Here is a 144179-nt window from a genome sequence, read left to right as displayed (position 1 = left end):
AATGTGCTGCCATGCTTTGCCTTGCCCTCTGTTGCTGTCATTTGCAGATTCTGCAGGAACACTCTGCCGACCGGCAGTGTAAGGTGCCGACCGGCAACAATTTCTCTGCCGACAGCTTCATTTTGTGCCGGTGGCCATACCACACTGCCGGTGGAAATTCTATCTAGCCGGTGGTGATCCCCTTTGTCCAAGGGAACAATCCTGAGGTTTTGACAACCTCCAGAGGAGTGAAGGAAGGAAAACAGAGGCAGCCCACGCATGGCGGCGCATTTCCCGAGGCGGTTTACCTGTTTTCCTAGATTAGTTAATTTGTTATTTAATTAATTAATTAATTTGTAATCTTAATTAGCTTGAGTAGTTAATTAATTTGTAATATTCATTCGGTCCCTCCGAGCGAGGGCAAATCTGTAATAAGTGTGTGTGGGTGGTGCGTATGTCTTCCAATCCCCACTTCTTTCTTCCCTTTTACTTACCCGCTTTAATGGTTAGTAATAGGACATGTTCAAATTAGCATACCTTATGCTATGCATGCGTGCATTCATGCATTTGTATTGCATGCATTAGGCTCGGTACATCACGCTAACTGCATCTGTATTTCGAATTCAAAAACTGAATATGTGATAGTTGTGAATTTTCACATGCCATGTTTAGGATAGACGAGCCTATTCTAGCGACATTTTGTATGCGATGCATTAGGCACTTAACATGGACTTGGATTATGCATGTTTGCTAACGAGTTCTTTGTTTTGGCATGGAGTACTATGTGAGTATTTTTATGCTTTAGCATCTCGCATGCGTGCGAATGTTGCCATGACAGTATGCTTGCCATGCGGTTAAATGCTTATGTGTTATTACTGTTTGAATGCCTGTGGGTGAAGGTTGGATTGTTTGAGTTGGAAAAACTCGTTGAAATCCGTATTTTAGCCTGCTTGCAAGTAGTAATTTCCAAAAGCGCTTTTCAAAACAAACGGATATGCAATGCCTTTTTCCAAAATTGGCAATCTAGTCTATACTTGTTTGCTGCGCGCATAACATAGTAATTTTAGACTAATAATTGGAATAAGAACACATAACGTTTTCAAAATCGGATATCATGGTTAGTAGAGGCCGGTCTTCGGACCGGGCGAAAGGGGGTGCTCATAGCTGACCTTCCCCGCTCGTACCCAAGCTCCTGAGCCGAGACAACTCCGGTGATGACGGACATGTGGCCTTTGGCACCGAGTCAGGGTTTCCTAAATTTCCCCATTTAAAAAATATTTAGGTGGCGACTCTGTATCTGGCAAAGCAGTCCATGTTTGGCACTACTTTTCAAAAATCTGTTTTCTCAAACGATTTGCCAGATTTGGACTCTTTGGTTCAGATTAAGAACCGTGACACAAATCGAGTCCGAACTGTAGCGGCATCCCTCGCGGACCTAGTTACAGTTGCCCCTAGTCTGAATAACACTGTACCGGAGATCATAACCGGACTCTTGAATGTTGAATAGACAAAGATGACCGAGATGATCAAATGGACAAAGCTGATCGGGGAAAAGTTTAGATGAAGCTGCCTACGTATCCCAAAGATGGGAATCAAGCCTTACGTAGTTCAGGCTTAGGTTCACTCGAGTATTTTCACTCTCCTTTTACGCTCTAATTTTTGCCAAGGCTGCCTTTTGCGGGTTTTCAACCTTGCGAGCTCAGTTCAGTTTTTTATATTTTCTAATTTTTCAATGCTCTAACTTTTGCCTAGGTCGCCCTTTCGGATTTTCGGCCTAGCGAGCCTCTCAGGGATAATATTTCTTCAACTTGTCCATGTTGATCGGTTGGGAGAACTCTAGGTCATCTAGATCCATCAGAACCACAGCTCCACCTGACCAGATAGCTTTGATGATGTAGGGACCAGTCCAATTGGGTCTGAACTTGCCCCTTGGGTCGTGGATGGGAGCTCGGTTGTCCTTGAGCACCAAATCTCCTTCCTTTAAATTCCTGGACTTGACTTTCTTGTTGAAAGCCCGGGCAATTCTGCGCTGATAACTTTGAACATGGTACAGTGCTTTCAGTCTTCTTTCATCAAAGAGCATGAGTTCCTCAAACCTGCTCTGCTGCCAATCTGCTTCGGCTATTTGACACTCAGCCAATACTCGCAATGACGGAACCTCAATTTCGATAGGTAGAACGGCCTCCATTCCATAAACCAATGAATACGGAGTCGCTCCGGTAGAAGTTCTAATTGAAGTCCTGTAGCCCCACAGAGCAAACGACAGCTTATCTGGCCAATCCCGGTAGGTCTCAACCATCTTCTGCAGTATGTGTTTGATATTCTTATTGGCGGCCTCGACCGCTCTGTTGGTTTGCAGCCGGTATATGGATGACTTATGAAAAGCCATGTTATATTTCTCCAACAAGTCAATCACTTCCTTCTTAAAATGGGAACCATTATCCGAAATGACCTCGTTTGGGACCCCATAGCGACAGATGATATTGTTTTTGATAAATTTTGCAACGTGCGACGCCTTCAATACCGCATATGATTGGGCCTCGACCCACTTTGTAAAGTAATCTATCACGACCAGGATGAACTTATGTCCATTCGATCCCTTCGGAGTGACAGCCCCGATCACATCAACCCCCCAAACTGAAAATGGCCATGTCGAAGTCATATTGTACAGCTTCGACGGCGGAATATTCATGCGATTTGCATGGATCTGGCATTTGTGGCATCGCCGAACAAAACCGATACAATCCTCCTCCATGGTGGACCAGTAGTAACCTTGTCTGAGGATCTTCCGTGCTAGCATCACTCTGTTCATATGCGTACCGCATTCTCCTCCATGGATGGCCTCAATCAGGCGCTTCGATTCCTCGGCTTCAACACACAGCTTATGCATTCCCAGATGACCTCTCTTGTACAATTTACCTCCGCAGATGATGAACTGAACGGCCATTCTTCTGATTGCCCTTTTATCCTTGGCATTTACCCCTGGCGGGTATGCTTCCTTCTCCAAGAAATTCCAAATGTCATAATACCAGGGGTTTTCGCCTTGAACCTCATCTATAGCAGCAATTGACTCATAGGCTGGCGCAAATTTCTGGTCAATGATGACTGGACGCATCCGGACTCCGAATGGGATGTCTATCATGGAAGATAGAGTTGCTAAAGAATCTGCGAACCTGTTGTTCTCTCTTAGTAAATGAGCAAAGTTTAGCTTCTCAAACCGAGGAATTAACAAGTCCAACGTCCGGTGATACATCATCATCTTTTCTTCTTTGACTTTCCAGTCTCCTTTTGCTTGAGACACAACAAGGTTCGAGTCCCCGATGATGTCCAACCGTCTTGCCCCTAGTTCTAGGGCTGCTTCTAGACCGGCAATGCATGCCTCATATTCTGCTTCGTTGTTTGAGACTTTGAACCGGAGCTTGAAGGCTAGAGGGATACGGGAATTGTCGGGTGCTATCAGCAACACTCCTATCCCATACCCGTACTGATTTGACGCTCCGTCAAAGTACATCGTCCAATACTCGTCGTCGACGTGCAAAATGGCTTCATCCGGGAATAAGTATTCAACTGCTTCACCTCCTTCCACTGGATGATCAGCTAAGAATTCTGCCACTGCCCTTCCCTTGACTGACTTGCGCGTCACATATTTTAGATCAAATTCTGAAAGCAACAGCAACCAACGAGCTAGCCTACCCGTAAGTGCCGGTTTCTCGAAAAGATATTTGATGGGATCGAGTCGTGAAACCAACATTACGGAGTGAGCTAACAGGTAGTGCCGCAGCTTCCTGGTAGCCCATACTAAAGCTTCTCCAATGGTGTGTAGCGAGTCTCATACTCTAGCGTCTTCTTGCTCAGATAGTAGATAGCCCTTTCCACCTTATCCTCTGATTCTTGCGCGAGCATGCAGCCCATTGTGGTCTCGGTTACCGAAAGATACAATATCAACGGTCTCCCCAGCTCTGGTGGTGACAACACAGGCGGGTTCTGTAAGTATTCCTTGATCTGTTCAAAAGCAGCTTGGCATCGGCCGTCCCATTGGAATTTCCTTTCTTTCTTCAGGAGACCAAAAAGTGGTTCACAAGTCAAGGTTAATTTTGAGATAAACCGTCTTATGAATTGCACTTTACCCAGAAAGCCTCGCACCTCATTTTTAGTCCTTGGTGGTGGCATTTCTAGGATGGCCTTGATTTTGGAAGGGTCGACTTCGATGCCCCTTTGTGTAATCAGAAACCCTAGCATTTTTCCTGCCGTAACACCGAACGTACACTTCTGAGGATTCAGCCGAAGCCGGAATTCTCTGATCCTTTGGAAGAACTTTTGCAAGGCGGTGTAGTGGCCTTTTCTTTCTTTGGACTTGACAATCATATCGTCCACGTACACCTCCACCTCTTTGTGGATCATGTCATGCAATATCGTGGTCGCGGCCCGTTGATATGTAGGTCTAGCATTCTTCAATCCAAACGGCATCGCTCTGTAACAGTATGTCCCCCACGGGGTGGTGAAAGCAGTCTTCTCCCGGTCTTCGGGTGCCATTACTATCTGATTGTAACCTGATAAGCCATCCATAAACGAAAGCAAAGCATGCCCCACTCTAAAATCTGCCAACTCATCAATATGTGGCAAGGGGAAGTCGTCCTTTGGACTAGCTCTGTTCAAATCCCTGAAATCCACACATACTCGGATCTTGCCATCCTTCTTCGGTACCGGAACAATGTTGGCCAACCAAGTCGGGTATTCGGATACTAGCAGGAAGCCTGCATCGATTTGCTTGGTGACCTCTTCCTTAATTTTGATGGCCCAGTCCGGACGAATCCTTTTGAGTTTCTGTTTGACAGGTCGGGCCTCGGGGTCAAGAGGGATCCGGTGCTGTACAATCTCAAGATCGATTCCAGGCATGTCTTCGTAGGACCATGTGAAAACATCTTTGAAATCTTTTAATAAAGCGACTAAGCACTTGCGTTCCTCCAAAGACAACATGGACCCGATCTGGACCAGCCGCGGGTCCTTCTCAATACCAATATTCACAGTAGTGATTTCATCAACTAAAGGTTTAACAAATCTTTCCTGCTCTTGATCAATTAATCGTTGCAAAACCGGAGGAATTTCTTCCTCGTCGTTTTCGTCAAAATTTTGAAAGTCCTGATTTAAGCAATATATCAAAGGCACAGAAAAGTACTCGGAAACCACATCCACATTATTCTCATTAAATACTTCCAAACCGTCCGATTCTTCTGTTACAACAGACTCAAAGGAGAAAGAAAAATACGACCTGGACAGGACTGTGGCATCCGGGTTATCACCCCCAGGAATACCGGACTCAGACTGAGTCGAGCTGGAACCTGATTCCGACTTACAACACTCGGTGGAATCAGATTTCGGCTCACTACCTGACCCGGTGCTGCTTGATAAAAGCCCTCTTCGCATTGCCAAACGAGAGAGGGTGCGATGGATGCATCCAAAATAGTTGATGGTAGGTCCGTAGCCGTTTCATTCCCGATCATGCATACCGAGAAGTTATCCCCCAAGAACTTTTGTTCGATCGGAGGATCTGAAAGTAGACATGCCAGCGCTACCCCCATTTCATTTTCAGCATCCTCAGACTACACTTCCTTACTCTACTCAGCCTCAGCTAATGGGTCCGTCTGCTCTTCGGCAATGTTATCCTCAGGTAACTGCAGGTCAAAGAAAATCTCAAACCTCGGTACGCGCTTCCTCTCTGCGTTCAGCCATGGCTCTTGGGAGCCACAGAATGGAAAGTCCTCCCCCTCCTAGACGGAGCGTCCGTTTAGGGTACCCTGAATGGGCCGGTGCATTAAGTCCAAAGGCTTCCCCATCTGTTTCGCTCTGGCTCTTCTGGCCATTTCCTTTCCTTTCCTCACCCAATCCTCTTTGGTGGGTGGATAACCCAAGCCAAAGGTATGTGGGTTATGTGGCACCTCGGCCAATACTGCGACGCCCTTCCGACCGCTCTTTCCCAATCCCATCCCGGGGATATGTTGAAGCTTGTTCATGAGGTATACCGCTTGAGCATTGACATATACCCCCTCGTTAGCGGCCATGATGTCCTGTACAACCCGAGCCTCAGCAAGGGTGAAACCTGACATTAACACGTCCTCCATGCTGTGCTCAATTTCCAAAACTAGCGTAGATACTTCCGGCGGTGGATGGATCGATGAATTCCGAAAAACAATGGCTACTCCCTTTCCATAGGGGTATTTCACCATTTGATATAAGGTAGAAGAGACTGCCTTGACTTGATGCAGCCACGGCCAGCCCAAGAGTAGATTGAAAGTGGCGGGAACCTCTAGGATGTGAAAGTTAATTTCATGCTGCCCTGGCCCAACCTTGGTCTGGATCTTCACTGTTCCCATGACTTCTCGGCTTGTATTGTCGTATGCCCGAATCACCTGGGCTATTGGTACGAAGTCCGCGGTCTTCAAGCCAATTGCATAGGCAGTCCTTGCTGGACATACATTGATGGCGAAGCCTGTGTCGACAAGTACCACGGGTATCCACTTGTTTCTACACTCCACGGAGATGTAGAGTGGCTTGTTGTGGTTCGCACCCTCAGGTGGCAGTTCTTTGTCAGAAAAGGTCAACATCGGGGTAGCTCCTCCCAGAAAAACTATGCCTACTAGCTGTTCTGGCGTAGTTTCTATCGAAAGCTTTGCCTTGTCCATGGCTGATAGGACAGCCTGTCTGTGCACTCGTGATGCCATAAGCAGTTCCCAGATAGAGATGTCTGCCTGTATCTTTTTTAACTGTTTTAGTACAGCCCCTTCTTCGACTTGCTTCTCTTTCTGTCTCTCAGCTTCCTTATCTTTCCCAGATGTCTCCGGTTGGTCTAGGTGCGGGGGCTTGAAATACCGTCCGCTTCTTGTCATGTGGTCGACTTCTCCAAGGTACCAGGTGTCATCGGGTTGGTTGTTCCCCCAATCTTCATCCGTATGGGTAAGACATAAATCCTCATCTTCCCACCACATTCCATCAGCAGCCGACAGACACCTGTCTGGTTCTGGCATGATTGTTCTTGCACTCGCGGTATCTTCCACCCCTATGCTCGCAGCATTCTCTGTTCCTGCGCACACAGCAACTTCAGTCCCTACATGGGCCTTTGCCTTTCTGATTCTCGTGGGATCTTCAAATCTTTCTTGTTCCGACTGTATCAACACAGCTGGCTGCTCAATAATTCCTGTATTCAGAATGCTCCAATCTCTAGCCGAATTCTTAACACTGGCACTCTCCGGCGATGTATCCTGTTCTCTGACGCTTTCGACTATCGCCGACATTCGTGCCCCTGTCGGACTCTGTCCTGGTTGGAACTCTTCCACTACATCTGGTTGATCATCTAACCACCCAATGGCCTCTGCAGATTCCTCATAGTCAAACCAGTTGACTGCTGCGCCCCCTGGATCTTGGTCACTGTAAAACTGGAGATTGGCAAGGTCTTCTTCTACAGCCTTTAAATCATCTGTTCCCTGTCCCAGACTATCCCCTTGGATCACACACAGTTCTTCTCCTGTTGGTAATTCCACATCTAGCCCATCCTGGTCTATTGATGAAATGTAGTCACCCGGACTATATGTCTTCTCAACACAACTCCCAGATTCTGCAGATTTTGACTCAACAACCTTCTTCTCCTTTGGGATCTCCTCTCCCTTGTTCTCGATAGTCACCACCATTGGCTTAGGTCGGGTCATGGAGGTGTCCATCATGCATAAGTTGGTGCAGTCGGGAAGGAGTACCTCTGGTTTAGGCAGGTGGGAAGGAGTGATATAGATGCTAGGATCGTAAGGCACAACCCCAATTTGGATGAAGTTGATCCTTTTAGGCGATGGAGCTTGGTTATGTGTGGGGAGAGGGTTTGTTGTAACATTGGGTTTCTCGGGAGGCAGAATCACCCCATTATCAATGAGATCTTGAATCTCATGACGTAATCGGAAGCACAGATCGGTGTCATGACCGTGCTATTGGTGAAATGCGCAATATTTGGCTGGGTTGTGGGTAAGGGGAAGCCTTTCTGGTAGGGGCCGCGGTTCTAAGGGCTTCAGATGCACTTTTCTGATTAAAACCCCCAGAGCTTTGGATAGGGGCATATATAGTGGAGCGAGGGTTCTCGTGTTTTTGGGTGGGTACTTGGCTGTTTGGGTATGGCTTCCGGACGCGCCGGAAAATGGCACAGCTGCCATGGTTCTTGGAGGGGGGTTGGTGGTGACCATGCTCACTTCGGAGGCTCTTGTAGTTGTAGTACCGCTCGGACCTGCATTAGTGTTGCGGTTGAAAGTTCTTCGGGGTTGCTCCCGGTCATTATCAATTAAGCCTTGCTTTAAGGCATCCTCAATCTGCACCCCCATTTCATGTAGATCAGAAAAGGTAGGGAAGGGGAGTACAATCATCTTTTGCATCAACTTCGGCTGAAGATTACACACAATCATCCGAATCTGGTCTTTGTCTGTAGGCCTTAGGGTCATCATCGAAGCCTTGGCCCTCCATTTAGTCACGAATTCTGAGAAGCTCTCTTTAGGCTCTCGCCTTGTTGTCACGAGATCATGGGTTGTAATCTCGATTTGTGTATTGTATGAGTATTGCGTAATGAAGGCCTCGGCCATCTCGTCCCAGTTTCTCTTGACATCATCTTCTAATTTGGCATACCAAATGGCCGCCACACCTGACAGGGTTCGGCCGAACAGAGACAGCTTCTGAAGTCTGCTGAGGACCATTGGCCTTAAGATGTCTGAAAACAATCTCAGGTGCACCATGGGGTCCCCGGACCCATCAAATAGATCAATGTGCGGCATTTTGAATCTGTCAGGCAGCGTCACAGCTGCGTCGGTATACCCATCTTCGATGTCAGGGATGGTCTTGACTCCCTGGGATCTTTTGAACAGCTTTTCAAGCTTACTTAACTTCAATGTTGTGGGATCTGTTTCGAACTCAAAGGGAGAGTCTGGTAGGTTGGTGGGTGTTTTGGATAACTGGGGTTGGATTTGGGGTAGGATCGGGGGTGGAGGTGGTCCCGTGGGAATGTCCGTGTCATTCTGAACATTAGCTGTCTCCCCGGGGGTGGGAATTCCTGGCGGGGGAGGAACTTGTTGCGAAGCAGATGCTCCGGTTTGCTGCTGTAACCTTACGATTAACTCTGCTTGTTCATTCATAACCCTGGCCTGCTGCTTGGCGAACTCTGCTGTCGGACAGCATCCTGTTGCATCATTTTCATACTCTCTTGGAGCTGGCACACCATCTCCTCTAAATTGGTCATACTGTTCTGATCTGACTGAATTATCGGTGTATGTTCCCTTTCTGTGGGAGAAACAGAACCCTGATCCCTACTGTACTCGGGTGGGGTAGACAAAGCCCTCTGTGCTGACTGCTGAACTGATATCCTCTGCCTAACTGCCATCCGTCTAGTAACCGGGGGTAGAGAGTGGTACACTGGTTGTCCGTCTACCAGATCCTCAGATCGATGGAGCCGACGACCTCTAATCCATAGTGCTTGGGGAACATCTATTGGGTCAGAAGCAATTATGCTCGACTACCTAGTAAAAAGATAAATAAAGCAAATAAATAAACGGGCAATTGGACAGCGTAACAACGTAAAATAAACACAGCACGCAGTTGGGTGTCACAACAAATTGCCCATAAGCTGAATGTACTGTTCCTTAATCACTGATCACCGTTTCCAAATTGCTGTCCCAAAGTCTAAATCTGATACCCATAGATGACTGATTCCCAAAAACACTGATGCTCGCAGGCCTGACACTCAAACTTGCGAACTGATATGTGTGTTCCCCTACATAGATACACTCTAAAACACATAGCAAGTAAAGAGAGCCAAAACACCCCTATAGAGGGGTAGGGTTTCTCTGTCCTATTTTGTCAGGAGATAGGGTTTCACTATGCACGCAGCAGTTTTCAAACAACCTAACATCGGGTAAGCAACCTGTCCTAATTTGGAATGGTCACTATGGATTTCGATATGCACTAGGCCGAATGGTCGAAAAGGGTGCCCCGGTAAAACCAGGATTTGTGTTCCCATACTGTCAGAGCCCACAACCGGTCAGCCTTATGGCATGCTTTGACAAAGTCAAGCCTCCGGCAAACCGTTCAGGAATGGAAGATGGCAAACACAGTGTCTTAGGCGCACCAATGCACATGCAATGCAAAGAGACACATAAATGAAATCAAATCAGGATATCACGAGTTCGAGTCAAGCTCTCTAAAATCCCCAGCAGAGTCGCCATAAACTATAGGCGCGCCCACGTGAGGCCTTCGTGCTACAGTTCGGACTCAATTTGTGGGTTCTTGATCTGAACCAAAGAGTCCAAATCCAACAAATCGTTTTGAGAAAACAGATTTTTAGAAAAAAAGTGCCAAACTTGGACTGCTTTGCCAGATACAGAGTTGCCACCTAAATATTTTTTAAGGGGGAATTTAGGAAACCCTGACTCGGTGCCAAAGGCCACGTGTCTGTCATCACCAAAGTTGCCTCGGCTCGGGAGCTAGGGTACGATTGGGGAAGGTCAGCTATGAGCACCCCCTCTCGCCCGATCCGAAGATCGGCCTCTACTAACCGTGATATCCGTTTTTGAAAACGTTATGTGTTCTTATTCCGATTATTAGCCTAGAATTACTATGTTATGCGCACAGCAAACAAGTATAGACCAAATTGCCGAAATTGGAACAAAACATTTCATGCTTGTTTTGAAAATGGTTTGCTACTCGCAAGTAGGCTGAAATGTAGGTTTTGCCACCCTCAAGTGGGCTTTAGAAAAGATGGTTTTGCCACTATCTAGTGGGCTTAAAACTCACAGTTTTAATGCATTATTCCAACTTAGGCAATTCAACCTCCATCCACAGTCATTCAAGCAGTTATATCACATAAGCAGCTAGCCTCATGGTAATCATGCTATTATGGCAACACTCACACGCATGCGGTATGCTAAAGCATGAATGCTTACCGAGTACTCCGAGCCAAAACAAAAACTAGTTAGTAATCATATGCATGATCCTAGTTCATGTTAAAATGGCTAATGCAACACATGCAAAATGCAACTAAGATAGGCTCAGCTAATCTACAATGACATGTGAAATGCTACAACTAACACGTATTCAATTTGGAATTGAAATACAAATGCGGTTAGAATGATGCGCCGAGCCCGGTGCATGCAAGACAAATGTATGAATGCACGTATGCATAGCATAAGGTATGCTAATTTAAATATGCCCTAGTCTACCATCATAAGCGGGTAAATAAAAGGGAAGAAAGACGTGGGGTTAGAAGACATATACACACTCACGCACACTTATTACACAATTGCCCTCGCTAGGAGGGTTCAAATAAATATTACAGTCCGAATAAATAATGCTAAATTAATTATTACAGAATTTCTAATTAATTAACAAATTAAACACAGGATTGAAGTGGCCACAGCCCTGCCTTGGGATGCGTGGATGATGCAAGTTTGACTCGCCTTGCTTGGAAGCCCGTGCCATGCCACTGTTGCCTCTGTTTACACGGCTCTGCCCCTCTGAAAATTGTGCAACTCCCAAGGTGCACTCTCGGGACACTGGGGAGCACCACCGACCAAGTAGGATCACCACCGGCCATGTCCGGATGGTTATCGACCATTTGTAAATCCATCGGCCAACAATGAATGGCCGGTCGGCAGTATAGGTGGCCGGCCGGCCAAAGCTTCCTGCAGAACCTGTTTTTGACAGCAGCAGAGGGCAGACAGTGCATGGCAAGGAAATTCAAAGCAATGTATGCATGGCCACTCTCCCTATCATGCAATGGACTCAATGGAGCATGGCCCTCGACCCTTGGGCCATCAATTGTGCACTTTTGATGCATGATGGCCTAAGAGGCCAAGTTAGCAACTTTGATGTAAATGCATGCAAACAAAAAAAAAAAAAAATGAATGCCAATACCCTATCATGTTGAGGTCAAGGGGATTGACGACCGAGGGTTGAGACGTGCTACATCACTTGGAGTATGAACACTCCTCAATCCTCATACTTGGCTTGACACCCCAAACCAAGCCAAATGTAATGCATGGATGCAATATACAATGCAAAGTGATGCAACTCATGCAAGATAACATGAACATGCTAAGCTAACGCAACATGACACTATCTAATCCTACATGCTAGACTAATGCAATATGGACATATCAAGCATACAACAAGACTATGTAATGCCATTAACTAAACAACATGCAAACATGCGAAAATGATACAATGTAAGCATGCAACCAATGCAATACAACATGCAAGCATGCAAAATATGCAAAGACGGACTTATACTGAAATGAGAGGACCTCAGCCCACCCCCAAAACAGTGGCCTAAGAGGAAACACAAGAGCACAAATGATACATGCAAGCATGCACACATCAAGGTCCATCACCTAAGCATAAAAGGGGACAACTCTAAGCATACTTAATGGCGATATATATGGGCATTAAACCAACATGCTAAGCTCTGAAAATGAATAGAGAATGATGCCAAATCAAACAAAACATGCAAGCGAGACATGCAACAATGACCAACACTTGAAGCCCATAAAGGGGGTCAAACCAAAGCTATGCCAACCAAACCTTAAAGGACCAAAATGACCTAAAACAATCCCAAGAGACCCCAAAACAAGACTAAAGCATACATAGATCATGGTCAAGACACGCCAAGGAATGAGTCCAAAACATGGGCATTCAAGGCAAAAAATGGGAGCATTGCTCAACACCTCCCCCATGCAAACACGACATGAATTTTTCAATACAAAACGGAGTTTTAGCATGCAAAAAGGGCCCTCAAAACCCACTGATATGGCAGCTTAATGTCTAAACAATAGGCATGCACAATGACCATTTTCCAAGGCACAAAAGAACAACCTTTCAAGGCATGAAAGTGATGATGAATGTGGGCATACAAGCATGGATTAGGGACTGAAATGGCATATAAAATGACTCCAAATCATTGAAACAACCCAACTAAAGCATGCTAGTGACTCACACACCCAAGACTCACAAGCCAAAATACAAAGGGGCTATACCAAACATGGCAAGTACAACCAAACCAGCACCCAATAGACCTCAATCATGATAAATCATGACCAAAAGCTTCACAAAGCTAGGCAAGAACATGCAAGCACGATGGTCTAATGGCTAGATGCATTTCTAGGCAAAATGGGGGAGTACAAAGCAAGTGTATTAAGCATGTAAGGGACCACAAATCTGACCAAAAACAGAGGTAAGATATGCCTAAATAACACCCAAAAACCTCTGAAATAGGGCCAAATACATCCAAGCTTACATGCTACCCTTATGAGCCAAAACATGAGCAAAATGAGAGACCAAGGGAGAGGGGTGTCCCTCCCCTTTACAAGACCTCAAAACCCCTTCTTCACCACTGAAAATCCACTGGATTTCAGTGGTGAGAAGGCCAAGACTCAAGAGTAACCAAAGTTTAAGAAAGAAAGCACCAAAACGGCCAAACAAGGCCTAAGAGGGGGAGGTTGACCCCGAACCACAAAAGAACCTTAATGAAAGATCTCAAGCATGCCAATACAAGACTTTTTTATGTTATACACAAAGCTTAAATCAGCATGCAAGGCAGGTCAAAAACTAATGCAAGATTGGGGAAAATAAAGCAAAAGTCTTACCCTTGAAGAACACTTCAAGAACAGCTGGTCCAGCCACTCTCTTCTGACCAAAATCAGTCCAAAACTTCAAAAACAAACCCTCAAAGCCCCTCAAGGTCGAAGCAAGGTGAAATGGTGTGTGGCTTAGTGCAAAACTAAGGTCAAAACACACTTTCTAGGCCTCCAGACACACACTAAGGATGAGAGAGAGGGAAATATATATAGAGAGAGTATATGACAGATGTATATATGCATAATCTCTGGTTTTTTGTTCAAAATCTCTAACCCTCTACAATGGAAGAAGAGAAGTGCTTATATAGGCAAAAGAAATGGTTCTAAGCTTCTCAAAGAAGCTAAGTAAAAGGGGGCAAAGGGGGCAAGGAGGTCAAGGCTTCTTGAGGAAGCTAAGACAGCTGGCCAAGCTTCTTGAGGAAGCTTTGACAAAGAGTCAAGCTTCCTCAAGAAGCTTTGACCAAAAGGGGGCAAAAGGGGCAAAACAGCCACATGTTAGCCCCGGGGTAGGTTGGTGTATTCCAGCTGGCACAGCTGGCATGCACCATGCCTAAAGAAGGAAAAAAGGGGGTACCGGCCAAAAAAGGAGGTCGCCGGCCAAACAGATAGCTGGCCGGCCATATGGAGTGCCGACCGGCCATTGGTATTAAGAAACCATGACCGATGTCAGCAATTAATGGCCGGTGATACAAAGGAAAGGATGATGGGGTGTGGGGATGGTCAACAAGCCATTCCCTACCCCTCAAAGCAAAAACACAAGTATTTGGTGCGAAACCAAACGCAAGACGAACAAGTTGAGAGATCCTGAGGCAAGGCACGCAATCAAGGCCTCCGGGAACTCAAAACGAACACGAACATGGATGATCACTGGGTGTTCAAGCGGTGACGTCCAAGTCTTGAGGACGGTCAAAAATGGGGTGTCTACACTATCATAAACAGATTCACAAAAAAAAAAAAAAAAAAAAAATCTAATTGAAAACTCTAGTTGAAAAATCAACTAATAGATTCAAAAAAATCTAATAGTACCATACAGATTCAATTTAGTACCATACAACTCTAGTTGAAAAATCGAATAAAAAAAAATCAACTCTATCATGAACAGATTCAAGAACTCTAGTTCAAATCACATAAACAGATTCAAAAACTCTAGATGAAATAAAAACTCTAGTTGAAATCAATTAACAAACTCAGATTCATAAACTCTATGCTGAAATCTGCTAACGAGTTCAAACATTAATATGCCTCTGTTTATTGCGCTTTATTGCCTACTTCAAACTCTACTTCAAACTAGAATGAATGAACAATATTTTCCCCTTATTGCCTCTGTTTTTCAAACTATATTCTGCCTTTAAATCTGCTAACTATGGTGCATTAATATACATGGTCAGATTCAGCCTCATCATTTCCTTACAGATATGACATTATAAGTAATATATTAAGCAATACAGCTTACCTCGTCATGGCCGCAATCTCGCATTGTCGTCGCGTCGTGTCCCTCCACCATCCTCCGTCCTTCGCCGTTGTCGTCTCCTCCCTCTGCCATCCTTCGTCCTTCGCCGTCGCCATCGCGTCCCTCCACCATCTCTCTCAGTTCGTTTCTTTATGCCTATCTCTCTCTCTCTCTTCGTCTACCGTCACTCTCTCTCGTCTCTGTTCTATTGATGTTCTTAGGGCTAAACAGATTGAGAACATGTCAGACCAGAGGAAGAAGAAAGTGGAAGAAGCGGGAAAATCAAATTTTGGGGAAGAAAAAAAAATTCACTAACCAAAACGACGTCGTTTTGGTGAGGGCGGCAGGAAGGGCCACAGGAAAGGGCGACCGACGATCTGCACTCCATCCAAGCCCCACAACTCCGGCACATTCAGCAATAGGCGGCGGCGGCCATAGTTCTCCTACACCGGTGACCAAACGACCGAAATCTGCCATTTGCAACACCATGTTGTACGAGACTTGCATCGGCCATGCTAATAATCGAGCACGTCCTTTTACTATTTATAGTCACTCATCACCGCCGTATTAATGTATAGGTAATTACAGTTTTTGTATTTTGTTTTTGTGTCATTTTAGTTTATAAAATTTTAATTAACTCAATTTTAATTTTTAATTTTAGATTTTGTATTAATTTAGTCCAATTGATAATATTTATTAAAAAATTATAAAGAAAAACAATCACACACATAGTTCATGTGTGCATTTTCTATCAAATAACACTAATAATTATAATCAATTGGAACAAATTGAGACAAAATCATAAATTTAGAGTTAAAATTAAGCTAATTAAAATTATAGAGATTAAAATGACACATGAATCAAAATACAAAGATTATTAGTGAGGTAATGTTATGGTACACACCCCTCAAAAACTGTCATATCGTATGCACATTTGTAACGTATTTTTGTGGTACATGTTACATATTTTGTGGTAAATATTATATTTTTCTTGGTAGAGTTGCAAAAATATATATATATATATATATTATATTCAATATAAATACATAACAGAGTGCATATGACACACTATTGAGGAGTGTGTACCATAAAAATTTCCATTATGTTAGTGTAAGTTGGCATTGAAGGTAAAACAAAATAAAGCCTCTCCGTCTGGATTACAAAATGACGAGAATAATTATAATTTTCTTTTTTTTAAGTGACATGTAAGGTTGTAAAAATATAATTAATTAACGTGATTAATTCGATTAGTTAAAATTATTGCATCTCATCAAGAGTCATTGGTTTGAATCTTTTAATTTACATGTAAGTTTTATTCTGTGTGTGTCTATTTGATAGAGCTTTTTCTCTCATTTAGAAGTTTCATTATAATATCTTATATAAATCAAATATATAAATTAAAAATTAAAAACCATTTCTTTCTCATCTAGTATATAAATTAAGGAAAATTTTACTATATACCCCTTGAAAGGGTTGTAGTACCATATATACTCTTAGTTATGTCATTTTCTTTTTTAGTTATGACAAATTTTGTTATTTAGTTATGACATTATTATAGTTTAACTCATGAGATCTTTGGTTATACCTCATGTGGTGTCGGGTTATGTCTTTCTTTTTTTAGTTATGCCGCAGAATGTATGAAATTATGTCATTTCTTCTTTTGTGGCAAGGTGCATATAGTACACACACAGAGTCTTTTCCATAAATTATACAAGTTCACTCTTGAGGGTCACATAAATAATATGTTTTAGGGAAAATTACACACATAGTCCATACATTTTGCAGCTTATGTCATTTTAGTCTTTACAGTTTCAATTGGCTCAATTTTTATTCTTAATTTTAGATTTTGCATCAATTTGGTTTAATTGATAACGTTGTTAAGATTTTTTACAGAAAATAATTATTGAATTGGTTGAAATTAAGTCACTAAATTGATCAAGTTTATAATATTGCTTCTACGAACATGAAACATCATATTTTGTTTTTTGATCTTTTTTTTTTTTGACACATTGCTCATGTGCGTATTTTTAATTAAAAAAAATGTAACTATTGTAATCAATTGGACCACTTTGAGATAAAGTAAAAAATTCAAGGTCAAAATAAGCCAATTTAGGAGAATTTAGTGCAATCAATCGGACCAATTTCAGTAGTTATTAATTTTTTATCTTAATTATTTTATTTTTGCCTCATACTTAGTAAGTCAAAGATTAATGCAACGCTCTAACACAATTTTTTAAAATTGAAAAAAGAATTATAAACAATTCATTAAGTTACACCAAATATCCCATCACTAATGATATCTTATATGAATTTGGACCATACATTGATTTTGTTAAGTAAAAATTTCAGGGTATGTAGAATTGCATATTTCATAACAAGAAAAATTAGAATTGTGGGTGCAAAATTGGTTATCTGAATTCTCTATCAATGACAAGCCATGAAATGGAAATTGTAACTTTCCCCAAACTTCCCAATCCTCACTGAAATTAAGTCCATACTAAAATTGCAAGTGAAAAGTCCACACTGATATACAAATTTATGGGAAACAACTCTTCAATAATTGGAGTAGAATCTTAAAAAAAAAAAATGAAGTATCCCAAAACATGGTAAATGGAATAGCAAATCACAGAAAGAACGTAACGATACCACAGTTTCAGGAATTGGTGCACAATACGAGGTTTATACTCATCAACTCCAATTGATTTTAATAGTGTTTTTACAATTCTTTGCATCCCTTGGCATGTTTGCATCACCATCTGCCATTTGTTTCGCTGCCCCTTTCACCAATATAAGGCAAGGTTCCACAATTTTCTAATCAACTACTTCAAGGAACAACAAAAACCTCACTACTTTCAATATATGTAAAGCATTTTTTTTTAAGCAAGTTCAACTCCAGGCATGTAATAGAGAGAGTTAACAAAATGATCAAAACAGAAGCAAATACCAAATACAAATCGTCATAAATTTGTCTTTCCTAACTTTATGATGTACATAATAAATTTACTATTCATAATTTCATCACAAAGCAGCATAACACATGATACAAATATTCATAATTTTACCAGAAAAAAATCATTACTAATGTTATTGTCTAAATAAACTAACTAATTAATCTATTGCACAATAAGTTCCACTATTTATTTTCCATTCGTTATTTCGATTTATTAGAACTCTTTCAACTCACTAAGAGGTCAGTGGTTTGAATCTTTCTATTTGAATGCGAGTTTTATTCCTTGTGTATTTTTTGGAGTTTTTCTCTACAATTTTGAAAGTTTCTTTATATTGATTATATGCTGTATTCAATTGTCATCATTATAATGGTAATTCATTGAGTTTCATTATAATAATATTTTATATAAATCAAATTAAAAATAATAATTCCCTCTCGTTATTCTGCGCTTAAGTAGTCATTCTTGTACTAAATTTTTAGGGTAAATTACAAACACACCCCTTGAGGTTTACTTAAATTACAAATTACCCCCTGTGGTTCTAGAAATTACATTATGCCCCCTAAGGTTTCTAATTTCATAACAAATAGGTCCTTTTGTTAATAAATCATCATGTTAATTAATAGTTTTTAATAATGTTATAATTTTATTTCAATTAATAATTTAGATAATTTTATTATTGTATAGGTGAACAGTTAGAAATTTTACTTTTTCAATTAATTTTCTTAAATAAAAAATTCTGATAGTGAGGTCTTTGTAATTTTTCAAACCATAGGGGGCAATTCGTATTTTAAATAAGCCTCAGGTGGTGTATTTGTAATTTACCCAATTTTTAAAAAAACACCTAATTAAATGATCAAATATTGTACATGATTCCTTTTGAAAGTAAATTTCAGCTTTCAAAGTTTTGTATTCACCATATGTTTTAAAAGTAAATTTTTTTATTTTTTTATTTTTTTTGGTGCGACAGAAAGAAAAACAAACAAAAGGGGCTACACCCTCTCCCTAGATAAACCTAACATATTAGCCACCAAGAGGCTGCGCACTTCGGCTAGGGGATCGTTCACCACCAAGAGCTCCACAGGTTGCTTCGCACCAAGCTTCGCCATAGCATCAGCACAGGAATTCCCCTCACACAGGACATGTTGGATTGTGCATTCACATCCTCTTAAGATGATCCTTGCGTCTTCTATCAAGCCTCGAGAAGGGCAATCTCCACTCGAGCCATCTTCTAACAGCTTAACAACTTGTGTAGCATCTGTTTCCATAATCACCTTAGTCATACCCCTCTGGAGAAGAATGATCGGCCCGTTGTACATCGTCCAAAGCTCTGCTTCCAAACTTGAGCAATTTTCTAATCTGCCATAATACCTTCTTATCCAGCTTCTTACTTCATCTCGGAACAGCCTACCAAACCCAGTATATCCTGACCTTCCTCTTGTGCATCCATCTGTATTTAACTTAATAGTACCTGCAAAAGGGGGAAATCGTCTAATTTGTGGTGGTGACAACTTGGGGTAAATACTAGAAATAATAAATGCCAAGTGAATATCTCTAGAAAAATCAAATATAAATTTCAAGCTCTCCTGGTTAGCGATATCTTTGTTTTCAAACCATTTGGTGTTGTGGTTTTTCCAAATCATCCAAAGAGAAACAACAAACAAGGTACTCCAGGAGATATGTTCATAAGCAGTGGCCCTTTTTTTAAAGTTAAATTTGATCCATTCCAACAGAGGTTTGTTCCAAGTATCTCTGTACCACTCCCTTTCAAAAAGAGAGGACCAAATAACAATAGCTTTTGGACAATACCTGAAATATGATTCATATCTTCCATTTCCAAACAACTAAAATAAGAGGAAATATTAGTTAAACCCCTTTTCAAACGCAAGCTATTAGTGGGGAGTTTCCCATAGAGCACAATCTATAAGAAAATTTTAAGAAATTTCCACATCCAATGTCAATCCACCTCATGATCAGGTTGATCATTGATAAGGTCATAAGCATCAACTGAAGAGAACTCTCCATCCAAGCTTCCTTTCCGGATAGGGACATCAGGAACAGGGTTTGCTCTTAGAGGGTAAATGGTCAAAATACCCGAAAGACTAGACAGAGGAAGATTATTCAACAAAGTCAAGTCCCGATCTCATTCATTCGTGAAAAGGGAGTTTACCTTGTCATTATTGGTAAGATGGTGGATGGGATTTTCTACCTGGAGTGGTTTATCCCCACACCACCAATGCAAATACATGAGAAGCTTTCCGCTTATTCTTCCAAGTATAGAACCTCTATTTCTTAAGATATTTGGCCCTCAAAACCTCAGTCTAGAGGCCATCATTCTCACACAGAATTTTCCAACCCAACTTAGTAAAAAGGGCTAGGTTTTGATCTTTTTCTTTTTTGATTCCTAACCCTCCAAACCTTTTCCTTCTACACACATCATCCCATTTAATAAGATGAACTTTTTTCTCCTCAGGGGTAGAACCCCAAAGGAAATTTTTGTTCATTCTATCAATCTCAGTGCACACTTTCTTAGGAAGAGCTAAAGTCTGCATAGAGTATGTCGGTATAGCTAAGGTGACCGACTGGATAAGTGTAGCCCTTCCAGCAAGAGAAAGTGTATTAACTTTCCAACTTGCAAGTCTATCACGCATTTTCTCAAGACTATTTCTAAAGTGACTTCTATTCACTTTATTGTGGAGGAGAGAAACCCCTAGATATTTACCCAAATCTTGAGTCAGTAGAATTCCACACATAGAGCTAATATCATTAGCCATGTCAGGGCTAATATTAGCAGAAACAAAGAGCAAGGATTTGAGGAGGTTGATTTTTAATCCAGAGATCTCATTTAATTCCCTCATGACATCATTGATAATGCCACAACTAGAATGATCAGTAACAGCGAACAACAATAAATCATCAACAAAAAATAAATGGGTGAGGCAAGGGCCACCCTTAGAAATTTTAATGTTTTTCCACTCCTTCCTATCAGCTTTAGAACTAATTATATTTGAAAGCCTTTATATTCATAGAACAAACATATAGGGGGATAAAAGATCCCCTTGTCTCAAATCCTTATGAGGCATAAAGTCATCCAATGTCTCCCCATTACAAAGAATGGTAGTTTGGACCGAAGTAACACAAGCCATAGTAAGATTAATCAAATTTTTATCAAATTTGAACTCTTGCTGAGTTTGTTTTAGAAAATCCCAAGAAATATTGTCATAGGCCTTTTCAAGATCAATCTTGAGAATTATACTCCCCTTTTTTCCTTTCATGTATCTAACAGAGTGAATAACTTCCTGAGTGATAATAATATTGTCACTAGTGGTTCTTCATGGCACGAAACTACTCTGATTTGGCCAAATGATATTACTCAAAAGAGGTCTGATTCTATTCACAAGGATTTTGGTAATGAGTTTATAGGAAACATTGCAAAGGCTAATAGGCTGAAATTGTTTGATGGTTTCTGAGTTAGCAACTTTGGGGATTAAGGCAATGAGTGTTTTATTAATCTCCTATGGAATAACACAATTGAGGAAGCAATCTCTCACAAAATTACAAATAGTATGACCAATAATGTCCTAATAGGTATGGTAGAAGATGACTTGAAACCCATCTATGCCAAGGGCTTTAAAAGCTTTGATGTTTTTCATAGCTTTCCACACTTCCTCCTTAGTGACATTCTGGAGGAGCTCACTGTTGTCCTCAGGGGAAATAGTACAATTAGCCAATCCCTTCCAGTGTCGAAGTTGGGTAGTGTTGGAAGGGCTAAAGAGGTTGACAAAATAATTGTGGATCAAGCATTTAAGCTCACGAGGTTGGTTAATCTAATTTCCCTGCTCATCTTTTAAGATCTCAATACGAATTCTTTTCCTTTTAATCAGAGTAGTGACATGGAAAAACTTAGTGTTTCTATCACCTTGGGAGATCCAGTCGTTTTAGATTTCTGGAACCAATGAATCTCCTTTTGGTGGAGAATACAATTGTACTGAGAGATGAGGTCTAACTCCAGCGTATGTAAATTATGAGAGTAATTAAGGGCCTGGGATTTCTGAATCCCTTCAATTCTACCCAAAAACCATCTTTTACATCTAAAAATATTTCCAAAAACAAGTTTATTCCAATCAATAGCTTTATCGGCCTTCGATTTAAGCCTATCAGAAAAGGATAAATGCGGAAAATTCCAATTATTTTCCACTACATAATGAAATCCCTCATGGGATATCTAAGCGGCCTCAAACTTAAAGATTTAAGGGATGGATTAGGAACATGCATACCTTGCATGAGAACCATAAGTGGAGAGTGGTCGGAGTAAGTACGAGGGAGATTACGTACAGGTCCATTCGAAAATAAAGTACGCCATTCCGTGTTGCAAAGAGCCTTGTCCAACCTTACCATTGTGTTGGACCATCCTTGTCGATTGTTCTTCTAGGTTAGCCTTGGTTCGACACACCCAATATCTATTAAGCTATAATTGTCGATTTGTTGTGAAAACTTCATATATCTCCTTTGGCTAAGATTCTGGTTTCTGGCCTGATTGATAGGGAAGTTTCTTTTCTCCTCTTGATTACTGAAATTATTAAAGTCACCCGCTACTAGCCAAGGGTCCCTAACTGTATGAGACATCTCTTCCAGATTTGTTCAGAGCTCATCCCTCTTACTAGCAATAGGACTCCGATAGACGGCTGATAAGATCCAATTTAAGCAACCTTGGTGGGAAATAGTTGTCGTAATCACTTATGAGTTAGCTTGTGAGACTCTAAAATTTATTTGGTTAGGATTCCAAAGCAACCAGATACCACCACTCTTGCCAATGAGATCAACCTGTGTAGATGAAGTAAGCCCTAGCCTATTGAAGAACAGACCCATCATACCCAGTTTGACTTTGGTTTCCATGAGAACTACAATATTAGGTTTCTGACTATTCATAAGGTCTTTAAAATTTCTCTTAAACACTCCATTACGGGCACCTCTACAGTTTCAGAACAACAAATCCATAGATGATACTTGGTTGGGATTAGGTAGGAGGGAGTGGCCTCCAATAATAGCTTTGATCCTATTATAGCATTCCTTCATAGATTTAAGTGGAGTTACCATTACGAAATGGCTCCCTTGGCTTGCTTTTGTCTTCCACCAAAGCTTGAGGACTAGCTCCGTCTCTTCTACCCACCATATTAAATCGACGTTGTGGCAGGCTTCTTTATCTGGTGCTAGTAGGATCATAGCTCTGTGGTGAGCCACTTGGTGGTGCTCTATCTCTACTAGATTGTTGGCCTCTATCTTCCCCATCCTTATCAGGTGGTTCACGAGTGATAGTCTTGTTTTGAGATACTGGGGTAGGAATAACTTTAGGGTTAGGGTTAATACTAGTGTGGGTGATGGAGAAGGAGTTGGGTGTAAATGTAGGAGTATGAATGGGGTTAATTAGGGTTGTAAGGAGATGGGATGTTTCTGGCTCTGGCATCTAGGAACTCACAACTTTTTTTTCAAACTTTCTGATGACATTCTCAGTCCTTGACAAACTTTCATTCACTGGTTTCTTTCCTCTCCAGATTTTCTCTTTGGTATTATCCTTTGATGAATTGTTACTTGCTCTATTTTGGAGCCTTCTTTCTTTTGGATCTTGGGCCCTTGCCTTATATCTAAAGTTATTTTCATTTCGACTTGGGCTTGGGCCTTGTATCACCTGCTTTAACTGAGCTTCTTGGCTTTCAGACTGACTTTGTTCTTCCTGAAGAACTTCAAATTTGTTGGATTGTTGGCCAATGATAGCCTTTTGGGCCTTACCATTATTAACTCTTTGCCTTCTACTGGGGGCTTTTGTCCATGGGCCGAATCCTAGGCCTTCTTCCTCTATTTTGTTAGTTTCCTTCTCTAGGCTTGTTATGTCTGATGGGCCTGGTCCTATCTGGTTTTCTTCTGTCTCAACGATCTCATTTAGTGTTGGCTTCTCCGGTGCCGATGCTGGTTTATCGACACAATTTTCCCTTGGATGACCAATCCTACCACACAAAAAATAGAATGAGTGAATATGTTCATATTCTATTCTAAATTTATACTTACCAATGGAGAAGTGGGAGATCAATGGTTTTCGTAGGTCCATTTCTACACAAACTCTTGCATGCCTTCCCCTCGTAGCCATTGATGTGTTGATATCTTTCTTCAGTGGAACACCAAGAACTTTTGCTATGTGGAACAGTACCCTCTCATTTTAATACTCTATAGGAAGATTAGGAAATCTCACCCAAATTGCAGTTGTATCTGCCTTAGCTTCATCTGGTTTAAAATCTGGCTACCATTTCCTTACTGTTACGTAGTGGTCCATAATAATCCAAGGTCCACCCGTAAAAACTTTAGTGTAGTCTTCCGTCACGTCAAATTTAAAAATAAAAAATCCACGGTCTATATCCAAGGCTTCAAAATCATCCTACAAACCCCACAATTTTTTCACTTTAAGAGTGAACAGTTTGTATCCTATATTTTTCCCCAGTAGCCTCACGATGAGGCATTTTCCCCATGGTTTCCTTACTTTTCGAAGTAACCCCAGGGTAACCTAACTCTTGGGACACCCTTGAACTCTTTATCAGAGTTCAATTCTTCCACTCCCAACTCATCCATTTCTTCCACCTCATCTTTAGATATAGTATCATCCATTCCGCATTCGAAGTTCTTTTCGTTCATATTTTCATTGAATCGAAAGTGAAGAAAAGCTTGTTCGAAGGATCTTGGGTTTACCTCTACCACTGTCGCAGATGAATTACTAGTAGTTTGTCCCTTCGCGATTCCCTCAGATGGCCCTAATTGCACATCTACAGAAGCTAGGGCTTCGAAAGATTCAGCCATCATCTGATCTGGTACTCGATCTTGGGGAGGAAGTTTCATTCCAGTCTCAAACATGGGGCTTTCTTCCATACTTTCATCTTCAACCCCTGTCATACCCTTAATTTTCTTGTTGCTATGAATAAAAAGATTAATCTCTTCAGTGGAGCTTCTATGGAAGCACTGGCTTTCTCTAATGGTCATATCACCCATCTAGAGAGAAAAGGTTTCATCTCTTTTCACTAATTGTTTTCAAATAAAATTTTAGTTTTCAAGAGTGTTCACTATATATATAATAGTCTAGGCTCTCTACTCTGCCTTGAGACACAACAAGGATCCGAGCTCTCTTGCTCCAGAAGCATGATTTATTTGTTGTCAAACTAACAATTACCAAATATATTTTAAAAAATAAAATGAGAGTTTATTTTAATTAAAAAATTAGATTTACTTTTTAAATTCAAATAATGTAACAATCATAATATCTAAGATAGTTGTATCTTTCATATTTTTCTCTAAATACCAGCCAATCATCTCTCTTACACATTGTTTGGTTTTTTTGTAATTGACAATCAATCTCGCTGGACAAAACTCTATTCAATTGTATTTTTATTCGCTCTATTGTATTTGTGAGTAATGAGAGTTTAGATATGAATCTAACTCGAATTATGCTTGTGTAGAAGAGTATATCATGACAATCCAATCTTGTCTTGAGCATTCTTTATTTGCCACTTTGCTGATTAAGTACGGCTGGCCTATATGTGAGCATCGCCTTTTAATCACATCGCTCGAGCGGTAAAGTGATCCTTATCCCAAAAAGCCAAACAAATATGGCCTATGATGCTTACATAAATTGATTTGGAGTGGAATAAACTTAGATATGTAAATGATTACCCTATACCTTTTTTAGCAGTGGTAGGTACCTTGTATGTCTTTTATACATAATCGAATCTTGCTGGATGGGGATAAGCTTCTCCATATTTGCATCTCTTCATATTCATTCATACTCTTCTTGTGGACCCAAATTCATAATGATCCGAACTGTCTACTTTGTAAGTTCCGTAATAAAGGTCATCCATGTAAAAAAATCAATTTTATCGAACATTTATAAACATAAGAACAAATCAAATTTTATTTTAGGAAAATTAGCCAATAAGTCCTATATTTTGGATTTGTAATCCATATAGTCCCATATTTTTTCTTGTGATCTATTTAGTCCTTTTTTTAATGTGTAATGACTTATTTACCCACCATATTGGAGTGTTCACATTTAAAAAAAAGTATACTAAGGAGCTTTTAGTGTCAAATCATACCCGCTACGTTGGACTGTCACATTTGAGAAAAGTATATTAAAGAGTTTTTAATTTTTTTTTAGTGTCATATCATACCTGCCACATTAGAGTGTCATATGTCACGTTTGAAAAACGTGCACTAATGAATTTTTAGTTTTTTTTAGTGTCACATCATACCTGTCACGTTGTTACATTTGGAAAAAATACACTAATGAGTTTTTAGTTTTTTTTGAAATGTCACATCATGCTTGTCACATTGTCACATTTGAAAAAAGTACACTAGTGAGTTTTTAGTTTTTTTGGAGTGTCACATCATACCCCTCACGTTGTCACATTTAGGCCACATTGTCACGTTTAGAAAAATACACTAATAAGTTTTTAGTTTTTTTGCAGTGTCACATCATACCCGCACGTTGTCACATTATATCCTCCACGTTGTCACATTTGGAAAACAAATACACAAAGGATTTTTTAGTTTTTTTTGAGTAAAAGATTTAAAGTGTCACATCATACCCACTGCGTTGAAGTGTCATAATAATACCTGCCACATTAATAAAAGGGTATAGTCGTCCACCAAAATACTACCAAAATCGAAAATATGACCACATGGAAAGAAAATCTCCACTAATAGGACTTAACAGATCAATAGAAAAAATGTAGGACTAATTGGACTACTTGTTTATGAGATGGGATTTATTGGTAAATATCCCTTTATTTTATATAGCAAATAAGATTCTAAACTTAAAACCATTCATTTTGTAAAACAAAATGTAATTTGTTTCTGTGTTTGTAGTTATTTGATAAATCTAATTTTTTGTATGGCTAACCTTTACTATGAAATTGAAGCAGACTGTTTGGATAATCAAAGTGAGTTCGAATTGAGATCCATAAAAGGAGTATGAGTAGTAGGGGTTGGCGCAGGTCGGTTGCGGCCACAAAACCTTCAATCTATCATCCATCTGTTAGATTAGCAGATTGGAGAAAAACAATCCGCATCCGTTTGCCAATCCGGAGGATGTGGATTGAGCAAATTGTCAGATGAATGCAAATTGGTTTGGCGGTTTAAAATTTTATAAATTTTCAACATAATTCAACTTGTACACTTCCTCAGAAAAAAAAAAAGTATTGAATTCATTGACTTAAAAAAGTATTACAATCACTGCATGCCTCATCCAAAGAAAAAAAAGTTTCAAATTTTAGAATATTACAATCATTGCATGTCCCATCCACATATTACAATCATAGCATGCCTCATCCACATAAAGTATTACAATTCGTGGTTCTAAAAATATAAAAATAATTCAAACTACCAAGACCATAAACAGAGCAGTAGTAGAGATTGTATGCCTCTGTATTGTTACATCTATATCTGTTTTTGAAAATAAAAACCAATCAACATATATCATATTTTTTACTTATTATTTTTAGAGTTAGATTTAAAAACCAAAAAATATAGATAAATAATAAGTTTATTTTTTTCTATTCAAAAAATATATTCAAGTTGAAAACTCTTTTTCAAGATAATATTTAAACTCTTTTTCAATTGAAAACACAAACAGGATATCTAAACAAATTGAAAACACAAAATCTTATAAATTACTGGGGATGCTCGCGGTTTGGCGGTTCGGTTGCGGCCAAAAGAACCTCAAATCCGCCACCCGTCCAAAACTAGGCAGATTGGAAAAAAATCCATCCACAACTGTCCGCTCGCCATCACACTTCCGTTCAAAATGCGGCAGATCAATTTAGTTCAGTCGATTTGATCGAACCAATATATCCGCCGCTCACTCCTAATGAATAAGTGTGGAGGATGGAGTAGACTGTTAGTTATCTTATAATCAATTCCATATAGAGGCACGACACCCCCTCCCCCCCTCAATTCTAACAATATTTATGAAGTGTGATAAGAAATTGAAAGAGTTTTAAAAATGCCTCCCTCCTCTCAGACAAAGTTATATTTTCGAGAAGAAAATTTTTATTGAAATTGCTATTATTCATAATTTTCCAAATAATACTCTATCCATCTCATATTAATATTCCCTTTTGAAAATTTCAAAATTACATTTTAAATTCAAAATTTTAATGGTTAATTCCAAGAATGCCCTTCTATTGTCATTTTAAAATATATTTATAATTACTTTCCAAGGGATAATTTTGGAAACTTTTAAATTTAAAACTTTGATTTTTCAAAGTGGACATTCATTTTGGGACAACAAAAAATGAAATAATAGACCAATAAAATGAAACGAAGGAAGTATGTAACTAAAATTTGAGCTACAATAGTTCATAAGTTTTACCAATTTGGGCCATGACAATCAATTTGATTTTTAACAAAAAGGCAACAAGAAATTCATAATCAAAACTATTTTGATTTATTACAGAACATCACAAAACAAAAATGAATTTGAGTCTAGTAATCAAGGCACTTCAATATATAATCATACACCATAGAGTCTGACAACTAAAATGGATTTGAGTCATGAAAAAAAATACCACCAAAATTTCACAATTAAAATTCACAATTTGACTACCACAAATTACACTTTTCTAGTAAATGATGTGGAAGTATTTTCCACGTTACAGAATTGGTCAAGGTCTTCAGACTTTTCCAAGTCTTCGTATTGTAATTCTTCTACTTCTTTAGTATGTAATATGTAAGCAGTAATTTAGTAAATGATTATATATATATAAGCTCACCGTACACACATAATCATTAGTTGCATCTTCTTCTTTTTCTTTTTTTCTCCAATTCCCTCCCTTTCTCTCTCTCTCTCTCTCTCTCTCTCTCTCTCTCTCTCTCTCTCTCTCTCTTAAAATGTTGAGCAAAGCATCTTCTTCTTTTGTTTCATAATGTTGATGCTCATTGTGGTCCAACCAGTTACATCTACAAGAAAACTAGCCACCAATCCTGGCAGTAAGTTCTCTCTCTGTTACATATTTATATCAGTGTTTTTTTAAAATATTTATTGCAATTCACTACAACATATAAAAGTTTTAGAAATTAAATTTTTTTATCTCTAAAAATATAAATTTTGTTGCAAAAAATATAAGGGACTACTTGCAGACACTAGCTTGTGGATTTGCTTGAGTTGAGTTAAGTTGTGATGGAATTGTTGTATTAAACAGGTTTCAAAATGAATAGGGTTATATTTGCTGAATTGAAATTTATATTTTGATAAAATAGCTATATAATGTGAAAATAAATAAATAAAAATTTGGAATTAGCAACAAATTTTTTCATCCCTAACGGTTTTTTTTTTTTTTTTGGCTCCTCATTTGGCTTAGTTGGATGACTAATTTTGTCATGCATTCTTTATTTCGTCGCTAAATGAATTTGCTATGACAAAAAATATTGTCACATTTTGTCACTATTACTCTCAATGTGTAATGATTTTTTTTTTTGTTGAGATTATTTCATATTTTTAATGATGAATTTGTTTTTGACTCTATTGGTAGCTTCTTCGACTAATTTTTTTCGTCTTCGTTTATATAAAACACTAGAAAATTATTTCGTCTCTATTTCTTATATTTATGAAAAAATCGTTTTGTCTCTAATTTCTTCCTTTAAAAACAAAATATTTCGTCACTAATTATGTTCCCAGCAATGTGTAAAAAAAAAAAAAAAAAACTCGTCACAAATTTATCATTTTCAATGACGAATTTGTTTCTTCGTCTCCAAAACCTTTGGTAACAACATTTTGCCGACAAAATGGGTAAGGAAAACTTTTCATTGTAATTAGTTTAGGTGACGAAATGTGTACATTTTGGGATAAATCTGTTTCGTCTTTAAATCCCAAATTTGTTGTAGTTGACTACTCTGTTTTATTATTGAATTTCATTGAGATAATGAACTTTCCGAAAAGAACTTTGCATGCGTTTTCAAAAGAATGGAAAGTTATGACATTGGATCCCGGCATGGCATTTGCATTCATGTATTTGATGCTACTTAAAAATATATATATATATATATATATACTTTGCTAAGATATCTCTATTGGGTTTTGTACTTATTCCTCATTGATTTTGTGCAGGATGAAAGGATGTGGTGATCCTGCCTAACTGAAGGCAAGGTAATATTTTTGAGAGCACAATGATCTATGTCTTTTGTGATTACTTTTGACAATCATTTTTCTGTAACCAGGTTTAAGTCTCGGAACTTGTAACCCTTGAGACTTTTCTTTTGTTGATTATTTTCTTGTTTAGACTTGTCGCACATACTATGGATTCAACTTAGAAAAGATTAAATATGTATTGCATGTGGACTCTTTTTGTAAATCTCTTTCATGAAAGAAATGCAACTATAGAGATTTGATTAATGGAAATCTAAATTTGTTGATTGACGAAATAATCGAGTTATTTATGTCTTTTGGGGCATTGCAGGGGACATCAGAACGATTGAGTAGTTATGAGTGACGCTGAGATTGACAACGGCGGCGATGATGGAGACAACGCGACGATGATGATGATGATGATGATGATGGAGACATCGAATCTGATAGATTTGCAATGGTGCGATGATTGAGGTTTACAGATCTACAGATCTGAGGTCGATCTACAGATCTCCAGTGACGGCTCGACGACAACATATCCAGGAGAGTGAGAGAGAGAGAGAGAGAGAAGGAACGATGGTGATGGTGATCAGTCGATGGCATGGCGACAACGGAGGTAAGGAGAAGAGAGAGAAAGAGAGAGAGGTGTTGGTTTGCTTAGGATTTGGTTTGGAAACAAAATATATATATATACATGACAAGTTTGGTCATTTTGCGATAGCTTGTCTTTATGGACATAATAGATTAGAGAGAGAAGGAACGACGATGATGGTGATTAGTCGATGGCACGACGGCAATGGAGGTAATGAGAAGAAATAGAATGAGAGAGAGATGTTGGTTTGTTTAGGATTTGATATGGAAACAAACCATATATATATATATACACATGACTAGTTTGGTCATTTTGCGATAGCTTGTCTTTATGGACATAATAGATTAGCGCTTGAACATTTGGGCAAGAAAAGTCCAAAATTGGACTTTTCAACCGAGCACCCTTTTTAAATTCATCTAATCTAGATATACTTAAAAAATAAAATATTTGTAATTTTTGTTTTTACAAAATTCATTAAATAAAAAAAATTAATTCAGTCATTCTTTTTTTTTTTTTTGTATTCATTTTTTTTTGTTAAAGATGTTCGTCATAGATATTTTATTTTTTAGATGGATCTAAGTTAGGTAAATCTAAAAAATAAGAAATTGACAAAAATATGAAGAGGAAAAAAAAAAACTCCTCAAAAAATGGAGCTATGTTTGGTTTGATTTTTCAAAATTTGTTTTTAAATAACTTTTTGTTAATCTTATAGAAAAGATTTAAAATACCATTTTCTATTAAATTCAATAATTAAAATATTATTTTTTTGTTAATTTTACTTAACAAAAATAAGTAGATGTTTTAAATTGAAAATAAATCAAAATATTAGTGTTTAACTCGATAAAGTTAAAAATTCAGAAATTATTTTGTTATAAAGATGATTTTTTTAGTGCGTATTTTTTTTGTGTGTCTTTCCCATTTTATTTTTTGGTACTTAAATATGTGTACATATAAATAATTGGATAAATTACTAGTAGATCCTAATAATTGGACTTAATTTTTATTAAATTGTATCAATTCGTCACTGAAAATTGGTCCTAGAAAATTGCCACTAAAAATGATTTTTTATGATGATTTTCAAAATACGTTGCTAAACACTGATAATTAGTGATATTTTTCTGTGACAGATTTTTTAAACTATTGCTAAAATTTACAATTAGTGACATTTTTTATAATAAAATTTTAAAAATATTAATGAAATTTGACAATAAGTGATACTTTTTTAACAATGTTTGATGAAAAACACTGCTAATTATCACGGTAACTGTTAGACAATAAGGCCAATTGAGAAAACTTCAAATTGCCTTTCTCACACGGCCTTACTCTTTCATTACGCCAATCATGTAGAGAGTTTGCATGGATAAGATCAAATTTCTTACTCTTTGGCCTCATTGGCTCAGGAAATTGATCTGCAAATTTATGACATGACACATCTATATCATCTGCAAGCTAATCTAACGAAGAATATAAGAAAATATCTACACACGTAAGTATTCCCTTTTCTTTTTTTTCTTTTTTCACCTTACAGAATTTGTCAAGTTGTTAGAGACCTATCCAAGTCTTCGTCTTGTAGTTCTCCTACTTGTGAAAACTTTTCATGTAGACAATAAATAAATAAAGGGTAAATTACATTGACACCCTCTAAGATTTATATTTATTATAGTTCCCCCCTTCACCTTCTGGAAATTACATGTCCCTTCCTGAGATTTAAAGTTTCATTACAAATTACTCCCTCGAGCAATTTAATTTTTTTTAAATACTAATTTTGCCGTCACTAGGTAAATTACATTGACACCTCTCACATTTTAGAAATTACAATCTCCTCCCCAAGGTTTAAAGTACCATTATCAATTGCCCCCTCGGTTAGTATTAGTTGAAAAAAAAAATTAATTGAAAAAAAAAAATTCATTGGAAAAAAATTATTTGATTTCAAATAAATTTTTTTTCAACTAATACCAACCGAGGGGGCAATTGGTAATGGTACTTTAAACCTTGAGGAGAAGATTTTAATTTCTAAAATGTGAGAGGTGTCAATGTAATTTACCTAGTGAGGGAAAAATTGGTATTTAAAAAAATTAAATTGCTGGAAGGAGCAATCTGTAATGAAATTTTAAACCTCAAGAAGGGAGATGTAATTTCCAGAAGGTGAAAGGGGAAACTATAATAAATATAAATCTCAGAGGGTGTCAATGTAATTTATCCTTTATTTATTTATCATCTACATGAAAAATTAGTTCTTTGAAACAATAAATCAAACAAGTAACATGCATACCTTTATTTATATAAAATGGTTCAGCTTTATTCCCCAAGTTAGTGGCACCAATTATCTAAATAGCAAAATATAAATGACACACTTAGACACATAACATCAACCATGGCACCATCATTGATGGCATACAATGACATTGTCACCTTCTTCCACCTGCGCAAAATCCCACACTCCCATACTCGGATCAAATGCCAAGACCCCCAACCTTTTCCTGTCATTCCTATTTTTCTCCCGTCATTTCCCTGCTTTACCTACCCACAGTCCACCTATGCCACCCAAACACCCTCTAAAATCGTATATATATATAGGGAGAGAGAGATGATTTTCAATCTCGTTTCATATAGCGATTCCGGTTTTCCCTTTTCTGTATCTGTTGTATTCCGGACTTGGGTTCCGTGGAGTCGGTGGTTGTATACCTTGTTGTCATCATTTAATTCCGTATGTTTGAGTTTTGGGATGTGTTGGTCGTGTTTCGAACAGGTAGGTTGAGTTTTGGTCTCAAATGTAGTTGCCCAGGTTTTTGGTGTTATGCTCGAGCGGGTCATTCTGCGCTTGAGTGGAGTTTTGGTTTTTGGTTGTCCGCTCGAGCGGGATTTACACACTCCCAGTATCTCGTGTCCCTGCAAAACTTCTGCAGGCGTGTTTTTCACGCTCGAGCGGGTTTTCTTACGCTCGAGCGGGTAGTGCTTTGTCTGTGAAAGTTCTGGGAGGGGGAAATCTACGCTCGAGCGGACTGGCTTTCACGTTTGTAACGCCCTAAAAAAAAAGCATTAAACCCATCAATAGAGACATACATTTATATACAACAGATCTACATTCTTCAATTCATCAGAGTACTTCATTACAAAAGTATTACATGTTAACAACAAAAGCAAATGCCCTACGGGCTTACAGCTTTCCAAGTTAACACTTGGTTACAAAAGAGAGTACTAACTCAATTACATATTAAGCCCTTGACTTGAATTTACATGTAATACATCAAAGAAATAAGACAACAAAAGTGTGTCCGCCTCTAGCCTCCCAAGCTATGTCCTTGGAGGTGACATGCTACCTGTACCTGAAAATGATGTTCCCATATAGGGTGAGCCACAGCCCAGCAGAGATATACTAAACCAACTATGAACAATGACTAAAAGATTAGCAATTGATAGATGGCCAACACTGATACATCCACATATATCACGTCACAATTTCATAACATACGAGTCTACGTCACTTTTCATTCTCCATCTTTATTTAATAGATAAGCATATTAGCTATATCAACACATCAACAGATAAACATATTACGCATCAACAGATAAGCATATTAGCTGTATCCACACTTCACTAGACAAGCATATGAGCTGTATCTACACTTCCCAAAGATAAGCCTATGAGCTGTATCTTCACTTCTCTAGACAAGCATATGAGCCGTATGTACGGAGTTCATCCCCCATCTCCTCCCAACACTATCCGGTTTAGAGGTACATCCCCCATCTTTCCCTAAACCGCGGAGTACATCCCCCATCTCCTCTTCTACACACAATGCATATAAACACAAGAGTTCTATACACAATCAATCAATACATAAAATTAATATATTCTAACCACCGTCATACTCTATGACACATTCAATCGATTAGTTTTAGTTTGCCTAATCATCATGCATTGTCTACAACAATCAAGACTATCCTCCACCGATAGCCCAAAGCAGTTATTTCTAAACAGAAAATAAATACACAAAAATGGATATTTAATCGACATTTCAATTAGGTGAGCGATAAATGATCCAACTACACCCTTTAACCCCTTCCCTTTCCAATTTCCACATTCTCAATTCAATCCCTCATTTCCAACAATTAATTATACAAATTAATCAATCAATGTAATTAGGGCATTTTTCATAATTAACATTTCAACCCTTCACGGTTTCATTTTCGTCAATGTCTCAACATTAATTTCATTCCTTCATGCCAAACATGCATTTAGGTTTTATATATTTAAAACCCCAACTTTTGTAAAATTACACAAAGGCCCGAACTCTCTAAAAATTACCCAACAACTCCCAGCATATCGAAATGCCAAAATTTAAAGACAAAACTCATAAAGAGGAGTAGGATATCCCTACCTCAAAAGATGACTCCCAACCAAGAAGGTGAAGAAGACGAAAATGCTCCAACCCACGAATTTCTCGGATCAAAATATAGCTCTCGACGATCAACAACTTTTTTGTAAAGGCCAAAGGTGAGGAAATCACTCCTACTAGATCAATACCTAGAGAGAAGTCAAGGTTTTAGAGAGAGCAGCTCTCAAAATGTGTTTTAGAAAAAGTAGGAGAGAGAAAGGAAAGTAAAAAGTGATTTAAAATCACCCAGCGGATAACTCATATACGCATGACCCGCTCGAGCGGAGAACACAACGCTCGAGCACCAAGAACAAAAATCTGGACATGCTCGAGCGCAATAAGGCCCGCTCGAGCGCCAAGACACAAGAATAAAGCACTTCCGCTTGAGCGTAGATTTCCCCCTCCCAGAACTTATACCCAGGAAGTACTACCCGCTCGAGCGCCAACAAACCTGCTCGAGCGTAAACAAACCCGCTCGAGCGTAAAAATCACATCTGCAGAAGTTTTGCAGGAACACGAAATACTGGAGGTGTGCAATCCCCGCTCGAGCGCAAGAAGACCCGCTCGAGCGGATCGCCTAAAAACTGAACAACAAGGAATTGAAACCAAGGCCTAACCAACCTGTAACAACCCTGCTCAAAACATCCTAAAACTCAATCAAGTGGAATTAAAGGACAACAACAAGATAGATACCACTACCAACTTCACGGAACCGAGTCCGAAATACAACAGAACAGTAAAGGGACAACCGGGATCGCTATAACCTCCCCCCCTTAAAGAATTTCGTCCCCGAAATTAAACACAAGTTTTTCAAAAACAGGTTTTCTCCATTCTCAACAATATTACGACATAATATTAAGCATTTCGACCCATTACCGGTCAATTCCATCTCTTTTCAAGAGGCATTTCACAACATATATTACAAGTGCATTATCAACAGGCAATTTTCTTCCATTTCCAACCATTTCCAACATACATGGTTCACAGTTCATATCATAATCAACATACATGATACAACTCCAATTCTACAATATAGCCAACATATGCAATATCATAATCAACTCCCATATCAAGGTAAGTTCTACAACATACTCCCATTAAACCAAAACATTACCAGTGTTTTACAACTCAAGACATATATAAAGCTCTTAAGACCAACAACATTACAAAATTTAAATACAAGATTACTCATCAATAAACAAGTCCGGATATTTCTCGCGGACCTCCAACTCACGTTCCCAAGTGGCTTCCTCCACTCCGTGATGTTTCCACAAAACCTTTACCAAAGGGATGGTCTTGCCACGCAGGGCTTGATCCCGCCTATCCAAGACCCGAACCGGTCTCTCCTCATACGAGGCATCCTCATCTACCTCTAAGTCGGTCCAATCTAACACATGCGATGGATCCGGCTCATACTTCCGAAGCATACTCACATGAAACACGTCATGAACTCCGGACAACTGTGGCGGCAACGCTAAACGATAAGCAACCTCGCCAATCCTCTCAAGGATCTCAAAAGGCCCAATAAATCGAGGGATAACTTCCCATTCTTCCCAAATCTCATCAACCCTCGCCTAGGTGATATCTTCAGAAAAACATGATCACCTATCTCAAACGCCAAAGGCCTCCTCCTACGGTCAGCATAAGATTTCTGACGACTCTGGGCTGTAACAAGCCTCCTACAGATAAGCTCAACTTTCTCCGTCGTCTCCCTAACCAACTCCGGACCCAACAAAGGTGCATCACCCACCTCAGCCCAACAAACTGGAGACCTACACGGTCGGCCATACAAGGCCTCAAACGGTGCCATACCGATGCTAGACTGAAAACTATTGTTGTAGGCAAACTCTACCAATGGCAAGTGCCTCTCCCACGTCCCACTAAAATCAAGGACACAACCTCGAAGCATATCCTCAAGGATCTGAATAGTACGCTCGGACTGCCCGTCAGTCTGAGGGTGATAAGCCGTACTAAAGGTCAACTTGGTGCCCAAGGCACTCTGCAAACTCTGCCACAACCTAGCAGTAAAACGAGGATCTCTATCTGAGACGATCGTCACTGGGACCCCGTGCAATCTCACTATGTCCCGAATATACAAGTCGGCGAGATGGTCTACCGAATCTCTCACGCGCATGGGAATGAAGTGCGCCGACTTAGTCAACTGGTCTACAACCACCCAAATAGCATCACTACCCCGCCGAGTCCTCGGAAGACCTACAACGAAGTCCATAGTGACATGCTCCCACTTCCACTCGGCAATAGGCAAGGGTTGCAACAAACCCGCTGGCCTCTGATGCTCGGCCTTCACTTGCTGGCAAGTAAGGCACTTAGACACGAAAACTGCCACATCTCTCTTCATACCCCGCCACCAAAACTGGCGACCCAAATCCCGATACATCTTAGTGCCTCCCAGATGCACCGCAAGGCGTGAATGATGGAACTCTCGGAGTACTTCCTCTCGGCAAGACTCCGGCACAAACAAACGGTCTCGGTATCTCACACTCTGGTCGGGATACACCGTCAAACCCTTCTCAACTTTCCCACTGGAGATCTTCTCTCGGAAGGACTCTACCTCAAGGTCACCTCTCTGTGCCTCTAGCACTCTAGTCACAAGTGTAGGCTACGCAACAACAGAAAACAAGGCCGCAGCCTCAACAGGTTCGCCTAGATGCAAATCAAACTCGTCAAGTGCACCCAACATCTCCCATTCCCGGATGGCAATACAGGCTATATCACTAATGGATTTCCTACTAAGGGCATCGGCCACAACATTGGCCTTTCCCGGATGATAGTGCAACTAAAAATCATAGTCCTCAATGAACTCCATCCATCTCCTCTGCCTCAAATTCAAATCTCTCTGTGTAAACAGATACTTCAAACTCTTGTGGTCCGAGAACACCTCGAACCTCTCACCATAAAGGTAGTGCCTCCAAATCTTCAAGGCAAAGATCACTGCTACTAACTCTAAGTCGTGTGGAGGGTAGTTCTTCTCGTGTATTTTTAACTGACATGAGCTATAGGCAACTACTTTCCCCTCTTGCATCAACACACAACCCAAACCCTCTCGTGAGGCATCACAATAGACTGCATAACCCAACCCTCTCTCCGGAATAATCAAGACCGGAGCAGTGGTCAATCTAACCTTCAACTTTTGGAACGACCTTTCGCAAGTCTCACTCCACACAAACTTGACCCCTTTCCGCGTCAATCTAGTCAACGGCGAAGCTAGCCTGGAGAAATCCTTCACAAACTGACAGTAATACCCAGCTAATCCCAGAAAATTGCGGATCTCAAACACACCTAGGGTGTGCCCAATCTTGCACTGCCTCAACCTTGGATGCATCAACGGACACCCCTTCCCCGGATACCACGTGGCGTAAGAATTTGACTTCCCTTAGCCAGAACTCACATTTCCCAAACTTGGCATACAGCCTATGGGCTCTAAGCAACTCAAGCACCACCCTCAAGTGTTCCTCGTGCTCCTCCTCTGAAGGTGAGTAAATCAGGATGTCATCCACGAAAACGACTACAAAACGGTCTAAGAATTCCCGGAAGATCCGGTTCATCAAGTCCATAAAGACTGCCGGTGCATTGGTGAGCCCAAACGGCATCACCAGAAACTCATAATGGCCATACCGCGTACGGAATGCCGTTTTCGAAATATCCTCCTCCCTGACCCTCAACTGGCGGTAACCCGATCTCAAGTCTATCTTAGAGAAACAGCGGGAACCCTTCAACTGGTCAAACAGATCATCTATACGGGGCATAGGGTACTTATTCTTGACCGTAGCCCGATTCAACTTCCGGTAGTCTATACACAATCTCAAGGCACTATCTTTCTTTTTAGCAAAGAGGGCCGGTGCTCCCCACGGTGAAACACTAGGGCGAACAAAACGCTTATCTAGCAATTCCTGGAGCTGAATCTTCAACTCACTCAACTCGGCTGGGGCGAAACGATAAGGTGCCATAGAAATTGGCGCTGTGCCGGGCACTAAATCAATAGAGAACTCTATCTCTCGGTGAGGTGGAAAACTAACAAGGTCTTCGGGAAAGACATCCGAATACTCACAAACCACCCTCGGCAACACAAGCTGGGTCTCACCACACTCACCACTCTCAAAGCTAGCAAGTAGACCACTAAGCTCGCTCCGCCCTCGCGAATCATACCCTGGTGGCAAAACACTACCAACCCGGTCTCCCAAGAAATGGAACCACTCCCCGCTTAAGGTACATAACGTGACCCTCTGGCGGTAACAATCGATAACAGCCCGGTATGACGATAGCCAGTCCATACCCAAAATAGCATCAAAACCCTTCATAGGCATGACAACGAAAGGAAAAGGAAGCCTATGGTCGGCGACCTCTATATCACAACCTCTAACACCTTGTTTCAAGATCAACTCACCACCAATAGCCGATACCACACAAATAGGAGATGTTAACTGTGCCAACTCCAATTCCAAAACAGATGCAAATGCAACAGATACAAAAGAATGGGATGCACCCGTGTCAATCAACACACTAGCAACCGAGTTACAAAACAGAAAAGTACCTCTCACTGCTGATGGAGCCGGTACTAGATCCTGCGCGGTAACAGCATACACGCGCCCTGTAGGCCCCTGATCCAGCTGCTCACCTCTAGGAGCAAAAGACTGCTGCACAGACTGGGATGACGAGGCTCCCGGGTTGGCCCTCGAGGCCTGTGCAAACTGAGCTGGCTGAAAACTCTGCGTCTGCCTAGAACCAGACGCTCCCGAAGTGGCACTCAACTGCGGGCAAAACCTCTTCAGGTGCCCGGGTTGACCACATTGATAGCAAGACAAGGACTAGCCCCTGCCCTGACTCTGGCTCTGTGGTCTAGCTGATGAAGAAGCAGCTCGCTGACCCCCTCCCTTCTGTGGGCAAACCGAAACTTTGTGACCCAACTGGACACACTTGTAACAGGTGAAATCCCCCTGACTACCTCTCCCGGAGCCTGGACTCGACACTGGAAAGGTCGACCTAGCCAAACCACCCTGAGACTGCTGAGGGTTAGGACCCCTCTGTCTTCTACCATCACCCTGACCATCTTGGCTCCTCTTGGAGCCTCTCTGCCCCTCATCCTCCTCGTGCATCATAAGCTCCATATGAGCTGCAGCATCCACCAAACGTTTATACTCTCGGATGAAGGATCCACCAACCCTCAACTTGAGGCCTCGCCTCAACTTCTGCTCGAACTCAAAGCAACGGCGTTCCTCGGACGCCACTAGTTCAGGTGCAAACCTGGACAGACTGGTAAAAGTAGCCTCAAACTCGGCCACTGACAAGCCCTGCTGTTTAAGCTGGCAAAACTATTCCCTCAGCTTCTCCCTTGCAGCTGAAGATAAAAACTTCTCTTGGAAAGCATTCACAAACGCCTCCCATGCACCACCAACACTGCCCTTCTCGTACTTCCACCATTGACCCGCATCTCCCTTCAGTTGGAAGGATGCCAAGGTCACTTTTAATGCTCCGTCCTCGACACCAAGCATCTCGAACGTCTTCTCCATCTGTTCCAACCACTCGTCAGCCTTAAGTGGCTCTGTCGGATCCCCAACAAACTCGTCCGGGTTAGACCGGAAGAACTCCCTCTTCAAGAAAGAAGGCCCTGCCTCAACTGACTGATTCCCTGCTCTGAGAATACCCAAAGCTCCTGCTATCTCTCGGCCCAAGGCACCCATAGCCTGCTGACCCGTTGGCTCGGCCACGTTGGCCTGACCAACTCCCTCCTGCACTGTCGGAACGTCATCCGGTAGAGGTACCTCCTGCCTACCACGCCTGCCACGTCTACCACGCCCTCGTCCTGACATCCTAATAAAGGTAACCAAGACTATTAGCACATAAACAACTGTGCCGAAGCTATAACACTCGCATCCTAATGCATGGACAACTGTAATTCACTCCACGTAAGCACATAAACATATAAGCACTTACGAATTTCATTTCCGGATAATGATAGTCCCGAGGCGTTACTAGAGTTCCAGTTAGAAACGGCATTGATCAAGTGCCTTTCCAACAAGACTCCCAGAAACCCAAGGATCCAGTCAACATCCTAGAAATTAGATCTCATACCCATATAAGCACATAAGCATGTTATCAATTAAGCACATAGCATATGACACTACATCTAAGTCTCTATCAAGCGAGACAAACCCATTGTGATCCTAATCACTTCCCACGTACCCAAAGTATTCAAACCCGGTAAGCTCTGATACCAAGTTGTAACACCCTCATAAAAAAAGCATTAAACCCATCAATAGAGACATACATTTATATACAAAAGATCTACATTCTTCAATTCATCAGAGTACTTCATTACAAAAGTATTACATGTTAACAACAAAAGCAAATGCCCTACGGGCTTACAGCTTTCCAAGTTAACACTTGGTTACAAAAGAGAGTACTAACTCAATTACATATTAAGCCCTTGGCTTGAATTTACATGTAATACATCAAAGAAATAAGACAACAAAAGTGTGTCCGTCTCTAGCCTCCCAAGCTATGTCCTTGGAGGTGGCATGCTACCTGTACCTGAAAATGATGTTCCCATATAGGGTGAGCCACAGCCCTGCAGAGATATACTAAACCAACTATGAACAATGACTAAAAGATTAGCAATTGATAGATGGCCAACACTGATACATCCACATATATCACGTCACAATTTCATAACATACGAGTCTATGTCACTTTTCATTCTCCATCTTTATTTAATAGATAAGCATATTAGCTATATCAACACATCAACAGATAAACATATTACGCATCAACAAATAAGCATATTAGTTGCATCCACACTTCACTAGACAAGCATATGAGCTGTATCTACACTTCTCAAAGATAAGCCTATGAGCTGTATCTTCACTTCTCTAGACAAGCATATGAGCTGTATCTACGGAGTTCATCCCCCATCTCCTCCCAACACTATCCGGTTTAGAGGTACATCCCCCATCTTCCCCTAAACCGCGGAGTACATCCCCCATCTCCTCTTCTACACACAATGCATATAAACACAAGGGTTCTATACACAATCAATCAATACATAAAATTAATGTATTCTAACCACCGTCATACTCTATGACACATTCAATCGATTAGTTTTAGTTTTCCTAATCATCATGCATTGTCTACAACAATCAAGACTATCCTCCACCGATAGCCCAAAGCAGTTATTTCTAAACAGAAAATAAATGCACAAAAATGGATATTTAATCGACATTTCAATTAGGTGAGCGATAAATGATCCAACTACACCCTTTAACCCCTTCCCTTTCCAATTTCCACATTCTCAATTCAATCCCTCATTTCCAACAATTAATTATACAAATTAATCAATCAATGTAATTAGGGCATTTTTCATAATTAACATTTCAACCCTTCACGGTTTCATTTTTGTCAATGTCTCAACATTAATTTCATTCCTTCATGCCAAACATGCATTTAGGTTTTATATATTTAAAACCCCAACTTTTTATGAAATTACACAAAGGCCCGAACTCTCTCAAAATTACCCAACAACTCCCAACATATCGAAATGCCAAAATTTAAAGACAAAACTCATAAAGAGGAGTAGGATATCCCTACCTCAAAAGATGACTCCCAACCAAGAAGGTGAAGAAGACGAAAATGCTCCAACCCACGAATTTTTCGTATCAAAAGATAGCCCTCGACGATCAACAACTTTTTTGTAAAGGCCAAAGGTGAGGAAATCACTCTTACTAGATCAATACCTAGAGAGAAGTCAAGGTTTTAGAGAGAGGAGCTCTCAAAATGGGTTTTAGAAAAAGTAGGAAAGAGAAAAGAAAGTAAAAAGTGATTTAAAATCACCCAGCGGATAACTCATATACGCATGACCCACTCGAGCGGAGAACACAACGCTCGAGCGCCAAGAACAAAAATCTGGACACGCTCGAGCGCAATAAGGCCCGCTCGAGCCCGAAGACACAAGAATAAAGCACTTCCGCTCGAGCGCGAAAACCAGTCTGCTCGAGCGTAGATTTCCCCCTCCCAGAACTTATACCCAGAAAGTACTACTCGCTCGAGCGCCAACAAACCCGCTCGAGCGCTACCGCTCAAGCGTAAACAAACCCACTCGAGCGTAAAAATCACATCTGCAGAAGTTTTGCAGGAACACGAAATACTGGAGGTGTGCAATCCCCGCTCGAGCGCAAGAAGACCCGCTCGAGCGGATCGCCTAAAAACTGAACAACAAGGAATTGAAACCAAGGCCTAACCAACCTGTAACAACCCTGCTCAAAACATCCTAAAACTCAATCAAGTGGAATTAAAGGACGACAACAAGATAGATACCACTACCAACTTCACAGAACCGAGTCTGGAATACAACAGAACAGTAAAGGGACAACCGGGATCGCTATAACGCTCGAGCTGATGTATTTTAGTCTTGTGTCTTGGAGCTCGAGCGGGCCTTCTTGCTCTCGAGTGTGTCCAGATTTTTGTTTTTGACGCTCGAGCGTTCTATTCTACGCTCGAGCGGGTCATATGTATATCAGAGGGCAGCTGGGCATTTTTGAATCACTTTTTACACTTCCTGTCTCTCTCTTACTTTTCCAAAATCGATTTGAGAGCTCCTCTCTCTAGAATCTCCCTTCTCTCTAGGGTTTGATCTAGTTAGAGTGTCCCCCTATCCTTCGGTCTTTGTAAAAAGTGTGTTGATCGTCGAGGGCTTCGTTTTGATCCAAAAAGTTTGGAGTTTGGAGCACTTTGGTTTTGGTCTTCTTCTCCATTTGAGTTCTAACTTCGAGGTAGGGATATCCTACTTTATCTTATGAGCTTTGCCTTTGAATTTTGGCATTTTGATATGTTGGGGGTCGTTGGGTAATTTTTTGAAAGTTTGGGTTCATTGTGTAATTTTTCAAAAGATGGGGTTTCAAACATATAAACCTTTATGTATGTAGTACATTGGAAAATGGACTCGGTGTTGGATTATTTATGAAAATGGAACCTTAGGGTTGGTGTTGTAATTATGGGAAAAAGCCCTAATTGTTGAATAAATTAATTTGTATAATTAATTTTGGGAAATGAGAAATTGAATAGGAAATATTCAAATTGGAAAGGTATGGGATTAAAGGGTGGAGTTGGATTAATTTATCGCTCACCTAGACAAGTGTTGATATGTTATCCATTTGATGCATTTATTTCCTGTTTAGAGATAACTGCTTTGGGCTATCGGTGAAGGATAGTCTTGATTGTTGTAGACAATGCATGATGGTTAGGCTAACTAAAACTAATCAATGGAATGTGTCATCAAATATGACGGTTGGAATAATACATTAACCTTATGTATTGATTGATTGTTTGTATGATAATTGTTTATATGCACTATGTTGTGTGGGAGGAGATAGGGGATGTACTCTGCGGTTTAGGGGAAGATAGGGGATGGACCTCTAAACCGGAAGTTGTTTTCCATTGATACAGCACTACAATGTGTATCATATGTGAAGTATGGAAGTGTTTTTGTTACATTGATACAGTACTAAAATGTGTATCATTTGTGAAGTATGGAAGTGATTTTATGTGTTATTGATACAGCACCAAAATGTGTATCCACCATGAATTGCGAAAGTATTTTAGTAATGAGATATAACCTCATTAAATTGCTTGGCCAGGTTCTGAGCCTTGTTTTCAAACTTAAAGTTGAGTAAGAAATGGAAAATGTAATATGGCATGAGTTGGAGTATAAGTGTGAACCATCTATCGAATGCTATCATTTTAGTCATTGTTTATAGTTGGTTTAGTATATTTCTACTGGGCTGTGGCTCACCCTATATGGGACATTATTTTCAGGTACAGGCAGCATGCCACCTCCAAGGACGTAGCTTGGAAGGCTTGAGGCTGTTGGATTCTTTTGTTGTTTTGTTGTACTACATGTATATCAAGCCAAGGGCTTTCTTTGTATAGAGTTAGCACTCTCTTTTTGTAACCAAGTGTTGACTTGGAAAGTTGTAAGCCCATAGGGCATTTACTTTTGATGTCAACATGTAATACATTTTGTAGGGACTACTCTGATGGAATATATTTATGCCTTATTCTCTTATGTTTAAGCATGCTATTGTTGGATGATTTCTGGGTTTATTTTGAGGGCATTATATTTCAGATCTGATAGTCCAAACAACAATCTCCATAGATCCATTGCCATAATCCGACCGCAATCGTCACCTCCCTTATCTGATGACATATTATGTTTAAGGTTTCGACGACATCGTCAATGGTGGCTATTGGAAGTGCCTTGCAATGTTCTTTGATGCTGCTGTCGTTGCTTCTAGTGGTGATTGTGGTCACGGCTGGGTGTGGTGGTAAGGGTTGATTGAAGACAAGCACCATAAATGGAGGAATGAGAGAGAGAACCGAATTTGTTTTTGGAATGAGAGGGCCAAAGGGAAGAGGTGAGAGCAATTAGGTAAATTCATGCTTTTAGGTGAGAGTAAAAATGTAATTTTATGTGTATTATTGTCTCCGACAATGGACAAACACTGACAGGGGAGGTCAGCGTAATTTTCAAAATGTGAAGGAAGAACTTGTTTGGAATCTAAACATGAGAGGGTGTTAATGTAATTCACCCTTCTCTCTTTTTGGTTAAAGTTTTGACCACAAAATGACAGAAAGCATTACTGAGAAACACTACCGAAGAGCTAGACTTTAGTGAAGTCGCCTCATCTTTCCAGCAAAGAGATGGTACGATCAAATGCAAAAATTGCCTGAGAACAATAATTCCACTCAAAAAAATATTTTAAGTAATTTTTTTTAACTTTTTAAATGTACTTAATCTAGATATACCTAAAAATAAAAATATTGAATTCAGAAACGATCAATAGATTTTTTCATCAATAGATTGCCAAACTTTTTCATCAATAGATTTTAAAAACGATCTCATCCTAGCTTTCCAAAAAGAATAATTGGATCAGTCAAGTAGGGGTGGTCGAACCATAGAATTTGCCTGACGAATTGTATCCATTATCACAAATCAAACAAGATCTCGCTCTAATAGAATTGTAAAATAAAAAAAATAGAGCGACCTGCTCTGATACCAATTGAAAAATCTAGAAATCCCCTAGATGTTGATTTGTGATTATGTATCAATTTTAAGTAGTATATAACATTCCCAATCAAACACTCAAGACAAATCGACACAACGATTTTACGTGGAAAAACCACAATTGGACACCTCCAATTGTGATAAAAAAACCACGGGCAACAGCCACAAAACAATCCACTAAGAAGATATAAAGGAATTACATGGGTATACTCTCAATTACCTAGCGAATCCATGCCCGAATTGAACCAACCTCTATGTGCCTCTTCCAACCCCGTCTTCACCTCAGAATTGTCTTGACGATGAGCCACTCCAGAATCCACCAAAGCTTCAGGCTTGAATTCTTCAGAATCCACCGAAGAACAACTCTCTCTTTTGTGTAAAACAAACAAATAATCCTTTGATGTATACTCTTTAAACCATGAGTTGAATACTCAATCAAAACATCAAAGAAAACTAGCAAACTATCCCCAGATATAAACCTTAGAACCCAAGAAGAAGATCTGGAGAACTAATCCTAGATTTGGACTGACTTGCGAATTTATAGAATCTGAAATCGCGGGGTCCGCTCGAGCGTGGGAATTGACGCTCGAGCGAGGACACTAGATGAAGTGTTCCAAACCAGGATGTACGCTCGAGCAGGGAAATGGACGCTCGAGCGTGAAAACATGGATCACAGTATTTTTACAGACTCACCAAACTTCTAGAACTTAGCATTCTTTGCTCGAGCGGGGAAATGAACGCTCGAGCGGACAGGCAACTTTGAATGCATTTTTGCATTTTGCTTCAACCGTGAGCTGACCGGGCAGCTCGACCCCCGTCATAATCAGCGAAGTGGCAATCTTGAAAGTATTAACATCAACAACTTCTCTGCAAGGCATAATTCGGGTTGGATTCGCATCTAAAACTCATATCCTCACTGAAATACAAGAACGAATAAAATTACAACTGAAAGAAGTTTTGTCAAATGGGATTGCCAAGAATAAAAACCTAACACAGTCGACTGGTGAACACAAATTCACGCCATTTGCGCCTAAAACTCTCGAGACCTGAAGCATTTTTGTTTGGAATATTGACTTGGTCATGCCACCTTGACTTACATCTTGTATGATTATAGCCTAGTAATTTTGGAATATTGACTTGGTCATGCCACCTTGACTTACATACATCTTGTATGAATTTGGCGCATACATTGATTTTTTTTTTAGTAAAAATTGCATGGTATGTAGAATTGCATATTTCAACGATAACAGGAAAAATTTGAATAGTGGGTACAAAATTGGTTATGTGAATTCTCTATCAATGACAAGCTATGAAGTATGGGTACTTTGAAAAATATATTATACCCGTACCAGATACTTAGTGGCATATAATACCTCGTATGATACTTCTACATACGTACCAGGTATCCAAAACACGTACCCAAAATTTTTCTTCGTAATTTTTGGCTTACCCAAATATAACTACTATATATCCAAGTCGTACCATACCTCAGTTAAAATAATATTTTCTTCTATTACAAAAATAAAACTTCTTTCAATAGATTTTTATTTTTTTATTTTTTGTTTTATGCTTAGCATGACTTCAAATTAAACTATGGTTTGTAAGTTATTTAATATATTGACATTTAATTTTGATTTATACTTTTACTTTTGACATTAAATATTAATTGTAGTTTGGACGTTAACAAATTAAACCATTTAATTAAATTTACCATTATTCTAAATTAAAAATAAATATTTTTTTACAAGTGTACCAAGGCGTACTAATACCCTATTTTTTCAAAATTTTACTGTATCAATGTACTAGTATCGTACCAATACCAGTACTTGTACCCGTATCTGTATTTCATAGATGACAAGTTATGAAATGGAAATTGGTAACTTTCCCCAAAAGTAAAAAAAGTCAAAAACAAAAATCAAACAATAATAAAGTCAAGCTAAAATAACCACAAAATCAGGCAATTTTAGCTCTTCCCAAACGAAGGCTAAGTCGATACTAAAATTTCAAGTGAAAAGTCTACAATGACATACAAATTTATGGGAAACAACTCTAGAATAATTCAAGTACAATCTTGAAACAAGTCTAGAAACAATATGAAGTATCGCAAAACAAAGTAAAAGGACTAGCACATCAGAGAAAGCCGATGCATGTAACGATACCACAGTTCCAAGAATAGGTGCACAACACGAGGTTTATACTCATCGACTCCCATTGATTTTAATAGTGTTTTTACAAATCTTTGCATCCCTTGGCATGTTTGCATCACCATTTGCCATTTGTTTTGTTGCCCCTTTCACCTATACAAGACAAGGTTCCACAATTTTTTAATTAACTACTTCAAGGAACAACAAAAACGTCATTGCTTTCAATATATAGCGATCCCGATTTTCCCTTTCTGTATCTATTGTATTCCGAACTTTGGTTCCGTGGAGTTGGTAGTTGTATCTACCTTGTTGTCGTCCTTTGATTCCATTTGTTTGAGTTATAGGTTGTGTTGGGCTTGGTTGTTACAGGTTGGTAGAGCTTTGGCTCCCATTGTTGTTGCCCAGGTTTTGTATGGTCCGCTCGAGTGGGTCATTCTGCACTCAAGCGTGGTTTACACCTTTCTAGTATTTCGTGTCCCTACAAAACTTCTGCAGGTGTGTTTTCTACGCTCGAGTGGGTTTACTGCGCTCGAGCGGATCGCGCTCGAGCGGGCTTGTTGGCACTCGAGCGGGTAGTTCTTTTTCTGAAAAGTTTTGGGAGATGAAAATCTACGCTCGAGCAGACTGGTTTTCGCGCTCGAGCGGATGTACTTTATTCTTGTGTCTTGGCACTCTAGCGGGCCTTCTTGCGCTCAAGCGTGTCTAGATTTTTGTGCGTGACGCTCGAGCGTCCTGTTTTCCGCTTAAGCGGGAATGTCGTATAACAAAGGGCAGCTGGGCATTTTTGAATCATTTTCTACACTTCCACTCTCTCTCTTACTTTTCCAAAACGCCATTTGAGAGCCTCTCTCTCTAGAACCTTGCCTTCTCTCTAGGTATTGATCTAGTAGGAGTTGTCTCCTCACCTTTGGCCTTTACAAAAAAGTTGTTGATCGTCGAGGGCTATCTTTTGATCCAAGAATCTCGGGATTTGGAGCATTTTCATTTTCTTCATTCTCTTCGTTAGGTGTCAACTTTTGAGGTAGGGATTCTTACTCACTACTATGGGTTTTATCCTAGATTTTTTTGGGCATTTTGTTAAATGGTTGATTTTGGAAAGTTAGGGTTTGAAAATATTGAAAGGGGGTTTTGCTATTTTGATTCTATAATGTGTATTTTGGGTTTCAAAATGATGAAATTGTCGTTGGTTGTCGATATACGGACCATTGGGTCAATATTGGGAAATGGGGTAGAAAACCCTAATTGGTTGTATAAATTAGTTGGTATATTTAATTTGGGAAAAATTGTGGCTATATGGAATTGAGCTGGAAATAATGAAATTGGCTCATTATATAATAAAATGGTGGAGTTGGATTTATTAATCGTTCACTTTTGAAAACATTGATATTTTGTCTGTTGGAGCTTTTATTATCCATTTAGAAATAATTGCTTAGGCTACCGGTGGAGGGTAGTTTTGATTGTTGTAGACAATGCATGATGATTAGGCAAACTAAAACTAATCAAGTGGATGTGTCATAGAGTATGGCAGTTGATAGAATACATTAACGTTATGTATTGATTGATTATGTGTATGACCTATGTGTATATACTTTGTTTGTGGGAGGAGATAGGGGATGTACTCCACGGTTTAGGGGAAGATAGGGGATGGACCTCTAAATCGGATGTTGTTTGGGAGGAGATAGGGGATGGACTCCACTGATACAGCTCATATGCTTGTCAGTTAATGTGTTGATATAGCTCATATGCTTATCTATGGAAGTGTTGATATAGCTTATATGCTTATCTGTTGAAATGTGGATACAGCTGGTATGCTTATCTATTGAGATGTTGATATAGCTGGTATGCCTATCTATTGTAAAATGAGAAACATTTAATATGAGTCACTGTCTCATGTAAGTTGTTGGCCAGGTTCTGAGCCGTTGTTGTGAATTGTGAACGAGATAAGGAATGAAAAATGAAATGAAACATAAACATAGTGGTCATGTAATGGTAATGGATTAAGAATTGATTTATGGGAATTAAACATGTATCGATTGCTAATGTCTTAGTTACTGCTCATACTGTGTTTAGCATATCTCTACTGGGCGTTGGCTCACCCTATATGGGACACTATTTTTCAGGTACAGGTAGCATGCCACCTCCAAGGACATAGCTTGGATGATGATGAGAGTTGAAGACTCTTTTTGTGTATTTTGTTTGTATTACATGTATATCAAGCCAAGGGCTTATTTTGTATAGAGTTAGTACTCTTCTTTTGTGTAACCAGGTGTTGACTTGGAAAGCTGTAAGTCCATAGGGCATTTGCTTTTGTTGTTAACATGTAATACTGTTGTAAGAACTACTCTATATAATAGAAAAGGTTGGTTTCTTTTATATCAGTGCATGTCTAAAGTGTTGGGTTTTATGTATCATTTTGAGGGCGTTACGCAATATGTATAGCATTTTTTTTAATCAAGTTCAACTCCCAATATGTAAAGCATTTTTTTTTAACAAAGTTCAACTCTAGGCATGTAACAGAGAGAGATGATAAAATTATCAAAACAGAAGCAAATACCAAATACAAATCGTCATAAATTTTTCATTTATAACTTTATGATGTACATAATAAATTCACTATTCATAAATTCATCACAAAGTAGCTTAACACACACTACTGGAAAAAGGAGATATGGTGGCGTTTTTTTAACGACATTTTTTTAAACGTCATTATCATTAATATTTAACAGCATTTTATAAACGCCGCATATTCTTTTATACAAAACAACACTGTTTTATACACACACATCTCTCTCTCGCTCTCTCTCTCTCTCTCAACCCTTTAAGCTCCATCGAAGTGATTTCGAAGCTCCATCGAAGATTCAGATCTAAGCTCCTTTGAAGATTCATATCAAAGCTCCATTGAAGCGATTTCGAAGCTCCATCGCCAGCACCATCTGCACCGGCGAGGTAGTGAGCTCCACCGTCTCTCTCTCTCTCTCTCTCTCTCTTTAGATCTATGAAATCAATGTTTTAAGACATTCATACTTGATCCTCATTTGCAGAGATTCAATGATTTCCAGAAGCTTAGATCTGAACTTCGATCGATCTGGTACGCCATTCGAAATTTTCTGGAGAAAATTGTTCTTGATTCTGTGTTGTGATGGATTTAATGTGGATTTATTAATTCACCATCTAATTTCACCTAATATAATCCGAGTTTTCTTGAGGATTTTTTAGTATTGTTGTTCCTTACTTTGGTTCTGATTGCTTTCTTTTCGGTATTCAGATGAATTTAACATGAATTGTGGATTCATGTCGATTAGGGTTTCTGGGTTTCAAATTGAATGTTTAGGATTTTATTTTACTCAAATTTGATTGATGAGAAATGATGAAACATATAAATACTACCAGGTTTATGTTTTGATAAATATGGAAAACTCATACTTTAATTAAAAAGCCTAATTAACTTAATTAACTTCAGACTTTAAGATCTTGTTATTTTGTTGATGTTTGTTCGTTCTGATGAATATACCAAGATGAGTCTGTTAGTAGAAAATCTTTGGTAGGCAATAATTAGCATAATTTTGGTTACTGAGGAAACGAAGAACCATAATTACAAGTGTTTATTTTTTATTTTTTCTTTCTTTCTTCTTCTATGTTTTAATGAGTTAGTTAGCCTTATATTTTTTGCTCATATTGATCTTTAGGAATGAAGAAAATGTTTAATAGGCTGAATTTTCCTATCCCGTATGTGAAAAATGGAAATGTCAAATAATCTTTATGTACTTTTAGAGCAAGTAAATATAAATACGAGTATTAGAGTCAATGTTTGAGAAATTTTGTGGCAACGAATAAGGTTTTTAATTTTCCAGAAATTGATTATGATTAGGTACAATTGGTTCAGGTACAATTGAGAGTACCCAAGTATGGTTGGACGACTCAGAAGGTCTTCTATTTTCTCAATTTCGTGGTGAATGGGGTTGTTGTAGACACTCCATTTTTGACCGTCCTCAAGACTTGGACGTCACTGTTTGAACACACGGTGATCTTCCATGTTTGTGTTCGTTTGGAGTTCCCGGAGGTCTCGGCTCGCGCGCCTTGCCTCAGGATCCCCGAACTCGACCGTTTAGTGTCTGGTTTTGCACCAAACACTTGCATCTTGCCCTTGAGAGGCAGGGTGGGGCTTGTAGACCATCCCCACCCATCACCGGCAGTGGCTAGAGGCCACCGGCTGGTGTTTGCTGCCACCGGCAATGTAGTTTGCCGGCCGGCACTATTTGTTGCCGGTCAGCACTTTTTTGTGCCGGTCGGCACTCTTTTTGGCCAAGATGGCATTTTTGGCCAGCCGATTGCTGTTCATCTGCTTTTGCAGATATTTTTAGACAGCTGTCTTGCTTTTGCTCCCCTCCATACACATGTATGGAGGGATCTCCCTCTTGTAAAGCTTGTCTTGTAAGCTTTACAAGAGATATAGAGAGAAGCTCTCTCTAAGAGAGGAGAGAGGTTTTGGTTAGAGACTTAGGATATTTTTGAGAGCAAGAACAGCCATTGTTAGGGTTTGGGTTCTAGGGTTAGAGTTAGATACACACTCTATCTCTCTTTCCCTCTCTTTTGGTCACTAGGTGTTTTAGTCCATACTACTGCACACAAACACCTAGTGTTTCACCTTCCTCTTGAAACTAGGGTTCTAAGGGCTTGTTCTTGAGTTTCTTGACTGGTTTGGAGCCAAAGGAGGCCATTGGAGCATCATTTGTGAAGAAGGCTTCAAGGGTAAGAATCTAGTCCCATTTTCCCCCATTTTTGCGTTGATTTTATACCTATCTTAGAGCTGTTTTTGTGCTTATTGTATAACATAAAAAAGTTCTGTTTTTAGGCCCTCTTTATTGTTTGTAAAGAGTGTTTTGTTGTTTGAGGGTTGTTGACCACCCTTAGGCCTCAAAAGGCCTCATTTTGAGCCATTTTGTGTTAGCTCCGGGATTTTGGTGTTGGGGTCTCTTCACCACTGAAATCTTGAGGGATTTCAGTGGTGAAGATGATACCTTGAAGTCCCAAGAAGGAGAGGGCCACCCCCTCTCCTTGTTGTCCTTGAAAAGGACATATTTTGGCCTCTTAAGGAAGCCTATGCTTGAGTGTGTGTTGAGCATGTTTGGTTTGTTTTTCATGCTTATATACCTATAATATAACATGATTTTAAGTTGGTTTTGGTACTCCATGCATGCTTAGCATAGTTGCCATGTAATGCCTTGTTTATGCCTTAATGTGCCTTAGGTTGTTAGCCTTTGTTGGAGCATGTTTTAGGCTTACATTTGTGAAGATTATGTGCTTATTTTGCCATGTTTTAGATCTATCCATAAGTATTTGGGTTGATTTTAGCATGCATTATATAGCTCCTTTGTATTTGGGCTTGTTGGCCTTGAGTATGTGCATGTGTAGCATGGCATCTTTGCATTGTTTTGGTGATTTGGGATCATTCTATATGCCATTTCAGTCCCATTTCCATGCTTGTTTGATTGCCTTGCATGCCCCTTTAATGCTTTGGAAGCTTGTGTAGCATTGCTCCATGTTTTGGTGCCTTTGCATGCCTTTGTTTTTGAGCCATCTAGATGCCATCTAAGTGGTCTTTCGGGCCTTATATTATGTGCTAAAAACCTGTTTTAGGTTGTTTAATACATGCCATGTTTGTTGTGATAAACATGCTTCAAAGCTTCATGACTTGCCTCAAGTATTTGGACCATGCTTGCATGCATTCACTTGTCTTGTTTAATATGATTTGGCATCATTTTATAGCATGATTTTCAGAGCTTGTGTTGCATGCTTTTAGTCCATGAATGCCTCTTTCAAGTGTGCTTGAATGTTACTTGATTTGTGCTTAAGTGTTGGTCCTTATGTGCATGTGTGTGTGCATGCCATTTAGCCCTCAGTTTTTAGCACATTGGCTACTGTTTTAGGCCTATTTTAGAGTTGCCTAATTCATGCATAAGTCCATCTTTCCATCTATTTGCATTGCCATATGTATGCTTGTATGCTTGCATAAGTGCCTTGCCATGCCATGTTGCATTCTTAGCTCGTATGCCTAGGTGGCATTGCATCTTGCATGCATGCCTTGTTCCTTGAATTGGTGATAGGAATTGGGCCTAATTTGTTTGATTGGTTTGCATGCATTTGAAATCAAAGTTGCATACTTGGTTCTTTGGGCCATCATGCATGGAAATGCGTGATTGGTGGTCCGAGAACCGAGGCACATGTCCCGTTGAGTCATTACAATGATAAAGGACATGGTTGATGCATACATGCCTTGAATTGTGCTGCCATGCCTTGTTTTGCCCTCTGTTGCTGTGAGTTGCAGGTTCTGCAGGCTTTCTTTGCCGACCGGCAGTGTAAGGTGTCGGCCGGCAATCTTTTCTTTGCCGACAGCTTCAATTTTGTGCCGATGGACACATACCAGTGCCGGTGATGATCCCACTCAGCCGGTGGTACTCCCCAGTGCCCAAGGACGTAACCCTGAGGTTTTGACAGCCTCCAGAGGAGTGAAGGAAGGAAAACAGAGGCAGCTTGTGCATGGCGGCGCGCTTCTCGAGGCGTTTTACTGTTTTTCTTACTCTATTTAATTTGTTAATTAAATTAGGCAATTTGTAATATTAATTAGCTTGCGTAGTTAATTAATTTGTAATATTTATTCGGTCCCTCCGAGCGAGGGCAAATCTGTAATAAGTGTGCGTGGGTGGTGTGTATGTCTTCCAACCTCACTTCTTTCTTCCCTTTTACTTACCCGCTTTAATGGTTAGTATTAGGACACGTTTAAATTAGCATACCTTATGCTATGCATGCGTGCATCCATGCATTTGTATTACATGCATTGAGCTCGGTACATCATGCTAACTCCATATGTATTTCAAATTCCAAACTGAATATGTGGTAGTTGTGCATTTCTCACATACCATGTTTAGGATAGCCGAGCCTATTCTAGCAACACTTTGTATGCGATGCATTAGGCACTTAACATGGACTTGGATCATGCATGTTTGCTAACAAGTTCTTTGTTTTGGCACGGAGTACGATGTAAGTATTTCCGCTTTAGCATATCGCATGAGTGTGAATGTTGCCATGTCAGCATGCTTAACATGTGGCTAGATGCCTATGTGTTAAAATGTTTTGAATGACTGTGGGTGAAGGTTGGATTGTTTGAGTTGGAAAAACTCATTGAAATCCGTGTTTTTAGCCTACTTGCGAGTAGCAAATTTCAAAGCATTTTCAAAACAAACGGATATGCAATGTTTCTTTCCAAATTAGGCAATCTAGTCTATACTTGTTTGCTGCGCGCATAACATAGTAATTCTAGGCTAATAATTGGTTTAAGAACACATAGCGTTTTCAAAAACGGATATCACGGTTAGTAGAGGCTGGTCTTCGGACTGGGCGAAAGGGGGTGCTCATAGCTGACCTTCCCCGATCGTACCCAAGCTCCCGAGCCGAGACAACTCCGGTGATGACGGACATGTGGCCTTCGGCACCGAGTCAGGGTTTCCTAAATTCCCCCATTTTAAAATATTTAGGTGGCGACTTTGTATCTGGCAAAGCAGTCCATGTTTGGCACTACTTTTTCAAAAATCTGTTTCTCAAAACGATTTTCCAGATTTGGACTCTTTGGTTCAGATTAAGAACCGTGACACAAATCGAGTCCGAACTGTAGCATGAGGCCCACGCGGGCGCTGTTACAGTTTCTGGCGACTCTGCTGGGGATTTTTAGAGAGCTTGACTCGAACTCGTGATATCCTATTTTGATTCCATTTATGTGTTTATTTGCATTGCATGTGCATTTGTGCGCTTAGGACACCGTGTTTGCCATCTTCCATTCCTGAACGGTTTGCCGGAGGCTTGTCTTGTCAAGGCATGACCATAAGGCTGACCGGTTATGGGCTCTGACAGCATGGGAACACAAACCCCGGTTTACCGGGGCACCCTTTTGACCATTCGACCTAGTGCATATTCGGATCCATAGTGACCATTCCAAGCTAGGACAGGTTGCTTACCCGATGCTAAGTTGTTTGAAACTGCTGTGTGCATAGTGAAACCCTAGTTCCTGACAAAATAGGACAGGGAAACCCTACCCCAACATAGGGGTGTTTTGGCTCTCCTTACTTGCTATGTGCTTTTAGAGTGTATCTCTACAGGAACGCATATGTCAGTTTGCAAGCTTGAGTATTGGGCCCAAGGGCACCAGAGTCAGTATTGTTGAGAATCAGTTATCAGGAATCAGTTATCCGTGGGTATCAGATTCAGTATTTTGGGAACAGAAATCTGGGAACAGTGATCAGTAGTAGGGTACAGTTGTTTGACTACGCCCGTGTTTGATCGGTTTGGACTGAAATGCTGCCTGTTTTTCCTTTCAGTTCAGAGAGTTGCAGAGTTGATACAGAATAGTCAGTGTCTCCCCTTGCTGAGGCAGGATTTATGGCGGCACAAAATTCAGAAGAAGTTGTGGTTATGACGGCTGCATTGGAGCAGGGAACCGCTCCGCAGAGTGAGGCCGCCATCAGTATGTCATACCCGCCCAGGTCGCCCGTTGTGCACCCGGTTTGGGCTCCCCAGTTATATCAGGCTCGTGAGCCCACCACCTTCGAATTGATGGGAATGATAGGGGACCTCCAAAGGTCTGTGGCGGACCTCGCCTATGGAATATCGGCTTCACCGCCAGCGGCGCCGTATGCCGGGAATTTCGTACCACAGGAACCCCCGCTACTGGGGCGGATTGTGATAGAGCTCAGCCAGCTAGAGATGGCTTCCGGCTATAGACACGGCATGCCAGCACCAACCCCGACCCTGACCCCTGATCAGGCTGAGGCCAGGGGAAAGGACAAGGCAAAGGTAGACGCCGACCCTATTGAACAACTGCTGTGGGCAGTCGAGGCTCTGAAAGTCAGAGGGATGAACAAGCAACAAACATCCGCGATCGTGATCAAAGCTGTGGATGATGCTTTCCCCACTCCAATCAAAGGCAGTTCAAGCCAGACAGAAAATCGGGATGGGCCCCGTCATGCCCAGACAATTCCTGTAGTTCCCAACCCTGCACCGGGAAAGATTCAAAAAGCCAAAGCAGCGCCAGCCGATCCTTTCGCCAGCGCATCTGGCAAGAATCCTCAAACTGCAAAGTACCTGCCCCGAGGGCGCAGGGTCTTTCACGACCTCCACATGCCTTTGTCTAGGGCATTGCTAATATTGGCGAAGAATGGGCATCTTAAGCCTTTGGAGCCCCGGCCACTCCCGAAGAATCTCCCCGCCACCCATGATGCTACCTTGTACTGCGCGTACCATCAACAGTCCGGTCACAGTACCGATGGATGTTCCCGCCTTCGTCATGAAGTGCAGGATTTGATTAATAACAAGGTTATCCTACCACCCACCTCAGGCAAGCCCGTCACCACTCAGTTGTTGGATTTCGAGGGCTCAGATACTGCGAGTATGTAAAGCGAACCGCCTGCGGACAACATTTGGTGTGTCTTTGAAGCGTCTGGCACGCATTTTTGAGCATCGGTGAGACCGAGTTTTGTAAATCCTGGCTTGGATGTCGAGTCAGTCTTTTGTTTTTGAGTCTGTCTCTTTGTCTTGAGTCAGTTTTTTTTTTGCTTAAGGGTCTGTCTGATTGTATCGAGTCAGTCCCCGTTGTATATAATACCAGGTGATTCTGGGGTTGTTGTCCCGAACACCATTTTGTTTTGTAATTATTATCTATTTTTGTTTTGAGTCTGTTTCTGCCGAGGGGCCAGTTGCACCAAAAGAGCCGATTGAAACAGCTGTTGCTATCTCAAACTTCATGCTTGCTTTCAGCATAAGTGCCAGAGAATTTGATTGGGCTGGAAGTACATCTCGCTTGCTCTCCTGCGCGCCAAACTCATTGCATTAACCTAAATTTTTCAAAAACAAACTTTTTGAACACTGCGGTGATGAAAACGAAGAGGAAGAAATTCCTCGGGTTTTGCAAAATTTTGATCATTCTGAGAGAAAGAGAGGCGTGCTAAGCCTTTTTATGAATGAAATCATGCTTGTCGGCGTGAGTACTGAGAAGGATCCTGGCCTGATCCAGATTGGTTCCACACTATCTTCGGCGCGAGCGATTTGTCGCTTTCTTAAAAACTTTCAAAAACAAAAGTTTTACGCAGCCCTGCGAAGACCTGTGTGGAATCGCTCTTGAGACTGCGCAGCCTAGGATCGCTCTCAGCCTCAAGATTTGACCTGTTGTCTTGAACCTCGAACTCATCCGGAACATTCAACAGTCAACCGTTAGAGGAGGTCTGTATGGCCAGTTTCGAAGCAGCCCTCGAGCAAGAGGCACCAAAGCCGAATCGGAAGGAGTAGATCTCGCCGGAAGAAGCTCGTGGAGTAACCGGGATGGATACTTCCGCAAATCATTGCAAAAGCCGTTCTCCTAGACACAGAGAGGCTTCAATTTCAAAAAATCATTTGGCATGGACTTGCTACACTTTTACCCTTTGAGAGGCTCGCTGGGCCGAAAACCCGGAAGGGCGACCCAGGCAAAAGTTAGAGCAAGAGAAAAATATAAAAAGAAAAAAAATGCAAAGAAAAGAACAAAAAAAAAAGGGAAGAAAGAAAAAAAAGAAAAAGAAAAAAAGAATGGAAAAGAAATAGAAAATGAAAAGAAGCTCGCAAGGTCGAAAACCCGCATTGGGCGCCTTGGCAAAAGTAAGAGCCTAAGAAAAGTGAAGGTTAAAATACCCGAGTGTACCTTAACCGGAACTACGTAAGGCTTGATTCCCATGTTTGGGATACGTAGGCAACTTCATCATGAAGTCCAGCCCCCAACGCTTTCATAGCGTCTCAGTCCATGCAATGGTTTCGATTTCATCCCAAAGTCTAGTCGCCAGCACCCTTCAAGGTGATTGTGTCCATATATGTGTTGTGACCGTCTTCGTCATCGCTGTGTCCAAGAGCTCGACCACCGCCAATGAAGACTGTCTGCGGATTGCTGCGGCACCATCCCAAACAAGGGGTAACTTTCCGTTGCCGCGAGCCGCCGTGAGCCGCCATTCAAACTAGGGGCAGCTTTCCGTTGCCTCCCACCCCCCTTCAAACCAGGGGCAATTTTCCATTGCCTCCGATCCGAGGTTGCGCGTCTCGAAGAGTAAGCTCCATGCTCGTCGAGCATTGACTGTTTGAAAAATAGTTTTTGAAAATTTTTACTGAGGTTGACTATTTTCTCGAAAACTATTCCATTTTCCAAAACTGGACCATTGTCTTGGACCCCAAAAGGAAAATTTTCAGTGCTTACATGCCTGACTTGCATGATTTTCAAATCAAAAATTGAACAAGTACATTAATCCGACTCTCATTTTGATCAAAATTGTTTTAGTAGAAAGCAAAAACGAAAGAATGGTTAAAATGATAAACTAGGGGCACAGTTGAGTCAGGCGTTCTGTCTTTCCCCCGTCATCGACATACTTGCCAGAAGGGCGCTCTGCCCGCCAGAAGAAATAGCTGTGAGCTAACGGCATCGGGCGTGAACCCGCAACTTCCTGTTCATTCATCAGTCACCCCGGGGAGGGATGGAAAATGAGAGATTGAAGAATAGAGAGGTGTAAGTTGAGAGAAAAGTGAGGAAAAGGGTTTTGAGAGAAAATCCGAGCTTGAGAGTCGAGTGATGTGAGAATCACAAATCAGAAAGGGTGGGAAACAATGCCTAGAGAAACTGGCGCCTCGTGGTCCGAGGTCACCCATCTTCGCTAACGCATCTGTATGTCGTGTCTTTGGTTTTGTTTACCTCAACCCTTGTTTTAGGTCTTTTCCGAGCGTGTCTCTTTGTGTTAGGTCGTGTACCTATATTTGAGTCCTCCCCGCTGTGTTCAGTTGTAGGCTCGACATCCCGGTCTGAAAAAAAACCTCATTCGATTTCAAAAATCATTTATGCTCAAGAATGCTGTGTCATTCTCTACATTTGAGCGTGTTTCGACTCCAACCGGTTTCATCTTTGAGGTCCGTCCTGTTAGATTGGGCCGTTTGTTCAGAAGTTTACCGTGTGTAGAATGAAACGAATGCTGTGTTATGGGCTGTATGCAGATTAATCCCCAACAGAGTAAAGGCTGTGTGTCCAAGAATCAGGCAGTGGGTTGCATGGGTTATTTCGGCTGTTGGCTGTTTAAGTTATCTGATTATTACAGTGCAAGTGTTTAATTTTCAGACAACCAATCAATTTCATTTACATTGAGGTGTAACATGATGAGATGCGATGCAATGCATGAGATATGTAAATGTAACACTTTTTAAGCAAAAATCTGTTCATTTCATAATCTTTTTCAAGTACAAAATTTTGAAGAAAACAAAATCTGCCTGCGGCAGTACAAGGTAATCTATCTACCAACAAAAAGAAAAGTACAAGAAAGAGGAAAAATAACAAAAATCTGCATCCATGTCAAGCACTCCGGGGGGCCGTCAGTCCGTCCTAGTCCTCTTCCTGGACGAGGGTCCAGGAGCATCATCAGCGTTGTCGTCAGAGCCCGAGCTAGAACCGTCTCCGGTCTCCTCCTCCGATGACTCGGACTCTGCCTCTACCTCCGCCTCTGACTCCTCGTCGTCGTCATCATCCGGGACTAGAGCTCGCGAGCTGCTCCCGACGTGAGTACGCCCTCCCCTGGTACAGGGAAATATCTGGCCCTCCTCATCTCTCCCCCGGGCAGGGACAGAAGGCCTAGCTGGAACACCTCCTGCCATGGGAATCTGGAAAGGAGGCTGAAAAAGTGCACAAAAGTGAAATGCATCAGTATACTGTAGACAGTTTAACAGTGCAGAATGCAATGCCGAGTATGGCGTATGAATGCCGTGAGCAGTCTATCGATGCAGAATGCAGTGTGTAAGTACAGTGTATGAATGCCGTGAGCAGTTTAACAGTGCAGAATGCAGTGTATGAGTACAGTATGAGAATGCCGTGAGCAGTTTATCAGTACAGAGTACGGTGCAGAATGCAGTGTATGCAGTGTGTCAGATACTGTGAGACCGGTGTATCAGGTGTTGTGCCGTGCATCAGATTATGTAAAGCAGTGTGTGAATGGTTTAAGGTCAATGTCAGAAGGACATACCGGTATGCTGTAGAGGGCTAGGAGATCAAATGTCCGCTGGAGCATCCCCATCATCGAGGCATTCATCGCCAACGACTGACGGGTGTACCCAGAAGAAGCCTGCAAAAGTATCAGATGCATCAATATTCTGTGGAATATCAAGTAAACTGAAATGAATAACTGTACAAAATGCAGTAGAACATACCGACGGTAAGTCGGGGACGTCAATGAACTCATGACCAGCCGGTGGAGGGGCGAAGGGGATCTGATAGGTCAACCCACCCTGCCCCTGGAAAGTCAGTACAGCAGGCAGGGCAGGCTAGCCAACTCCCCGTCCTCCCTGCGCTCCACCCCAACCATGGACCCGGGCCCTCCTCGAAGATCCAGCCCCTGCTCCCGCTCCGGCCCCAGCCGCCGATGCTACAGGCCTGGCCCCCTCCGCTCGACGGCCGCTCAGGGGGCGCATCAGGTACGTCCGCACGTACTCCTGATAGTCACCGGTGCCTCGGAAGCCGGCCTCCTCCCAGCCGATGGAGTAATCATCCAGCTGCTCAGTGGTGAGCCCCTCGGTCTCCCTCATGTCTGCAGGAGGGGGAACCGGGACTATCTGCTCAGGTAACCCTAGGGTCTGGCGTAGAAAACACTCCCCCAGGTACCAAGCCCGACAGACCGGGCCCTAAAGCAAAATCCGGAAACGTGAGGTCTCCTCCGCACCAGGGAACCGACCCCGCATCGCCGCCGGCATAGGAGCCCACGGCCGCCATATGATCTGAAAATGACAGACAGTTTGTCATCTACTGTTATTGAAATATACAGTGGAAAAGCGAAACTTAAATGAACTGAAAGTAAAGCATACCTCCGTGGGGGTGATGGTGTCGAAATATCGGCGGAAGAAGCCGAACGTCTCCCGTGGTCGCCGGGTGCATCTCCCGTCGAAGCGACTCGAGAAGGGAACGGCCAGGGGAGTCTCCGTAACTGGCACAGGGGCAAGCCTAGGAAAGTAGGCGTAAACCCACAACTGCAAAACAGATGTCAGCACGACCATCAGTTGGAGCAGAATGCAGAATAAAGCAGAAATGGTAGAGCCGTGTGTTGTGCAGTGTATTGTGTGCAGTGTACAGTGTGAGCAGCGTACAGTCAGTGTAAAGCAGAATGTATGTGCGTGCCGTGTGTACAGTATACAGCAAGTATAGAGCAGACTACAGTGTGTGCAGTGTACAGAGTACAGAAAGTACGAGACAGAAATGAAAAAGCGGAGAAGAAATGTACCTCCCAAGCCCGCCAGTAGCCTCCAAGCAGCTGGCCACTCCCGCGAGAAGCCGAGCTCATGTACCCATAAAGGGTGGCCAGAGCAGCGCCGCCCCAATCGTAGTGCAGAATATCCCGGACGTCCACCAGTGCGCTGAGAAGACAGAGAGGCACGGTGTTCGCCCGGTCGGCGAAGATAGTAGTCCCGAACAGGAACATCAGGAAGCCGCGAGCATACCTCTCCTCGTCCTCCGGGGTCATCTCCGCCTCCTCCTCCAATGCGGGCTGGACCCGAAACTGGACCTCGAACCAGGAGTATCGGACGAAACCTGGGCGAGCTAAGGGTGGCGCCTCCCCCAGTAGATGGACCTGAGCGGCGGTCCACTCATCCATGTCTGTGTCAAAAGGGATCGGATCCCCCCCTACCCCGATGCCTGTGAGCATCGAAAAGTCATGAGGGGTCATCGTCATATCCCCTGCTGCAGAGAAATGAAAAGAATCGGTGGTGTCCCACCACCTCTTCGCCAGAGCGGCGAGAAGAGGTCTGCATGTGGACAATCTGGAGAGCCCTTGGCAGAAGGTCCCGAAGCCCGCTCGGTCTACGATGCGTCGGACTGCGTCAGGGAGCTCATCATACCACTCCCGCGCACCAGTATTCCCATACCCGCGAATGGTATGGGAACCCTCCTGCAAACAGAAAATAACGGTGGCAAGACAACATTCAAAATGCAGTTTTGAAAGGACAGATATAGCATGTATGCAAGTTTGTCAGTTTCAGGCAAATACCGGGTGCCGGTGTGCTTACAGTGAAATACGTGTGCTGTGTCAACGTGTTTGGGTGTTTTAGAACAGATATAGCATGCATGCAGGTTTGACAGATTCAGACAAATACTGGGTGCCAGTGTGTGTGCAGTAGAATACAGTGAGTGCAGTGTTTGAGTGATTCAGGGCTAGTGCAGTGTGTGTGCATGTGTCAGTCTCAAACAGATATCAGTTGTATGTATGTTTACAGTCAACTACGGTCTACGGCATATCAGTTTTCAGCAGTTATGGAATACAACTAACTATGACAGTTTTGTATCCTACATTGCGGAAAGTAAAGCAGAAGAAAGAGAGTTACCTCGGAAGTGCCGAATGAAAGGTGGGAGGTAGGCTCGCGTAGTAGTAGCTCAGGCGCCACATGCCTCTCGAAGCTCCGGAACTGACGCAGGCCGTCGGGGGGCAGAATGTGGATCGCCGGCTGGTAGGTCGCCGGGTCGAACGGGCGCTCGCTCAGTGGTAAGAGCTCGATCTCGGGATCCATCTCGTGGTCTGGGGGAGTCCCGCCACGTGGAATGTCGTCCGCCATGTAGAGAATGGTGTGAAAATGGCCGGGAAAAGGAAAACCGGACCGGAATACGAAGAGTCAACCGGAAAGTCAACTCCTGAGAGGGTCGGAAATGACCGGGAAGGCCGGAATGTGAAAAGGCACAAGAATGAAGAGGAAAACGAGGGGAACAAACCCCGAAAAGGCTAGAACGCCAAACGAGGCACCAAAACGAAAATGTGATCGGTGGAAAATGTCCGAAACGCGAAGAGAATCGCGAATCCGACGACAAAACGAGCGTAGAACGCGAAGAAACGGGCGAAAAGGGAGAGAGAAACACTCTAGAGAGAGAGAGCAAGAGTTTTCGGCGCTAGGAAAGTGAGGAATAGGGTTTTGAAACCCTATTTTATAACACCCAAGGTGAAAAGTCAAAACTGCCCCGCATCAGCAACTGTTTGCCGGTCGGCAATGTTTTGTGCCGGCCGGCACTTGTTTGTGCCGATGAACTTATTTTGATGCCGGTGGCCAGCCGGTGGCCTCCCCTTTCGGCCGGTGGGGTTCCCACAGCCTTGATTAGGCCATTTGAGTTGTTTTTGGTCTTCATAGCTCAAGAAAGTGCAAGAAAGTGCATCTCCGACGTTCAACCGGCCTCCGTTTTGACTTCAGGCCGTGTCTCCAGTGCGTGGCACTCGAATTCGTGCAAGGTGTATCCTTTTTGTATCCTTTTAAATTCAAAAGTTGCCCCATGTGTGTTGCACGAGTTCATCACACTACTTCGGTGCATTACATCGCGCTGTTTTGCGCATCGCACTGTTTTGTGCATCGTATTTTGATCGCGCTGTTTTGCGCATCGCACTGTTTTGTGCATCGTATTTTGTTCGCGCTGTTTTGCGCATCGCACTGTTTTGTGCATTGTATTTCAATCGCGCTGTTTTGCGCATCGCACTGTTTTGTGCACCACACTTACATTTTGCTCACGGTCTGGCGAGACCTTAAACACGCACGGTCTGGCGAGACCTTAAACACGCACGGTCTGGCGAGACCTTAAACACGTACGGTCTAGGAGACCTTAAATCCTTGGGAGGTGCGAAACCTCCGGTGCATTGATGTGCACGTTTTGTTTATTTGGCATATAAGTCCATTTGCATCAACTTACATTCCATACAGCATGCGTGCCTCATTCTTGCATTGTCATGCGTGTTGCTAACAACATTGTACCTGTTAAGTTTGTTTTCTTTTCAGGAACAGTATTGTATGTACGGTTCATTTGAGGCTGGAGCGACCAGACGAACCGGACAAGTACTTTGCGGTCTGGCGAGACCTTAAACGCGCACGGTCTAGGAGACCTTAAATCCTCTAAAGGTGCAATTCCTTTGGTGTTTGTCGTGCCCGAACAACTTTCGGTGGTCTGGTAAAGCCACCTGTCTGTGTTTACGATGAGTTCCTAGAAGACCAACTGGGACGGTAGAAACTAGAGTTCGAACGGCTTATGCCTAGAACGCAAAGGTTCGGGAGTTCCGAGACTAAAGTCTGGTTTAAATACCCAGAGGTTTACCCTCGGCTTAAAATCTATATGGAAGCCCCATAGGTTGAGGCGGCATGTCTACGCCTCAATTCTGGATACTGAACCAACCTAGTATATCGCCCTGTTGGTAAGATAGGGAAAGTTGCAATCATAGTCGTTGCATCATAGTGCATTGTCATGCATTTCCATTGTAGCTTGCATCCATTGCATTTTCCCCAGTAAGTCGCATCATACTGCATTGTCATGTATATTTGTAAATATCCATTCCATTGCATATTTGTGAATATTGCATTATAGATTGCATGCATTCATTGCATCACCTTCTGCCTATGGCCTGCGCCCTTCCAGGTTTAGCTTGGTCCGGTATGTGTCCTTACTTTTCATGTTAAAACACAGTTCTGCATGTGTATCGCGCCGATTCCATGCTAGTATGTTGGTTGAGGGTTGCGGCACCTTTTCTGTGTTACACATGACTCGTATGTGTACATGCCTTTCTTAGGCAAGATTTGGTTTGGCTTGTATGCGATATCCATTGTATCCATATCCATTCCATTGCATATTTATAGATATTGCATTGTAGATTGCATGCATTCATTGCATCACCTTCCGCCTATGGCTTGCGCCTTTCCATGTTGAGCTTGGTCTGGTATGTGCCCTTACTTTTCACGTAAAACACAGTTCTGCATGTGTATCGCGCCGATTCCACGCTGGTATGTTGGTTGAGGGTTGCGGCACCTTTTCTGTGTTAGACATGGCTTGTATGTGTACATGCCTTTCTTAGGCAAGATTTGGTTTGGCCTGCGTGCCATATCCATACATATTACATTGTAGTGTAATTTTTGCATCCGGCATTAGGATCGTAGTCCTTTCTCCATCGGGTTGTTTCCCCACTTATGTCAATTCCACCCAATACTTGTTCTTGCATCTGTCTACAATACTCATAGTTCAGTTGACCGTTCTATGGTAGACAAACTTGTTATCTCCATCAATCTATTTGACATAGGTGTGGTTTCGAACCGCTCGTGATTGGATCACGATTCAAATGCTTTGCATGTAGCTTGCATTGTTTCAATTACATTGCATCTTCATTTGCATTGTTTATACATTGTTTTGTATATATTGCATATCGTTTTGCATCCACATTTGCATTGTCATGCATGTTGCTAACGATATTGTACCTGTTAAGTTTGTTTTCTTTGCAGGCACGATATTGTATGTACGCTTCATTTGAGGCTGGTGCAACCAGACGAGCCGCACAGGTATTGTATCTCCCGAGTGAGACGTATTGAGAATTCCATAATTCTCTTACATCCTTTCTGCATTGTAGTGTAGTTTGGTATGCTAGCTTAAAATTGTCGCATGTTTGCTTCATTACAGCTTTCTTTGCATGATCATAAGTTATGCTCGGCTCTGTGCATTGTCTTGCATTTTGCCCCTGCCTTCGGGCGCATATCTTATTTGTCTTGTATGTTTGTCTGAGTCTTCGGCCTTGTCAAAAATGGGTCGTCTCTAGGCTTTGACATTCACTCCCGTCATTGTTATGACTTTCGAGTTCTGTCAAAGAGGAGCAACTGTAGACACCCCATTTTTGACCGTCCTCAAGACTTGGACGTCACTGTTTGAACACACGGTGATCTTCCATGTTTGTGTTCGTTTGGAGTTCCCTGAGGTCTCGGCTCGCGCGCCTTGCCTCAGGATCCCCGAACTCGACCGTTTAGTGTCTGGTTTTGCACCAAACACTTGCATCTTACCCTTGAGAGGCAGGGTGGGGCTTGTAGACCATCCCCACCCATCACCGGCAGTGGCTAGAGGCCACCGGCTGGTGTTTGCTGCCACCGGCAATGTAGTTTGCCGGCCGGCACTATTTGTTGCCGGTCAGCACTTTTTTGTGCCGGTCGGCACTCTTTTTGGCCTAGATGGCATTTTTGGCCGGCCGATTGCTGTTCATCTGCTTTTGCAGATATTTTTAGACAGTTGTCTTGCTTTTGCTCCCCTCCATACACGTGTATGGAGGGATCTCCCTCTTGTAAAGCTTGTCTTGTAAGCTTTACAAGAGATATAGAGAGAAGCTCTCTCTAAGAGAGGAGAGAGGTTTTGGTTAGAGACTTAGGATATTTTTGAGAGCAAGAACAGCCATTGTTAGGGTTTGAGTTCTAGGGTTAGAGTTAGATACACACTCTATCTCTCTTTCCCTCTCTTTTGTTCACTAGGTGTTTTAGTCCATACTATTGCACACAAACACCTAGTGTTTCACCTTCCTCTTGAAACTAGGGTTCTAAGGGCTTGTTCTTGAGTTTCTTGACTGGTTTGGAGCCAAAGGAGGCCATTGGAGCATCATTTGTGAAGAAGGCTTCAAGGGTAAGAATCTAGTCCCATTTTCCCCCATTTTTGCGTTGATTTTATACCTATCTTAGAGCTATTTTTGTGCTTATTGTATAACATAAAAAAGTTCTGTTTTTAGGCCCTCTTTATTGTTTGTTAAGAGTGTTTTGTTGTTTGAGGGTTGTTGACCACCCTTAGGCCTCAAAAGGCCTCATTTTGAGCCATTTTGTGTTAGCTCCGGGATTTTGGTGTTGGGGTCTCTTCACCACTGAAATCTTGAGGGATTTCAGTGGTGAAGATGATACCTTGAAGTCCCAAGAAGGAGAGGGCCACCCCCTCTCCTTGTTGTCCTTGAAAAGGACATATTTTGGCCTCTTAAGGAAGCCTATGCTTGAGTGTGTGTTGAGCATGTTTGGTTTGTTTTTCATGCTTATATACCTATAATATAACATGATTTTAAGTTGGTTTTGGTACTCCATGCATGCTTAGCATAGTTGCCATGTAATGCCTTGTTTATGCCTTAATGTGCCTTAGGTTGTTAGCCTTTGTTGGAGCATGTTTTAGGCTTACATTTGTGAAGATTATGTGCTTATTTTGCCATGTTTTAGATCTATCCATAAGTATTTGGGTTGATTTTAGCATGCATTATATAGCTCCTTTGTATTTGGGCTTGTTGGCCTTGAGTATGTGCATGTGTAGCATGGCATCTTTGCATTGTTTTGGTGATTTGGGATCATTCTATATGCCATTTCAGTCCCATTTCCATGCTTGTTTGATTGCCTTGCATGCCCCTTTAATGCTTTGGAAGCTTGTGTAGCATTGCTCCATGTTTTGGTGCCTTTGCATGCCTTTGTTTTTGAGCCATCTAGATGCCATCTAAGTGGTCTTTCGGGCCTTATATTATGTGCTAAAAACCTGTTTTAGGTTGTTTAATACATGCCATGTTTGTTGTGATAAACATGCTTCAAAGCTTCATGACTTGCCTCAAGTATTTGGACCATGCTTGCATGCATTCACTTGTCTTGTTTAATATGATTTGGCATCATTTTATAGCATGATTTTCAGAGCTTGTGTTGCATGCTTTTAGTCCATGAATGCCTCTTTCAAGTGTGCTTGAATGTTGCTTGATTTGTGCTTAAGTGTTGGTCCTTATGTGCATGTGTGTGTGCATGCCATTTAGCCCTCACTTTTTAGCACATTGGCTACTGTTTTAGGCCTATTTTAGAGTTGCCTAATTCATGCATAAGTCCATCTTTCCATCTATTTGCATTGCCATATGTATGCTTGTATGCTTGCATAAGTGCCTTGCCATGCCATGTTGCATTCTTAGCTCGTATGCCTAGGTGGCATTGCATCTTGCATGCATGCCTTGTTCCTTGAATTGGTGATAGGAATTGGGCCTAATTTGTTTGATTGGTTTGCATGCATTTGAAATCAAAGTTGCATACTTGGTTCTTTGGGCCATCATGCATGGAAATGCGTGATTGGTGGTCCGAGAACCGAGGCACATGTCCCGTTGAGTCATTACAATGATAAAGGACATGGTTGATGCATACATGCCTTGAATTGTGCTGCCATGCCTTGTTTTGCCCTCTGTTGCTGTGAGTTGCAGGTTCTGCAGGCTTTCTTTGCCGACCGGCAGTGTAAGGTGCCGGCCGGCAATCTTTTCTTTGCCGACAGCTTCAATTTTGTGCCGATGGACACATACCAGTGCCGGTGATGATCCCACTCAGCCGGTGGTACTCCCCAGTGCCCAGGGACGTAACCCTGAGGTTTTGACAGCCTCCAGAGGAGTGAAAGAAGGAAAACAGAGGCAGCTTGTGCATGGCGGCGCGCTTCTCGAGGCATTTTACTGTTTTTCTTAGTCTATTTAATTTGTTAATTAAATTAGGCAATTTGTAATATTAATTAGCTTGCGTAGTTAATTAATTTGTAATATTTATTCGGTCCCTCCGAGCGAGGGCAAATCTGTAATAAGTGTGCGTGGGTGGTGTGTATGTCTTCCAACCTCACTTCTTTCTTCCCTTTTACTTACCCGCTTTAATGGTTAGTATTAGGACACGTTTAAATTAGCATACCTTATGCTATGCATGCGTGCATCCATGCATTTGTATTACATGCATTGAGCTCGGTACATCATGCTAACTGCATATGTATTTCAAATTCCAAACTGAATATGTGATAGTTGTGCATTTCTCACATACCATGTTTAGGATAGCCGAGCCTATTCTAGCAACACTTTGTATGCGATGCATTAGGCACTTAACATGGACTTGGATCATGCATGTTTGCTAACAAGTTCTTTGTTTTGGCACGGAGTACGATGTAAGTATTTCCGCTTTAGCATATCGCATGAGTGTGAATGTTGCCATGTCAGCATGCTTAACATGTGGCTAGATGCTTATGTGTTAAAATGTTTTGAATGCCTATGGGTGAAGGTTGGATTGTTTGAGTTGGAAAAACTCATTGAAATCCGTGTTTTTAGCCTACTTGCGAGTAGCAAATTTCAAAGCATTTTCAAAACAAACGGATATGCAATGTTTCTTTCCAAATTAGGCAATCTAGTCTATACTTGTTTGCTGTGCGCATAACATAGTAATTCTAGGCTAATAATTGGTTTAAGAACACATAGCGTTTTCAAAAACGGATATCACGGTTAGTAGAGGCCGGTCTTCGGACTGGGCGAAAGGGGGTGCTCATAGCTGACTTTTCCCGATCGTACCCAAGCTCCCGAGCCGAGACAACTCCGGTGATGACGGACATGTGGCCTTCGGCACCGAGTCAGGGTTTCCTAAATTCCCCCATTTTAAAATATTTAGGTGGCGACTCTGTATCTGGCAAAGCAGTCCATGTTTGGCACTACTTTTTCAAAAATCTGTTTCTCAAAACGATTTGCCAGATTTGGACTCTTTGGTTCAGATTAAGAACCGTGACACAAATGGAGTCCGAACTGTAGCATGAGGCCCACGCGGGCGCTGTTACAGTTGTGTATTTTGTATCCCTTCTTTAATTCATGCTATGAAGTTATTTATTTATTCCTCCTAGTTACCACCTTTGTATTGAGTGTGGATTGTTTACAATGTGACAGTTCCAACGATAGTCTTTATTTTCCGTCGAGATGTTCAGAAGTTGCAACCAGAGGTTTGGAGCAATATTTGTTAATGTTTCTTTTCCCTGTTTCTGTATTAGTTTTTATTTTTTTAACTTGTAGTTTACTATGATGTTTGTCAGATTCTCCAACATATCTTGCTTGATATGCCGAGCCTTGCATTCTTCACAACATACGCATTCTTAGTTTTGTTCTGGGCAGAGATATACTATCAGGCTGTGCTTGATTATGCTAATACTTGCATCTGTTGACTGTCGTATGATCATTTGGTCTAATTTCATTGCTGATATGAATATTGATAGGCATGTCGTGTTGTATCTACTAATGGACTCAGGCCGAGTTTCTATACAATTAATGTCATGGTTTATGTTGTTCAGGTGAAAATTCTTCTCCATACTTCCACATCATGTAACAGGAAAGGGGAAGGTTGGATTGGATCCTTAACGTGTGAACAGATAGCCATGTTCTTAAACAAAGTATCAATTAATTTGATAATAATTTGTTTTTGTTCCTTTAACTATTTTTTCTTTGGCTTCCAAACAATGTTTTAGAGTAACATGTGATTGAACGGCATGGATGGTGAAATAAAACCATTTTCAACAAATTGTGCGATCGGAATGACCAAAATGTTCATGTTTTGTGGTTCTCTCCATTGACATTTATACAAACATATAGTGAGATATGGGGTTGTTGGGATTCATTGAAGGCTTCAAGATTGGATATTTTTAAGTGCAACAAGGTAAACTGGTAATAGTGAAAGATGATGTACGGATGATAGGTTATGATATAGACAACTTGGGAGGGAAGTATGTCAAAGGAATGAATTTCTTGGTGCATGTTCCTTGTGAGGGGTATGACATTTGAAGTGGATAAATATAAGGAAATTGAAAATGGAGAATATGTAAAGCAGTTAGAAAAAAAAAAAAAACAAAACAAAACAAAAAACAAAAAATGAAAAACAAAAAACTATAATGATGCCTTTGTCGAATGGGAACGATTAATGCCAAAGTGCATAACTTGGGAGTTGTTGCAACCTGTAGAACTACTTTAAATTTTGTTTATTAGTTTTACAATATAATATTGTAAAACAATACTAATGCATTTTGAATTAAATATTTCGCATTAAAAAATGTCTAGAACACGCGGTCTACAAACTGAATTATTTTAGCTACTGTGTACGTAATCCAGTGTCTAAATTCAGGCTATGCACACAGATTTTCAATCACGAATTGCGTTTTTGGAATCTCAATTGTAAGTTGCAGGTGTGCCTGTTGATCCAGCTGTTGCACCCTCAAACCCATTACATAAGCAGCAGGTATTTTAACTATTTTTACTAGTTATTACTTTAAATTGCATAGAGCTAATATACAACTTAAGCCTCTTATTGAATGATAGGTTGTGAATTCACTTAGTAGTCATCCCACTGTTCGGCCAATGCCACATCAACAACAATCTCATGCATTTTCATCCCAAGAGGTGAGCAATCATTTAATCAAAGCTTTTTTGACAATACAAATCTTATTAATTACAATACTTGTTCTTATTAAATATAGGTTGACGTTTCAAAGAATAAGAAGAAGAAGAACTAACAAGGTAAAAGTACTAACATCACTAGTTTTTAATTTCGCACTTTTCTAAATCTATTAAGACATGATGTGATTTGGTATTGCAAATTAGTGAATAATTGCAGATTGTGAATTTGAGGAGCCTTTAGGTTGTGGGTTCAAACATGAGGGTAGTCACTTTATATATAATAATGCCAAAAGTTAGGTCTGTACTCAATTTAGCCCTCCTAGACCCCCATCTAAGGGGGATTAAACTAGGTGTACTTTGTTTTTTTGTTTGGTTCTGTTTAGTCAACTAGAATGGTTATTTAGATTAATCAAAAAGTAATGCTTGTTCAGTGAAACATATGGAACTTCATAAAATATTGGAATGAAATTCTCCACGAGTTCGTCTTTAATTGGGATAATTAATCTTAGTCATATGACTCATATTATAATGTCTGTTGCCAAACCTGGCTTGTTATATGGGAGCTTAGCCTCTAGAGAATGTAAAAGTGTTTATATTGAATCATAGTAGCATAAATAAGGTTGAATAGTGGGTCTATGATTTTTGAATATATTATTTTTCGTTCTTTTTTCTTTGGCCTGTTGTTTTCCTAGTCCATGGCTTTGGTGCTTGCTCCCTTTTTCACTTTCAAGAACTTATTTGAGATTTTCATGTGAGATGCATGAAATTGTTGTGCTGCCTAACATGTAGGTGCCACAGACAAGTGCCCCACTCCCTACTGCTGCCCCGCAAGTTCCTACAGCGACCTTCGCAGTGTGAGTTTAAGTCATTGCATAATATGTGCAAACAATGGTTGAGCGTTGTCATTTTCATTTGCATTTGTGTAATATATTTTATGTCCATGTTTCATCTCTGTACTTCACAGGCCTGTACCTGTACCTACACCTGCACCTGCACCTGTACCTGCTGCTGCTCCTACCTCTACAGTTACTGCCATGTGAGTATTTTTCTTCTTTGGTTAACTTGTGAAGACTGAAGAGCATGATTTTTATTGTCTGCTTATTTAATTTGGACAATCCTTATACTGGTACCTTTGTTAATCCAATAATGTGTGTTCAACCAAACCAGAGTCTAATGTCTATGGTCAAGCGACATCGAATTTGGTTGCTGGAAGTAACCTTATGGAGCGGTCCAGCAAATTCTGGATATGGGTGATATGACTTCCTTGTATTGCTATTCATTCGTAGTTTTGAAGTTTGAAGACCTTATTTAACTACTTTATCTTTGTTTTTCAGCATTCTAAAATTATGTTGAGTATGAATTATTTTATCTGCATATTTTAGTCATCATATTTGTGCGTTTTCTTATAGGCAAATGTAGTATACACTGAAGCTTTATATTATCCAATACAAGTTTTCCTTTATTTTTCTTCTTATTCTCTTTTTCCTCTTTTCATATTGGTTTTTACTTTTTTTTTGTTTTTTCATTTTTTTTTCCCTTTTCTTTCTCCTATTAAAGAGTTTAAGTTCATTTAATATCCATTTCATTAGATTTCAAAGCCTTCAAAGAACTCAACCAAAATCAAGAAAAATATGAGAACCAGCAGCATCTGTTCTATGGTTGTCTGTATTCTTCATTGATGTGGCCTGAAATTTGATGCATAAATGTAGTGAATAGAAATGAGGAGCTCCTATGGGCTCCTTTCCAGATCCATAGGACAAAGAACTTTAGAAACTCAATTTATAAGCTTTCCCTTGCCGTAGCAGTATGTCATATTTGGAGGGAAAGAAACAACAGGGATTTTTCTCTTATTGGAAGGGACAACGCAGCTCTTTTCAAGGTGATAAGCTCTTGGAATTCAATTTTTAACTGTCAAGCTAATTAACAGTTATGTGTAGTATGGGATGTTTTTGCAAAAAAATTGAAGCAATAATTTTTGGTTAGTATATATGATGCCCCCAACATGTTGTTATCTTTCTGGTTTGCAGTGGCTCATTACCTTGTTTAGCAGTTGATGGTTTTGTTTGTTTAGTTCTGCAGATTCCCTTTGTTTCAAATATAGCTTTTTGTTTCTAGTCTCTTAAAGGTTGCTAACTCTATCCACATAGGAAGAGGAGGTGGTGGATGATGTTTGAGCAGGTGTGGGTGGTTTCCAGAGTATGAAATTTATGAAGTGCCCTTTGAATTGATTTTCTGTAATACTAATTTTCTTTGATGGACGTATTAGGGATCATACAAGCTTTGCACCAAAGAGGGTTTGGTTTGATAAATGTAGGATATGCTCTTATAATTTGACTAGACTGGTTGTTTCTGATGTCATCTTCATCCTATCAGTATTTGTGATCGACTTCCTGATTTCAGGTTTTAAATCGGTGTGGCCTGGAGTGTCCTGACCTGGAAACAGTGTACATAAAATGTTCTTGTTAGTGCTTCTTCAAGTTTTAAGTACTGTGCATAAGTATTGGGTACAAATTCTTCAATTTATGTTTATTTCGGTGAATCTGATTGTAGTTTATGTTCTGATGCAGGCATGTAGACCAGTGAAGATTAACAATGAACTCTATCATCAATTTGAATTTAACTCAATTTAAAAAAAAAAAGAAGAAGATATCACGGTGTTTTTAAAAACGCCACTATCATACGGATTTTTTTAAATAAAAAAAATATATCAAGGCGTTTTAAAAATGTCACTAAAACTATAGTGACGTCATAGTACCGTTAGGGTAGGACATTTGGCAGCGTTTTTAAATACACCGCCTATACTAATATAACGACGTTTTTTAAACGTCATAAAACTATAGCGATGGCCACATTGTCGACGTTTGGTATTAAAGGTCACAAAAAGAATTTGCAACGTTTTTTACACCTATAGCGGCGCTTTTTAAACGCTGCTAAAAGTAAATTTTCCAGCAGTGACATGCTACAAATATTCATAATTTTACTAGAAAAAATCTTTACTTTCTTAAACGTTGTTGTCTAAATAAACTAACTAATTAATCTATTACATAATAAGTTCCACTGTTTATTTTCCTTTCATTAGTTCGATTTATCATAACTCTTTCAACTCACTAAGAGGTCAGTAATTCGAATATCTCTATTGGCATGTGAGTCTTATTCCTTGTGTACTTATTGGAGCGCTTCTCTACAATTTTTAAGGTTTCTTTATATTGATTATATGTTGTATTCAATTTTCATCATTAATTGTAATTCATTAAGTTTTATTATAATATTTTATATAAATCAAATTAAAAATAATAATTCCCTCTCTTTATTCTGCACTTAAATGATTTTTCTTGTACTATAATTTTAAAACACACCTAATTAAATGATCACATACTGTACATGATTCCTTTTGAAAGTAAATTTTAGCTCTCAAAGTTTGTATTCACCATACGTTTTAAAAATAAATTTTAGTTTTCAAGTGTGTTCACTATTAGGAGTGTAAATTTGGCTCATCGGCCGACGGCTCGCCTAAAGTTTGTTTGCAGCCCGGTGTGGCCTAACCCAACTAGGCTAGGCCCATCCAAGCTCGGGCCCGAGCCCAGTCAGAAACCCTAGATTGGGCTGTTTGCTTTGAAGCCTAATCCGGCCTGTGAGCTCAGCCCGCTCAAAACTCACTCAAGGCCCTGGCTCACTAGAGACCAGTGTCATTTTTTTGTGGGAAAAAATAAATTTTTGATGGAAAAAATACAAAAAAAAAAATTAAAAAAAAATGGTCAAGCCCGGCCCAGATCCGCCTACCCATCTGAGGCCCAAATACCTCCTACGCCTAGGCCTAATTTTCTGGCTCGTGACCCGGCCCGAATTTTGGGCCCAAGCTTGGATTGGGCCAAATTTACACCCCTATTCACTATATACAAATAGCACCGCTACATCCACTAAATTTGTTTGATCCGAATTTGTCCGATTGTGTCTCCTCTTAGGAAGAAACTGGTGCACTCATTCGGACAAATTCAAACTAAATAAATTCAATTGACAAACCATTAATCATATACAAAAATAGTCTACACTCTCTACTCTATGACGTGGAGGTTATTTCCACGTTACAAAATTGGTCAAGGTTCTCATACTTTTTTAAGTCTTCGTTTTGTAATTTTTATGCTTTGAAGGATAATGAAAACATATGGATTTTGGGTTTTGTATCTTTAGTAATTTTTTTAATAATTTAATTAATATTTTTTATTTATAGATGCACCAAACTTAGACTTACCTTAAAAATACAGTATGTGTAGAAAAAAACTCTTTAAAAAATTCACTAAATACAATAAAATAAAATTCTATAATTTTTTTGTATTTATTGATTTTTAAATGCATCTAAGTTAGGTAAATTTAAAAACTAAAAAATTGACTAAAATATGAAAAAAAAATTCGATAAAGATATATTGAAAAAAAAAAACCCTAAAAAAATGAGGCTATGTTTGATATGATTTTCAAAAAACATTTTTAAATATATTTTCGTTAATTTTAGTGAATTCAATGTAGGAGTACGGAAAATATTCAAAATACCATTTTCTATTAAATTTAATAATTAAAATATTATCATTTTCATCAATATTACTTAACTTAAAAATTCAGAACTCTTTATTTTGGAGAAATATGTCATCCTCTATTTCATCACTCTCAATTGCACCTCTAATGAGATGACAAAAAATTTTGAAATGAGAGAAAAGAGTTTGAAGAGAGTTGATTGTTATTATTTGTCAACCTCATTAGAGATGCAATTGGAGAAAAATTATTAGGTACTCCCAGAGTACCATGTGTGTATACTCCTTCACCAATCATCATTCATCATGCTTCTCATATTTCTTAATCACCCAACACAAAATTATAATACCCACATTCTCCATCAATCACAATACCAAATGGGAGATGTTGTAAAACTCTTTATTTTGTTACAAAGATCAAACTCTTTTCTTTTCTTTTTTGTATTTTTGTATTCTTTTTTTGTTCGATTTTATTTTTAAGGACTTATTAAATATATATATATATATATATTGTTTTCTTTTTTTCTTTTAAGTAGACTTTTCCAAGTAAACGCCGTGGAAGTCTTTTCCACGTTACAAAATTTGTCAAGTTCTTGAGAGTTTTCCAAGTCTTCGTCCTATTATAGTTCTCCTACTTGTGAAGAGAGATATATATGTGTATGTATATATATATATATATATTTGTATGTAGTAAATGATTCTATATATATGTGAACCATAAAAGTTCACTTTACACCCATAATCATCGTTGGGTGCATCATTTCCCCTCCCCCCTCTCTCTCTCTCTGTGAAAATGTTGAGCAAAGCCTGTTCTTCCCATTTTTATAGCATCTTCTTCTTGTGGTTCATAATGTTGATGTTCATCATAGTCCAACCACTTACATCTGCAAGAAAACTAGGAGACAGTAAGTTCTCTCTCTGTTATATATTTATGGGGGATTGTTTTTAAAGTCTCTAATATTAAGGTTTTATAAAATAAAAAAATATAATATTTTCATAATAGTTAAGATCCCTCAACATATTTACAGAGAAAATTCAACTTAAAGAAATTTTGCCCGACTTAGAAAAATTTATCCCGACTCAGAGAAATTTTGATTTTCACAGAAAAATTTCAAAATCTCTCTGAGTTGAGGCCAAAATTTCTTTGAGTCAGATGAAATTTTTTTGAATCGAGTAAAATTTCTCTAAGTTAAATTTTTTCTGTGAAAATTTTGAGAGACCTTAACTAATAAAAAAAATATCATGAATCTCTCTTACTATACAAAATTAGAGAGGAATATTTCTCTAAAATGTTTCCTATATTTGTATCATTGATTTCTTAAAAAAATATATATATTAATTATTTCTTATCGAGATGATTTTTGTATGACCGCTCTTGACCCACAATTTTTTTTTTGATCAGCAAAAAAACTTTATTTATAAAAAGCACAAAACGTGCATAAGTTACATCAACAAAACGGGGGAGTGCACTAAGTATCATAGCTAACCTTAACGATCCCAACTAGGTTAGCACCGCAAATTGAGCATAATCATATGCTGGCACTAGCCCAAGATTGGTGAGAAATCAATCAGAAGCAACCAAAACAAGATAAAGGGAAAAACAAAAACAACAATACATCCAACAAAGCAACAACAACCAATGCAGCTCCAACAAATCTACCAATGCAGCAGCAGCAATAAGCTACAGTCAAACAACCAATGTAGCACCAACAGCAGTCAAGCAACCAACGTAGCACCAACAGGAGTCTACCAGACCAGCAGCAGACTACCCCAACCAAAACACTACAAGAGAATAGATGAAACTTGGATGTACACGTGTCACGATCCCATTCCGCCCCTAGTAGAATGGTGCCGTGATGGCCAGTAATCCGAGATTACCGAAGGCCAACTTTCAAAATTCACACATAATCAGAGTATTACATATGGGGCTAACATGTGCGGAAGCAATATATACAAATCTAATTAGTCTATAAGAGCTGTGCATAAGTCAAATGAAATGGCATACATCTTTACATAGCTTTACAACTTGATTATAAGCAAAATAAAATACATATTACATCTTGACTAAAAGGCTTCTCAAGCCATCATATACAAAACGCAATGAATTACAAGCTAAGAAGCATGATCTTCAAGATGCTACAAAATGCAAGTCCAAAACAAGTTGCAAAGCACATCTAGGCGTCACCGCCGTCCTGTTCATCACCTACATATATATAGAGAGGGTGAGCTTGGATACTCAGTGAATGGTACAAGTAATAAAGGGTTTGCATGAATAATATCCGAGATCTTTAACAAAGCGACACACATTATATCTTGCACAAAATCAAAGAAAAAACAAGTTCATCTAGCAAGTCTTTCAAGCTTCATCAATCAAAGTCTTTCAAGGCTTTCAAGTTTCAAGGGGTGACGTTAACAAATGTTGTGCTACAAATGCTTATAGTCCCCTAGCACGCATGGACTTTCAAAGGTTGTGCTACAAATGCTTATAGTCTCCTAGCACGTACGGACTTTCAAAGGTTGTGCTACAAATGTTTATAGTCCCCTAGCACGTACAGACTTTCAAAGGTTGTGGTCCAAAACAAGGCTAACACTTGATACACAAAACAGGGATAATCATTCATGCTTAACAAATACTTTTTCAAAACAAAGCAGAACAAGGCTTTATCAAAACTTTATAACATAACTTTATTAAAAATACCACTCACATAGTTCTTCAAACGTCGGGGTCAAGCGAGAGTCCAAGTCCTACAAACACATGGCAAAGTTTATTGAATGCATTTTGAAACAAGCTTTACATGAATGCAAATGATCTCGGCATTCCTTCAAAACTAAGTCGAGCCGAAACAAAACACTGTTTCTCATCTCGGGAAAACTTGCTGGGCACCAACCAGGTCTTGGCCGAGGTCCCACATCTCCTTACCGAGGTGTGGTCCCGATGGCCACATTCAAGGAAACGAAGTCGGGAAAATCTGGGTTTCCCTTTCTTTGAAGAACATGAAGAACATGGATGCAAGGATCATAACTTGTCATTACAAAATCTGAGATTTTATGCTATGAATTCAAAAACATGGACCTGGGCACCCATACTTGAAGACTTTATGAAAATAAACACAAAAACATGAATCTTGATGCAAACTTTCGGATCAAACAAGACTTTTTCTTCAAGAACACATGAATACCACTTTCTCTTTCTAAACCCAACTTTAAATCGATGCATGGCTTGCAAATCAGGTTCGATCATGCAATGCAGCTAGATGATCAATAAGAACAACAAGAGTAGATTAAGATTCTAACCTCAAAACATGAATCCAACGGTTTGAACTCTAAGGATCAAGCTTGGAAATCTATTCCTCCTCTAAGAACTTCTTATTCTTCTTCTAGAGCTTCTCTCTCCTCACAAGCAAAGACATATAGCAAATGATACATTTTTAGGTCTGCTGGCTGACTTAACACTCAGCTTGGACACGTGGCACTACCAGGTTGGTTCTCCTCAAAAAGGTAGTTGAGTGACAAGACAAGACTATGACAAAGTGTGTTCAACAAGCAAGATGGCATAGGCACTCCGGCAAGTAATGATCTCGGCTAAAAACAAGGCATCGGCAAGTAGGGAAACAATGATCTCGGCTAGGAAGGACAACACTTGACCTAGCTGTGCCACACATCGGCCTAGATGTGCCACACCTCGGTCTAGGTCGCACCAATCCAGGGACAAGATCATTTAGGCGCAAGGATAACATCTCGGCCTAGATAATACACATCTCGGCCTTGGTGATGAACACCTCGGCCTAGATGATGACATCTCGGCCAACATGCCTTGGTGAAGGTGGAGGTCAACCAAAGTGGTCCCAAGATGGTTCTAAGCATAAGGTGACCTCGGCTTGGATTAACCTAGGCTAACCACACACACACCAAACAAGGAACAAAGCATGCAAGTAACACTTATGCAAGACAAATTAAGGTTTTACAAATGCAACATATCAAGACAAAATCATGTACTATATGCAAGCATGGCTAGAGCAAGGTAAGGGTTGTTACAACACGAGTGTGGTGATTAGTTGAAAAACTTCTCCGACCATGATTAATGTCATGACCCCAAACTGCCCCTAGTAGTTTGGTGCCGTGATGGCCAGTAATCCGAGATTACCGAAGGCCAACTTTCAAAATTCACACACAATCAGAGTATAAATGTATGGGGCTCACAAGTGAGGAAGCAATAATTTAAAATACAAGTGGACCTTAAGAGCAGTGCGTAAGTCAAATGGAATGGCATACATCTTTACATAGTTTTAAAACTTGAATACAAATAAAATGAGGTACAAAAAAAAATTCATAGTACATCTTGATAAAAGGCTTCTCGAGCCGACATGTTCAAAATACATAAACTTCAAGATTGCTGACATAAAACAAAAACACTTGAGCCACAAATCAAGAAACATAATCCTCCAGTTTGCCGACATCCTCACTGCCGACATAACATACATGCAAAACACACACACATCTCGGCGTAGCCGACTTCTTGCTTGTTACCTACATATATACATAGGGAGGGTGAGCTTGGATACTCAGTGAATGGTATAAGTAATAAAGGGGTTAAATGAATGATACCCGAGATCTTTTCAAAACAATACACAGTATATCCTTGTCAAAACCATACATAACAAAGCTTTACTTGGCTTGAAACAAAACATCAATCGAACCTTGGCCTTTCAAAACTTACTTACTTACTTACTTAACAAACGTCAAATCTTAAAACATAACCTCGGCATCGAGCACACCTGTTCATAGTCCATCGGTGGCCGATATCTTAACAAGGGTGCTACCTAGCACGAAAGGACGGTGCTACTTTGGCTTAAAGTCCCCTAGCACGGAAGGACCCTCAAAACAAGATGTGTTGCGAAAGTTTAGAGTCCTCCAGCACAAGGGACCTTCAAAACAAGATGTGCTGCGAAAGTTTAGAGTACTCCAGCACAAGGGACCTATGTCACAAAGGCCCGTAGCCCTTTAACACGAGAGTACTGCGAAAGTTTAGAGTCCTTCAGCACAAGGGACTTTCAAAACAAGATGTGCTGCGAAAGTTTAGAATCCTCCAGCACAAGGGACTTTCCTAAGAATGTCATCAAAACAAAACTTATACTTGATATGCAAAACTTATACTTGGTACACAAAATAGGGATATCATTCATGCTTAACAAATACTTTTATCAAAACAAGGCAAAGCTTTATCAAAATCTTATAACATAGCTTTATTAAAAGTACCACTCACTTAGTTCTTGGGTCGTCGGGATCAAGGCAAAGGTCCAAATCCTACAAACACATGGCAAAGCATACTGAACATACTTCTCAAAACAAGTCTCACATGCATGCAAATGATCTCGGAAAAACATGCTGGAAGTCAAAACACTGTTTTACATGTCAGGAAGACATGCTGGGTACCAACCAAGTCTTTGCCGAGGTCCCACACCTCCTAGCCGAGGTGTGGTTACCTAGGCTTCGGCGTGCGGCTACATGCCGAGGTGCGCACAAGACAAACTAAAGGTGTAAGTGATCATGCAAGGTAGGCCAAGGTGAAATACGATGCTTGGCCTAAGTGTGAGGTCTAGGTAAGAGTGATCTCGGTGACTACACCTCGGGAAGTAAGGTCTGGAGATCTGGGTTTCCACCCGTGAAGAACAGGAAAAACATGAACATGAAGATCATGAAGAACATGAATGCTAAAATCATAACTTCTCTATTTACAAAATCTGGGATTTCCTGCTATGAGTTCGAAAACATGGACCTGGGTACCCATACTTGAAAATCATGTGAAAACAAACGCAAAAACATGGATCTAGGCATGAGCCTTCAGATCAAAACATGACTTTTCTTGAAGAACACATGAATCCCATTTTCTCTTTCTAAAACCGAACTTCAAAGCAATGCATGGCTTATAAATCATATTCAATCATGCAATGCAATAACATAAACATAAAGAACGACAAGAGCAGATCAAGAATCTAACCTTAGAATACGGATCTAACGGTTCGATCTCTAGGAATCAAGCTTGGAAATCCACTCTCCCTCAAGAACTCTTCTTCCTCTCTTAGAGCTTCTCTCTCATCTTCAAAACAAAGATACAACAAATGATAGGTTTCTCTCTCTGCCGGCTGACTTAACACTCGGCTCGGACACGTGGCAACGGCTGGTTGGTTCCCCTTAAAAAGGTGATAGATTGGCAAGACAAGACTATGACAAAGCGTATCTAACAAGCTACTCGATAAGGCACTCCAGCAAGTGATGACATCGGCTAAGGACAAAGCTTCGGCAACTAAGGTGAAAATGACCTCGGCTAGGAAGGACAACGCTTGACTAAGCTGTGCCACACCTTGGCCTAGATGTGCCACACCTCGGTCTAGGTTATACCACTCCAGGACAAGATCACTTGGGTGCAAAGGAAACATCTCGGCCTAGATAATGCACATCTCGGCCTTGGTGATGAACACTTCGGCCTAGATAATGACATCTCGGCCAATATGTCAAGGCGAAGGTGGAGGTCAAACGAAGTGGTTCCAAGATAAGTCTAGACTGAAGATGACCTCGGCTAAACATAACTTAGGCTTGAGAAACCAAGGAAGGAACAAAGCAGGCACACAACACTTAGACAACACTTAGACAAATCACATAAACACGAAACAAGACAAGATTCATGAATGCAAACTTAACAAGACAAAGCTATATAAATGAACATGAACATGACTACAATATGAATATAGGTTGTTACGGCAACTTAACATGGTAAAACGTATAAATGCATGCAAACATAACTAAGCCATAAATGTGGGTTGTTACAATTAAGTTAGCTAACTGGGAGTAGAATAATAAATTTAAAAATGATATTAAAAAGGTAGATGTATTTTGAATATTGCTTACCCTATCACATGTGCACTAACGTTTTATAGACGGTTTTCATATATGAACCTTTAGTGCTTGTGGTTTCTATCAATTTCATTCAAATTTTTAACTATATAATTAAGATAATAGATTGTGATTTTAACATATTTCATTAATTTACATAATTTTTGTAATTAAAAAAAATATCTACTAATATATTGATACTGTTACATAATATGTAAAATAAGTGAAAGTCATCGTAAAAATTGTAAGAATAATCATGAATTAAAAGGTGAATAAAAGAATTTTGGAAAATTAAAAAAAAAAAATCAAAATTTGACTCTTGTAATAAAATAAACTTTGAATTTTTAATTTTATTAATTTAAACTCTAATTTTATGATTTATTTTTAATCTAAACTACCTTCTTATTTTCGTTAAGTAAAACTAATAAAAAATAATATTTTAATCATTAAATTCAATATAAGATTACAAAAAATATTTAAAATACCATTTTTCATTGAGTTTAACAATTAAAATATTATTTTTCTATTAATTTTACCTAACGAAAACAGAGAGATGGTTTAGATTAAAAATAAATGAAAAGATTATAGTTTAAATTGACAAAATTAAAATTTTATTTTCTTAAAAAGATCAAGCCTTTATATATATATATATATATATATTTTTAATTTTTTAAAGAATTTTTTAAATTATAAGTGGGGTCGTTCTATAGACATCGTAGAAAATATTCATAAATTAATAGGCTAATAAAATAATTTTGAAAAACTGGCTTAGGGCATCCACAATGGGATAGTTAAAATTGTTTGTTAAAATGTGTGTTATATGACAAAAAGTAATAAAAGTGTGGCCCAAAAATATGTGTTAAAGTATGTTAACAATTTGTTAATTTTAGAGAGTGAGTGGTGGTGCAATGGATGTGTTAAGGTGTGTGTTAAGATGTGTTTTAAGTATATATATATAATAAATAAAATAGTATAAATAATATGTGTATTATATATATAAATAATAGGTGTTAGGTGCAAGATGAAGACAGCAGAATGGGCAGGTCGTCCCGTGGGTTAACCGGGCGGTTGATCGGTCAAAGGCAAAAAAAAAAAAAAATTGTGAAGGGTCAAGATGTCCAGGGGGATGACTGGTCGGACATCCGGTCGGACGACCCCAAGACATTTTCCCACATCCCCTTCTCCCTCTCCCCTCTCTTTCTCGCTGGTTAAAAGGCTAGCCACAATTAACAAAGAAGTTAACAACTGACACTAACAAAATCTACTAACACACTACTTAACACTTCCATTGTGAGATCCAAACGTTACTGTAGCTAGCTAAAATTTGGCCACTATGACTAACACTAACACAATCACTAACACGCCCATTGTGGATGCTCTTAGTCTCTCTGCCCTCTCTCTCTCTCTCTCTCTCTCTCTCTCTCTCTCTCTCATATGGCCAGTTGTTTTTGTTTATTTCGTCATGTTATATCTCCAAGTATATGATGGCCTATTTTGAGAAGATGGTAAAAAGTAGCTTTTTGGCTTTTAACCAAGCTTTTGACTTTTTTAAACAAATGATTTGGAAAGTTGGTAAAAAGTTACTTTTGACTTTTTTGATTAATATTTGTTTATGATGTCAAATCACAATAAAATTACCAAACTACCCCCTTTCATTTAAAATATTTACAACTTCACTCATGTAGCACATTTTGACTCATGAGAGATAGAATTGTAATTTCACTAGTAGCTAAAAGCCAACTTCCCAAATGAAAAAAAAAAATGCAAAAAAGTCAACTTTTGACTTTTGCTACAAACCAAAAAAAATTGCTAAAACCCGACTTCCCAAAATAGCAAATATTACAATGTAGGGTTAATTATATTTTTCACCTTTATAATTTAATTTAAATTTTTATAATTTTAATTTAAATAATTTAATTTTTATATTGTAAATCTAATTTTAATTTAAGCATTATCAATGATATGATTTGTGGCAGATGGAAGTAAGATGGGAGTGAAAGTACGTCCCTTACCTACGGCACCCTTTGCAATAGACGGCGGCGGCAGTGGCAACAACCGTGGTGTCCATCCGACATCGTATGGAAAGTACATTGGACGTACTTCACGTTACAAATGTCCTTGCGCCATTTACGAGCGTTGTCGTCAGTCAACACCATAGAGGCATCGAATGACAGACAAATTACAACGCTAATTTCTGTATTTTGTTTTTTTTAATTTTTATTTTATGTGTTATTTTAGTTCATATCATTTTAATTAGTTTGATTTTGACTCTTAATTTTAAATTTTGTATTGATTTAATTGAATTAATAACACTTATTACAGTTTTCCAAGGAAATTGATTGCCGAGTTGGTTAAGATTAATTTATTAACTTGAATAAATTTATAATTTTTTCCTATAAAAAGCATGACACATTAATTGATTGAGTTGAATAAATTTATAAATTTTTTCTATAAAAGCAGGACGCACTGCGAATGTGCGCATTTTCTATAAAAAAACACTAATAATTATAATTAATTAGACTAAATTTACATAAAATTATATATTCAAGATCAAAATTGAATCAATTAAAATTACAAGGAACAAAATGATGCATAAGTCAAAATCGGCTCATTTGGAAATTTGGCTATTTTAGTTAGTTTTTTGACTATTTTAGCCTAACTAAAAAAAATTATATTTTGAGATGGTAGTTGACTCTTTTTTTTTTTCTTTTTTTTTTTGTAATTGATTTGATGACTGTGAGAGAAAAAATAAAATGATTATGGTTTAGATGTAGTGTTTTGTCTTATTGATCTATTTGTCTTCTATTGCTATTTTAGCCCAACCCAATATCTGGACTATAAGATATTGGGAATAACAAGTTTTTCCTTTCTTTTTTATTTTTATTTTTTATATTTATTTAAATTTAAGTGACATGCGACGATGCAAAAATATACTAATTAATGGGATTAACTCGTTTGGTTAAAATTCTTGCACCCCATTAGAAGTCAGTGGTTCGAATATTTCTACTTACGTATGGGACTTATTCTTCGTGTGTCTATTTACTAGGACTTTCTCTCTCATTTTAGAGTTTTTCTATATTGATTATAGTATTTGATATGATTTTTATGATTATGGTTGTAAGTCAAAGTTTAATCAATCGCACTAATACAAAATTTTTGAATGAATTTTAATCAAACGAAAAGTCAAAATTTAATCAAACACTCTAATACAAAATTTAAAAAATTAAAAAAACTTTATAAACAATTCATTAAGTTACACTAAATATTCCATCACTAATTGTTAGGTTTTATTCTTCGCAACCCCATTTGACAAAACTCCTTTCAGTTGTATTTGTTTTCCCATTTTTATTTCAAGGAGGCTATGAGTGTGTAGATGCGAATCCACCCCGAATCGTGCCTTTGTCAATTTCCATGGATCAAAACCGAGGTTGTTACAGGATCTAGTTATCCAGATTTTTCAATTTTGGTCGTCCCACTCGAGCGGGGAAAGGGACGCTCGAGCGTGGATTGCAAGCTCACAGCATCTCTGTTTCGCTTGAAAAAGTACTGGATGGTGTGATTCAACGATCGAGAGTGGAAACTTCTGCTCGAGCGTGAAGTCTATATGAATTACACAATTTGGAAGCCTCCGCTCGAGCGGGAATTTCCACACTCGAGCGGACCTCGCGAACAGAGTTTCTTGGATTTCTATAAGGAATTGGTTTTCTTCCAAAACTAGGATTACTTTGGTTTTCTATAAGTAGTTGGGTTTCTCCCAAAACTTGGATAAGTCCTCTAGATCTTCTTTTTGGATTCTAAGGTTTATATCTGGGGATATTTTGCTAGTTTGTTTTGATGTTTTGATTGAGTATTCAACTCATGGTTTAAAGCGTATACATCAAAGGATTATTTGTTTATTCTACATAAAAGAGAGAGTTGTTCTTCGGTGGATTCTGAAGAATTCGAGCCTGAAGCTTTGTTGGATTCTAGAGTGGCTCATCGTCAAGACAATTCCGAGGTGAAGACAGGGTTGGAAGAGACACATAGAGGTTGGTTCAATTCGGGTGTGGATTCGCTAGGTAATTGAGAGTATACCTGTGTAATTCCTTTATATCTTCTTAGAGGATTGTTTTGTGGCTGTTGCCTGTGGTTTTTTTTATCACAATTGGAGGTGTCCAATTTTGGTTTTTCCACATTAAAATCGTTGTGTCGATTTGTCTTGATTGTTTGATTGGGATTGTTTTATTACTTAAAATTGATACATAATCACAAATCAACATCTAGAGGATTTCTAGATTTTTCAATTGGTATCAAAGCAGGTCGTTCTATTTTTTTAAAAAAAATAATATATCTTTTAGAATGAGATCTTGTTTGTTTTGTGATAATGGATTCAATTCGTGAGGAAAATTCTATGGTTCGACCACCCCTACTTGACGGATCCAATTATTCTTTTTGGAATGCTCGGATGAGATCGTTTTTGAAATCTATAGATGAAAAAGTTTGGCAATCTGTCATGAATAGGTAGACCGAACCAACAATTACCATTGATGGAGTAACATTCCCCAAACCAATTGAAAAGTAGGACACAATTGATTACCAAAATAGTAGCTGGAATAGTAAAGCTATCAATTCTCTCTTTTGCGCTATCACACCTGAAAAGTTTAGTCGAATTTGCAACTGTGACGTCGCAAAAGAGGCTTGGGATATCTTACAAACTATTCATGAGGGCACTCCTTCAGTTAAACGCTCAAAACTTCAAAGGCTCACGTCTAGTTTCGAAAACCTTTCAATGAAAGATAGTGAGACCTTTGATGAATTTTATGCGAAGTTGAGTGACATTGTAAATTCCAGCTTCAATTTAGGTGAAAAAATACCAGAATCCAAAGTTGTGGGAAAAATTTTGAGATCCTTGCCCGATCAGTTCCAACCAAAGTTACGGCTATTGAGGAGGCTCAAGATGTTGACAACCTCAAGCTAGATCAGTTGGTTGGAAATCTCCAAACTTATGAGGCACATAGGAATTTCAAAAAGTAACAAAAAGATATTGCTTTTAATAGTACTCATAGAGTTGGAGAGGATTCTGATGAGGATTGTGAGATAGATTCCAAGATTACGGCTGCTTTTGTTAAACAATTTAAAAAACCTTTTTTGAAAAAGAATCCCAATCTTTTGGAATCTACCCATACTCATAAATCTAAAGGCAAAGATAAACCCAAAATTAATTCTATAGCCAACAAGAAGAAAGGAAAGATACAAGGGAACTCTGAAAGAGTCCAATGCTATGAATGCCAATGATTTGGCCACTTTGCTTCAGAATGCCCTACTCGTTTGAGGAAGAAGAAAGCCCTTGCTATCACTTGGGATGATGAATCAGAATCTGATGAAGATGAAAGTGACAATGAAGATCAAGGTGAAGAGGGACATAAACAATTCCTTGCTTTCATGGTGGCTTCTGAAACTGAAGGACAAACAGAGTCTCCAAAGAACCCAGTTGAGAATGCCACTGATGATGAATCCTCGGGAAGTGATGATGAAGAGCTTGAGCAAGCTTATGAAAAGTTGTATAAGGAATCTCTTAAGTTATCCAAATTAAATGAAAAACTCACTATGAAACTCAAAGCATGTGAAAGTGAGAATGTCAAACTAAAAGAGGAGATTTCCGAGGCTAGGATTGATGCCATCAAGATAGCTAATGATCGACAAGCTCTTTGTGCAAAACTCTTGACTTGTGAGACAGAGAGGAATGAGCTTTAGCAAATCTATGTAGCATATGAAGAAAAAATTAAAACTCTCGAGATGTCTCAAGTCGCTTTGGAAGAACTAATGATCAAGAAAGAGGAAGAACTCAAGTGTGCTATGGCAACCATTGGTCTTTGGAACAGAGGATCAAAGACTTTGGACAATATCATTGGGTCTCAACAAATTTTTTCTGACAAGAGTGGCATTGGCTTTGGTGGTAAGAAAGAGCAAAAACAGAGTGCATCTACATCTCATAATACAAAAACTCAAGGATAGGGGGAACAAAAAATTCAACATAAGGGTGGACTTCTCAAACTTCCTAGAGTTGGTAAGGTAAAAGAAAAGAAGGTACACCCTGTTTTTATTTGTCATCATTGTGGTATGCATGGTCATATTCGCCCTTATTGTTATAAGTTGCATAGGAAAGTGTATTTGCCTAGACCTAGGAATAGGAAGTTGGAAACCATGTCGAGACGGGTTCCTATTGCAGGGGAAAGGAACCACAACGTCAAGACACTACCTAAGAACCACAATGCTCACAACTTTGTTCGTACTAAAACAGTTTGGGTGAGAAAACTTGACTTGTGTTAATTTGTTTATTTATTTTAGCTTTTGGGTTTTTGTGTGTTGTTTTTAATAATAATAAAAAAAAATCCCAAAAAATTTTTCTTAGTATGGTTTTGCAAGCTTGAAATTTTTGAGTGGTCCTTGGTACATATTGGAATTGATGAGAATATCCATTACATGTTAATATAGGTGTGCTTTCTGTGGTCATTACTCATTTTGGAGTGTGTGTTTTTTGATTAGTATGTCTCATTCTGTACACACTCTTGGATTAGTAAATATCGGAGTCTTCCGCCTTAGTGGTTATTTTTTTATGGACTTCTGGCATTGTATCTTTTGCTTTTCTAGAGGAATTGACCTATACTAGCATATCATGGGTGATGTTGAGTCTCTTAACCATCTTTCATCATTTTGCACTTCCACGGCTTTCCCCTTAATTCTTTGCAGTCTAGCCATGAGGAAAAGGCTACCTCAGAGTCAGCAACCAGGCCATCCTTATTATATCCATGCTTCTCTGGTTCGGTTTCCATACTCTTGAGAGTGTCAACTGCCAATGACTGTGCAAAAGAAAAAGAAAAAGAAAAAGAAAAAGAAAAAGAAAAAGAAAAAATATGCAAAAGAAAAAAAAGAAAAAAAAAAAGAGAAAAGATTCATTGATTGAGGGGGAGCCTCCGCCTTTACTCATCAAATACCCCTTGATTCCTAGTGGTTTGACTTTCCTTTGTTGTGCTTAGATTCTCTTGCCAGAAGTCCAACTTTCAGATCACTACTAGGATTGAATCTAATGTTTGTCGAACTCCAAGAGTCACACACACACTTTTATCATGGGAACTATGCTTTTCACATAATGCATCACTTTCTTTTATGAGGAATCTTCTACAGACTGTGCACATTGTGTTTACTAGTAATTATGCTTCTTGGATAATCTTGTGTGTTTTAAGATACTAATCTGAAATTTCTTGCTTGCTCCACCATATTATTTTTGTTGTTTTATTCTTGTTCACTAGTTTTCAGTGTTTGTGGTTGCTTTTAGTGAGGGGGAGTTTGGTTCATCTTGATTTCGGTTGATACGGGAGTTTGGTTTATCATTGCAAGAGTTTGTTAGCATGTTCATTTTGATATGTTTGGTAAGGGAGATGGGCTATATGTTTTGCAAGTTTCTATGCACTGTTTGCTAATTATTTCCTTTTTGCATGTTCCTAGTATTTACATCGTCATATCTTTGCTTGGGTTGGTTTATGATCTTGCTTTTGTTGTTTGAGAGTTGTTTTTCATGAGTCTTAGTTTTCATCTATTCATGTTTTCCATATGTTTCAAGATAATCGTGTCACATGTCTATTGCTTTTTCATATACACTTGTGGGACTAATAGTTGTTTTGGAGATTGTGGCACCAATAACTGTTTTGCAGATCATGACCTTGAGAAAGAAGTTGGGTTTCGTTAGCTGTAATGGGTTGGGGTGTTTAGGATTTTATTTGTTAGTTGTGTTTTGCCACGGCATTTCCGAAGGGGGAGATTGTTAGGTTTTATTCTTGGTAACCCCGTTTGACAAAACTCCTTTTAGTTGTATTTGTTTTCGCATTTTTATTTCAGTGAGGCTATGAGTGTTTAGATGCGAATCCAACTCGAATCGTGCCTTTGACAATTTCCATGGATCAAAACCGAGGTTGTTACAGGATCTAGTGTTCCAGATTTTCCAATTTTGGTCGTCCTGCTCGAGCGGGGAAAAGGATGCTCGAGCGTGGATTGCAAGCTCACAGCATCTCTGTTTCACCTGAAAAATTACTGCATGGTGTGATTCAGCGCTCGAGCGTGAAGTCTATATGAATCACACAATTTTGAAGCCTTCGCTCGAGCGGGAATTTCCACGCTTGAGCAGACCTCGCGAACACAGTTTCTTGGATTTCTATAAGGAATTGGTTTTCTTCCAAAACTAGGATTACTTTGGTTTTCTATAAGTAGTTGGGTTTCTCCCAAAACTTGGATAAGTCCTCCAGATCTTCTTTTTGGATTCTAAGGTTTATATCTGGGGATATTTTGCTAGTTTGTTTTGATGTTTTGATTGAGTATTCAACTCATGGTTTAAAGAGTATACATCAAAAGATTATTTGTTTGTTCTACATAAAAGAGAGAGTTGTACTTCGGTAGATTTTGAAGAATTCGAGCCTGAAGCTTTGGTGGATTCCGGAGTGGCTCATCGTCAAGACAATTCCGAGGTGAAGACGGGGTTGGAAGAGACATATAGAGGTTGGTTCAATTTGGGCGTGGATTCGCTAGGTAATTTATTTGTTTTCGCATTTTTATTTTAGTGAGGCTATGAGTGTTTTGATGCGAATCCAACCCGAATCGTGCCTTTGTCAATTTCCATGAATCAAAATCAAGGTTGTTACAGGATCTAGTGTTCCAGATTTTCCAATTTTGGTCGTCCTGCTTGAGCGGGGAAAGGGACGCTCGAGCGTGGATTGCAAGCTCACAGCATCTCTGTTTCGCCTGAAAAAGTATTGGATGGTGTGATTCAGCGCTCGAGCGTGAAGTCTATATGAATCACACAATTTTGAAGCCTTCGCTCGAGCGGGAATTTCCACGCTTGAGCAAACCTCGCGAACACAGTTTCTTGGATTTCTATAAGGAATTGGTTTTCTTCCAAAACTAGGATTACTTTGGTTTTCTATAAGTAGTTGGGTTTCTCCCAAAACTTTGAAAAGTCCTCCAGATCTTCTTTTTGGATTCTAAGGTTTATATCTGGGGATATTTTACTAGTTTGTTTTGATGTTTTGATTGAGTATTCAACTCATGGTTTAAAGAGTATACATCAAAAGATTATTTGTTTGTTCTACATAAAAGAGAGAGTTGTACTTCGGTAGATTTTGAAGAATTCGAGCCTGAAGCTTTGGTGGATTCCGGAGTGGCTCATCGTCAAGACAATTCCGAGGTGAAGACGGGGTTGGAAGAGATAAATAGAGGTTGGTTCAATTTGGGCGTGGATTCGCTAGGTAATTTATTTGTTTTCACATTTTTATTTTAATGAGGCTATGAGTGTTTTGATGCGAATCCAACCCGAATCGTGCATTTGTCAATTCTCATGAATCAAAATCGAGGTTGTTACAGGATCTAGTGTTCCAGATTTTCCAATTTTGGTCGTTCTGCTCGAGCCGGGAAAGGGACGCTCGAGCGTGGATTGCAAGCTCACACCATCTCTGTTTCGCCTGAAAAAGTACTGGATGGTTTGATTCAGCGCTCAAGCATGGAAACTTCCGCTCGAGCGTGAAGTCTATATGAATCACACAATTTTGAAGCCTTCGCTCGAGCGGGAATTTCCACGCTTGAGCAGACCTCGCGAACATAATTTCTTGGATTTCTATAAGGAATTGGTTTTCTTCCAAAACTAGGATTACTTTGGTTTTCTATAAGTAGTTGGGTTTCTCCCAAAACTTGGATAAGTCCTCCAGATCATCTTTTTGGATTCTAAGGTTTATATCTGGGGATATTTTGCTAGTTTGTTTTGATGTTTTGATTGAGTATTCAACTCATGGTTTAAAGAGTATACATCAAAAGATTATTTGTTTGTTCTACATAAAAGAGAGAGTTGTACTTCGGTAGATTTTGAAGAATTCGAGCCTGAAGCTTTGGTGGATTCCGGAGTGGCTTATCGTCAAGACAATTCCGAGGTGAAGACGGGGTTGGAAGAGACACATAGAGGTTGGTTCAATTTGGGCGTGGATTCGCTAGGTAATTTATTTGTTTTCGCATTTTTATTTTAATGAGGCTATGAGTGTTTTGATGCGAATCCAACCCGAATCGTGCCTTTGTCAATTTCCATGAATCAAAATCGAGGTTGTTACAAGATCTAGCGTTCCAGATTTTCCAATTTTGGTCGTCCTGCTCGAGCGGGGAAAGGGACGCTCGAGCGTGGATTGCAAGCGCACAGCATCTCTGTTTTGCCTGAAAAAGTACAGGATGGTGTGATTCAGCGCTCGAGCGTGGAAACTTCCGCTCGAGCGTGAAGTCTATATGAATCACACAATTTTGAAGCCTTCGCTCGAGCGGGAATTTCCACGCTTAAGCAGACCTCGCGAACATAGTTTCTTGGATTTCTATAAGGAATTGGTTTTCTTCCAAAACTAGGATTACTTTGGTTTTCTATAAGTAGTTGGGTTTCTCCCAAAACTTGGATAAGTCCTCCAGATCTTCTTTTTGGTTTCTAAGGTTTATATCTGGGGATATTTTGCTAGTTTGTTTTGATGTTTTGATTGAGTATTCAACTCATGGTTTAAAGAGTATACATCAAAAGATTATTTGTTTGTTCTACATAAAAGAGAGAGTTGTTCTTCAGTAGATTTTGAAGAATTCGAGCCTGAAGCTTTGGTGGATTCCGAAGTGGCTCATCGTCAAGACAATTCCGAGGTGAAGACGGGGTTGGAAGAGACACATAGAGGTTGGTTCAATTTGGGCGTGGATTCGCTAGGTAATTTATTTGTTTTCGCATTTTTATCTTAGTGAGGCTATGAGTGTTTTGATGCGAATCCAACCCGAATCGTGCCTTTGTCAATTTCCATGGATCAAAATCGAGGTTGTTACAGGATCTAGCGTTCCAGATTTTCCAATTTTGGTCGTCCTGCTCGAGCGGGGAAAGGGACGCTCGAGCATGGATTGCAAGCTCACAACAACTCTGTTTCGCTTGAAAAAGTACTGGATGGTGTGATTCAGTGCTCGAGCGTAGAAACTTCCGCTCGAGCATGAAGTCTATATGAATCACACAATTTTGAAGCCTCCGCTCGAGTGGGAATTTCCACGCTCGAGCGGACCTCGCGAATACAGTTTCTTGGATTTCTATAAGGAATTAGTTTTCTTCCAAAACTAGGATTACTTTGGTTTTCTATAAGTGGTTGGGTTTCTCCCAAAACTTGGATAAGTCCTCCAGATCTTCTTTTTGGATTCTAAGGTTTATATCTGGGGATATTTTGTTAGTTTTCTTTGATGTTTTGATTGAGAATTCAACTCATGGTTTAAAGAGTATACGTCAAAGGATTTTTTGTTTGTTCTACATAAAAGAGAGAGTTGTTCTTCGGTGGATTCTGAAGAATTCGAGCCTGAAGCTTTGGTGGATTCCGGAGTGGCTTATCGTCAAGACAATTCCGAGGTGAAGATGGGGTTAGAAGAGACACATAGAGGTTGGTTCAATTCGGGTGTGGATTCGCTAGGTAATTTATTTGTTTTCGCATTTTTATTTTAGTGAGGCTGTGAGTGTTTAGATGCGAATCCAACCTGAATCGTGCCTTTGTCAATTTCCATGGATCAAAATCGAGGTTGTTACAGGATCTAGTGTTCCAGATTTTCCAATTTTGGTCGTTTCGCTCGAGCGGGGATTGCAGGCTCACAGCATCTTTGTTTCGCCTGAAAAAGTACTGGACGGTGTGATTCAGCGCTCAAGCGTAGAAACTTCCGCTCGAGCGTGAAGTCTATATGAATCACACAATTTTGAAGCCTCCGCTCGAGCAGGAATTTTCACGCTCGAACGGACCTCGCGAACACAGTTTCTTGGATTTCTATAAGGAATTGGTTTTCTTCCAAAACTAAGATTACTTTGGTTTTCTATAAATAGTTGGGTTTCTCCCAAAACTTGGATATGTCCTCCAGATCTTCTTTTTGGATTCTAAGGTTTATATCTAGGGATATTTTGCTAGTTTTCTTTGATGTTTTGATTGAGTATTCAACTCATGGTTTAAAGAGTATACATCAAAGGATTATTTGTTTGTTCTACATAAAAGAGAGAGTTGTTCTTCGGTAGATTTTGAAGAATTCGAGCCTGAAGCTTTGGTGGATTCTGGAGTGACTCATCGTCAAGACAATTCCGAGGTGAAGACGCGGTTAGAAGAGACACATAGAGGTTGGTTCAATTCGGGCGTGGATTCGCTAGGTAATTGAGAGTATACCTGTGTAATTCCTTTATATCTTCTTAGTGTGGATTATTTTGTGGCTGTTGCCCGTGGTTTTTTATCACAATTGGAGGTGTCCAATTGTGGTTTTTCCTCGTTAAAATTGTTGTGTCGATTTGTCTTGATTGTTTGATTGGGATTGTTTTATTGCTTAAAATTGATACATAATCACAAATCAACATCTAGAGGATTTCTAGATTTTTCACTAATGATAGCCTAATAATTTAAGAATATTTACTTGGTCTTGTCACCGTGACATACATCTACAATGAATCTCGACAACACATTAAACTTTTTGGATAAAAAATTTAAGGTTATGTAGCGTTGCACATTTCAACCATAACATGAAAAAAAAGCTAAGTGGTTGAGAGAAAAATGAACAGAGTTACCCATTCTTCCTTTGATAGATTCATTTTTTGTAGCCACCCACTCATCCTCTTCCCCTCCCTCTCTCTTGTCGCCCTGGTTGTCACCAACACCACTTCCGACAACTTCGATCACCATGGGAAGGGAGATAACACAATTCCGGAAAACTTTCATGCCACCATAAAAATAATTAAATAAATAAATAAAAGAAGAGAAGATGATTCAAAAACTGAACCCAGATTCAAAACCCGAACCCAGGTTCAAAACCCCCACAATATAAAGAGTCCAACTTATATTTATTGTGTACTTGATTATTCAAGGCTTGGAATATAATTAGGAAAAATAGTTTGAGGGTTGAAGAATTGAGGTTTGAAAAAGATTTCTAGAGTAAAAAATGGTTGAAATCTATGAAGGTGGGGTGGGAAAGAGTGAGGTTTTGGATTGAAAGTGAGATTTGTGTTTATAAAATACTCAGTATACGAAAATAAAAGAAATAGAGTTACAGATTCATATTCATATTCGTTCTAGTCTTGCCTCAAGGATTTGGGTCTCGCCGGTCGCCAATATACGTGGTCGGCCTCCCAACCTCGTTGGAAAATTCTTACATCACAACTGTTTCCGAAGCCTTTAAAATCGATGAGATTAGTGTTTCGCCACTGTCGTTCGAGAGAGAAGGGAGCTCACGACAATGGCGCTGGTGGAGGTGGAGGTGGAGGTGGAGGTGGAGATGGAGGTGGGGGAGAGGACACTAGAGGGCACCAGCTATGGGGTCACGATGGTAGGTGGTCACAGTAGAGAGTCGTTGGAGAGTGACCGAGTATACGGAAAAAAAAAAAAAAAAAAAAAAAAAAAAAAACGGCTAAAAAATGAGGCTATGTTTGATTTTATTTTTCAACAAATATTTTTAAATAGATTTACTTTAATTTTTGGTGAATTCGATGTAAGAGTATGGAAAACATTCAAAATACCATTTTCTGTTAAATTTAATGATTAAAATATTATTATTTTCGTCAATTTTACTTGACTTGATAAAATTAAAAATTTAGAACTCTTTATTTTGGAGAAGAAAAATGATCCGGACGCCCACTGGGGGTGAGCCCCAGGACCCTCTGTGGGCTCTGATTAGCCAATTTTTTTTTTTTTTTTTCTTCTTCAATCACCAACCTCTGCCTGTATGTGGGGGTGATGGGGGGAGTGTGGGTGTCAATCAGGTCTCTTTGGAGAAATATGCCATCCTCAATTTCATCACTCTCAATTGCACCTCTAATCGAGGTGACAAGAAAATTATGAAATGAGAGAAAAGAGTTTGAAAAAAGTTGATTGATTGTTATTGTTTGTCACCTCATTACAGGTGTAATTGCAGAAAAATTATTAAGTACTTTCGAAGTATCATGTATCTATACTCCTTCACTAATCATCATATCTCATACCCCTCAATCACCCAACACAAAATCATAATAGCTCACATTCTCCACCAATCATAATACCAAAGGGAGAATGTTGTAAAATTCTTTATTTTGTTACAAAGATCAAACTCTTTTTCTCTTTTTCCTTCTATTTTTTGTATTTTTTTTTTGTTCAATTTTATTTTTAAGGACTTATTAAATATATATTGTTTTCTTTTTTGCTTTTAAGTATATTTTTCCAGCAAACGCCGTGGAAGTGTTTTCTACGTTACAGAATTTGTCAAGTTCTTGAGATTTTTCCAAGTCTTTAGCCTTTGGCAATTTTGATTTGTCACCCCTCTACTTTTTTTTTTGTACATTCTTTTAAAAAAATAAATAAATAATAAAAACAAAAAATTAAAATTTTAACCTATTTCTCAGAATAAATCATCTTGTAGTTTTCTTAACTGTGAAAACAGATATATACGTGAATATATATATATATATATATATATCTATTTGTATGCAGTAAATGATTCTATATAAGTGAACCATAAAAGTTCAAATTACACCCATAATCATTGGGTGTATCTTCTACTTCTTTTCCCCCCTCCAATTCCTCTCTCTGTCTCTCTGAAAATGTTGAGCAAAGCCTCTTCTTCCCATTTTTATAGCATCTTCTTCTTCTTCTGGTTCATAATGTTGATGTTCATCATAGTCCAACCAGTTAAATCTGCAAGAAAATTAGCTGGCAGCAAGTTCTCTCTCTGTTATATATTTATATCTTTGATTTTTGTTAAAAAATTACTTATATCAATTATTTCTTATCGAGATGATTTTTGTATGATCGCTCTTGAACCACATGACCTGCAAGAGAATAGATGAGCCTTGGGTGTGTTTTGATTAGCTAAAAAACCTCTCCGACGATGATTAAATTAGCTAAGTTGGAGTAGAATAATAAATCTAAAAATGATCTTAAAAAGATAGATTTAGGATTTTGAATATTGCTTACCCTATCATACGTGCACTGACCTTTTATAGACGGTTTTCATAAATGAACCATTAGTATTGGTGGTTTCTATCAATTTCAAACAATTTTTGAACTATATAATTAAGATATTAGATTGTGATTTTGACATATTCCATTAATTTACATAATTTATATAATTAAAAAAAAATCTACTAATATATTGATACTGTTACATAATATGTAAAATTAGTGAAAGTCATCATAAAAATTGTAAGAATAGACATGAATTAAAAGGTGAATCAAAGAATTTCAGAAAATTTTAAAAAATAAAAAAAATAAAAATCAAGATTTGATTCTTGTAACAAAATAAACTCTGATTTTATAATTTTGTTAATTTAAACTCTAATTTTTTTGATTTATTTTTAATCTGAACTATCGACTTATTTTTGTTAAGGGAAACTGATAAAAAAAATTAATCATTAAATTCAATGTAATTATACAAAAAATATCTAAAGTATCATTTTTCATTAATTTTACCTAATGAAAACATGTAGATGGTTTAGATTGAAAACAAATCAAAAGACTTTAGTTTAAATTGACAAAATTAAAAATTAAAAATTAAAAATTTATTTTCTTAAAAAGATCAAATCTTTATTTTATTTTATTTTATTTTTTGTAAATTTTTAAATTTTAAAAAGGGTCATTCTATGGACATCATAGAAATATTCATAAATTAGTAGGCTAATAATATAATTTTGAAAAACTGGCTAGTCTCTCTGCTTTTTCTCTCTCATATTGCCAGTTGTTTTTTGTTTTTTTCGTCATCTTATATCTCCAAGTTATTACAATATAGGGTTAATTACATTTTTCATTTTTATAATTTAATTTAAATTTCATTTTAATTCTTATAATTTTATATTTGGTCAAAATTCCCTCATAATAAAACTTTAGCGCATTAAGGATAAATACAAAAATTTTCCTTGAAAAGTACTGCACATACCATTATTACCAAAACATCCTTAATGAGTAATTTAATATTTTAAATTTTAAAATAATTTAACTTTTCATCCAGATATTGATTTTTAATAAAATTAATAATTTTAGAATCCTCTCATCAACATCTATCAAAAAAGATTCTTGTTGATTATGAAATTCATAAAAAAATAAAAATAAAAATAAATGCCGTTAAAATTGATGTAGCTAATAGATGTTACTTTGTTTCACAATAACACGTTACTAATTACCAAAGTAACACTTTACGGTCTTCTTAAATAGAATATCAGTAATAAAAAAATATATAGTACGAAAGGAAGCTCTACAAATTCTTTCAATGCAAGATCACAAACAAATCAACAATAATTCAACATACCTAAAGAAAACCTTACAAATAACAATCAACAAACTCAACAAATTAATCAACAAATTCCTTCTAATCTCACCAATTTTTCGATCAATAGGCCCAATCTTTCAACCAAACTCTCCTTAATCACATAGGTTTCTACACCCACCACTATTTTCATCAAAACCCAACCAAGACCCAAATTCAGACATACTTTCACTACAATGATCGGCATAAAAGCTTCTTCCTCTCAGAACTCTTCTTCTTCTTCTTTTTCGTTTTGATTTATGAATTTTGGAATTGGATTTTGATTTCTTATGTTCTTGATTTCTATGAGATGAATAATGGGTGTTAGTGTGTAAAGGCTTGTGAAAGCAGATTGGATGTATACATAGGTGCAAGATTATCCAGAAAAAAGAGAAAAAATATTAGTACATCCTTCATAGAGAAACTTTGTTGCTCAAGAGGTTTAAGAAGTGAAATATTTTGAACTATCCTTTGCGCACTAACATGATAGATCTTAGAGGTTTTGACTAAATTTTCCTAATTTAATTTCTATACTATAAATCTAATGTCAATTTAGTCATTATCAATGATATGGTTTGTGGCAGATGGACCAGGTAAGATTGGGGTGAAAGGAAGTCCCTCATTTACGGCACCTTCTGCGACAAGCGTCGGCAGCTAACCGATCATATGTTAGGGTAACAAAGGTAGTTGCACCACTTACAACCGTTGTCGTCAATCTCCTGGTGCTGGCTCACCACCATAGAGGCATTGAATGGTGGGCAAATTACAACGCTAATTTCTGTATTTATTTATTTTTGGTTATTTTAGTTCATATCATTTTAATTAGTGATCTTGACTCTAAATTTTAATTTTTGTATTAATTTGGTTCAATAATAACTCGTATTATGGTTTTTTAAAAAAACTAGTCGCTGAGTTAGTTAAGATTAATTCATTGAATTGAATAAATTTATAATATTTTTTCTATAAAAGCATGGCACACTGCTAATGTGCGCATTTTTTTTATTATAAACAAAAACACTAATAATTATAATTAATTAGACTAAATTTACACAAAATTATTGTTTGAGAACTTGACTATTTTAGTTGACTTTTTGACTCTATTTGCCTAATTGAAAAAATTGTATTTTGGGATGATAGTTGGCCTTTTTTGTAATTGATTTGATAGTTGTGAGAGAAAAAATAAAATAATTATGATTTAAATGTGATATTTTGTCTTATTAATTATTTTAATCTATTTGTCTTTTATTGCTATTTTAGCCCAACCCAATATGTGGACTATAAGATGCTTTCTTTACCCTTTTTTTTATTATTTTAAATCTAAGTGTCATGCGAGGATGCAAAAATATACTAATTAATGAGATTAACTTGTTTGGTTAAAATTCTTGCACCTCATTAGGAGTCAGTGGTTCTAGTATTTTTAATTACGTATAGGTCTTATTCTCCGTGTGTCTATTTACTGGGGACTTTCTCTCTCATTTTGGAGCTTTTATGTATTGATTATAGTATTTGATTTTTATGATTATGGTTGTAAGTCAAAGTTTAATCAAACGCTCTAATACAAAAAAAATTTAAAAAAAATTATAAAATTATAAACAATTCATTAAGTTGGGTTACACCAAATATTTCATCATTAATGTTAGCCTAATAATTTTGAAATATTGACTTGGTCTTGTCACCTTGACATACCTCTAGAATGAATTTGGACAACACATTGACCTTTTTGGATAAAAAAATTTAAGAGTGTGTAGCATTGCATATTTCAACCATAACACGAAAAATTAGAATTGTGGGCGTAGAATCGGTTATTTGAATTCTCTATCAATGACAAATCATGAAATGGAAATTGGAAACTTCCCCCAAACTTCCCAATCCTAACTGAAATTAAGTCCATACTAAAAATTGCAAACGAGAAGTCCACACTGCTATACAAATCCAATTTATGGGAAACAATTCTTGAATAATTCAAGTACAATTGTGAAACAAGTGTAGAAACAAGATGAAGAATCCAATATCTAAAACAAAGTACATGGATTAGCACATCACACAAAGAATAGGAAAGCCACCTCTTGAGTTGGGGCGACTAACAATGTAACGATACCACATTTCCAGGAATTGGTGCACAAGACGACATTCTACTCATCCACTCCCATTGATTTTAACAGTGTTTTTACAAATCTTTACATCCCTTGGCATGTTTTCATCACCATTTGCCATTTGTTTTATTGCCCCTTTCACCTGTATAAGGCAGGGTTCCACAATTTTCTAAGCAACTTAATTCAAGGAACAACAAATACCTCACTACTTTCCATAAATAAAGCATTTTCTTTCTTTTAACCAAGTTCAACTCCAGGCCTATATGTTGCATAAAGGAGTACTAGAATCTAGTGCGTGACTATTTGCATTTAAATAGCAAACAACTATTGAAAATTATCGAGTTCTCATCAGATTTACTACTACCTAGCCTTTTGAGTTGGGTTTTATTTTGGAAATTAAAAATTATAGATAATATTCACTCAAAAAATTATATTTTGTCCTTTTCTTTTTTTTTGGCCTCCTATTATTAATTTTCACACAAACCAAATGGAAGCTATAGTTTTCTTCTCCGACATGTTTAGTTATGTTCAAAACAATTGTTTAACCCTCTCTATTTTTTGGAAGAGAGAGAACGAAGTTGTAATTCCATATTCATTTTTATAAGAGTCTTTCCATAAAGCAAAAAAGGCACCATTCTTCTTCTTGGCCTTAAAAAACATAACTTGAGAACTCTGTTTGATGTTCAAATTCACATAGTTATGGATTTTGCCTCCCATTCAAAAGTTTTAATTATCCATTAACCAACCAAATAATCTTCACATAATCTCATTTTAAAATTTCCAACATTTAATAGTCTCCATCCAGTCCCATTTGAAAATCATATGTATGATAATATTATATGGTATCATTTTAAAATCTATACGTTAGAAATTGGGTGCCCATGTGGCATGACCCATAACCCTTTTCAACCTTATCCATGGCATGACCCATGACCCTTTTGAACCTTATCCATGCAAGTTTGAATTTGAATTCAAAACCTATTTAGATAACCCACTCTTGATATCTATATCTATCATATCAACTAATATGGATAGATTGATATATATGGTTATATATCTGATTATATATTTTAATAATATATTTAATATTAGATACGTTATGTGGTTTTTACCCATAACATTTTTTATATACTCTCTCTCTAACTCTCTCCCATTAGAGAACGATCCAGCCTTTGCACTGTGCCTTGTGTGGGTGATACTCATATTGTGGTATCACTCCACTGCTGGAAGTTCGTTGTTCGCATTTTTCAAGCATGTGATTTACCCATAAGATTCTTCTCTTCAGGTTCTATCACCGAAGGTATGGTCTGAAATTTTTACCCGCTACATTCTACTTGTTTTACATTGGTATCAGAGCTTTAATGGGTATTTTCGTGCTTATTTTTATGCATTAAAATATGTGTATAATTTAAACAAATATATACACGATATATGCATGAAAATTAATAAATTTTCAAACTCTCTTCGATCGACCTGAAATTTATATATGTTGTAGTATATGTAATGTAGAACATATTTGCAAAGTTTCATGAAAATCCAACAGTTAGATTTCAAGAGAAATGGAGACCCATTCTATATTTATGAAACTTTACATGCATGATGGTTTTACATGCTTTAATTTCAGTCTGCAAATCTTATATATTTAGAATCCTTGCTTCAAGACCTTCGAAACCATATATTATTTGTTAGATTTGGATTTACGGTTGATGAGATACATCAAACCCTAATTTGGGTTCGTTTTGAGTTTTTGATGGCTTGAGGAGGAAGATGAAGTGCAGGGTTTCTGCACTTCCACTCTCATTAGAGAGAGAGTGTAACACTACCTCATAATTTATGTTCATTAAATGTCATTTTTGTGACCACAAATATTTTTATTTTGGAAAATGGAGTCCGGCAGTATCAAAACTGGACCAGAAAACACCATAGAAGGTGGGGCGTGAGCCGCATGCGCCAAATGACGCCGTCAACGGCGGCCACGCGCTTCCACGCGCTGTATGCGTCGTCCACGCGCGCGACTTGCGCCTTTCCACACGCATGTTAACCGCGCCGCTTCAAGCCGCGCCACGCGCTGAACCGCGCCGTTTTCCGCGCCGGCTTGGCTGGTTTGACGGCTAGGTGTAAGGGTCTGTTTGTTTTTTTTAATTCTGAATTGCGTTAAATGGTCATAAGTAATTCGTTATAGCTTTTTTTTAAGCGTGGTTGGTACTGTTAGACTCATAATTAAATTTTTTATCTTTTATAAAATTTTCAAAATTTTATGAATATAAGAAATATTTTTCCTGAAATAATAATTTATTATTTCTGCTTTAAAATGCTTCTAGTCTTGCATGATTAAGTTTCTGGAACTAAAATTTTTACTGTAGACCACTGTAATGGTTTACTATTTATTGGTATGATTGTTGCATTTTCCCAGATTCTGGAATATTTATTTATGATTTCATGTGTGTTTATTAATTATTTAAAATTCCAGAAAATACCAAAAAATTTCAGAAGTGATGTACTTTCTGTTATGGCATAATCTGAATATTAAATACAACATATTGTTGTTTTTGGCCTAGAGTTTCTAATATGTTGTGACTCGAATAGCATGATTAATTTTTTATTTATTTTAATTCCATTACTAATTGTAACATAGCATGAGTTGATTGTGAATCTACATTGTGATGCTATTGTATGGAATTAGAATATTTTATCATGCTTTTAAACATGCCATAGTCAGTGGGAGGTTGTTTGGTTTAGAGAAACCTTTGTAGATTTACTCCCGAAAACTAATATTTTGCGCATAAATTAAATTAAATTTTGGATAATTGTCACCTGTGGTGCAAGAGATGATTACGAGCATAGCGAATTTTCGATCTTGTGACTTGTGTAATATTGTCACTATTTAATTTAGATTTTTGCAGCAAAATTATATTATGCTAATCAAATTAATCCCATTGCGAATTTCTCTCTAAATTGACTTAGCTTATGGAAGTTAATTTGGTTGACCTAGACTTAGTAAAGATGTTCAAATGTGAATAATGTAATCCTATTCTTTAGATGAGCAAAAGTCTTAGAGACTTTAGGTCAGACTTTAATTGAGCCAAAGTAAGGAAACATGACTCAAAGTCGCCGTGGTTTTGTTGCCTTGTTTGGCACAATAAAAACTAATGTGTGAGCTATCATTAGCGGCACGCTACATAGTTTGGATTGGCGAGTTTTGGAGTTGTGAAATTAGTAAGCCCTCAATAGATTTATATATGATATTGACTATTGAGCTGCACGGATTGACTTTGTATTTTGACTTGTAACGATGTTGCATCATTGGATGAAGTAACATTTAAGAGTCACATCATCTGAGAAATGCGAGTTTAAATGAGTTAGTCATTAAGTGTAAGATGAGTAGCCAGTATGAGCAGTGTTTTTCTCTCTACCCAACTATAATAATGTGCATTGAAGTATCACTTGAAGTTAAAAGATTAGCGCTTAGTAGCAGCAAAATCTATTAACACTAAATGAAAAGATTAGCACCAAGTGGCTGCAAAATCTATTAGCATTGCCAACTTGTCTAAGTCTGGACACTTACTGTTTCCACACTTGAGTGTGAGGCATGAGGAGGTGCTTCTTTGTATGATTCCTTTACTAGGCTTTTTTTTTTTTTTAATAACGTTTACCACTAAGCGCAAACGTTGCAACATAGTAATGAAAAGGTCAAGGCCGACAAGGTTGTTATGACTCTAAGAATTTGACGCATCGCTTGTGAAAGCATTGTGTTGAATAAGACTCTTTAGCCTAATTCGTGCTTAAGTTACTTCAGGAGCTGTCATAGATTGATAGCTTATTCTCTCCTTCTTGTGGATAGTAGAATTAATTGCAAGTAACTATGAAGCGACAAACAGAGATGGCAAGAGGAGTATCGTCATCTTTCAACTAGATGCAATAAAGTGTATGGAGAATAAAATTAACTCGAAAGTGCAGGGCATTAGCACTTACTAGTTAAATTTGCAACTTAGGCGCACTTGATATCTCCATGACTTCCTTTTATGATCTAGTGAACATGAATTAGTCATGAGTCATTACCTAGTTGGGCCTAAACCTTTGGACTTGTCTTCGAAAACTCACAAATTAGGATGATTGGAATTAGTTTATGACATTGGTCATGAACCGGTGGCTAATTATACTTAATCACATTAATGAGAAGATGACATGGATGGTTTGAGTAGGCTCTCTCGAGCTCACTCGCTTGTGACATTCTACTGTCATATGAATGTGTAACTTTGTTCGCAATGGTTACGCACAAGTAAGTAGGAAAGCCACAGAAGGGCATTTGTATTGGCGCATTTTTAGTCCCCTACGATATTTGTGACTGGATATGTGTAACGGTATGATAGCTAAGCCTCAATCTCGACACATTTATAGATTACGATACGCATCTGAGTCAAGACTATTTGATCTCCCATAAATCAAAAGTTTTGAGATAATTTTTGACATTGCACATATGAGGTTAAGATCAATCAGATAACAGCTTTCGTGTTTTTAGTTTTGACCAAGGTGGCGAGTATCTATTTGAGTTATTTTTTAGAAAGCTCTGTGAAGAGAAATGGATGCTTGGAAAATTGATTATTCCTAGTACACAATAACACAATGGTGTAATAGAGATAAGGAATTAAGTATTGTTAATGTTAGGTGGATGATGGCGCAAAATGTTTCCCAATTAGGAATTGCACTTTAGTTTGCTGCCTATATCCCTAACTAAGTGCCCGTCATATCAAATTTTACACTCCATTTAAGTAATGGGTTAGCAGAGAGCCATTTGTGGGCGAACTGTAACCATCAAGCAGCTTATCATTATTTTACTTCTCATAAGGTTGCGAAGTTAAGACCTAGGGTTCTATGGCGCATTATTGTATGCTGTCTTGTAAACACTTGGGGTTATGTGACGCATTATTGTGTGTTGTCATGTAAACCCTCCGGGTCATATTCATATAGGTAAGCATCTTTGTGGGAGTGTAACTAAGTCACATAAAGTTTTTTTAGTAAAGGTAACGTGAATAGAGTTTTGGAACTCTATAAGATGGACAATTCTAAGCATAGCACTCTATGTAGCCTAGTTGAGAATGGAAAGAATTTTCCAATATCCTAGGGACAGTGGGAGCGATGTGCCTACTAATGGATTACTCCATTAGAGAAGAATACTCCACATTCTTAGTTGCATGGTAGCGAATGTGAAAATTTTCCACGTCATCACTGGGTGATTGAGAGGAAAACATTCATAATTGCCCCGTAAGATGATAAAGAGCCTAGGATAATACCAAAGGCTCTAGTCCCCTATTTTTAGAAAGTGGATCAATGTTGCGTAGTTTAATACAAAGTCATTGAGGATTAACCATTTCTATAATTTGGTTGACTTTCCATTATGACGCGAAACTGTTCTAAAGTTATGCGTAATTTGGATAGTCATTGTTGAGGCATAAGGCTCGCTAGATACCAAAAAGCCGCACCATTGAGGAAGGTGTAGACCATGAGAAGACTTCCTCCTGGGGAGTGAAGTTATTTCGACTTAAGCTATGATTGATATAAGTTCGAAACATTGATTTATGGACGTTGTAACCTAACTTCTCATTGGAGAATTGGATAAGTAGATCCATAGGGATTTACTTTCTGCTTTTATGGTGAAAAGTTAAGAGCGCAAAAAGGTTGCTAGTTCCAATAAATCTTTTACAGCCTAAAATAGTTATCCAAATAGTAGTTCTTAGATTTCGTCAAGCCATGATAGGCCAATGATGATCGATGAAGACCACTGAGGCATGATCAATGGTCCAAAAAGAAGTTTTTCCTTACTTAGTCATTATGAGCTAGGAATTTATAAGGTTGTCGTCACCTAGGGTGGACAGTCCTCTCTTTTAGATATGATGGACATGGGTGATGTAATTTATATGCTCGGATGTACGATCCTTAAGGATTGTTTTGGGAGAATTCCCGGTTTGTCTTTGATGACTTACATAAGGAATATCCTAGAATGATTCTAGATACAAATTTGCAAACCCATTGACTTACCTATCGATAAAAGCCAGAGCCTTAGCATTTAGTGAATCCTCGGATTGTCTTTGGGAGAAATAGATGACCTATATTCCTTGGTATTTTTTTTGTTGTGGGAGTCTAAAGTACGCTATGTGGGCATATTCGGCATGATAAGTGTTATCTTTGGTAAATGGTCAACTGAGTAGTTTAGACATTGACCTTGCTCATTAAACTGTGGATAGAATGCTTTACTAGTAGTATATAAATTTACCCCTTGTAAGATTCAATGCGCTTGTTGGGCGCATCATGAATGAATGCAGATTGGTCACCAAAATATCTTTAGAGAGGTAATTGCGCAAGAGGTAGTGATCTTGAACCACTTCATGTGAGGTGCAAATGGTGGATTCTATTGTATATGCTTATCGCAAGAGGTGCTGATAAGGCTTATGCTTGGAATCTAGAATTACGCAGACTGTGGTCGTGTTTTTTTTTTTTTTTTTTAAATCGATCACTTATTTGTTGTGAGATGATGGGATGTTGACACTATTACGGTTTGTGTCATAATGATTAGTAGATGATGATGTCAGCAGGCAAGATTGGCTCACTCACACGAGCAATCGCCCTTGGCGCTTCGGAGCGAGCAAGGATGAGACTAGTGGTTTATTTTTATTTGGAGCCCAGACAGGCTTAAATTATCCACTATGTATGTCGCCTTGGTTACAACCAAGATGAGGTCATGTTAAGGACCAAACACGGATGTTAGTACCCACTTTTCATGTTGTACCTATTATGATTAGCCAGATGCAAGATCTCATTTGGCGCTTAGAGGACGAGCAAACAGAGAATTCGGGTTACATGCTAGAAAGCGACTAGACTAAGATCTGTATGGTGTATCGAGTATGACGTCACTCTTTTTCGAAGAGTTACTCCACCGTAACATGTATTCATACTATATGTGCTTGGCGACCGAGTAATGAGGTGAGAGAATGGATCCCTGTTTCCTCACCGTGTGAGTCTTACGTGCCATTATTGATATGACTTTCATTTATGTACCCTTTTGTGACTTTTGACTATGTCATAAGGTAAGGGGTTGATGTTCTGCTACTTTGGTATGTTGCCTGCGGTCATGTATGATTCAGCCTTAAGGGACGTCACTGGGAAAGCGGTCAATCCTAAACTAAATGGCATGAGGGCAAAAGGAAGATCATCTAGTATTACACCACTGTTGTATATTCACTGCTGGCAACTCACATCGCTCTATATGAGAGGCGGATTGAGTGTGAATATATTGCAAGAATTGAGAGGGTCAAACATGCTCTTTTGAGGGATTAGAGATGTTTTTTTTTTAGACACTATTTCTATTCTTTTTGGATTGATGTCTCTATGCTGGCTCATTTTGAGTTTCTAATCTAAAGCTCCCATATGCAGGTGTTTTCAGCGGTCACACGGTGCATTGGCTAGTATGAGATTGTTCATTTTTTTTAAGAAGATTGAGATAGAGATGTGACTGTGTCATGCCAACTCATGTTCGAATGGGAGATGTTAGAAATTGGGCGCCCATGTGGCATGACCCATGACCCTTTTGAACCTTATCCATATAAGTTTGAATTTGAATTCAAAACCTATTTGGATAACCCACTATTGATATCTATATCTATCATATCAACTGATATGGATAGATTGATATATATGGTTATATATCTGATTATATATTTGAATAATATATTTGATATCAGATACGTTATGTGGTTTTTACCTATAACATTTTTTATATACTCTTTCTCTAACTCTCTCCCATTAGAGAACGATCCAGCCTTTGCACTGTGACTTGTGTAGGTGATACTCATATTGTGGTATCACTCCATTGCTGGGAGTTCGTTGTTCGCATTTTTGAAGCACATGATTTACCCACAAGATTCTTCGCTTTAGGTTCTATCACCTAAGGTATGATCTGAAATTTTTACCCGCTGCGTTATACTTGTTTTACACTATATAACCAAACAAGCGTGTTTTTGAATTAGGGATGGGACATTTGTCTATGTGTCAAAATGTGGATCATCAGATTGATTTAATCTAAAGGCTGAAAATATTTTACTCTCATTTGTCCTCTTTCGACATTTCAATGGTTTACATCAAATTTACTAAGTTTGATAAATGGTCTAGATTTAGCTTTGGTTCCCACCCTCACAAACGTCTTCCTCTCTCTCTCACAAACGTCTTCTTCCTCTTTTTTTCTAATTTTGATTTCAAAATTTGAAACTCCATTCTCTCTCACACCTCTGCCTCTTCCCACCACACATCTTCTTCTTTCCACCAAGCTTTCTCTCTTTAGAAGTTTAAGTAATCTACGGTGGTGATTTCCTCCAGCAGAATACAACCTCGTTGGTAAAAGCCTAAATCCTCACCTTTTTATTACTCCCTTTTTTGGTATTGTTCCATTGGGTTTGTTATTGTTCAATCTTTGTCTCCTCACTCTCTAATATAGACAGCTCTTTGTTGGTTTTTTTTTTTTTTTTTTTGAAGAGGGTGTGTGAATCTAGGGTTTTATTTGGGTTTTGGATGTTGGATTTTGGATTTTGATATGATAATCAATCTTTGCCTCTTCTCTCTCTCTCTCCCTCTCTCGTTTTCCCCTTATTTTATTTAGGTTTGTTTTTCTTTTTTGTTACCAGCACAGAATTTTGAATAGAAAAATTCTTGGACAGAATTACCAGCAAAAAATTATTTCTTTTTATTGTATTTTGTTTCTACAAAAATATTTTTGTCCTGTTTGGCTGCTGAGAAGGTGGCGAAAAAATTAAAGAAAGTTGAATTTTCGTTACTAGCGTTCCTGGGTTTCGCTTAAAGGTCTATTATGATTGTATTTTGTCAAAATTAATATTTTTTTACTAGGTTTTGTACTCAATAACAATGGTTTCCTTTGGCTAATCATTGCTTTCTATGTTTAGTTGCTGAGAAAGTGGTTGATGTTCTTAATTGTTCAAGCACCATTAATCAACCTTTGTTCAGGCTATTGAAGATTGGCTCAGATTTCTTTGTCAATGATGACTGTTGATTGAAGAAAAAATGAAGAAGCTAGACATTCAGCTGAGCTACTCATGGTAGGGTGGCTAATCTTGTTAGTGGTTTCCTGTTGGTGGTTGCCTTTCATGTTGTCAGTAGTTTGGCTCATCCATTGATCTATAAATGGGTAGCGAATGAGAGGAGTTTTGTGTGGTGAAATTAGAAAGTGTAAGGATTACAGAGTGTAAGCAACAAGAGAGAGTATGAGCAAGAGTTGAGAGAGTAGTGTCTCCTCCTCCATTGTTGTAATTTTGTATTTCTCTCCATATAATGAAATCTGCTGCCCGTGGACGCAGGCAATTTGCCAAACCACGTAAATCTTTGTGTGTTCTTGCTTGTATGCTTGTGTGTGATTGTTTTCTGCCTCCTAGGCACAACAAATTGGTATCAAAGCATTGTTGTGCAAAAAATAAAGCAATTTTCTGTAAACTGAAATTTTCTTAGTTATTGAAATTGAGTTTTCAGCCTACCAAGACGATCACCTCGATGAGAGGAGTTCAGACCCAGAAAGACTAACCCACAAGGACACTTCATGCTCCCTCACGCGCTTGCCATAGTTTTGCTGGAGACTTGCCCGAAAGTTTAGTCCGGCGAAGAAGCAGAGGCTGAAGAAGTCAACCAATCCTAAAGGCTTTAAGTACTCACTTGTGCACCAATATAACACAAGTTCACACTTAGCACAGTGGTTAGAGCTTTGGTTTGACGCTTTGAGGTCAAGGGTTCAAAACCTTCCACAAACAAATTTTCAAATTATTTTGGAAGCCGCCACATCACTACCACATACTACCACGTCATCGACAGCTCAGCTGCCACATCTGCGCCAAGTACTTCCACGTGTGAAGCCACGCCAACAATGGCTCAACCGTTACGTCATCGATACATCAGCACACGTGTTTGCCACATCAGCACATCTGCCATGTCATCTGCCCAGTCAGTCAAATTTTTGAAATTGTAGAGAGACCCCTGAAAGTTTAGGAAATTATATTTCAGTCCCTGATCTTGTTAAAATTATAATTTAGCCCCTGAAACTTCATTAAATTGTAGTAAGGCCCCAAGAGTTTTGGGAAATTATAATTTGGCCCTTGGATTTGGAGAAATTTCGTTGAGGTTGCTGGAGAGGTGGAGAAAGTGCTTTCCTAGCTAAATCAACCGTTCTGGACACAACTGCGAATTCTGTTTTTTTTATATTCAGACCCAATTTTTTTAGTGAAGTTTTCGGGAGCTTAAAATTTTCTGTGTTCCATGTATTTCAAGCCTCCATTATTATTTGTGGTGGAGATTATTGAGCAGCCTTAATGGCAAAATCTACAGAGATGAGATCAACCGAGTCCACGAGTAACCTAGTGGCTACAAGCAACTCTAGGCATTGGACCCTAGTGTCCCATGCTAAGTTTGAAGCAGCAGAGTTTGATGGAACAACAACTTCGGTATGTGGAGATGCGAAGTTAAAGACATGCTTATCCAGATGAACCTGCACTTCAGTCTGGGAGACAAATGACTTGGATGAGATAAAATAGAAGAAAGTGAATCTCCTAGCCTGCAGTTTCATCCGACTTTGCCTTGCAAAAGTGGAGCAGTACGCCTTCACAAAATATGATACTGCGAAAGAACTTTGGAAGGCGCTGAAAGACAAGTTCATGACAAAGAGCATTGAGAACCGACTCTACTTGAAGAAGAGGTTGTTTCGTTTCGACTACAAGAAAGGTATTTTGATAAACGAACACCTGAACAATTTCAACAAAATTCTTGCTGATTTGAAAAATCTGGATGTTCAAATCGATGATGAAGATAAAACACTGTTACTATTGAATTCCTTGCCTGACACATATGATCATCTCACCACCACTTTACTGTATGGTACATAAAAGATCAAGTATGTTGATGTTTCAAACGCCTTGGTAAATAATGAGTTCAGAAGGAAAGATAGGTCTGCAAACAAGGACTCAGCATCAGAGGCATTGACAGTCAAAAGTAGGACGAATAATAGAAAATATACAGGGCGAGAAAAGTCTCGCTAAAAATCCAGAGGGAGATCATCAGATAAAAGACGTCTTACAAAAGACGAGTATGCTGCTTGTCGCCAGAAAGGGCATTGGGCAAAGATTGTCCCAATAAAGATAAGAAAGATGAAAAGGCGAACGTTGCACGAGATGGAGTTAATGGTGAAGGATCAGCCTTCACAGTTTCATCACTTGGCCAGTCTGATGAATGGATTCTAGATTTCGGATGTTCTAGCACATGTGTCCTAACAAAAAGTGGTTCTCAAGCTTACAAGAGTTCGATGGAGAAGTTGTGTTGATGGGCAACAACCAAGCTTGCCAGACAAAGGGGATTGGAACAATTCGACTGAAGATGCATGATGGAACAATCAGAATTCTCAAAGATGTTCGGTATGTACCGGATTTAACAAAAAATCTCATCTCAGTAGGAGTTTTAGACTCCAAAGGTTACAGAGTAACTGTGGAAAGAAGAGTCCTCAAAGTTGTATGAGGAGTATTTGTTGCAATGAAGGGTATTCGAAAGGGAAATTTATATTTCCTAGACGGCTCTACAGTCACAGGGAGAATGGTTGTCCCCACCAGCTTAGAGGATGATGCGTCAGACGCTTCTAAACTTTGGCACATGCGTTTAGGGCATTCTGGAGAAAAGGCTTTACAAGGGTTGGTAAAGCAAGGCCTGTTGAAAGGCGTCAAGACAGGGAAGCTTGAGTTTTGCGAGCATTGTGTACTAGGCAAGAAAACAAGATTCAAGTTTGGTACTGCCATTCATCGTACCAAAGGGATTATGGACTACGTTCACACAGATGTTTGTGGACCTTCCAAAAATGCTTCTTTGGGAGGTAAACACTACTTTGTGTCGTTTATTGATGATTTCTCAAGGAGAGTATGGGTCTACATGACGAAGTACAAAGTTGAAGTATTAGACCTCTTCCTCACATAGAAAAAAAAGATTGAGACCCAGATAGGCAGGAAGATCAAGAAGCTCAGATCTGACAATGACCGCGAATACACATCAGATCCCTTTTTTGAGGTTTGCAGGAATGAAAGGATAGTAAAACATTTCACAATTAGTGGAACAACACAGCAAAATGGAGTTGCAGAATGCATGAACCGCACTTTGATGGAGAAAGTTCGGTGTATGCTGTCACATTCAGGATTGAGCAAGACATTTTGGGGTGAGACATTGAACTATGCTCGTCATCTTGTCAACAGACTACTTGCTGCAGAACTAGACGGCAAGACTCCCATGGAGGTATGGTCAGGAGCATCAGCTACTGATTATGATCAGCTACATATATTCGGATGTCCAGCTTATTTTCATGTTACAGAATCTACGCTGGATCCTAGAGCTAAGAAAGCTATCTTCTTGGGCTTTGGTGATAATCTCAAGGGATATAGACTTTGGTACCTTTAATCAAAAAAACTTGTCACTAGAAGAGATGTTTCCTTTGATGAGTCTACAATGTTGAAGCAGCCAAATCCTTAAGAGAATGGGGAAGCATTGAAGAAGTCAGTACATGTGGAGTTTGAGACTCCAACAAAGATTATTCAGACACAATCTTGAAGAAGTTTTAATTGATAGCTCTGAAGAAGATCCTGAAGAGAGTTCAGATGAGAATGAAGATCCAGAGGACCCATAATAGTCAGAACCCATTCTAATCAGAAAAGGAAAAAGGGTTACTAAGCAACCTAGTTGGATGACCGATATGTTGCACTTTCAAAGAAGCCGTCCAGAATGCATAAATTGTCAAATGGAAAGAGGCTATGGATGAAGAGATCGGGTCGCTCCATAAGAACCAGACTTAGGAATTGGTGCAACTTCCAAAGGGCAAGAAAGCAATTGGGTGTAAGTGGGTTTACACCAAGAAAGAAGGCATCCCAAACAAAGACAACATCAGATTCAAAGCTAGATTGGTAGCTAAAGGCTATTCCCAGAAGGAAGGAATAGACTACAATGAAGTATTTTCACCTGTTGTGAAGCACACGTCTATTTGTATCTTGATAGCTTTAGTTGCATAGTTTTATCTCGATGTCAAAACTGCCTTCTTACATGGAGATTTGAAGAGGAGATATACATGTCCTAACCAGATGGTTTCAAAGTGGCTGGAAAAGGGAATTGGGCTTGTAAGCTGAAAAAATCGTTGTACAAATTGAAACAATCCCTGAGACAGTGGTACAAGCGATTTGATCGGTTCATGATGGAAAAGAAATACATAAGAAATCAGTATGATCATCGTGTATATTTTCGTAGGCTTTCTGATGCTTCATTCATTTATTTTCTCTTATATATAGATGATATGTTGATTGCATCTAAGAGCAAAGTGAAGATTGATAAACTCAAGGCACAGTTGGCATGAGAGTTTGAAATGAAGGATCTTGGCGAAGCAAAGAAAATTCTTGGCATGGAGATCAAAAGAGATAGGAAGAAGGGCATGGTTTGTCTGACGCAAACCCAATATTTGAAAAAGGTGTTAGATAGATTTGGCATAAATGGGAAAACAAAAGCTATAAGTACACTATTGGCCCCTCATTTTAAGCTTAGTGCTTCGATGTCTCCACGCACAGAAGAAGAACGAAAACATATGGCATAGGTTCCATATGCAAATGCAGTTGGTGCATTAATGTATGCTATGGTTTGAACAAGGCCTAACATCTCACATGTTGTGAGTGTGGTAAGCAGATATATGCATGATCCAGGAAAAGGTCATTGGCAGGCAGTGAAGTGGATCTTGAGGTACTTACATGGCATAGTTAATATGGGTTTGAAATTCGAGAGAGAGATCATAAACTTAAACAGAATCTGGTTGGATATGCGGACTCAGATTATGTTGGTGACTTAGACAAACGCCAGTCAACAATAGGGTATTTATTTATGCTTGCTAAAGGGCCGGTGAGTTGTAGGTCAACACTTCAGTCAACGGTGGCTTTGTTTACTATAGAGACAGAGTACATGGCAGTGGCAGAAACCTTTAACGAAGCTATTGGGCTACATGGGTTAATTGAGGACTTGGGTATTGTTTAGAAGCACGTTGAGGTTTACTGCGACAGTCCGAGTGCCATTTGTTTAGCAAAGAACCAGGTTCATCATTCCCGCACCAAGCACATTGATGTCTGTTTCCATTTCGTCCAAGAAATTGTGAATGAAGGGGATATTCTGCTTCAAAAGATTAGCACTGCAGATAATCCGGCCAATATGCTCACAAAAGTGGTTTCTGGGATCAAGTTCCAACATTGTTTGGACTTGGTCAACATCTCTCGAAACTGAGCAACTTCGGGTGCATAACTGTGTTGATCAATCACTATGTTGGATAGAGAATCCTCGCCAATATGGAGATTTGTTGAAGATTGGCTCAGATTTCTTTGTCAATGATGGTTGTTGATTGAAGAAAAAATGAAGAAGCTAGACATTTAGCCAAGCTACTCATAGTAGGGTGGCTAATCTTGTTGGTGGTCGCCTTTAAAGTTGTCGGCATCTTGGCTCTCCCATTGATCTATAAATGGGCAGTGAATGAGAGGAGTTTTGTGTGGTGAAATCAGAGAGTATGAGGATTACAGAGTGTAAGCAACAAGAGAGAGTATAGGCAAGGGTTGAGAGAGTAGTGTCTCCTCCTCCATTGTTGTAATTTTATATTTCTCTCCATTTAGTGAAATCCGCTGCCTATGGACGCAGGCGATTTGCCGAATCACGTAAATCTTTATGTGTTCTTGCTTGTGTGCTTGTTTTCTGCCTCCTAGGCACAACACAAGCACCATTAATCTATCTCATTCTATTTTTTCTACTCCATCTTTAAGCACCATTAATCAACCTTTGTAGGGACTTCGACGTCGGCAATGGAGCAGACTAAGGTTATGGGTATTCGTCTTGGCCTTGCTGGCTCTGTTTCAATGTCTTGGTCTTGCTAGCTCTGTTCAAGGATATCCCAAATAATTATTTTAATTAGCTAGTTATGTTGGAGATGTTAAAACCATGGGAAAAGCTACTGGAAACTTTAATTAATTAGTTTTGTTGGTTAATTAGTTGATTTCCTCTTGCTGATTTGTATTAGATTTGTATTAAATCAGTTTCTAAAGTCACAATTAATCTATCTATTTTTTTTTTTTTTTGAATAGCCCATTATCTATCTATTTAAGCACCATTATGTTTTCTGTCATACAGTGCAGCAACTTCGACAGTGGCAATGGCGTAGACTAAGGTTGTGGGTATTTATTATTTGGGTATTCAGTGTTTTGTTCAATGAGATCCCAAACAAATATTTTAATTAGTTAGTTTTGTTGAAACACCAGGGAAAGTTGCTGTAAATTTTAATTAGTTTTGTTGATTAATTAGTTAGTTTCGTTGCTGAAATTGTGATAGAGTTGAACTATACTTTAGTTTTGTTTTTTATTTTTTGCAATATTTGTTGGTAACAGGGTGCTAGGCTTCCGTTGTAGGTTTGATGTTGTTGTTTCAGCTCCTTCATCTCATCTTCCTCCTTGTTTTCACCTCCTCACCATAGGTTTGAGACCATTTCAACTTTCTCCTCGATGTAGCCGTCACAGCCTATTCTAAAGTCTCAACCATCACAGCCTTCACCATGGGTTTGTGGCGATTGTGAAGCAACAATTGAGACTTGATATACAAAATTCTAATGGAAGACTGAAGCACTTAAAGCGATTTCGAGGCCACGATTCAATGGGTATCCTCCATCACAATCTATGGTCTCTTTCTTATTCTATCTCTACATTTGTGTAAACATTTTTCAATAATTATTCCTAAATTCTAATTTTTATTCATGTCGTTAATTAGAATAACACCCATCGGCTCCAACATTTGCAAACCGAGAATCAGATTCTAATTGAAGCAGCCACACCCTGCAGTGCATTTGGCTAGATTATAAAAAGCTTCCAGCCATCAAGCAAGTTAGTAATTTTGTTATTTTATTAGTTTTGATAGTATTTGTTTTGTTGTCATTGGTATATGTCTGAATAAAGGTTACAATTACAGTCAATAGTGCTTCAAAAAGAGAAAACATAGCTTTAGTTGCCTTATTACATTTATGTTATGGATTCTTACAATTTGTATTTGAAGGTTTGCCTTTGTGGTGTACTATAGAACTATGTATATATTTGGATTGGTTGATTGGCAAAACTATTTTATTTGTTTGACTGAATTGCATTTCCATTTTTGTTTTTTTGTTTTTAATTTGCTTAATTGGCTCACATTAGAAAGCATGAGGAAGAAGTAAAACTTCTTCAAAACCTATCACATCCAAACACTGAGGTAAGTATCTGATTTGTGTTCTTATTAAAGCAATGGTTGCTCATTCTTATTGTCTGACCTTTTCTTTTGGTTGGTTGTCTTCCTTGACTCTACAAGTCTACGAATTAATCATCAATCATGCTTCATATTAAGTTGAAAGGTTGAATAAATTTTGAAGCAATGGTTTAATCTTTTCTTACAATTATCATACTTTGGGTATCAATTAGGCCATTCACAGCTGGGGATTGATTGGGTCTCTGATACATGCAACATGAAGTTTCGATTGGGCCTCTGGTTTTCTGATTAAGTCATGAATTATTGTCTTTTATTAATGATTTCAATTGGATGTTTGATATTGTCTTGAGGGTTCCAAGGATGCTCTATTTCCAAAGAGGTGTAAGGTTTGAGCCCTCTTGAAGTTTTATTACTAGTTGGAGCATAACCCACTATTTCACTCTATTTTTCTCTGTGATTTGTATATTTTAGGAAAACTTTGATCATGTAGATTTTTGTTATTGTTTAGATTCATTCCCAACTTTCTTCCCAAAACAAAGAGAACTTTTGGATATTGCTATAAAACTTTCTAATTACTTTGATCATGTGGATTCATTGGTTAGGATTAATTTGAATTATGTTAGGAAGGTTTCTGATTGTGAAGAGAAGGAATAGGCTGATATGTTGCATTTACTTTCCTAAGATTTGAATCGGAGAAAGAAAGAGAAACTTTTGTAGTTGGGAATAAAGAGAAGCTATTTGTAATGAGTTTCTCTTCAATTGATTGATGTTTGGTCGTCTCACTTTCTTATTCTCTCTGTATCTCTTTGAGGAACATATGTGTGTTTAGCTAATATTGTTTGGGTTCAGGAATTTGCTTACATTAATTAGCTAGAAATTCTATTAGGTAGTTTCAATTATATTCTTAGCAATAAAATTTGATATTATTTGCCACTTTAACATTAACAAAAATTACATCACTAAATTTGTCTTTCTTGGGTTAATAAAAATCCCAATGGTATAATTCCAAAGGGAAGAATTATACATATGATTTTTTGCTTCTTTTTTTCTGTAATTTTTTTTAAAAAAATTCTATTAGTAGCCATGCCTATGTGCTTTATATCTTAATAAATACTATGCAATAATCATTTTTTGGCACTTCAATTTCCCGTGGGATTGAATTGTGGAGGTGCTAATATGACTTCTTCTTTTTTTTTCTTTCCCCCCCCCCTCTCCTGTAGGAACATTGCTTAAGATTGGCATAGTTATGCTTATGTTTTTTTTTTAAAAGACATATTTATGAAAATGTCTATGTTACGGATGTGTTATACAATATTCGTAGGTGTGTTTGGGTCGTGGATTTTGGTAGGATTATGAAAAGATAGAGGAAAAGAATTAGTGAAATGTGAATAAAATATAAACTAAATTATTTCTCTATTTTCCTTTCCCTTTCCAAATCCCTATTCAAATTCATGATCCAAACACAGTGTTAGCATTAAAAGAAAGTAGGAATGCAATTCCAAGTTTAATAAAATATTCAAATGAATGTTATCATTTGTTGTCTATTTTGACATATGTATGTCGTGGGTATTGCACTCTAATTCCATTTGTTGAACATAAATATTTCAAGTAACTCATAATGCTTTGAGTTTTATAGGTGAGTGAAATTGCTATTCAAGCCTCTCCATCATGGTATGTGCAAGATTTGGGTATGAACCTGTCACCAACACTATGACACTCTAATTTTGACATGGTTGTTAGAATAAAAATGAATGCCAAGTTCATGATCTATATATTTTTAGACTTTGCAATGTGTGCCTTCAAGAAATCAATACTGGTGTCGAATCCACAACACCGGTGTCGAATCCACGATGATGAACCACTTCGGAATTGACCAAAGCTTCAGGCTCAAGTTCTACGGAATCCACTGAAGAACAACTCTCTCTTTTGTATTGAATAAATAAAACAAACACAACCCTTTGATATAATTCACTCAATTCATGATTAAACTCTCATAGGTATCAAAGGAAACAAGCAAAGAAGCTCTAGATAAAAACCCTAATACCCAAAAAGAAGGTCAGGAAGCCGTACCCTAAAATCGGACTAAAACACATATTTATAGAAAACAGATTCGCGATCTTCGCTCAACCGCGAGAATGGCCGCTCGAGTGGATCTACGCTCGAGTAGGAAAAAGTAACTCCCAATACTTTTGCAGGCGAGTGAAACTTCTGAAAGGTCGCGATCTCCGCTCGAGAGGACAAATGACTTTGACTGCAACATAGTCAGTGAAGTGGCAAACATGATAGGATTAAGATCACAAACTCCTTTGCATAGGCATAATTCAGGTTGGATTCGCATCTAAAACTTATAGCCTCACTGAAATAAAAGATCAAATACAATTACAACTGAAAGGAGTTTTGTCAAACGACATTGCCAAGAATAAAAAACTAATAGAGTGAAATGTGAATGTCGGAGAGTTAGGGTAAAAGAACCCAGGTGAAAACTTTAATGAATTGATTTAAAATTTTTTGGTGTTGAAATAATGATGCTAATAGAATATTTATGGCTAAATTACTCTTAAAGGTTTTGAAAATACGCTACCGAGTTTTATACAATTTTTTCCTCATTTAATGTTGAGTTGTATACACTACCGAATGCTTAGGTTTTGTTAAGGAGTGCCTATAGGCACAGGTTATCACTATTTTTTTTTTTGGGGGCATAAATATCACTATATTGTCTATGTTGTTGTGTATCAGTATTAAAAAGTATTAATTAATCTTCTAGGAGAATACAATTTGATTTGAAATTTGCATTGTTTGAACTTATGGTTCCTACACATTGTGTGGGTTATTTATATGTAACTTTGACTTTAGTTTGGCTATCATGATTTGAATTTCATGTTTCTAATGGATTTGTCTCAAGGGTAGTGAAAAATGTATAATCTGAATTTTGAAACATCAACAAATGTTTGATGCGTAGATTAGCATGTATCTTTATTTTGATTTTCTTGAAAAAATAGAATCATTGGGAATTATTTCAGGATTGAAAATAGAGTGGTAGGCTATTCAGATAGAATAAAAATTATGCTAGGAGAGCCAACGAAACCATAATGCGATCAGACGAGTAAATGGTGAGTTTCATTTAAGATGAGTTTAGACCAATTTCAGCTTTGAATTGCCGCCAACAAAATGACTTATTGACTTTCATGCATTTTGCAAAGCTGAATAAAAAGAGAAGGCACTGAAGATTTTTTTTTTAGAAAATTATAATTTAATTAATTATCTATGGTTGTGATGTTTTCTTAGAGATATTCCTATTCAAAAATTAAATTAAACCTTTTGTTTTTTCCCTCTAACAATGCAAGTTGGGAGGTATAGATTTTTTATCTATTTGTTCTTAACCATTCATGAAAAAAATTTAGCATTACTTTTCCTTGATTTTGTTTGGATTGGTTTATTCTATGGGTTTGATTTTGTTAAGAAACACACTAGATTATATAATTTATTGTTTGGTTATTTCTTAATTACGAGAAATTTATTTTAATCTAATTTGTTGGCCCTTTTGCAGTTAGAGTAGTGGAGCTTATTGTTTGTTTTCTCACATGGCAATGGACATAGCTAAGATAAAGGATGCGTCAAGTCCATGAAGGGAGTGTTTGTGACGCCCTCATATTATGATATAAAACAATCATTCATAAGATCCATAAAAACATAATAGAAAAGTTACATTTACATACATCAGCGTTTTCTTTACAAAAGGATATTACATGTGAGCAACAAAATAAATGCCCTACGGGCTTACAACTTTCCAAGTTATCACTTGGTTAAAACAAAAGAAGAGTTCTAACTCTTTTACATATAAAGCCATCAGCTTGATTTTACATTTAACATAAAAAATGAATCAACAAAATGGAGTCCTCAATCCCCTAAACCTCCCAAGCTAAGACCTTGGAGGCGGCATGTCACCAGTACTTGAAAAATTGTGCCCCAAGTAGAGTGAGCCAAAGCCCAGTAGAGATATGCTAAACAGTATATGAGAATCAACTAAAACACTAACATCCGATAAATGTTTAACACGAGTAAACCATTTACATCATCTCCGTAACCAATCAACGTTTACATCATAATTAATCCTCTTTCCATTATTTATCCAAATCAATTCATTGTCATAGTTCAATATTACACAAACAGTTTAAAATGAGACTACAACTCATATATCAACACTTCAATAACAAACATCATTCAACACTTTTATTTTCTTGCCATTTTACAGAACTAGGTCCGAGGGAACCGGCACCCAAATACATATAAGATTTTGGGACTTTCACCCTGGACACTCCGGCCAACTTAATTATTCATGGAGTCCATCCCCTATCTCCTCCCAAACAATATACATATACAATATATTTAAACAGGTTCTCATATACAATGACCAATTCAATCACATATATAATTTTTACATCCAACCGTCATATCCAATGACATAATCCAATTGATTAGTTTCAATTTACCTAATCATCATGCAGTTTCTACAACAATCATGGCTATCCTCCACTGATAGCCGAAAACAATTATTTCTAAACAGATAAATAAATTTATCAAATAGATAATTTATCAACTTTTCCATAGATGAGTGATTTATCAATCCAACTACACCATTCAATCACAATTTCCTCCAATTTTCATAATTCCCAAACCAATTTCATATTTCCATAATTGATTTCATTATTTCTACAAATAATTTATTTAATCCCAATTAGGGCATTTTCCCTCTTTCTCAAACATCAACCCTAAGGCTCAATTTCATCAATTATACACAAATAACCCCATTTCAAGACCTCACATACACAATGGAGCCCAAAAATAGAAAATCCCTCTTTCAAACATTTCAAATTTCAAACCCTAACTTTCCAAAATCTCCAAATCTCACCATTTATACAAAATGACTAATATTTATGTTAAGGCTCATAGAACTGAGTAGATTATCCCTACCTCAAATGGAGAAACTCAAAGGAGACGAAGAGAAAAACCCAAGATGCTTCCAAATCCAAACTTTTTCGGATCAAAAGATAGCCCACACGATGCTCTACCTTTTTTACAAAAGAAGTAAGGTAGAGACACTCTAGATCAAGTGTATTTGTAGAGAGAAGGGGTATTTTAGAGAGAGAGGCAACCGATCTAGGGTTTTAGAAGAAGAAAAGGATAAAAAATGGAGTATTTCACCTCTGCTGTGAACTGATATACACGAGGCTCGTTCGAGTGAAGGAGTCGTCGCTCGAGCGACCAGACACAACAAAGACCTCGCTCGAGCTCAAGAAGCGTCGCTCGAGCGAACAATGAGAAGCTTCAGGTCTGCAACCAACGTAGACGCACGCTCGAGTACAAGAGTTTTCACTCGAGCGAAGGAACAAATAACACAGGGCTTGTTAGAGCGCAAGAAAGCTCACTCGAGCAAAAAATACCAACCTTCAGGCCTTACGAAGAAGCAAACGCATGCTTGAGCGCAAGAGTTCTCGTTTGAGGGAAGAGACACACCACGCAAGGCTCGCTCGAGCGCAAGAAAGTTCGCTCAAGCGGAAGCTGCGTCTGAAAGAAACTTGAGAACTCACAATCCTCGCTCAAGTGCAAGAATTCTCGTTCGAGCAAAGAAGAAAATACCCATGGCTCGCTCGAGCGCAAAAAACCTCGCTCGAGCGAAGAAGGCAAAACCTAGGTAGCAACCACTTGAACCAACTCATAACCAACCTGTTCCAAACTCACCCAACACATCCCAAAACTCAAATACAAGGAATTAAATGATGGAAACAAGATATAGACAATAACACACAACCACAGATCCCGAGTCGGGAACACAACAAAGGTCGGGATAAAACCTGGATCGCTATAACCTCCCCCCTTAAAGAATTTCGTCCCTGAAATTTTATACAAGTTTCAAAATTGTGGTTATTCAATTCTCAACATGGTTATAACTCAACACTCACCATCATGACCTACCATCGGTCATTCCATCTCTTCTCAAGAGAACAAGTTTACAAATAAAGCTCAATATACATTATCAACATGTATTCTTTCGAAATTCAACTAATTTGAATACACATATTTCATAACTCCATAACATATTCAATGTTAAATAACATATTTGCATTTCTAAAACACATTCAACATATACAATGTTTCCATAATCCAAAACATATACAATGTTTTACAATCCAAAACATATTCAATGTTCTTAAAGTTCGTCAACAAAACAAAATTCCAACATATACTCAAACCTTAACAAACAGGTCCAGATATTTCTCTCGGACCTCCAATTCACGTTCCCAAGTGGCTTCCTCAACCCCGTGATGTTTCCACAATACTTTGACCAAGGGAATCGTCTTGCCTCGCAAGACTTGGTCCCGTCTATCCAAGACCCTCACCGGTCTCTCCTCATACGAAACATCCTCATCTACTTCCAAGTCGATCCAATCTAACACATGTGATGGATCCGGCACATATTTCCGAAGCATACTCACATGAAACAATCATGCACTCCTAATAGTTGCGACGACAATGCTAAACGGTATGCAACCTCCCCAATCCGCTCAAGGATCTCAAAAGGCCCAATAAACCGAGGGGACAACTTCCCACTCTTCCCAAACCTCATCAAACCCCGTCTAGGTGATATTTTCATGAAGACATGATCACCCACTTCAAATGACAAGGGTCTTCTCCTACGGTCGGCATAACTCTTTTGGCGACTTTGAGCTGTAACCAACCTCTTACGGATAAGTGCTACTTTCTCTGTCATTTCTCGCACCAACTCCAGGCCTAACAAAGGTGCATCACCCACCTCGGCCCAACACACTGGAGATCTACATGGTCGGACATACAAGGCCTCAAATGGTGCCATACCAATACTCGATTGGAAACTATTATTATAGGCAAACTCCAGTAAGGGTAGGTGTCTCTCCCACAACCCTTTAAAGTCAAGGACACAGCCTCGAAGCATATCCTCAAGGATCTGAATAGTACGCTCGGACTACCCGTCAGTTTGAGGATGGTAAGCCATGCTAAAAGTCAATCTAGTGCCCAAGGCACTCTGCAAACTCTGTCACAACCTAGCAGTAAAACGCGGATCTCTATCTGAGACGATCGATACTGGGACCCCGTGCAACCTCACCACGTCCCGAATGTACAAGTCAGCAAGGTAATCTATCGAATCTCTTACACGCATAGGAATAAAGTGCGCCGACTTAGTCAACCGGTCAACTACCACCTATATGGCATCACTACCCTGTTGAGTCCTCAGAAGACCCACGACAAAATCCATCATGACGTGCTCCTATTTCCACTCGGCTATAGGTAAAGGTTGTAACAAACCCGCTGGCCTCTGATGTTCGGCCTTCACTTGTTGGCAAGTAAGGCACTTCGCCACAAACATTGCCACATCATTCTTCATACCCACCCACCAAAACTGGCGACTCAGATCATGATACATCTTTGTGCCTTCCGGATGCATTGCAAGGCGTGAATGGTGGAACTCTAGGAGTATTTCCTCTCGGCAAGACGTCGGCACAAACAAACGGTCTTGGTACCTCACACTCAGGTCGGGATACACAGTCAAACCCTTCTTTACCTTCCCACTGGATATCTTCCCCTGGAGAGATTCTACCTCGAAGTCACCCTTCTGCGCTTCTAACACTCGGTTCACAAGTGTAAGTTGTGCAACTATAGAAAATAAAGCCGCAGACTCAACAGACTCGCCCAGATGTAAGTCAAACTTGCCAAGAGCACCCAACATCTCCCATTCCCAGATAGCAGTACAAGCTACATCACTAATGGACTTCCTACTTAGGGCATTGGCCACCATATTGGCCTTTCCCGGATGATAATGCAACTCAAAATCATAATCTTCTGTGAACTCCATCCACCTTCTCTACCTCAAATTCAAGTCCTTCTATGTAAACAGAAACTTCAGACTTTTATGATCTGAGAACACCTCAAATCTCTCACCATATAGATAATACCTCCAAATCTTCAAGGCAAAAATCACGGCTGCTAACTCTAGGTCATGAGTAGGGTAGTTTCTCTCGTGCGTTTTCAACTAACGTGAGCCATAGGCTACTACTTTCCCTCCTTGCATCAATACACAATCCAAACCCTCTCTTGAGGCATCACAATACACTGCATAACCCAAACCCCTCTCCAGAATAATCAAGACTGGAGCGGTGGTAAGTCTAACTTTAAGCTTTTGGAACGACTCTTCACAAGTCTTACTGCACATAAATTTGACCCCTTTCCGCATCAACCTAGTCAAAGGCGAAGCTAATATGGAGAAATCCTTCACAAACTGACGTAATACCCGGCCAACCCCAAGAAACTACAGATCTCGAAGGCATTCTTAGACTGCGTCCAATCTTGCACCGCCTCTATCTTGGATGAATCTACAATCACCCCTTCCCCGGATGCTATATGGCCTAAAAACTTAACCTCTCTTAGTTAGAACTCGCACTTCCCAAACTTGGCATAGAGCTTATGGGCTCTAAGCAACTCCTGCACCACTCGTAAATGTTCCTTGTGCTCCTCCTCAGAAGGTGAATAAATCAGAATGTAGTCCACAAAGATGACCACGAAACGGTCTAAGAACTCTCAGAAAATCTGGTTCATCAAGTCCATGAACACAGCCAGTGCATTGGTAAGCCCAAAAGGCATCACCAGAAACTCGTAATGGCCATACCGTGTGCGGAATGTCGTCTTCGGGATATCCTCCTCCTTGACTCTCAATTGATGGTAACCCGATCTGAAGTCTATCTTAGAGAAACAGCGGGATCCTTTTAACTGATCAAACAAATCATCTATACGAGGCATAGGGTACATGTTCTTAACCGTAACCCTGTTCATCTTTCGATAATCGATACAAAGTCTCAAGGCCCCATCTTTCTTCTTAGCAAAAAGGGTTGGTGCTCCCCAAGACGAGGTACTAGGGCGAATAAAACCATTATCTAATAACTCTTGGAGTTGAATCTTCAACTCACTCAACTCGGCTGGGGCAAAACGATACGGTGCCATGGAAATCGATGTCATGCCAGGCACTAAGTTAATAGAGAACTCGATCTCTTGATGGGGTGGTAAACTAATAAGGTCCTCAGGAAAGACGTCCGAGTACTCACAAACCACTCTTGGCAACTCAGCTTGGGCCTCATCACACTCACTACTCATAAAGCTAGCGAGAAGACAACTAAGCTCACTCCGCCCTCGTGGATCATACATCGGTGGTAAAACCCTACCAACCCGATCTCCCAAGAAATGAAAACAATCATCGCTCAAGGTACATATAGTAACCCTCTGACGGTAGCAATCTATAACAGCCTGGTATGACGATAACCAGTCCATACCCAAAATCACATCAAACCCAGACATATTCATCAATACAAAAGAAAATGGAAGTCAACGATCGGCAACCTTTATATCACAGCCCCGACACCCTTGTTTCAAAACCATCTCGCCCCCAAAAGGTGATACAACACACATAAGAGATGTTAACTGCGCCAACTCCAATCCCAAAATAGATGCAAATGCAGAAGATAAAAAAGAGTGGGATGCACCTGTATCAATTAACACATTGGCAACCGAGTTACAAAACAGAAAGGTACCTCTCACTACTAATAGAGGAGATACAAGATCCGGCGTTATAACAGCAAACATGCACCCCGTAGGCCTCTGATCCACCTGCTCACCTCTCGGAGCATAAGACTGCAGCACGGACTAAGCCGAAGAGGCTCCCTAATTGGCCCTCGAGGCTTGAACTGACTCCACTGGCTGGTGACTCTGTGCCTGTCTCGAACCAGACACACCAGGTGTGCCACCCAACTGTGGGAAAAACCTCTTCAGGTGCCCCTCCTGCCCACACTAATAACAAGTGGACGGCTGGCCTCTGCTCTGACTCTGGCCCTAAGAACAAGCCGAAGAATATGCTGCTCGCTACAGCTGCCCTCCTCCTTTATATGGGAAAGCTAGAGACTTGTGGCCCAACTGACCACATTTGTAATAGGTGATGTCTCACTGACCTCCTCTCCCAGAACCCAAACTCGGTACTGGAAAGGTAGATCCCAAATGCACTCCTTGGGACTGTTGAGGGTTAGAACCCCTCTGCCTCTTGTCGTCCCCCTGGCCATCCTGACTCCTCCTGGAGCCCCTCATCGTCTCATCCTCTGCATGCATAATAGTCTCAAGATGGGCTGTAGTCGTCACCAGGCACCCATGCTTCCTAATCATGGACCCGACAACTCGAAACATGAGCCCGGTCCTCAACTTCTTCTCGAACTCTAGACAACAGCGTTCCTTAGCCGCCACTAACTCAGGTGCAAACCTAGATACGCTAGTGAAGGTGGCCTCGAACTCCGTCACTGGTGTATTCAACTGCTTGAGCTGAGAAAACTGATCCCTCAACTTCTCCCTCACTGTAGCCGGCAAGTACTTGTCTTGGAACGCTTCAACAAAGGCCTCCCAAGTCCCTCCAATGCGCCATCGCGTATACTTCCACCACTGACCCACGTCTCCCTTCAACTGGAAAAACGCCAAGGTCACCGGTAAGCCTCCGTCTTCAATGCCAAGCATCTCAAACATCTTCATCATCTGCTCAAACCACTTATCAGCCTTTAGTGGCTCCTTAGGATCACCCCAAAATTCGTCCGGATTCGACCAAAAGAACTCCCTCTTCAGAAAAGATGGTCCTGCCTCAGCTACTTGGGCCTGGACTTGATTCTCAGCCCTGAGAATGTTCATATATTTCCTCAATGCTCCAGCCATTTCACGGGCTAAGGCACCCATGGCCTGCTGTCCAACCGGTTCAGCCACATTGGCCTGACCAACTCCATCCTCCTGTCCTGGAATTTCATCCGGTATGGGTATCTCCTGCCTCATAGGCCTACCACGCCTACCACCACGACCTCGTCCTGACATCCTAATAAAGGTGACAGAAGAAATTAGCACATTCACAAATGTGCCGAAGCTAACTCACTCGCGTCCTAGTACAATGGACAACTGTAATTCACTCCACTTAAGCACATAATCACATACGAATTTCATTTCCAGAAAATAATCGTCCCGTGGCGTTGCTAGAGTTCTAGTTAGAAATGGCAGTGATCAAGTGCCTTTCTAACAGGGCTCCTAAGAACCCATGGACCCGATCAACATCCTAGAAACTAAATTTCATACCTATATAGTCACATAAACATGTTATCACATAAGTACATAATATCAGACATAGGTCTCTAACAAACGAGACAAACCCATTGTGGTACTAACCACTTCCCACATACCCAAAGTATTTAAATCTGGTACGCTCTGATACCAAGTTGTGACGCCCTCATATTATGACATAAAACAATCATTCATAAGATCCATAAACATAACAGAAAAGTTACATTTACATACATCAGAGTTTTCTTTACAAGAGGGTATTACATGTGAGCAACAAAATAAATGTCCTATGGGCATACAACTTTCCAAGCTATCACTTGGTTACAATAAAAGAAGAGTTCTAACTTTTTTACATATAAAGCCCTCGGCTTGATTTTACATTTAACATAAAAAACGAATCAACAAAATGGAGTCCTTAATCCCTTAAACCTCCCAAGCTAAGACCTTGGAGGTGGTATGTCACCTGTACCTGAAAAATGGTGTCCCAAGTAGGGTGAGCCAAAGCCCAATAGAGATATGCTAAACAGTGTATGAGAATTAACTGAAACACTAGCATCCAATAAATGTTTAACACGAGTAAACCATTTACATCATCTCCGTAACCAATCAACGTTTACATCATAATTAATCATCTTCCCATTATTTATCCAAATCAATTCATTGTCATAGTTCAATATTACACAAACAGTTTAAAATGAGACTACAACTCATATATCAACACTTCAATAAAAAACATCATTCAACACTTCTATTTTCTTGCCATTTTATAGAACTACGTCCGAGGGAACCAGCACCCAAATATATATAAAATTTCAGGACTTTCACCCAGGACACTCCAGCCAACTTAATTATTCATGGAGTCGATCCCCTATCTCCTCCCAAACAATATACATATACAATGTATTTAAACAGGTTCTCATATACAATGACCAATTCAATCACATATACAATGTTTACATCCAACTGTCATATTCAATGACATAATCCAATTGATTAGTTTCAATTTACCTAATCATCATGCAGTTTCTACAACAATCATGGCTATCCTCCACCGATAGCCCAAAACAGTTATTTCTAAACAGATAAATAAATTTATCAAACATATAATTTATCAACTTTTCCATAGGTGAGTGATTTATCAATCCAGCTACACCATTCAATCACAATTTCTTCCAATTTTCATAATTCGCAAACCAATTTCATATTTCCACAATTGATTTCATTATTTCTACAAATAATTTATTTAACCCCAATTAGGGCATTTTCCCCTCTTTCTCAAACATCAACCCTACGGCTCAATTTCATCAATTATACACAAATAACCCCATTTCAAGACCTCACATACACAATGAAGCCCAAAAATAAAAAACCCCTCTTTCAAACATTTCAAATTTCAAACCCTAACTACCCAAAATCTCTAGATCTCACCATTTATACAAAATGACTAATATTTATGTTAAGGCTCATAGAAATGAGTAAATTATCCCTACCTCAAATGGAGAAGCTCAAAGGAGACGAAGAGAAAAACCCAAGATGCTTCCAAATCCAAACTTTTTCGGATCAAAAGATAGCCCACACGATGCTCTACCTTTTTTGCAAAGGAAGTAAGGTAGAGACACTCTAGATCAATTGTATTTGTAGAGAGAAGGGGTATTTTAGAGAGAGAAACACCCAATCTAGGGTTTTGGAAGAAGAAGAGGATCAAAAATGAAGTATTTCACCTCTACTTCTAACTGATATACACGAGGCTCGCTCGAGCAAAGGAGTCGTCGCTCGAGCGACCAGACATAACAAAGACCTCACTCGAGCACAAGAAGCGTCGCTCGAGCGACGATGAGAAGCTTCAGGTCTGCAACCAACGCAGTCGCACACTCGATTGCAAGAGTTCTTGCTCAAGTGAAGGAACAAATAACACAGGGCTCGCTCGAGCGTAAGAAAGCTCGCTCAAGCGAAAAATACCAACCTTCAGGTCTTACAAAGACGCAGACCCAAGCTCGAGCGCAAGAGTTCTCACTCGAGCAAAGAGACACACCACACAAGGCTTGCTTGAGGGCAAGAAAGCTCGCTCGAGTGGAAGCTGCGTCTGAAAAGAAACTTGAAACTCACAATCCTCGCTCAAGCGCAAGAATCCTCGCTCGAGCGAAAAAGAAAATACCCATGGCTCGCTCAAGCGCAAAAAGCCTTGCTCGAGCAAAGAAGGCAAAACCTAGGCAGCAACCACTTGAACCAACTCACAACCAACCTGTTCCAAACTCACCCAACACATCCCAAAACTCAAACACAAGGAATTAAAGGATGGAAACAAGATATACAGATCTGGAGTCCGGAACACAACAAAGGTCGGGGTAAAACCTGGATCGCTATAGTGTTGGTGAACATAGTTCTACAGCAAAGCATCTTTATATGACAATATCACTTGAGCTAAAATGTGTGTTGGTCACATATAGAAGATGGTTTTTAATTGATTATCTCTTTTCAATGTTAATTAACTCTCAATTACATCAATCTAATAAATTTGGTTATTATGTTACTTTTGTTAGGTTTATTTTTTGTTTTACTTAGTGTCCTTTTTTTTTAACATAGTGAGCTTGAATGTGCTACAAGTGTTAAGAGTATGAGATAATGTGCTATTTCAGTTTGAGTTATTTATTTTTCAAGGTTCACTTGGCCATTTCAGACAGTTCTCAACTTTGTTCACGTAGTTTTATTAGAGAGCTTGGATGTATTACAAGAAGTTATTTATGGCATATTTAGATATGCTATTAATTAATTAGGCACCGTTAATTAGTTTTGCTAGCAATGTTCAATTTTGGATTATCGTAGGGATGAGTAATTTTCTATTTTGTCATTTTAATTTGTCAAATTGTTAGAAGGCTGAAGGAATTTTTTACCCTATATCACTATTTGTGTATGGACAATTTCACTAGGTGGTATTTTTAGACACGAGTCATCCGCTAGAAGGGTAAGATTAGAGACCAAGTTTGCAACCTACAATCTCTCAAGTTGAGTCAATTTTGTAAAATAGTTTGGTGAAATGTCAAAGTTGTTTGACTCCTCTCTAACATTTTATTCAAAAAAAGGAATTATTTCTTTGATTCCTCTCTAACATTTTATTTGAAAAAAAAGGAATAGTTAGATAAATGTTATCTAATGTGGTACTATTTTTTCATCAAGTTTAAAATTTTAAATTTTAACTTTTATTTTGCCATTTTTTTTCATTTATTTTTTGCGGTGCTTGCTTAAATGTAGAAAATAAGTGTCAGGCTTATAATCAAATTGCTCAAGACATGAGATCTCTATTTTGACACAGTGAGCTTGAATGTGCTACAAGTGCTAAGAGTATGAGATAATAGACTATTTCAATACTGGAGTTATTTATCTTTCAAGGTTCACTTGGCAATTTCAGGTAGTTCTCAACTTTGTTCACATAGTTTTATTAGAGAGCTTGGATGTATTGCAAGAAATTATTTATGGCGTATTTAAGTTGTATGTTAATTAGTTTTGCTAGCAATGTTCAATTTAGAAGTATCGTAGGCATGAGTAATTTTCTGTTTGATTGTTGTGTGGTATTTTAGATTTTTAGACTTTGATTTTTTCATTTTAATTTGTCAAATTGTTAGAAGGCTAAAGGAATTTTTTTACCCTTTGTCACTATTTGTATATGGACAATTCCACTAGGTGGTAATTTTTATGGTTATAAACTTCATATTAAAATATTGAAATATATAGAATTACTAAATCATTGGATTTTTTTTATATGATATTGGAAGGATAGTTGGTTTTGGAAGAAATCAAAATGTATGCAAGTATTTTTAGGCATGAATCATTCGCTAGAAGGACAAGATTAGAGACGAAGTGTTGCAACCTACAATCTCTCAAGTTGAGTCAATTTTGTAAAACATTTTTGTGACATGTCAGAGTTGTTTGACTCATTTCTAACATTTTATTTGAAAAAAAAAAAAAGGGAATTGTTGGGTAAATGTTATCTAACGCGGTACTATTTTGTCATCAAGTTCAAATTTCAACTATTATTGTGCCACTTTTTTTTTCATTTTTTTTTTTTTTTACAATGCTTGCTTAAGTATAGAAAATATATGTTACGCATGTAATCAAATTGTTCGGAGATATGAGCTCTCTATTTTTTGTGATTCAGTAGAGATCTTTTTATTATGTGATTTTATTTGACAATGAGTTTAAGAACATATGAGATGTTAATACACTCTATGTGTGTCATTGGTTGGCTCTCATTCTAAATTTGATGATTAATGTTTTGTTTTGGCTAGCTAGGATGATTACTCTTTTGTATCAAAATATTCATTCATTCACTCAAAAAAAATATTGAAATTTGATAAGGCGAAACGATTACCAGTTATGATACTAATTCATTAATATTTTTTTATTGAACGTTTGTTATACATGTGTCACTTTTAAATTTGCTATTTGGACTTAGATTTTAGCAAATATTTTTAGATTCTTTCTTATGCTACACTGAAATATAAAATTCATTATTTGGACTTTATTTTTGAAGTTTAATATTTATGAATATTTTTGTCAGTTCAATGTGTAGAAACAATTTCAGCTTCTTATCATTGAGGTTATAAATTACAATTGAATTTCGCAACATATTGAAATATAAAATTCATTATTTGGACTTTATTTTTGAAGCTTAATATTTATGAATATTTTTGTCAGTTCAATGTATAGAAACAATTTCAGCTTCTTGTCATTGAGGTTATAAATTGAAATAATATTATCATTTTGAATTGATTTATTAAAATTGAATTTCGTATAATATGTGATACCAAAAATATTGCTGGTCATGCCTTCAAGCACAGGTTATCCCTAGTTTTCAACATTCAATAGTCTTCACCTAATCTCATTTGAAAGTCATGTGACAACTAAGGGCACAAGAGGAGAGACTTAGAAAATGGGTAGGATTTTGAAAGTCATCTTAATATTTATGAATATTTTTGTTAGTTCAATGTGTAAAAACAATTTTAGCTTCTTGTCATTGAGGTTATAAATTGAAATAATATTATCATTTTGAATTGATTTATTACAATTGAATTTCGTAACAGATGTGATACCAAAAATATTGTTGGTCGTGCCTTCAAGCACGGATTATCCCTAGTTTTCAACATTCAATATTCACCTAATCTCATTTGAAAGTCATGTGACAACTAAGGGCACCAGAGGAGAGACTTAGAAAATGGGTGGGATTTTGAAAGTCATCTTAATAAAATAAATATTGGAAGAAAAAATTTAGAGACAATAACCAATCACACCATTTCGACTATTTATTCTATTTATCTAACCAATCAAATGGGAGATTGGTAATTTGGAAGGGAAATTCTCTAAGAGAATGGGTCCCACGTATTTTTCAATTAATTGACCCTCTAATCTTCCAAAATTGACATGCCCAAAATGTATTGTTTGGCCTAATATAACTGGGGAATGATGTGGAGAGAGCACATCTATTATAACTGCCCAGTATATGTTAATAATTATTAGATATATTTGTGTGAGGTTTATCATATCCATAATCATATTTTATTGTTGAAAGAAGAAATGGTATTACCTTTATATTCAATTTTCATTGATTAAATTAGGTTGTGCTAAGAATACAAAAAGTTCTAAATACTGACTGCAAATATGATATGATACTAATGTTATTTCTTACTTAACCGAACATTTAAAGCTCTGCTATGTTTAGTGTTACGGTGTGCAATGCCATAATTTTTACCAGAAAATATGTAACATTTATTACAAAAATATGTAACACATCACAAAAACACATAACAAGGTGTATATGGTGTATTTGTTCCAAAAAAAAAAAAAAGAAGTTGTATATAGTACACACTCTTAGAGAGGTGTATTCCATAAAATTTCCCATTGAATAACTCAGACAATTTTGGTAAATCAAATATAACATTGGGTTGCAAGTTACGCTTGGGTGGACTTTGACAACTTTCTCAACATAATTTAATTTGAGCTTGACAAACTCTCAATCCGTCCAAAATTAGGGATGAACTCAGGATTTTCACATAGGGGGAGCAAAAATATACATACTAACAAAAAGTTTAAATAAAAAATATGAATTGCAGTATCAATTTTCTACCAACATATAAAAAGTGAAAATAAGATGAAAACACATACAAATAAGCATTTTAATTTTATCCACATTGAAAAATATAACAATTATAAAAACAATTTTTGTATTAAAGTGAGGTATCCTGAGTTATACTTGACGCTCTTTCATGTCATTGAAAGCATCAATCAACGTTAAAATCTTGCATAATGTCGTCCTCAATGAAAATGATTAAATAATTAGCTAATACCTTGTTTTATCATCTAAAATAGAGCTTGTCATCAATGGTGTTCATAAAAAATTATTGATTTTATTATATTTTGTCTAATTTTTTTACTTTTATACTTTGATTCAATGTTTTATAGATATAGAGGAGCAACTACTTAGATTTAAAATTAAAAAAAAAATCAAGAGAGGAGGACTACTTAATTTTATTTTATTTTTAAATACTAAGAGGGGGTGAACCTCTATAATTTAGGGATAATTATAATTAATACTACTATAATAACGGAGGTTTTGAAATCGTATAGGGTCACCCTCTCTTACCCCCCCTCTTGTAACAACCCTCACTTCAACTTAGTCATAGTTGCATACGTTTATGTATGATCTTGTTTTGTTATGTGCATTTGCAAATCCTGTCTTGTTTTGCTTGAGTGTTGTTTGCATGCTTTGTTCTTGCCTGGTGTGTTGCCGGGGTCATTTTAAGCCTAGACACCTTGGAACCTTTCCACACTTAGAACTATCTTGGAACCACTTCGGTTGACCTCCATCTTCACCCTGGCATACTAGCCGAGATGTCATCATCTAGGGCGAGGTGTGCGTCACCTAGGCCGAGATGTGCATCATCTAGGCCGAGATGTTATTATCTAGGCGTTCTAGATCCTTGATCATTGCACTGAGTGATTTTGTTCCTGGAATGGTATGACCTAGACCAAGGTGTGGCACATCTAGGCCAAGGTGTGGCACACCTTAGTCAAATGTTGTCCTTCCTAGCCGATGTCATTGCCACCCTACTTGCCGAAGCTTTGCCCTTAGCCGAGAGCATCACTTGCCGGAGTGCTCTTGCCGTCTAGCTTGTTGAACACACTTTGTCATGGTCTTGTCTTGTCAGTCAGTCACCATTTTGAGTAGAGCCAATCAGCCAATGCCACGTGTCCCAGCAGAGAGTTAAGTCAGTGACTGTCAAGAAAAGATATCATTTGTAGTATCAAATCTTGTCTTCTAGAGAGAGAGAGACTCTAGGAAGAAGAAGGAGAAGCTTTCGAGTGAGAGAGTGGACCTCCAAGCTTGACCGTGGGAGTTTGAACCGTTAGATTCAAGTTTTGAGGTTAGAATCTTAATCTACTCTTGTTGTTCTTATTAATCATCTAGCTGCATTGCATGATCGAACCTGTTCTGCATGCCTTGCATTGATTTAAAGTCGGTTTTAGTAGGAGAAAATAGTGTTCTTGTGTTCTTGAAGAAAGTCTTGTTTTGATCCGAAAGTTTGCATCAAGAACCATGTTTTTGTGTTTGTTTTCACAAGATCTTCAAGTATGGGTACCCAAGTCCATGTTTTTGAACTCATAGCATGAAATCCCAGATTTTGTAATAACAAGTTATGATTTAAGCACGCGTGTTCTTCATCTTCTCCATCTTCATGTCCTTCATGTCCTTCATGTTCTTCGTGTTCATCAAAGGGAAACCCAGATTTTCCCGACTTCGCTTTTGATTGTGGCCGTCAGAACCACACCTCGGCGAGAAAGTGTGGGACCTCGGCCAAGACCTGGTTGGTGCCCAACATATTTTTCCCGAGATGAAAAACAGTGTTTTGTTTTGATTTAACTTAGTTTTGATGAATGTCGAGATCATCCGTTTGCATGTGAATCTTGTTTGAAAGTACGTTTAATAGACTTTGCCATGTGTTTGTAGGACTCGGACTTTTGCCTTGACCCCGACGTTGAAGAACTAAGTGAGTGGTATTTTTAATAAAGCTATGTTATCATGTTTTGATAAAGTTTGCTTTGCCTTGTTTTGAAAAGTATTTGATCAAGCATGAATGATTATCCCTATTTTGTATATCAAGTATTATCTTGTTTTGATGACATTCTTGGAAAAGTCTTTAGTGCTAGGGGACTATAATGCAACTGCACATCTTGTTTTGGAAGTCCTTAGTGCTAGGGGACTATAATGCAACTACACATCTTGTTTTGAAAGTCCTTAGTGCCAGAGGACTATAATGCAACTGCACCATTGTTGAGATATCTCCCTTGCTTTGTCTTGTTTTGCCACTGACGGTTTACCGCGTGGGTTTGTTTGTCCGGAATGTCATCATTTGTAATGTGTTGATGCTAGTAAGCATCCCTTGAAGCTTTGAAGATTTGTTAGATGGACAAGGTCCATCCCTTGTTATATAAAGTTTTGATATGTATCGTTTGAAAAGACTTCGGCTATTATTCATGCAAACCCTTTATTATTTATATCATTCACTGAGTATCCAAGCTCACCCTCTCTCTATATATATGTAGGTGATGAGCAAGAAGGCGGTGACGCCTAGATGTGATTCGCGAGCTTGTTTGGATTTTTGTTATGTCGACAATCTTGAAAATTATGCTTCTCGACTTGTAATACTTGTATTTTGCATACGTCGGCTTGAGAAGCCTTTTGATCAAGGTGTAATGTGTACTTTACTTCATTTGTAACTAAGTTGTAACCCACGTGAAGATGTATGCCATTTCATTTGACTTACGCACCACTCTTATGGACCAATTAGATTTGTATGTATTGCTTCCGTACTTGTGAGCCCCATATACTTATACTCTGTTTGTGTGTGAATTATGTCAAAGTTGGCCTTCGGTAATCTTGGATTACTGGCCATCACGGCACCATCCTTCTAGGGGCGGTTTGGGGTTGTGACAGAATGGTATCAGAGCACAAGTTCCCTATAGTACGTTTGTTACACACTTGGAGCCCTAAGGAGCATAGGATTTCCCTTAGAATGATTTTAGGATTGCATCATATTGCTTGCTATTTGAACAAGGTGTGCATTGTCTCGGCACACTTAATTGTTACTTGCCTACGTGTTTATTTGCTCATTTTGTTTTAAAGTCACATTTTGCATACTCATAGCATCATGAGGAGAGGTAGACCTCCAGTTGGCCGAGATCAGTCCGAGGACAGATTAGACAGACTGGAAAGGTTGGTTGAAGGTTTGGCCCGCGAGTTAAGGCAGACAAGACAGCAGTACGCTAGTGCTACTTCGACTCAGGCCGAGCAGACAAACAGCCGAAATGCAGTTCCGCCTCCGCCTCCACCTTCTACAGTACCACAAGTGTTCCCACAGCCAGCCTTATATGGGGACGGCACAATAGCATTGATCAGAGAGTTCAAGAAAATGAAGCCACCAAGATTCCAAGGGGGTATAGAGCCGATGAAAGCCGAAGCGTGGGTTTTGGAAATGGAAAAGCTGTTTGAGATCTTTCCCAGCACCGACACCCAGAAGGTGACATTAGCAGCCTTTACACAAGATGACGACGCTCGCAGATGGTGTATGATGGTTGGAGAAGGCAATCCAGGCTTGACCTGGACTCGATTTTTGGAGTTGTTTTACACCAAGCACTTTCCCCTAAGTGTTCGAGATTGCAAGACTACCGAATTTCAGACTTTGACACAAGGCAATAGGACAGTAGCTAAATATCACCGTGCCTTTACTGAGTTGGCGAGGTATGCACCCCACATGGTCAACGATGAATATATGAAGGCTAGGAAGTTTGAAAGTGGGCTTCGTGGACTGATACAAGACCAGGTTAACATGCTCAACATGCCGACATACGCCGGAGTATTGGACAAAGCCATTCTGGCCGAAGCTAACTTGAACAGATATCAGAGTTTAGGAGAGAGCCAGAGGAAGAGATAGAATTATGACAATCGCCGAGCACAATTTGGTACCAAGAAGAAAGCGAATGTTGGCAATTCAAGCTACCCAAGGCAGGAAAGTGGTACTAAGCCGACATGTTCAAGTTGTGGGAAGCCACATTTCGGGGTCTGTTGTCGAGCGTCTGGAGCTTGTTATGAATGCGGTGAAATAGGTCATTTTGTGTGGGACTGTCCTAAAACAAGGGCTGACGATAGTAAGAAAGATGAGGATACCACGGGTTCCGTACAAAAAGGTAATGTTGGGAAAGGATAGATGAGGCAAGGCAAAGTTTTTGCACTAGTACCATGAGACAGTCAGAATGATGAGACAGTGGTGTGAGGTATACTCCCAATTTGCTCTTGAAATGCATATATATTGATTGATTCGGGTTCTACGCATTCATTCGTTTCTGCTAAGTTTGCCAAGAAGATTAATAGGAAGCTAGAACCCCTTGATTATGTGTTATCTGTATCTACTCCATCTAGGAGATCTATGACTGTTGCATCCATCTATCGAGCATGTGTTGTTGTGATTGGGAATGTTGAATTGTTAGCTGATTTAATGCCATTGGACATAACTCATTTTGATATTATATTGGGGATGGATTGGTTAGTGGCAAATTACACATCCATAAATTGTGTTTCTAAAAGTGTCACGTTAAAACCCCCAAACCTAGCCGAGGTCACGTTTCAGGGTAAAAGAGTAGTATCCCCACCTTACTTAATCTCATCCATGAAAGCCTATAGGTTGATCCAAAAAGGGTGTCAAGGTTATTTGTGTAGTGTACTAAGTAATCTGAAGGGAAGTGTTGAGTTAGCTGACGTCCCCATTGTTAATGAATTCCCCGACGTCTTTCCAAATGATTGCCTGGTCACTTAGTTGATAGAGAGGTAGAGTTTACTGTTGACGTCATGTCGGGAACCTAACCTATCTCTAAAGCACCCTATAGGATGGCCCCCGCCGAGCTTAAGGAATTGAAACTCCAACTGCAAGAGTTGCTAGATAAGGGTTTTGTTAGGCTGAGCACTTCACCTTGGGGAGCACCTGTCTTGTTTGTTAAGAAGAAGGATGGTACACTTCGTCTTTGTATTGATTACCGGGAACTAAATAAGGTAACCATTAAGAATAAGTACCCGTTACCGAGGGTAGATGATTTGTTTGATCAGCTGCAAGGAGCACGGGTCTTTTCCAAAATTGACCTTAGGTCGGGTTATCATCAGCTTAAGGTTAAAGCCGAGGATGTTGAGAAAACCGCTTTTCGGGCGAGGTATGGCCACTACGAGTTTTTAGTAATGCCTTTTGGAGTGACCAATGCCCCTGCAGTATTTATGGATTTGATGAACAGAGTCTTTAAGCCTTATCTAGATGAGTTTGTGGTTGTCTTCATCGATGATATATTGATCTACTCCAAGAGTAAAGCCGAACACGAGGAGCATTTGAGACTTACCTTACAGACTTTGAGGGATCGGAAATTGAATGCTAAGTTTAACAAGTGTGAGTTTTGGCTTTCCACTATTTCATTTTTGAGTCATGTGATTGATGAAGATGGTATTTCGGTCGATCTTAGTAAAATTGAAGCCGTTATGAATTGGCCGAGGCCGGCTAATGTGTCCGAGGTTCGTAGTTTTCTGGGATTTGCAGGTTATTATAGGAAGTTTGTGAAGGATTTCTCAAGGATTGCAATTCCAATGACACAACAAACTAAGAAGGGAGCGGCTTACGAATGGACTGAGGATAGGGAAGCAGCCTTCCAAGAGTTGAAGACGAGGTTAGTCGCAGCACCAGTTCTTGTACTACCATCAGGTAATGAAGAGTTTCATGTTTATAGTGATGCTTCGCATAAGGGTCTGGGTTGTGTATTAATGCAAGGGGGTAAGGTCATAGCATATGCCTCTCATCAATTGAAGCCACATGAAAAGAACTATCCCACCCATGATTTAGAACTAGCAGCCGTAGTATTTGCTTTAAAGATTTGGTGCCATTACTTGTACGAGGCTTCTTGTCAGGTTTTTACAGATCATAAGAGTTTAAAGTACTTGTTCACTCAGAAAGAATTGAATATGAGACAGAGAAGGTGACTTGAGTTGTTGAAAGATTACAATATGCAAATTCAATATCATCCAGGTAAAGCTAATACCATTGCCGACGCTTTGAGCAGAAAGATGGTTGGAAATTTGGCATGTCTAACCACGATCTCAGTGGAGCTGACTATTGTTGAGGAAGTAAAGACAAGACAGATAGGGGATGAATTCTTCAAGAAGGTAGCCGATGAGATTATCACAAAGCCGAGATCAGGGTACACCATAGAAAATCAAGTGCTCAAGTTTGAAGGAAGATTGTGTGTGGCCGACATCCCAGAGTTGAAAAGAAAAATTTTGTAGGAAGCTCATGGTTCCAAGTTTGGTGTTCACCCAGGGAACACCAAGATGAATCAGGATGTGAAGCAGACGTTTTGGTGGCCGAATATGAAAGGAGAAATAGCCGAGTTCGTGTCCCAGTGTCTATATTGTCAACAAGTGAAAGAAGAACATCAAAGGCCAGCAGGACTTCTCTAACCTTTACCGATTACAGAGTGGAAATAGGAACACATCTCCGTGGACTTTGTGGTTGGGTTGCCGAAGACACAAAAAGGTATGGATTCGATTTGGGTTATCGTGGATAGACTAACCAGGTCAGCACACTTCTTACCTGTTAAGACTACCTTCAACGCCGATAAACTTGCTTTGTTGTATATGAATGAGATTGTTAGACTTTATGGAGTGCCGATGTCAATTGTGTCGGACCGAGCTCCAAAGTTTGTTTCCAGATTTTGGCAGAGCCTACAAAGAGTTTTCGGAGCCGAGTTGAGGTTTAGCACAACTTTTCACCCCCAGACTGATGGGCAAACAGAGAGGATGATTCAGACACTTGGAGATATGCTTAGACTATGTGTATTGGACCTCCAAGGAGTTGGGGAGTACATTTTCCATTGGTGGAATTTACCTACAACAACAGTTATCAAGCTAGCATTGGCATGACGTCGTATAAAGCACTGTATGGAAGAAAGTGGAGGTCGCCGATATGCTGGACCGAGGTAGGAAACAAAGCTCTGCTAGGTCCCGAGTTAATTCAAATAACAACCGAGAAGATTAAGCTCGTTTAGCAAAGAATCAAAACCACACAGAGTCGACAGAAGAGTTATGCCGACCAGAGAAGAAGAGAGTTGGAATTTGAAGTCGAGGACCATGTATTCCTAAAGATTTCACCGATGAAAGGAGTTACAAGATTTGGGAAGAAGGGTAAGTTAGCACCCCGTTACATCGGGCCTTTTGAAGTTCTTGAGAAGGTTAACCTCGCTGCCTACAGACTTGATTTGCCACCAAAAATGAACCAAGTCCATGACGTGTTTCATATTTCGATGTTGAGGAAGTACATTCGAGATCCACTGCATGTGATCGACTATTTCGAAATTGTAGTTAATGAGGATTTAGGCTACGAAGAGAAGCCGATACGGATTATCAATAGGCAGGTGAGACAATTGAGAAGTAAGTCGATACCAATGGTGAAAGTTGAATGGAAGGAGCATTACGGTGAGGATGCTATATGGGAAATGGAAGAGGAAATGAAAGTCCGACATCCAGAATTGTTTTTAGAACAAGGTAACTCAAGTTTGGGGACCAAACTTCTTTAAGGGGGGTAGGATGTAACAACCCTCACTTCAACTTAGTCATACTTGCATACGTTTATGTATGATCTTGTTTTGTTATGTGCATTTGCAAATCCTGTCTTGTTTTGCTTGAGTGTTGCTTGCATGCTTTGTTCTTGCCTGGTGTGTTGCCGGGGTCATTTTAAGCCTAGACACCTTGGAACCTTTCCACACTTAGAACTATCTTGGAACCACTTCGGTTGACCTCCATCTTCACCCTGACATACTAGCCGAGATGTGCATCATCTAGGCCGAGATGTTATTATCTAGGTGTTCTAGATCCTTGATCCTTGCACTGAGTGATTTTGATCCTGGAATGCTATGACCTAGACCGAGGTGTGGCACATCTAGGCCGAGGTGTGCCACACTAGCTTAGTCAAGTGTTGTCCTTCCTAGCCGATGTCGTTGCCACCCTACTATAGACACCCCATTTTTGACCGTCCTCAAGACTTGGGCGTCACCGTTTGAACACTCAGTGATCATCCTTGTTTGTGTTCGTCTTGAATTCCCGGAGGTCTCGGCTACGCGCCTTGCCTCAGGACCTCTCGACTCGACTGTTTTGTGTTTGGTTTTGCACCAAACACTTGTGTTTTGCCTTGAAGGGGACAGGGAATGGCTTATTGGCCATCCCCACACATCACCAGCCATGGCTTGGGGCCACCGGCCATTGTTTTGTTGCCACCGGCCAAATGTTTGGCTGACTGGCACTTTTTGTGGCCGGCCGATCATCTATTTTGGTCAAATTGCATTTTTTGCCGGTCGACCACTGTTCACCTGCTTTTGCAAATATTTTTTGTGCCAACTGTGATAGCTGGCACCCACCTTTGC

The sequence above is a fragment of the Camellia sinensis genome, chromosome 14 (assembly GCF_055761805.1).
Source record: "Camellia sinensis isolate YWXY chromosome 14, ASM5576180v1, whole genome shotgun sequence".
Classification (NCBI taxonomy): domain Eukaryota; kingdom Viridiplantae; phylum Streptophyta; class Magnoliopsida; order Ericales; family Theaceae; genus Camellia; species Camellia sinensis.
Note: the sequence above shows the minus strand (reverse complement) of the source record.